A 139460-nucleotide genomic window follows, 5' to 3' on the forward strand; every position below is an offset into this window, starting at 1 on the left:
TGTCTTCTACGGAGTTAGATCGAAAGTGTCACATGTAAAGAGTCAATTCATTTGAATACTTCACCGCTGTTCAAGGCAGACAGACACACATACAAAAAGATATAACAAGTGATTCTGAAGTATTTAAGTAAGGAAATAAATAAATAAATATTTCCACATATATATGGAAAAAGTCACATATCTGAGGTAAATTTATACAGTAACATATATCAGCATACAGAAACTGAGTTTACTCCTTGCAGAAAACAGTGAAAAAGTGGCCCTCGGTGCTCCTTGGAATGACATGGTGTAGCCAAAGGGCATACATTGGCAATCCAGCTAGACCTTGGTTCCTATCTCAGGTGTGATTTCTATATGTAAATTTCTATATGTAAATTTCTTTTTTTTTTTTTAATTTTTTTTAACGTTTATTTATTTTTGAGACAGAGAGAGACAGAGCATGAACGGGGGAGGGTCAGGGAGAGAAGGAGACACAGAATCCGAAACAGGCTCCAGGCTCTGAGCGGTCAGCACAGAGCCCCACGCGGGGCTCGAACTCGCGGACTGCGAGATCATGACCTGAGCCGAAGTCGGCCGCTTAACCAACTGAGCCACCCAGGCGCCCCTCTATATGTAAATTTCTTAATCTTCCCGGTCCTCAATTTCTTCATCTGTGTAACGGGTTTGGTAACAGAATGAAATGAGAAGCTCTTGGCATTCAATAGGTGTGTTGCCTTTCCTACTCTCAGTATAGTCGTTACATATGGTGGATTAAGTTTTGGCATCTAATGCCTGTTTTGCCAGCCGGGTAAAACTTTCCAAGTCCAGTGCCGTTCATTAGTGTCCTGTAATATTTTTCACAACCACAGTTTTGCACTTTGAAAAAAATTTGCGGGCTGTAAATTTACATTTCAATTGCATGCCACTTTCTACTACCTTGTTCACAGATTGACTCCTCAAACTACTGAATTTTCATGAGTCAGAAATTTTCCAATGCTTTGCAAATGATTTAGAAACAAAACTACTCCTCGTAAACATTTTGCTTGTCTCCACTAGGTTTTTAATGCTTTCAACTAGCTCCGTTCTGTGTTCAGGTCAGAAACCAGCCCCTTATTCATTTGTTAAAGATGAACAGGAGGAATGAACGAGCGTTGTATTATAACTCAGAATAATATACTCCTATCTGGTAATAACGGGACTATAACTATTGCTGGCTTGAGGACTCTAGAAGCCACATTTGCTGAGCTAACAACATAATTGCTTAGAGCCTGGAAAACAAGGATTCAGATAAACTGGTCCCTCATAAACACAAGATTTCATGCTCCGGCTGAATTTCTCCCCAATTATGGTAATATCGGGGGAGTTGCCAGGTTTTAGAATCTCAGTCACTCGCATTCCATTGTATCAGAATAAACCAACTCCACAGAAATTTTCAGGCTGAATTGCATTTAGCATAATTTTACCAACCCAATAAAGCACTCAAGACACGTTCTAATGGTTAAGGTTCCTCGTGATGATAGCTCGTGTTTAAAACTTACAGAGTGGTTTTATTTGCACTTATGTGTAAATTCCAGGAGCCATTTCTCAACCGTTTTTCTTCACGCCCGTAAAAATCCTAAATATGCTTTCCCTTATTCTCTAGGTCAGCAATGCATTCATACTTCCAATTAAATATGTTGACTTGTTAGCTTCATTACTTACAACATTATAATATTGAATTTTCCCTATAAAATATGCTTTGTATATACTTGTACAAAACAAAATAGTATACGGTGATTTATAAGACATTTTGAGTTTTCTGTTAAGTTTACAGGAGAACATTAGTATGATTAATTGTGGATGAAGTGAGCCTAAATCCAACTACCCTAGCGAGAATGACTTCTCAGCGCTTGAAAAAAAATTTAAGTTGGGTTGAAAAGATCTGTTGGTTTTGCTGCCCACTATTCAAACACCTTCCTTTGATAAAAGGATCCTGATTTTCTTTTGGAACGTCGTGGCATTCCTCTTTACTCTTGGCCTCCGTGGTTTGGAGGTCCCGGTTGCCATCCCCAGGCTTCAAATATGGGGGTTAATCCTGGTCTGGACCATTGGCATATCCCACACTTCTGGCTACAGTGATTACGTTAAGGATGGTCACATGACATAAGCCATTCTAAAGAGAGTTGACCACAGGACTTTTTTTGAACTATTGGGGAAAAAAGAGCTCTTTTTCCTATGGGGCTGCTGAACCGCTGTGTTGTACGTCTGAAGATATAAAAGACATCTTGCCATCACGTCAACATAATCTTCCCTAGAATCAAGCCCACATCTTAAAAACCAGAGCTTAGGGGCGCCTGGGTGGCTTAGTCGGTTAAGCGGCCGACTTCAGCTCAGGTCATGATCTCGCGGTCCGTGAGTTCGAGCCCCGCGTCGGGCTGTGTGCTGACAGCTCAGAGCCTGGAGCCTGTTTCAGATTGTGTCTCCCTCTCTCTGACCCTCCCCCGTACATGCTCTGTCTCTCTCTGTCTCAAAAATAAATAAATGTTAAAAAAAAATTAAAAAAACAAAACAAAAAACCAGAGCTAAGATATAAAGGCAGGGTCCTTGCAACAGTATTTAATGTGGGTTTGCCCGAAAAAAATATTTACTCTTGGAATTTATGAATATGGGAGACAACATTTTCCTTTTAAATTTGGTTGGTTTGTTGTTGTCATTCTTTTTTTTTTCAATATATGAAATTTATTGTCCAATTGGTTTCCATACAACACCCAGTGCTCATCCCAAAAGGTGCCCTCCTCAATACCCATCACCCACCCTTCCCACCCTCCCACCCCCCATCAACCCTCAGTTTGTTCTCAGTTTTTAAGAGTCTCTTATGCTTTGGCTCTCTCCCACTCTAACCTCTTTTTTTGTTTTCCTTCCCCTCCCCCATGGATTTCTGTTAAGTTTCTCAGGATCCACATAAGAGTGAAAACATATGGTATCTGTCTTTCTCTGTATGGCTTATTTCACTTAGCATCACACTCTCCAGTTCCATCCACGTTGCTACAAAGGGCCAGATTTCATTCTTTCTCATTGCCACGTAGGACTCCATTGTGTATATAAACCACAATTTCTTTATCCATTCATCAGTTGATGGACATTTAGGCTCTTTCCACAATTTGGCTATTGTTGAGAGTGCTGCTATAAACATTGGGGTACAAGTGGCCCTATGCATCAGTACTCCTGTATCCCTTGGGTAAATTCCTAGCAGTGCTACTGCTGGGTCCTAGGGTAGGTCTATTTTTAATTTTTTGAGGAACCTCCACACTGTTTTCCAGAGTGGCTGCACCAATTTGCATTCCCACCAACAGTGCAAGAGGGTTCCCGTTTTTCCACATCCTCTCCAGCATCTATAGTCTCCTGATTTTGTTGTTGTCATTCTTAAGTGGATTTGTGCCCCCGGAAGCTGGAATAATCTAGCCCCTGGATTTGATTAGGTCCTTTGGTCGCAATCACATACCTAGTAACTCCCTTTCTCGGTACTTTACATACTCATAATTAATTTGTAAATATCCATTTAGTGTTTGTCTTCTCTGCTAGACTGTATGCTCCGTGAGGTCAGGGAATTCTAAGTTGTTCATGGAGACTGTGTCCCCAGCACCTAGCCCTCATTCCTGGGACACAAAAAATACTCAATAATAATTTCTCTCTAAAATACACAACCTAAGGGTGGAGTGAGTCCGAGCGCAGCAGGGTGCCACCATTCAGCTCTCTCCCTGCCCTAGCTCTTCAGGCTTGGTCCTAGGACAGGGAGGCTTTGAAGGAAAAACAAACACAAAAGAGAAGAGCTATTTTGGGTTGTGCCACGCAACGGGACAGAACACGGAACGACGAAAGAGACAGTCTCGCCACTTCTCCGCGGATGACCTCCTATTTGGCTTTTGCACCAGGAAGTCACCAGTGCAGTGCATTGGTGTCTGGGTGGGGAAATAGCCACAGCCCCTAGTACATTGTAGAATTACTAGAATATGCCTGGTGGGGGGAAAAAAGAAAAAAGAGGTTAAAGAGGGAGAGAGCCAAAGCGTAAGAGACTCTTAAAAACTGAGAACACACTGAGGGTTGACGGGGGGTGGGAGGGAGGCGAGGGTGGGTGATGGGCATTGAGGAGGGCACCTGTTGGGATGAGCACTGGGTGTTGTATGGAAACCAGTTTGACAATAAATTTCATATTAAAAAAAAATGTGCCTGGTGGAAGTCTCCGGGCGTCTGATTGGACAAGGAAACCCACTGCTCTGCCAATCCCCCTCTATACACACTCAGTGACCTTTAAAGGTGCCTGGAAAGAATTTGGCAGGATGCCTATGTCCTGTGCGGTCAGGTAGAGCTAAGGAAGGACTAGTGACAGTGCTGTTATTACTTAGTGTGACTCTATCCATTTCTTCAGGCTAGTAAGACCTGGAGGAGTGTGTGCAAACACACATATTCATACCAATAAATATACACACACATATACATGTAAATATACACACATATGCATACATGCACACATACATACACACACATGTACACACACACGTAGGATCACCATTACATGGGAAGGTAAGTTCATGTTCATACTCCTGGGGACGTGGGAGACAGAAAGTCAAGACGGAAGCTCCTCCCCAAGGAGAAGTTGATGGGTACCCCACAGACCTGTGCACCTGCCCCTTCTACAACCCTAAGAAATCTCATTCCATAAAAATGCAAGTCCGCGACACCAGCCCCGAGTTGTATCTTGTACTGTGTGTAAACACAGACACGGGCGCACACAAACTACGGGTTATATAGTTATATATATTTAACACATATAAATAATTTTGATGTGATATATATTTTTTTCTATTTTGAATGGTCACTTCTAATCTGTCTACAATGAACTAGCTATTTTCTTGATAATGGCATTTATCATAGCCTTTGAAAAAATCTAGTAACTGTCGATAGCAAGTAAGTCAAACTTCAAGCGCTGAATGCCTTACAGCTTTGCCTCCACCTACTTTTGTGTGATGCTGAACCAAAGTAGATCTGCCCCCTGCCAGAGGCTCCACAAAATAAACACCTCCCAAAGTTGATGGTTACCTGGAATCACCTTCTCTCCTTGCAAACTGTGACAAGGCATGATTGTACGTAGATGATCCTAAATTGTGGTGAGAAGGAAAGACATTCCATTGTTAGATACCTTCTGAAAGCTTCTCTCTCCTTGCAGAAGATGTCGATGGTATGTTTCCTCCTACCTTGGACCATCAGAAACCTTGGTCTTCTCATCCACCTTTTGCTTTTTATAAACGTAGGGTTATGAATGCGGAGGAAGGGTTCAGAGTTAAAGGAGCGCTTCCTTTGAAACATTTTTAGGAGAACTCTGTAAGAACCTTTAAAATTTTATAACTTAAAACATCAAGTTTGTAAATTAACACATTTGAGATTTACCATTCCAGATATGTGGGTCTGGTGTTGGGCTTGCTTTCCAAGCCCTGTAGGAAAAACCTGCCATACACTCACATATTTTATCATGAGATTTTCTTTATTAAGGAAAACATTTAAGCACTTACAAAAAAAATAATTTCAAACAACAAAGCAAATGGATTCACTCTGTTTCCTTATTAACTGATAACCCCCCCCCCTTTCCCATTCTTACCACAAGAATTTGATATCAATTGTATGTCCTGCTAAAAGTCATAAAAAATAGTTTTACTGGATTTCATGAAGATGGCTCACTACCTCTTCAAGTCTTGGGCCCATTAATATTTTTACCATCTGTGAGTTCATATGGATTCCACACAGAGTTGCCAACACCTTCATTGCTATTTCTTTCCAAGGTTACATGTGAATGTTCCATGTGTTAACTGGGAAAACACAAGAACTTGATGTTCTTCAACTTTTGTTTTGTTTTCTGCCGATACTTTTTTGCTTCCTTTTTGAGAAGAGAATCCAGGGGCTAGAACTTGCTAGTTTGGGTGGCTGTGGGTTTGATACACTCAAAAGATTTTTTTTAAATGCCTTTATTTTCTTTTCTCCTCTCTGTTTCTCTGTCTCTGTCTCTCGCACAAACACACATACCTTTAGGTCCATTTTTTTCCTGTACATCAAGATATAAGAAATAGGCCAAATGATGTTTAGAACTTTAAGACTAACTCTGAGAGTTTCTGATTTTATGAAATGTACCATTGATCACTGATGATGACCAGAAGTACAATTCCACCCTTACTGGAAGTACAGGATGTAGCACAGTAAAACTTCATTTAATGGGGAGCATACGACTAAATTTACCAAACACCTAAAATTTTTGCCCTTCATCTGTTGATGAAAAGAATCACGATAGTCAAATGATGAGGGGTTTATTTAAATAATATTAAAAAAAGTTTTTTTAATGTTTATTTACCTTTGAGACAGAGAGAGACAGAGTGCGAGCAGTGGGGGGGGGGGGGGTAGAGATAGAGGGAGACACAGAATCTGAAACAGGCTCCAGGCTCTGAGCTGTCAGCACAGAGCCCGACGCGGGGCTCGAACTCAGAAGCCATGAGATCACAGCCCGAGCCGAAGTTGGTCGCCCAACCGACTGAGCCACCCAGGCGCCCCTTTAAATAATATTTTAAACCCACGATTTCCCAGATACTTGATTTGATCAGCATTAAAAATCCCTTCCCCCCTCATATTCCATATGTAAGCTGTTGCAGAATAATAGCCTGTTAAAATCTGATGAGTGTCAGGTCACTTAGTTCCATACCCTTATTTAGAGGCAAAATCATAGAGGCTAGAATAAAGGACATAGAAAATGTCACCATTGGACAGATAGGGTGAAATGAGGACAAGGAAAGAACGGCTTCAAGAGACAGTTATTTCTCCTACATCGTGTTACCTGACCACAGTTAATCTTCCATTAAGCCTAATGAAAACTACCACATTATCCAAATACAAATTAGTCATACTCCACATATTATTCTGTTGAAGAAATAAGTAGACATAGATACTTTTAAACTATTTTTTAACAAAGGAGTAATTAAAGTGGATTTTCTGGCAATCTGATGTTAAGCAGAAAAATCAATTAACCTGAACATTCGCCTCCAAACTCTTCCTATTATTTGAAGTTTGATCCATCACGGGCAAGACGACAGGTATTATCCTATTACATCTCATTCATGGATGGTTCAGATCGACAAACAGCTGGAAGCAGATGTTTTTTCCTTTCTTTTTCCTGTGTTTTCCCTCTTGCCATCCCCTCGCCTCCTCTGTACGGAAGCTACGACCCCGGGCTCGGGGAGGCACACAGACAGAGGTCAATGCTGGGAACCGTGTGACGCACCGTCTCAGCACCATTTCCTCCTCTCTGTCCCCTCGGGGAGATCACACAATATTTCTATTTTTCCCACCCGCTCGTTGGCAACGGCTCTGTTAACTTCACGCGAGTGTGTCCTTTCTCACGGGCGCCCATTCACTCAGTGGTGTTTGCGGATGCTCCACGGTGTGCTGAGCCCCTACTGTGTGTTCTCGTGTCACCGCAGTGGATGGAACATAGACACATGCTCCCGCCCCCGTGTACTTGCATTCCAGGGAAAAGAGATGGAACAATACCTAATGGAAAACCGAAAAACGGATACACTGAACGTTGGAAAGTTTCAAGCATCATGGAGATAAACAGGGAAGGACAACAAGTAACCCCTAGAAGAACAGACGCTTTGGGAGAAGAGAAGCGTAAGCACCGTCCAGGACTTGTTTCTGCCATAAGCCAAAGCTACAGTCACCATAATATAAATAGTGTTTATGGAATCAATAAGTAACAGATATCTTTTATGAAGGCGGAGGTAGGGGTGGAAAGGGCATCGTGGGGCATTAGACAAGCCCATCCACGTCTAGCAGTTAAATCTTCATTTCTAGAACAGCGAGGTGATCGGTATCGTCTAAAATGGATTGATCAAAACTGACAGCATAGACGTGTTACCTTCTATGTGGAAATATTATCTAAAAAAATAAAAAGTGCTTGCCCCTGGGGAGTAGGTTGATGGGGGTAGGGGCGCCCGGGTGGCTAAGTCGGTTAAGCCTCCCACTTCGGCTCAGGTCACGATCTCACCGCTCTTAGGTTCAAGACCCACAGTGGGCTCTGTGCTGACAGCTCAGAGCCTGCTTCAGATTCTGTGTCTCTTTCTCACTCCCCACCCCACCCCCTCTCTCAAAAATAAATAAACATTTTAAAAAAAGAAAAAAAAGAGTCGGATGGGGATTGCTGTTTTTGTATTACAAACCTTGAGGGCTATTTGCCCTTCTTTTTTTTTTTTTTTTTGAACTTTGTTCATCTATTGCTTTAATACGTTTTAAAGACAAAAATTAATAAATAAAATGAAAACTGACTTACGACCTGGGGCGGTGAAATACTTTGCTACTCAATAGCAGACTCAGAATTAGAACAGTCTGCATAAATGCAGCGTCCGTGTGCTTCGTATTTGTGCCACACCGTAATACGTGATGGAACAGACAAAACAAAATCGCATCATGAGCATATATACGTGTGTCCTATAGGAGGCAGCCAGTAAAGGACAGGCATCATTCTTATAATTCAATCCCATGAATTTGACAAGCGTGTGCCTCTTTAGACATCAGTTTTCTCATCTGTAAATTATTAAGACCTACCTTAAAGAATTCTTGTGCGTACCGGGGAGATGTCTGAAAACCGCCAAGTACTAGAACCCCAGAGAGGAAGTGGGATAAACGTTTGTCTCAGTTTTACTTCCCCAAATCTCTTGCAGCTCTGTTGACGCTCCTCACTCAGGCTCAGCCCCAGCGAGGGAAAGGGGGGCGGGTGGGAAGGTGGAGTCTGGAACCCTCCTCTGAGTCCGACATCTCTGTTATGATCCGGTGCTCTTTTCCTCTTCTCTAAATTACAGAACTTTCATCCTTGCGAGCCTATTTGCTTGTTAATATAGCAGTTGTTTATTTATATGCCAGAGCTAGGGGAGCCCCTAGAAACCACGAATTAGCTTATTTTATTTTCCACTGTTTTGAAATGCAGTTTTTAGAATTATTTAGGGGGAGCAAGACAAACAGACCAGGAAACAATAGCCACTGAAAAGGTAGTTTCCTACTCACACTTGCCAAGAGGAGGGGACATGCCACACCACATGGTGCCCCACAGGGAAACAGGGTCAGGCAGGAGGCAGGGGGAACGAGCAAAGATATGGGGAAGAGCCTGTGTTGTGGCTTCGTGGGCAGGAACTGGCTCAACAATGTAAACAGCCTCAAGACTGGCTCCTCTGAATGAGTTCAATGGGCCTCGGGGTGTTCTGAAGTTTCTGGAAATCTCCGAGGGCAATTAGGGCAGGGAATAATGGCTCTGAGTTTGAGAACCTGATAAAGGAGGTGGCTGGGGGTATGGGGTCTGGAATGGTAGGTTTGTTTTGAAAGGCGGGGCTCCTGGCAGGCTGAGGGCGAGTTGTTTATCCTCTGTAGGAACTGGCTAGCTGCATGAAGGGCTGTCCCTCTAGGGTCCAGAAGGCTCCAGATGTAAAGCGTCAAAGTGCAGAAAATACGGAGGCTACAAACTTCCCTGTCGCGAATGAATCGGCTGCGGGGATCTGATGTACCACAGGGGGACAACAGCCAGCGATGCTCTTTTCCACACTGACAAATTGCTGAGAGAGTAGATCTTAAATGTTCTCACCACCGCCACAACAAAAGAACAATCGTGTGAGCTGAAGAATGCGGTAGTCAACGCGTCGTGGTAACCATTTTGCAATTACGCACACATCTAATCGTCACACCCTACACCCTACACCTACCTAGTTTATATGTCAATTATAACTCGATGAAGCTGAAGAAAAGAAAAAAAAAAAAAAACCAGGCGTGGTTGGTACACCTACATTCTGCAACGTCAAATAACATTGGGGGCCATGGCCCATTCATACCTAGTCTCCCTAATTGGAAGAGAAAGGGAAACATTAGGAACAGTTAATGTAGCCAAGTGTTATCCGCTAAATACTCTCCGTACCTTGTAGCACAGAGCCTTGCCAATCGTGAGTGTCACATTATCAATGGAAGGAGCACTGCTGGGCAAATCGTTCTGAAATCCTGAGCCGACTATCCTAGAGGCGGAGCCGGTTCCAAACTCTTCAGACCAAAGCATTCTTTGCCTGTTTTGCTGCCAAAGAAAATCACGTTTAAACTCTGTCTGGAGATTTTCACATTTGGTGAGCTTCCTCAGGGTGGCACGCCATCCCTAAGTGACTCTTGACCTTCCATTTTCCTAAACAGGTGCAAACATACCTGTGTTAAGATAAACAAGCAAGTATTTCTTAACCACCCACTCCGGGGAAATACGATGTTAAATCCTTGATCTGTCAATTTGTCGAACACATAGTTTTCGAATGCTTATTATGTGTCAGACACTTTTACAGGCGTTGAGGCTACAGGAGTGAACAGAATAGTTACAAGTGTTTTGTGGAGCTTATTTTCTCCTCGGGGGCTGGCAACCGGCAACGTAAAAAGTGATGGCATGTCTGTAGTGATAAGTGCTGTGGAGTAAAATGAAGCAGAGAATGCAATTTTAAATAAGGTGGTAAGAACAGGTCTCTGGAGGTGATGTGTTAGCAAAGACGTGAAGGGTGCATGTGAGGGAGGTTTGTTGACGGGTGGCTAGAGGGAATGAACTGGAAATACAAGAGGTGACCATTGGGACTGGGGACGCTGGGCATGGAGATTACAGCGAGAGTATGTGACAGCAATGAGAGAAAACAAAATAGGAGAAATAGAAGATCAGTTCCCTGACTTCACAAACTTTATGGTCTCATTAGGGAGATAAGGTTTATTAAACGTGAAACCGTTGGAAATAGGTAAGTAAAGATGGGTTCTGTCATATGGTTCGCGCCAGCTAGTAAATTGGGTGTTAAATACGAAAGATAGCTATCTTAGGATTTACCAGGATGAACATTGACTGGATGACAGGCTAGGAAACTCCTACGATTGACACAAATTCCTACATTCATCATCACAACTCTCACCAAACTTTTCTCGGCATCTACTATGTACAGTTCACGCCACTGAGTTATCGGGAAAAGGCCAAGCCGTGAATGTGAGCTTCCTAAGGGGAGACACCTTCTGTTATCTGTCCCTTTTTAGGGAAGCTCACCTAAAGCCACGGTGGAATTTAGCAGTGCCCGAGATGACCACGAGGAGGAGGTTTATGGCTGGAGGACGAGCCAAGGGTTGGTTGTCATGGAAATGGAGTGAGTAGGACAGATGAGGAGAGGTTAGCTGTGATCTGTTGGCCCCTCAGCCTGGATCTATGGTGGTGTGTGTAGAAAGTGTGGGAGAGGATCCCCTGGGTTATCGAAGACCCCAGGGAGGGTCAGTAGATGGGGGTCCTCTTCTGTAACATGGACAGCAGCCATACAAGGAGGTCTTGCCGTCATGGGCCTTTAGGGTGACACGCGCGGACAGGGTGGGTGTGCGAGGCAGAACACTGGAGGATGTTGGTGAGACATCTCAAGGATTCCCAGCCATCTGATCAAAGCAGGACGAGCTGCCTGGAGAGCGTATGTCTTCGGGGAGATGTAAGAACCCGCAAAACAGATCATTGCCGCGAATGGGATGTTGATGGAACTCACAGACTCCTTAGCTCTGTAGAAATGAACTCTCAATCGTCTCTCTGGAAATCGACTTACAATAAATACAAGGTAGCAGAAGGTAAGTGCCGCAGGGAGGCAGATACTTAGTTCAGAGGAGGGAGAAACTTTGAAACCGAAAACGTGAATGAAGCCGTCCCCTGTGAGATGAGGTTTGTGACCACGTGTGGCTGCACCTTGCTGCAGAAGTTTGTAAATCAGTAGCTGTTATCTTCTGTCAGCACTCTAAAAAGCACAAGTCGTATTGGCTGTGAAGCCAAAGTTAGGGATCACTCTTTTCTTTTTTTTTTTCAATATATGAAGTTTATTGTCGAATCGGTTTCCATACAACACCCAGTGCTCATCCCAAAAGGTGCCCTCCTCCATACCCATCACCCTCCCTCCCCTCCCTCCCACCCCCCATCAACCCTTAGTTTGTTCTCAGTTTTTAGGGATCATTATTTTCCACAGTGAAAACTTTTACAGGCTCTTTCTGTATCCGCCTGGCAACACTTGACTGTCGTGCCCCAGAAACATCCTTCCAGCTACACATAACCACAGAAGCATTTTGAACATTAGTGAAAGTACATTATACTTTAGGTTACGCAATATATATTTTTATGTAGTATTTTATATAGCATATTTGTATATAGTGGTTAATCAGAGCAGAGAATTTTTTCTCTCCTCCTGCTGTACCCTTTAATAATTTTTGATACCTAATACCATGATTAAGCAATATATTCACTGTTTTCTTTTCTCCAGAAAATTAATCAGGCTGGGTCGCCGGGGTAACTCAGTCGGTTAAGCAACCGACTTCGGCTCAGGTCATGATCTTGTGGTCCCTGGGTTTGAGCCCTGCATCAGGCTCTGTGCTGGCAGCTCAGAGCCTGAAGCCTGCTTCGGATTCTGTGTCTCCCTCTTTCTCTGTCCCTTCCCTGCTCATGCTCTGTCTCTTTCTCTCTCTCAAAAATATTTTTAAAAGCTTAGAAAGTGAATCAGGCTAACAATATAAGAGCCTGTGATAACAATTGCTCATTGATAGCTTAACACATAGGAAGAGGCCTGTGGGTTCTAAAGCTTTAGCTGGAGCCCCAAATCAGAGAGTGGTTAATTGAAGAAAGACCATCTCTTTGCCTCCATCCAAACCACATTATCTGATATAGAGGCCAGTGATCAGTGCTTAGATCTGGCAAATGAGACACTACCTAGAACTGGAGATTCAAAGCCCCATCCCTGATATTTACGGTTTAGGGATACCCTGTGAAGGTGTGGGATAAACTGATTTCAGGTTTCCAGTCTTTTCTCTTGGAACAGATACCGGACAGAGCATGCAAGAGCAATACTACCCTCTCGTGGTTAGAAGTCAGAACTGGAAATCAACATACTTGTTTTTATTTTTATTGGTTGTTGGTTTTTTTTTTGTTTTTTTGTGTTTTTTTTTTTTTTGCCCGAGACAGTGATTCCCAGGGCAATCTACTGTTACCAAAGTGAAGGGTACAACAGATACAATTTACTGAATAAAATCCAGGCCCAAATAATCCTGGTTTTGTCTGGCTGGTCTGGGTAATGATGGCTACATGTTCGGATCCAGCCTTTGGGGCAGTGAGTCACGTATCCATTCTATTCATAATTCAGCTTCTGTAATGGCAAATTCAAGATGTTTCTATCCCCATTAAATATGTATGTAGTTTTTCATCAGTTCGATGAGGAAATAGCGTCCCCTTGTCCACCTCATAGGCTTATAAGGGGGGCCAAGTAAAAGTATATGAAAACAGAAGTATAAAGCTCTGAGCAAATGTTATTGAGGAAAACGCGTGTTCATCTGTTATCATTTAAAACACTTCCTTAATTCAATTTGGGGGTTTAGGATTTTCACCTAGAAATACAACACAATAATGATATTATATATATAAATATATGAAGTTACATGTATATGTGTGTGTATATATATATATATATATATATATAGATACAAGTAATGGAAAACTAATTTATATTCTGTGCAGTCAGCTCTCTTCCAGCCCCACTGATAAAAGTCTCACCGCAAAGAAAATACTTTATTGGTGACTTTACACTTTGGGTGATATATGTCCTTATCCTTTCATGGCTCACTTACAGAGATTTTCTTTAAAAATTGTCTAGTGCACATTCCCAGGGCATCGACACAGTAAGGTGCCCTTGCACAACCATTTTTATAAGCACGCATGTGTTTGCTACGGAAGGAAATGGACAGTGGAGAGAGTAATTCAGAAGAAATTCTCCTTGAAATCTCGGACTCAGGAATCAAGGAAGAGGAAACATATTCCCTTATACTATGCCGAGAAGATAGAATGTGAAGGCACATTTCCAATAAGAGAAACAAGGACTTAAAATAATTTTTTTCTGGTTCTCTTACAATGACCCTCAGGATATCTAAGATCACGTCTGGCCAATGTTGACAACTATTTTAAGTTTATACTTATTTGAAAGTTCAAAGTAACAGCAAATGAGGTCAAAGGGATGCTGACACAACCGAGAAAGGGCCAGCTGTTTAGTCTGCAAAGAGGAATTCGTGTTGACAGGTCGGGGCTCAGCCACCACCCCTGCCCAGGTGGACCCTGAAATGCCAAGAAATGAGGGCATCCATGCGCCAGCATATGTGGTGGCAAAGTATGGAATTTTCTACAACACTGAATTTCTGTCTTCTTCTGTAGTCTGATACTTGCTCTCTTCAGCAGTCAGTAGTTACAGAAAAGGGAAACTTGGCAACCACTGAAACGTGTTTCTTTATTTCTTAGAATAATAAGGTTTGTGCCTTTCATATACCTTTTTTTATATATTTCAAGTTACCTTTCAGTGTATCACTATCAAATTTAATATTCTGAAGTAAATGCTACAGTATGCTGAGAACACAGACCCACCTGCACGTTGGCTGTGTACTTTCCTTGCTCCCCATTGTCCTACTTTTGAAGTTAAGGCCCGCGTGTTTTTGTACGTATGCTGTGCGTAGCTTTCAGAAAGTGATATTCAAGTGACAACGAAGGCTGACTGAACAATGGGGCTGAGTCCGAGGGCGGTGGGGTAGACTTTGGCACACATGAGTCTCAGCGGCCTCATGAGATCACCTGAGCAATCTAGTTTCTTGTCCTGCTTCCCGATCCAGTTTTATCTGTTATCACCTCCCGATCTTGGATTTGTCCACAGACTCATTACTGCACGCACATGCCTGGGAGTTGACATCCTTTGCTGTGTTAATACTCTGTCGAACCCCAGCCTGCCACAGACTCAGGTTTTGTGCCAAGGATAAATACTGGCCTACACCCCATCTCCTTTGGGCATCTGACTCTGGCAAGTCCGTGTTTGGCTCCATATTCCTGTCTTGGTGCTGACATTTTGTGCCATCCTGGCTGGGCCAAGGGCCCCAAACGGGAGATCTTCGGCAACCGTCTAGCCTCCCTTTTCATTTTAGAGCAATGCTGATGTCTGCTCCCAGTCCAAATAAGCCAATGGCCAGGCATCCACCCACTCGGGGTATAGCAAATCTAGAGGTTAATAAAAACATAAAAGGGATAAGCGCGAAGGATAGCATGTTAGGTATGGGTATCAAAATTCTGGATTGTTCTGGAAGAAAGTACTGCTTTTAGTCAAATACAGTCTACTACAGTTTCTGTTATTAGTCCTGTTGACCTGGGACCTGCTGACCTTGTAGAAATGCTGAGTTCACCTGGAGGACACGGGCACAGAGCTGACCATGGTCAAGACCGGGGTTGAAGGGACTGTTTCCAAACGAGAATTTCGGATCCCGGCTAACCCTGCCAGGACATGGCGTTCTTATTAGTGAATGAGGAATTGAAGGAATCATCTTCTGCGGATGTCGCCTCACCTTTCGTGCCTGGAAAACTCTTCCTGAAGATTCCAGAAGTGACCCAAACGATGATACCCCCTCAGCATCCCGTGTCCTGTTTATTCCCGTCGCGTTCTTCCCATTCCACCCCCATTAGGGCACTCCTCACCCCCCTCGATAACAGTTGTTCGTGTGCCCTCTCTCTGGGTTGCGAGCAGCTGTGGGACCATAAATGCCCAGGGAATTAGCAAATGTTTCACATCTGAAGCTTTTAGCAGCGAAGGTGCTTTGATCACCTTCCAGGGAACAACCCAAACTCCAGACCCCCCTCCCCCAATGTTGAATCTCTATAACCAGAAAGAGAATTCTGCTTTTGCTTAAGGAGTGGATAGCTCCGAAGGAGAGGTCACTACCACCCTAACAACGGGGAAAGGCCCGGTGACCTGCAAAACCGTGACTTTTCTTGAGCGCATCAGAAACCTCAGGCTGTACAGCAGCCAAGTAAACTCAGTTCGGAAGAGCAACAAGTCTGTTGAGAGAAAATGGGTGACACGGGCTGTTTCACCTCTGCCAATGCAAGGGAGAGGATGGGGCCGCCGGAAAAGCAGGTGGGAAGAAAACGGCTAGAATGTGAACGAATCGTTACAGGCTGAGGGCAGGCAGGTGAACTCACTTGGAAGGCCCGGGAGGCGCAGACGCCAGGAGAAGGTGCACGCACGCACGCACGCACGCGCTGACGCACGCACGCACGCACGCACGCACTCACTGCTTTCCCCGCAGTTTTCCTCTGCGTGCACCTGAGAAGGATTATTCGCAGCAGAGCAGGAAAGGGTCCCTGACAAAGGTGCCCTGCCGCTGGGGGTGGAGGAGAAGCACATCTGTCACCCTTGGAGGAGAGGCTGGAAAAGACCCAGCTCTGCACCTGCACCGGGGGATCCCGCACTGGATGCAGAGGAAGGTACGTTGCCCCAGGGAAAGGGGCCGGAAACTGGCCTGCCCAGCGCTCCTGGGAGCTGTGCAGTCTGGAGCAGCAGCTCGGAGACCCGACACGCCACACGTGTGTCCCTGTGGCCATCTCTCGGCCACAGCTAACACCTACAGCCCTGGAGGTCAGGCAAGGAGCTTCTGGCCAAGCCCTGGACGATGCTAGTGCTTCTCCCAGCGGACTGGCCCCTAAACTCACCTCCTCGTACATGTGCCCCGCCTGGTGCTGCCCATCTCCTCCACCTGCCTCACATTGGGCCGCGGTCAGACCCCCAAGTGCAAGGGAGTCTTGGAAAGGTCAGTTCAATTAAAAAACAAACAGCCTTTTTGACTTTTCTGCCTCTGCAGTGTAAGCAGGCAGCCTGCCTCCAGTTCAGGAAGGGAATCTTCAGGTGGGACAGGACGGGAGCTGGAAAAGCCAATCCAATATCTACTGCACCTACCACCCAGCTGGGTACCATCATCACATCACCCTCTTCATTTCCTTCATAGTGCCAGAACCTTCAGAAGAAAGCGAAATGCACGCGGTTGTGTATTTATTTTTATTTGCTTAAGGTGTCCCTCCACCCCGTTCGTTTGTAAAGTCCATCGGTGGGGGCGCCTGGGTGGCTCAGTCGGTTAAGCATCCTACTCTTGATCTTGGTTCAGGCCACGAGCTCAAGGGTTGTGAGTTCGAGCCCCGCATCAGGCTTTGAGCTGACCGCCCAGAGCCTGTTTTGGATTCTGGCTCTCCCTCTCTCTGCCCCTCCCCCTCTTGCACGCTCTCTCTTTTAAAATAAATAAACTTATAAGGTCCATTCATGCAGGATCCAACCACCCTGTTCTTTGTGATATCCTATCAAGTACAATGCCTGGCAGATACCTGACACTCAGTAAATGTTGTTGAACGAATCGGCAGACTCTTTGAGAATGGAACAACCCCCCCCCCCCCAAAAAAAAAAAACGATGGCGCCTTCCCCGGAAAAATACTTACACGCACAACTTTACCTTCCCCTCTCCGACATCCCCCGGGGAAGGAAGGAGACTGAGATGATGTGTGCCCTCATGACCTCACTTTAAATGCGGCAGTTTTGATCATGGATCTATCAACATGTATGTCCTTCCCACCCAACCCCCCCCCCCCCCCCCCCCCAGGAAATATTGAGCTGCTTCAAGCCGCGCTGCAGGTGGGAAAACGTGTCGCTGATAGGTCACTCCCCTACAGGGCAGGCCATCAGCCTGAAGCACGATTGGGAATGCCTGGACAGCCGTGCAGCAGCTACACGGGATCTCTCCATTAGGCATTTATACACGTTTCTGGAAGGTGTGCCAGCTGGCCTTTCAAATCGATTCACTGAGGAGAAAAAAAAAAAAAAACCCAAGGTCTTAGAGTGCACTTTTTTCATCCTCTTTCTACAAGCTTAAAGCTGGCTAAAAGCCTGAGAAAGGATTCAGTTATTGAATAGTAGCCAGGAAGGAAGATTAGCAAGAAGGGAAGGTATGTGGGTGTCTGAGAGCTGGGGCGTTTTTCTCCGTTTCAGTGTGACAAGAACGTAGGGCTCTGTCTGTGCATTCAACTTCCCAGTTCTTTTGGTGTCACCTACTGCTTGGTTCAGGAACCCCTTTCTGCCTTCACTTTTCCTTTCCTAGGAAAGGATCAAATCAAGGTCAGTCGCACCTACAGGGCCTCCCAGCCCCACCGGGACATAATGAGGCCAGGAGCCTGGCCCCGGCCACGTAGGGCTTCTATTGGAGAATAAAGAGGAGGCCCATTTGTTCTTATCTGGCTACCCGGGAGAACAGGAAGTGGTCTGGTGCTGCTGGAGAAGCCTGAACTTGGCACGGAGACACTCTCCTTTCAAGTGATTAATTTGTCAGACTTCCATATTTCAAAGGCAAATCAGCAACGAGCAAGCAAACAGATACGCAGCTTTCTGCGTGAGTTTTCTTTTTCCAGAGGAAACTCTTCCTTGTGATCTGCCCTCTTAAAGCTGCATGACTTAGCCACCTTAACAGCCCTTGGACTAATTTTTTCCTCAGATGAAATATGATGACACGATAGACGGGAAGGACGGTGAAAAGAAAGTTCCTTGCCCTCCTCTCCCTTCCTTCTGGGGATGGTTCCCAATGAGCACAATGTATTTTGAAATGTATTTTCTGATGTATTTCTTCTCACATGTATCCATTTCCAGTAAATCTTAATGCCTGGGCATCCCGGCCACGGAAGTGAAGGGATTCAAGGGAAAAGTGGATTCTATTGCAGCTATAATACCTTAATATGCAAATGTGATTTTTATTGCTGTGAGCAGCAAGACAGTAAGACCAAAGGCCAGACTTTGGAGAGGAGAGCGTGAGAAAGAGAAAACAAGCAAGAGTGTGTGTGTGTGTGTGTGTGTGTGTGTGTGAGAGAGAGAGAGAGAGAGAGAGAGAGAGAGAGATTTGAGAAATGGAGAGAGAGAGAAAGAGAACTTGCTGAATCTCTTAAGCATATAGAAAACCCACCTTGGATATCTGAGATCACAGTGTTTCTACCACGGCAGTGAAGTTACCTTGCACCTAGGAGGGCATGGTCTGGAGATCCCTTCTGATCCAGACGGGGAGGATGTAACGGATGTGAGGAACTTTAAGGGAGGAGAGCAAAGGGCTGTGTCTGTTCCCTTCGTGTTGGGAGAGCTTGGGAAGAAGAGAAAGAGGAAATCCGGGAAACTGAGCATGTGCTGAAGATGGGGGTTTTAAATTAATAAATCAGGTTGAACGAAATCTTGACTTACAGTCCCACCCCACCACTAACCCCAGCAGGCTGACGCTCAGGAGTGAGATGTGATCAGGTCTAGAGAAATTGAGAAGCTACCTTTTCTTTACATATCTGAATGCAGTGTGAGTTAATTTGCTGCCCAGTCACATAGTTAAACTTAGCCAGTGACTGCATGTCTGTTTTGATGATGGACTAGTCCTGTGGGAGGCAAAGGGGGACCTTTGAAAAAAATGAAATGACACCTGAAGTCATATTGATGACAAACTCCTTTCTTCCTGCTCTTGCTACAAGGCACTGAGGCAGTAAACTTAAAAAAAAAAAAAAGATACTGGGTGTATCCGTTTCTCCCTTACCCATTATCCTCAAGAAGGAGCAGAGGTTTTTTTTTATGTATCTGAACTCTTGTCAAGCCCAGGTCAGGTCAGCATCCTGAGTTATTTTCAGCCATGATCTAAAATGACTTCACTTCGGAAGAGCATCCGATCGACTTCAGTTTCTCTCCTTCGAGAACCCCCGGTCTTCTGTTAACCAGTAGAAATATCAGCAATCTGTTCATACCTGACTTCTTTGCTGTGACTCACAGCCTCCTACAAAGACTAGGAGATACTCAAGAAACAAGAACAAGAAATTCAAAAAGGCAGTTAATGTACTCTGAGCGAAATCAAGCAACCATCCAAAGGAAAGCTTCTAGTACTTTTTTTTTTTAATATGAAATTTAATGTCAAATTGGTTTCCATACAACACCCAGTACTCATCCCAACAGGTGCCCTCCTCAATACCCATCACCCACCTTCCCTCCCTCCCACCCCCCATCAGCCCTCAGTTTGTTCTCAGCTTTTAAGAGTCTCTTATGGTTTGCCTCCCTCCCTCTCTAACTTTTTTTCCTTCCCCTCCCCCATGGTCTTCTGTTAAGTTTCTTAGGATCCACCTAAGAGTGAAAACATATGGTATCTGTCTTTCTCTGTATGACTTATTTCACTTAGCATCACACTCTCCAGTTCCATCCACGTTGCTACAAAGGGCCATATTTCGTTCTTTCTCATTGCCATGTAGTACTCCATTGTGTATATAAACCACAATTTCTTTATCCATTCATCAGTTGATGGACATTTAGGCTCTTTCCACAATTTGGCTATTGTTGAGAGTGCTGCTATAAACATTGGGGTACAAGTGCCCCTATGCATCAGCACTCCTGTATCCCTTGGGTAAATTCCTAGCAGTGCTATTGCTGGGTCATAGGGTAGGTCTATTTTTAATTTTTGGAGGAACCTCCATACTGGTTTCCAAAGAGGCTGCACCAGTTTGCATTCCCACCAGCAGTGCAAGAGGGATCCTATTTCTCCACATCCTCACTAGCATCTATAGTCTCCTGATTTGTTCATTTTAGCCACTCTCACTGGCATGAGGTGGTATCTCAGTGTGGTTTTGATTTGTATTTCCCTGATGAGGAGTGGCGTTGAGCATCTTTTCATGTGCCTGTTGGCCATCTGGATGTCTTCTTTGGAAAAGTGTCTATTCATGTCTTCTGCCCATTTCTTCACTGGATTGTTTGTTTTTCAGGTGTGGAGTTTGGTGAGTTCTTTATAAGTTTTGGATACTAGCCCTTTGTCTGATAATGTCATTTGCAAATATCTTTTCCCATTCCGTCGGTTGCCTTTTAGTTTTGTTGATTGTTTCCTTTGTAGTGCAGAAGCTTTTTATCTTGATGAGGTCCCAATAGTTCATTTTTGCTTTTAATTCCCTTGCCTTTGGAGTTGTGTCGAGTAAGAAATTACTGTGACTGAGGTCAGAGAGTTTTTTTCCTGCTTTCTCCTCTAGGGTTTTGATGGTTTCCTGTCTCACATTCAGGTCCTTTATCCATTTCAAGTTTATTTTTGTGAATGGTGTAAGAAAGTGGTCTAGTTTCATTCTTCTGCATGTTGCTGTTCAGTTCTCCCAGCACCATTTGTTACAGAGACTGTCTTTTTTCCACTGGATATTCTTTCCTGCTTTGTCAAAGATTGGTTGGCCATACTTTTGTGGGTCTAATTCTGGAGTCTCTATTCTATTCCATTGGTCTGTGGGTCTGTTTTTGTGCCAATACCATGCTGTCTTGATGATTACAGCTTTGTAGTAGAGGCTTAAGTCTGGGATTGTGATGCCTCCCACTTTGGTCTTCTTCAATATTACTTTGGCTATTTAGGGTCGTTTGTGGTTCCATACCACAACGGATTGCTTGTTCTAGCTTCGAGAAGAAAGCTGGTGCAATTTTGATTGGTATTGCATTGAATGTGTAGATAGCTTTGGGTAGTATTGACATTTGAACAATATTTATTCTTCCAATCCATGAGCACAGAATGTTTCTCCATTTCTTTATATCTTCTTCAATTTCCTTCATAAACTTTCTTTCTTTTTTTTTTAATTTTTATTTATTTTTGAGATAGAGAAAGACAGAGCATGAATGGGGGAGGGTCAGAGAGAGGGAGACAGAATCCAAAGCAGGCTCCAGGCTCTGAGCTGTCAGCACAGAACCCGATGCAGGGCTTGAACACACAGACCGTGAGATCATTACCTGAGCTGAAGTCAGACGCTTAACCGACTGAGCCACCCAGGCGCCCCTTCATAAACTTTCTATAGTTTTCAGCATACAGATCTTTTACGTCTTTGGTTAGGTTTATTCCTAGGTATTTTATGATTCTTGGTGCAATTGTGAGTGGGGTCAGTTTCTTTCTTTGTCTTTCTGTTGCTTCATTATTATTGTATAAGAATGCAACTGATTTCTGTACGTTAATTTTGTATCCCATGACTTTGCTGAATTCATGTATCAGTTCTAGCAGACTTTTGGTGGAGTCTATCAGGTTTTCCATGTATAATATCATGTCATCTGCAAAAAGTGAAAGCTTGACTTCATCTTTGCCAATTTGGATGCATTTGATTTCCTTTTGTTGACTGATTGCTGATGTTAGAACTTCCAACACTATGTTAAAAAAAGGCGGTGAGAGTGGGCATCCCTGTCATGTTCCTGATCTCAGGGGGAAAGCTCTCAGTTTTTCCCCATTAAGGATGATATTAGCTGTGGGCTTTTCATAAATGGCTTTTATTATGTTTAAGTATGTTCCTTCTATCCTGACTTTCTCGAGGGTTTTTATAAAGAAGGATGCTGAATTTTGTCAAATGCTTTTTCTGCATTGATTGACGGGATCATATGGTTCTTTTCTTTTATTAATGTGATGTGTCACATTGATTGATTTGCAAATATTGAACCAGCCCTACAGCCCAGGAATGAATCCCACTCGATCATGGTGAATAATTCTTTTTATATGCTGTTGAATTCGATTTGCTAGTATCTTGTTGAGAATTTTTGCATCCATATTCATCAGGGATATTGGCCTGTAGTTCTCTTTTTTTGCTGGGTATCTGTCTGGTTTGGGAATCACAGTAATGCTGGCTTCATAGAATGAGTCTGGAAGTTTTGCTTCCCTTTCTATTTTCTGGAATAGCTTGAGAAGGATAGGTATTATCTCTGCTTTAAATGTCTGGTAGAATTCCCCAGGGAAGCCATCTAGTCCTGGACTCTTATTTGGTGGGAGATATTTGATAACTGATTCAATTTCTTCACTAGTTATGGGTCTGTTCACATTTTCCGTTTATTCCTGTTTGAGGTTTGGAAGTATGTGGGTGCTTAGGAATTTGTCCATTTCTTCCAGGTTGTCCAGTTTGTTGGCATATCATTTTTCATAGTATTCCCTGATAATTGCTTGTATCTCTGAGGGATTGGATGTAATAATTCCATTTTCATTCATGATTTTGTCTATTTGGGTCTTCTCCCTTTTCTTTTTGAGAAGCCTGGCTAGAGGTTTATCAATTTTGTTTATTTTTTCAAAAAACCAACTCTTGGTTTCGTTGATCTGCTCTACAGTTTTTTTAGATTCTATATTGTTTATTTCTGCTCTGATCTTTATTATTTCTCTTTTTCTGCTGGGTTTGGGATGTCTTTGCTGTTCTGCTTCTATTTCCTTTAGGTGTACTGTTAGATTTTATATTTGGGATTTTTCTTGTTTCTTGAGATAGGCCTGGATTGCAATGTATTTTCCTCTCAGGACTGCCTTCGCTGCATCCCAAAGCGTTTGGATTGTTGTATTTTCATTTTCGTTTGTTTCCATATCTTTTTTAATTTCTTCTGTAATTACCTGGTTGACCCACTCATTCTTTAGTAATCTGTTCTTTAACCTCCATGCTTTTGGAGGTCTTCCAGACTTTTTCCTGTGGTTGATTTCAAGCTTCATAGCATTGTGGTCTGAAAGTGTGCATGGTATGATCTCAATTCTTGTATACTTATGAAGGGCTGTTTTGTGACCCAGTATGTGATCTACCTTGGAGAATGTTCCATGTGCACTCGAGAAGAAAGTATATTCTGTTGCTTTGGGATGCAGAGTTCTAAATATATCTGTCAAGTCCATCTGATCCAATGTATCATTCAGGGCCCTTGTTTCTTTATTGACTGTGTGTCTAGATGATCTATCCATTGTTGTAAGTGGGGTTTTAATGTCCCCTTTAATTACCATATTCTTATCAATAAGGTTGCTTATGTTTGTGATTAATTGTTTTATATATTTGGGGGCTCCTGTATTCGGCGCATAGACATTTATAATTGTTAGCTCTTCCTGATGGATAGACCCTGTAATTATTATATAATGCCCTTCTTCATCTCTTGCTACAGCCTTTAATTTAAAGTCTAGTTTGTTTGATATAAGTATGGCTACTCCAGCTTTCTTTTGACTTCTAGTAGCATGATAGATAGTTCTCCATCCCCTCACTTTCAACCTGAAGGTGTCCTCAGGTGTAAAATGAGTCTCTTGTAGACAGCACATAGATGGGTTTTGTTGTTGTTGTTGTTGTTGTTTTGTATCCATTCTGATACCCTTTCTTTTGGCTGGAGCATTTAGTCCATTTACATTCAGTGTTATTATAGAAAGATATGGGTTTAGAGTCATTGTGATGTCTGTAGTTTTCATGCTTGTAGTGATGTCTGTGGTACTTTGTGGTCCTTGCAGCATTTCACTCACAGAATCTCCCTTAGGATCTCTTGTAGGGCTGGTTTAGTGGTGATGAATTCCTTCAGTTTTTGCTTGTTTGGGAAGACCTTTATCTCTCCTATTCTGAATGACAGACTTGCTGGATAAAGGATTCTCGGTTGCATATTTTTTTCTGTTCATCACATTGAAGATTTCCTGCCATTCCTTTCTGGCCTGCTAAGTTTCAGTAGATAGGTATGCCACTACTCTTATGTGTCTACCTTTGTAAGTTAGAGCCTGTTTATCCCTAGCTGCTTTCAGAATTTTCTCTTTATCCTTGTATTTTGCCAGTTTCACTATGATATGTCGTGCAGAAGATTGATTCAAGTTACATCTGAAAGGAGTTCTCTCTACCTCTTGGATTTCAATTCCTTTTTCCTTCCCCAGATCAGGGAAGTTCTCAGCTATGATTTGTTCAAGTACACCTTCAACCCCCTTCTCTCTCTCTTCTTCTTCTGGAATTCCTATGATGCATATATTGTTCTGTTTGATTGCATCACTTAGTTCTTTAATTCTCCCCTCATACTCCTGGATTTTTTTATCTCTCTTTTCCTCAACTTCCTCTTTTTTCCATAATTTTATCTTCTGCTTCACCTATTCTCTCTTCTGCCTCTTCAATCTGTGCTATGGCTGCCTCCACTTTATTTTGCACCTCATTTATAGCAATTTTTAGCTCCTCATGACTATTTCTTAGTCCCTTGATCTCTGTAGCAATAGATTCTCTGCTATCCTCTATGCTTTTTTCAAGCCCAGTGATTAATTTTATGACTATTATTCTAAATTCTTGTTCTGTTTTATGGCTTAAATCGTTTTTGATCAATTCGTTAACTGTCGCTACTTCCTGGATTATTTTGAGGCGAATTCTTCCATTTCATCATTTTGGGTAGTCCCTGTGCTGGCTCCAAACTGCAGGGTACTTCCCCTGTGCTGTCCCGAGTAACTTGTGTTGGTGGGCAGGGCCACAGTCAGACCTGATGTCTGCCCCCACCCCACCGCTGGGGCCACAGTCAGACTGGTGTGTACCTTATCTTCCCCCCTCCCAGGGGCAGTACTCACTGTGGAGTGGTGTGGCCCCTGTCTGGGCTACTTGCACACTGCCAGGCTTGTGGTCCTGCTTTGATGGGATCTGGTGTATTAGCTGGGGTGGATCCGCAAGGTGCACAGGGGTGGGAGGGGCAGACTTAGCTAGCTTTGCCCCTGGTGGTCCCCTGTGGGAAGGGTCCTGCAGCACCAGTAAGGAGGCAGGCCCGTCGGAGGGATGGATCCATAGAAGCACAGCATTGAGCATTTGCACGGTACAAGCAAGTTCAGTGACGGGAACTAGTTCCCTTTGGAATTTTGGCTGGGGGATAGGAGGGGTAGATGGCGCTTACGAGCCCTGTTGTTCCCCCGCTGAGCTGAGCTCTGTCTTCCAGGGCTCAACAACTCTCCCTCCCAGTGTCCTCTCGCCCTCCCTGCTATCCGAGAGCAGAGCTGTTGACTTTTAACATTCCAGATGTTAAGTCCCCCTGGCTGTCAGAACTCACAGAGTACAGCCCCTCTGCTTTTGCAAGCCAGACTTCGGAGGCTCTGCCTTGCCAGGCGGGCTGCCCCTCCACTGCCCCGGCTCCCTCCCGCCAGTCCTTGTAGCATGCACTGCCTCTCTGCCCTTCCTACCCTCTTCCATGGGCCTCCTTTCTACGCTTGGCTCCGGTGAGTCCGTTCTGCTAGTTTTCTGGGTTATTTAGGCCAATGTGGGTGGAATCTAAGCGATCAGCAGGACGAGGTGAGCCCAGCATCGTCCTATGCCACCATCTTCCCAGGATGGAAGCTTCTAGTACTTTTTAAAGAACATAAATACTTGGTGAAGAAAGCCAATGATATTGTTTCTACTTGAACAAGCAAGCAGAAAACAAACAAAAAACCCAAAAACCTGTCATTCCTTTTAAACAAATTTTATTTTATTCATTAATACAGTATCTATCTATATAATAATGATTGGTACATACATGTAAGAGTTATTACATGTTCGTTGTACAGATAATTCTTGATACATGTATGGATTCCCAGTCCCCTTGCTGTAACATTATGGCACATTAAGTTTAACTTCTCACCCCCAAAAATAGAGAAATACTTCTAAAGATTTATGATGATACTTTGAAAAAAAATATTTCTAACTATTCTTCCTCACTTCAACATCTACCTATTTGTGTGTTGGGGAAGAAAAATGTCCCTATATGATTTAAAATTCTTCTGGCTGGTGTAAGAATTAAATTGGCATAAGACAAATTAAAAGGATAAAAATCAAATTTCATTACATATGTATGGAAAATTCATAGAAATATGAAAGATACCAAAGACAGGCAAAATGAGGTATATATGTCGTCCTGAACTAAGAAGAGGGTAGGAATCCGGGACTTCAAAAGGAAGGAAAAGAGTTCACAAGAAGATAAAAAAGAGTAAGTGTTTGGTAAACAAATATTTGCTGGACCATGTAGAAACAAAAGAACGTACACATAAATTGTAGCAGACTTTGCTGGGTTCCTCCCTGTCTGTCACACCTAGATCATATTATACTATAGTTCTCTATGATGATAGTTCCCTTTCTGGAGCAGGCCCTGTATCTAAATTTTTTTTAGGTAGGTAGGGTGAAGGTCAATGTTTCCTCTGGTCCTTGATTGTTTTTAGTTTAAAATAATCCACATGCCAAAGTAATACATCTTGGGGCACTTCATCCTGAACCCCTACACATGTTATTATAATTACAATTAAATTGTTAAGAAATGCTTTATGGTGTTAAAAAACTTATTTTTATATACATCAACATTCTGATAAATATTCTTAAATATATAATTGCCTCTCAAGATCTCAGTCATTTTTCATTTCAAATGTAAAGTGTAAATATGCTTTTGTACACATTCAACGGTTATTTTAGAGGGTTGGCACATACTGGGGAAAATTTTGCTTTTGACGTTTAATCTAAATAATGGAAAATAGGTACAGAATTGTGTTCTATGCATTAAAGAAAGTCAGTTATCTGTTGGTAAAGACTGGGACTTGCCCCAGTGGGCATGAGTGACCATTCTCAACTCTGTAAGTATTTTTCTTTGCATTGAAGACTTTTGACTATCCTCCAAAGAATTAACACAAACTTATTTTTTATATTACCTGATACTCACCAGCTATTTATGTAACCAATTCGGTTTTCCTTTTTTCTTCAATTCAGTTTTAATTTTGTAAAATCTTACTGCTCGGATTCAAATTTCATTTGTAAGCTGCAGCGAATCCAAATCTGCCATTTCAGTAAATATCTCTATTTTAGGGAGCTGGAATCTAATGCATGTAAGCTGGTAGAAATGTAGAACACAAAATGCAAAACAATTAAAATGACACAGCAGGGAAGCAATTGGAAAGCAACAGAAAAGACTACAATGAATGAATGAACTTTGAAAGGGAGGAATTTAAACAAGGGCCCTAAATCCAATTATCAACAAAGGACGATTGAATGATAAAAACAGGTAAATAGAATGGGAGGTAGGGGGTGTTGTGGTAAAGAGAATAGGAAAGGAAATAGGAGATACGTGGATGAGGTCAAGAAAGCTGGTCATTCATTCACTTATCAATTCACTCAATGACTGAACAAGTGCTTATTTAGAATAAACTGTGGAAGGTTGTGCTGTGCAAGAGATGAAATACAGAGAACAGAAGTGGGGAAGAAGAACAAATGAGTAAACTGGTCTTGGCCAAGACTTGTAAACTCTTTAAATTGGGAAAGTGGCTGTAGTATATATAATCTGATTCAATTGGTTTATTGTACACAGGAGGAAACTGATGAAAAGTTGCAGTCTTCTTGGCAGGGATGTAGCTAAGAGAGATGAAGATTTAGAAAAGGGAGACATGTTATGGGGAAGGCTGGGGAAATTATGGGTGGGTGGCATGGCTATTATACATACAGGTAGTCACACTGTTGAGCTCGACTGGATGAGGGGGTGGGGAAGGACTCTGAGGACAGAGGTTGGGCTCAAACCCAACATACCAGCCTTCCAGAATCTAGAAGATAAGCAGCACAACATGTGGATGTGACAAACACTGATGCCATCCCCTTAGGTTTGCAAAGACAGGAAAATTGGGTCCATGCATCTTTACCTACACCTAGATACCCAGTGGGAAAACCCTTCCCTTTTCTGCTGCTACGAGAGAGCCCAATTCTCCAGCCGTGCTGCAGGCCCAAACAAGGGACAGGAGAAGACCAAACATAGGAAAGGGAGGAGCAGCGAGCAAACTCAAGTGTCTAATTTCTGAGCAGCCTGTTTCGTCACCTGATTTTAAAACAAAATTTTATTTTGCTGAGGTTTAGAATTTCAGGACATAAATGAGCAAAAATTGGTCTTTTTGCTGTATCTAGTGTTGTGTCTTGATATGACATGCTCCTTGACACCTCTCACAACCTGAAAGAACTAGTGTCATGTAACAGGAAATTTAATGAGCACCAAGGGAAGAAGAGCCTCTTCTGTTGCTTAACCCTGCTAAGTGTTCCAAGGCAGAAGGGTATGCATTCCTGGCAGCAAATGAATTTTCTCAGTGGTCTCCAAGGAATGCCTAAATCTAAGGCGAGGCAATAATTATGACTCAATTACTGACTTGGAAGTTCAGATTTAGGACACAACTCTACCTCCTGGTACCACATGAATAAACATGGCCGAGAATGTAACTTTGACATCAGCTCTTTTGTCAATTACATCACAGACTATAGAAGTTCACGTGCAATTCTAGAAGGAAGGAGGGAAAGAAGGGACGCAGGGAAGGAGGTGGGTAGAAGGAGGGAGGGGACATAGCATATCATATCTATATAACCATATCTGGTAAAAATAAATGAATAAGCAAAATACACTCTCATAAGGCTTTTTGATTATAATAAGCATATTGATAAAATGTATTAAATAGGAAAGTTACATTATCACTGAAAAATACTAATAACAGTAATAACCATTAGTTGAATATTAACAATAAGCCAGTTGTGTGTGTGTTTTTCATTCACTTCTCACAATAGTCCTCTAAGGTAGGTATCCCTATGATAATTATTCAGATGTGAAAATTGAGGCCCCTCAAAGTCACACATAGTCATTGAAGGGCAGAAAAATGATGTGAACCCCAGTCTTTCTGATGACAGAACCCTGGTTTTCCTTGCTGTTCCATGCTGCCTCCTCCCATCAGAAATGCTTTAAATTCATGACCAGCCATCAGTCTAAAAGCTGGACTCCCTCTTCGTTTGTGACCTTAATCTGTTTCCTATCATTTTCAATAGATAAGTTTTGAACTATATACAGAAATAACCATTTGATGTTGCCAAAGGTGCAACATGGATGAAAAGATCATTTGAGAGTTGGAATGCACCCAAATTCTAAGGCAAGGGAAAAGAACTTCAAGTTCATATAGTATTTCCAAGTGCCAAGGTGCAGCTGTCTCCATCTTATCAGCTCATAATATGAAGACGTAAAATTATCAACACGTTTATCATGTGAGAAGCAAGTACTGTACAAATGACAGTCTTTTCTGCAGAAATCTTGGCTCAATGACTTAATTAAGCAACAGTAGATTTGCAGTCTTGACGAAAGGGAGGATTGTCAAGTCTTCTCTTGGTTTAGGAAATAAACCAATTCCTAAGAGTCTTGTGCTTCCTGCAAGGCCATGTCAAGAGCTTTCTAAAACATAAGCCAAAAACTGGAGGAAAATGTTCCTTCAAGTTGCAATTTTTTTTTTTTCCACAAGAACTCTGTAAACTGCCCTAAAATTAGTTAATTCTCCTGCTAAGAAGAATTCTGTTCTATACAAGCACGAAACCATTCCATAATGCTCTGGGTCATCAAACTCTACAAGTTTGGAACAAAATAGAAACATTTTCTCTATGAATGGACATGAAGGGATGTTAGACCAAGGTAGCATTTTGGTGTTGTGTTGAAATCAGCATAGTCTGATTCAAGACTAAAGTGTTTTATTTCTAAAGTAGTCAGGCTTGATAGTAAAATGATTTTGTGGGGGAAATTTAAGTTATCACCTACCTCTGCTCAGACTTTGTAGTTGATATTTGTCATACTTCAAACATGATGTCATTGGTAAATTCAAATTGGCATGAAAACAAAGGTTTTATTTCTTTACTACTACAGAATTTATATGAGGGAGAGTTCTAGGGATCTGGCTGGATATAAATTTGTACACTCAAAAGCTGAAAGTACAACAAGAGATAGAGCACAATGGCTCCCTTTCCAGGAAGCTTCTGATTGGCACAGTGATTACTGCCGGAGGCTAACACTAGGCCAGCTGAAGTCCAGAAGGTGCTTTGTTGAAGTACCTTCACAGGATGCCTATGCAAGAGGTCAGAGCAAAGGAGTCTCTCCCCAGCAGAGTGCTGGTACAAGAGGTATGGGAGGACCAGCCACAAATACCACATAAGCCAGCCAGAGAGAAAAGAGAAATAACCCACTCTTTAAAATGAAGAAAGTATTTGGACAGACATTTCATAAAAGAAGACATGCCTATTGTCCTATGAAAAAGTACTCAATAACATTAGTGATCAGAGAAATACAAATTAAAGCCACCATGAGATGCCATTGCACAATTAGTAGAGAGCAATTGGAACTCATACATTTTTGGTGGGAGTGTAAAATATTAAGACTGCTTTGGCAAAAGGCCTGACATGTCCTTATAAAATTAAAGGTATATACCTACCAGCAATTTCAATCCTGGGTATTTACATAAGAAAAACGAAAACCTAGGCAGCAAAATGCCTTAACCAAGAATTTTTATAAGTTTTATTTCTAATAGGCCACACCTTGAAATAAGACAAGTGACTATCAACAGAAAAATGGAAAAACAGCAGAATTCATCCAAAGAAACACCATTCAGTAATAACAATGCAAAAACCAAGCCAGTGGCACACACAGTAACATGAATGAATCTTAAAAAAAACGTTATGTTAAGTGAAAGAAACCATGTAATGCATAATCCCACTGTCGTAGACTCTGGGTCTAAAGTTCTTTCTTGTCTAGCAAGAGAGCGGGACACAGGATGAAAAACGAGAGATGGCTAATGTCCAGGAAGAGATAAGAGCCCTGAATAAGGGTCCTTGCCCCCTATTTATTCAGATCAGAAGGCTTGCAAACGTGATGGGTGTGCACAAAGAGACAAAGAAACTGTGAACATTAACTTGGGGATGTGAGGGAAAAGGAAGGCTTTGAAGATATACAGTGTTTGGGGTTTGGGTCAATATAAAACAAAGTCCAGGTGCCAGGCTGTCGGGAGGAAGGTTGTTTACAGCAGACATGAGGCAGCACCTCTGTTTATCTTTGCCAGCCTAGGGGATGAGGTAAGTAGGGGGATAACCTCAGGGCTAATAAGGCACCTTTTCTTTTGTTAACCATCTCCACTCTGGGCAGCTTTGCCTGAAGCACAGTGGTCCATAGTCCAATTCACCAATTTACCTAACCTGGCCCTATCCTCCTGTGAAAGCAGCTTTCTGCCATAGTACTAAATTGGGGGTGCTTCCACCCTGAATGTCTAATCTTGTTTATGTTATATACCTATGTATTGGGCACCTTTGCACCATTCCTATTTTAGGGTTTTGCCTCTCCCTCTCTATTCTGGGGGCTCTGCACCCCCTCTCTATTTTGGGGGTGCCTTTGAGCCTCCCTATTCCTGGTACCTTTGTACCTGCCTATTCTCAAGGTGCCTTTGCACCCCCTATTCTTGGGGTGCCAATCTGGTTTTCTCAAACTCAGGTGTAAGCATTTTATGGCTTTGTATTTCTTTTTTTTTTTAATTTTTTTAATGTTTTTATTTGTTCTTAGAGAGACAGAGCATGAGTGGGGGAGGAGCAGAGAGAGAGGGAGACACAGAATTCAAAGCAGGCTCCAGGCTCTGAGCCGTCAGCACAGAGCCCGCTGCGGGACTCAAACCCACAAACTGTGAGATCATGACTTGAGCCAAAGCTGGACACTCAACCTACTGAGCCACCCAGGTGCCCCTGGCTTTGTATTTCTTTATGCCTTGTTAACCCACTTGTGTAAGCCTGGGGGATTTCTAAGCTTATCCCCCACATTCCACCTATTTGAAATTCTAGAAACAGAAACACTTATCTATGGTGAACAGAAAACAAAACAGTAGTTGCTTCTAAAACAGGAATATAGGGCAGAGATCACCTGGAAATAAGGAAGAGAGAACTTTCTGGGGTTAAAGCAATGATGTTCTATATTTTGATAGGGGTTTGCATTTATTCATATTGATGGAGTGATAAATATAAGATTTGTGCATTTCCTTATATGCAAATATCTAAAAAATTTGTAGGCAAATATTGAACTCTAGTTAATGATATGTCTTCTGAAGATTTTAGGGGTGAAGTGTACTGATGTTCAAAACTTACTTTGGAATGCATCAAAACATAAGATAGATTAATAAAGGGATGGCTACCTGGATAATTATGTAATAAAGCAAATGCAGTAAAATGGTATAAGAGTGTTTTACAGTTTTTTTCAACTTTTCGGTATGTTTGAAATGTTGGGAAATGGTCAGTATAAAGAGTCTTAATGAATATTCTACATGAAAGTTGTTTTGTTTGAATTGGCTATAGAGTTTACAATGTCACTAATAGCATCTGAAGGACTAAACTCAAAGGTAAAAGAGAGGAGAGGTCTTTCTAAAGAGAATTATGAGTTTGATTGTTAAATTTATTCTGAGGAGCAATTAATTTTTTTCAAGGTTTCAACTGAAAATCTTCCCTTAAAACATAAACACTATGCAGACCTATGATAGCACTTACCATATGTGAAGCAGATGCATAGAAGCACACAGAAGTCATACCAACATTCCCAATCCAAATTTAGGATGACATAGTTTTACTTAACTCTTTCATAGTGTATGGGTATCTTCTTCCTTTCACAACAAGGTTTTAGTTCTCAGGGATATAGAGGATGATACAATTAGAATTTCCAATAATTCTTGATGTGCATTAACCCACATTAGATAGTATACACAGTATTCTGAATATGAACATATGTATATGTATATACGTATATGAATGTCTACCACATGTAATTTTAGAAGTCAACATGACCTTACAACTTTTACATTTGGTGATCAGATGTGAAAAAAGGGAAAACTTTGAAAACTCCGTTCTCCTTTTGGCACACAGAGGCTCAGGACAGCCCCCTTCCTATGCTGTTGACACTCTTAGACCCCGTTGGATGGAAATAAAGAAGGACAATGTGCCGTTTGTCTTCTCTACTGCTGCCACCATCTTATATTGATCTGAGGTTTTCCATAAAAACAGAGATAACGGTGATTTAAACAAAGAGCTATGCTTGTATGCTTAGAAATATGGAAGTGGTAATACATACCACCAATGCAAAAATATTCCTTGAGTTTTTTAACCGAAGATGGTGCTGATGGTTGGTGTCTTATAAGTCGTCATTCCTGACTGTTAACCTACAGATTCTAGGGAAGCTAGATGCAGGGGTTTGGAGGTGGAGGTAGGAATGAGAGAGCAGAAAAGCCTTACCTACTTGCTCTGTCCTCTCCCCAGGCTCTTTCCTATTAACTTGCTACTCAGGCAGACCATGACAAATTGTGACCTGACATAGCTATTTATTCTTCCTGAGGAAGCTTGAAGGAATATATTAAAATACACTTACCAACAATGATAACATTTATTTTGTCTATCTGAATTTTTCATTTTGAAAAGAGACCATGATTATCATGAGTGTTTTCTTGTCACTTGTAAGTTATACCAGGTATCCGTCTGGGGTGGAATTAGGAACAACTAGTGCTCCCAAATTGGGACTTGCCCAAATTTTGGGTGCATTGTATTATAAAAGTTAAGTTATAAATTAGGTATTTGAGGCTCAGATTTCTAATTAAATTATGCTGAAAGCGGTACTTACATTAAAAATACACTGGAATGAACAATTATGGCTCAATTAGTAATGTAAATGTATAGCTTTCTTTTTTTTAACGTAACTTACCGTCAAGTTGGCTAATGTACAGCGTATACAGTGTGCTCTTGGTTTCGGGAGTAGATTCCCGTGTAGCTTTCTGATAGGCTGTTGGGAATCCATCTGGGAACACAACTTCACTTTAGAATACTGTTTTCCTGTACTGCATAAAGTCCCCAAAGAACCCATCCATATCTTGAGAGAGAATTAAAAATATGGGGAAAAGAGACCATTTCAAGTCTAAAACTGCTGGTTATTCTGAACTGGTTGAGGGAAAGAGTGATGAGAACTGGAGACACAGAAGATATGACTAAGCAGCATATGCATATCAAACAATTTCTTTTTTATGCTTGTTGGAAATCGATACACTTTTACAGAATTCATTCATTTAGCTACATTCAGCCAAATAAAATAATTTGCTGAAATATGTTGAGAGAAAAGGAATTCCATATAAATTTCATGATCCAGTAGTCTTTGATGGCTTCCTTGCTATAAGGAATGATAAGATGTCTCAGTTCTTGTACTGTTGTTTCCTTTAGTGGGAAATAGTGTATCAATCACAACCTAGTACTAAGAATATGGACTATGTCTCTCACTAGCCAGAATTTATACTAATATTCCCAATCCATGTTCAGAGCTACCTATTTTTACTTAACTCTTCCATATTACATCTGTATCTTCTTTCTTCTATAAGAAGATGCCAGTTTTCAAGGGTACGGGAGAAGATCAAATTGGAATATTCAATAATTACTTGTATGCTTCATCTCACTTTATCTACAAATAGAGTTTCAAAATATTGATACTAATACTACCATTGTGAATATGATTATAGAAAGCAATTAAAACTTTTAGTAGAAATGTTAGTTCTATTATCTCATTTTTAAAAATAACTGTACTATATCTACATTGTTAGAACATTGCAAACTGTATTCTTCCCCTTTTAATTTTCAGCTCGTATTATTTCTACAGTAGTTGTATATTTAATGGTCTCCACTAGCCTATATGTTGATGATTATTTCTAGTCATAGTGGGTTGTCTGAAGTTCATTCTTTGATAGTTTCTTTAGGAAGGGTCATGCAAACAACATTCCCAAAGCTTTGGCACGCTGATAATAACTAGTGTCTTTTATATTTGATATTTTCATGGGAAAAAATGTTTTGTCTCACATGTTTTTCCTTGATATCTTAAAGATGTCAGTCCATTTTCTTTGGCATGAAACTTTGCAGATAGTGATCTTTCTTTTGTAAGCTCCCTGTGCTTTTTGTCTAGGTACAGAAGTTTTTTCTTTGTCTTTAAAGTCCACTAGTTTTTCCTTTTTAAAAATATTTTTTTTTTTTGAGAGAGAGAGAGACAGAGAGCATGAACAGAGGAGGGGAAGATAGGGAGAAGGGAACAGAGGATCTGAAGCAGGCTCCATGCTGACAGTAGATAGTCCAATGCGGGGCTCAAACTCGTGAACCATGAGATCATGACCTGAGCCCAAGTTGGAAGCTTAACCAACTGAGCCATCCAGGGGCCCCTAAAGTCCACTAGTTTTTCTAGAATAAGCATTGACTTTGGTTCTTCCATATCAATATTCCTGGGTGTGTGGGGCTTTTATTACATGGTTTCAAATTATGGTTTTTCTCTTTCAGAAATACCTTTCTTGAATTGCTTCAGTACTTGATCAGTTTTCTCCTTCAGGAATTCTGCTTATTTAAAGGCTGATATTATTTTCCTGTCTTTAACAACTGTTGTTTTCTCTTGAATTTTTTTGGTGTCTTTCTTCATATCTTTAATTTTTTTTTAAATTGTTCTTTTACCTTCTATTCTCTTAAGGCACTATCACTTGCTCTTTTGTTCCTTCAAGTTTAAATTTCATTGCTGAAGGGATATTTTTATTTCAATTCTGATTCTTTCCTGGGCTTTGTCACTTTATTTCTAAGTTTTTCTACTTCTGGTTAATTGTTCTATCACACCTTGCTGTTATTTTCCTGTCTAATGCAAATTTTAACATAGTAGTTTGCAGTTTTGATTTTCCTTACGGGAATCTTTTCTGGCATGTTCTCATTTTCTCTAGGAATGGTATACCTTCCTTACAATTTTTTTTTTTTTCGTAAAACTTTGGATAAGATTTAATGCAAGTATTCTGTTGTTGCTGTTGTTGCTCAGTTTTAAGTGTAATTCATTTTCCTGAACTTTTTTTGTAAGGAAACTTTGTTCTGGAAAGTCTTTCTAAACTCACAGAGCTTTATCTTCTGTTGTATTCTTGTTGGATTTAAAAACTCATGGCTTTGTTTTTTGAGATTTCCTGTGTCTGCTCTCCTTCTTCACTATTATCTTGACCTTCTCCTTTCTTCATCTCTGTTTTGGCTCCACTTCTAGTAACTTCTCTTCAGTGTGAGGACCTGTTCTGGACTTGAGCCCTGTCTGGTCAGTTTTGAGAGTTCTTAGTTGTAAAGTTTCTCAGCCTCTTCAGACTTTGTGGCTGACCTTTTCTACTCATCCAACTATTGGCTTCATCAGAGTCTTCTGCAGTTTGAAATGCTGGTCTCATATTCATCTCCGATGCCTTCCATTCCATTGAACACCTGTTAACTGTTTTGGTGTTTTCTTACACTTAAGCTTGTCAAATACCACATCCCTCTAATTTTTTATGCACAGATGCTGATATGATGCTGGTCGTATGACTGTTGATAGCTTGTCCTCACTCTCTGACATTTTGGAGCTCCTGGGGATACTCTACCAACTAATTTTATTTTTGATGTTGTCCACGCATTTTAGTTTTTATGTCTAGTTGCTCTGTTTTTAATGTGATGATTCAGGGAGATTCAGAGACTCTCTGCTCTACTGTTGTTTCTTCAAAATGTATACATCTTGGGGCGCCTGGGTGCCTCAGTCGGTTAAGCTTCCGACTTCAGCCCAGGTCATGATCTCACAGTTCGTGAGTTCGAGCCCCGCGTCGGCCTCTGTGCTGACAGCTCAGAGCCTGGAGCCTGCTTCCGATTCTGTGTCTCCCTCTCTGTCAGCCCCTCCCCCACTCACACTCTGTCTCTCTCTTCCTCTCAAAAATAAAGAAACATAATAAAAAATTATAAAAAAATGTATACATCTTAATATTCATTCTTTATTATAAAAATGGCACATGGGCAAGATACAAATTCAAACAACATAGAAGAGTTTACTACGAAAATTAACTCCTCCTTCCCACACATACCTGGAGTTTTCCAGCCTAACTTTTTGGAAGTAACCCCTGTTCACACATTTTATGTAACTTTCTAGACCTTTCCTAAGAATATAAAAGAATATGATTTAGGTTTAAGTCTTTGTTTTACTCTTTACATAAATAGGGTCATACTATATATTGTCTTGTAATTTAATTATATCATTTAACAATATAACTTGAAAATCTTTCCCAAATTTTCAAACTACACGTTTTTGTTTATTGAATTAGCATATGTTATTGACGAATAAAAGTTTTGAACATAATTTTCAAAAATGTTTATTCACTTTGAGTGAGAGAGAAAGAGAGCAAGAGAGTGGGCAAGGGGCAGAGAGAGAGGGAGAAAGAGAATATGGAGAGAGAGAATACCAGCTCCTGCTGTCAGCCGAGAGCCCAACACAGGGCTCAAACTCATGAACCATGAGATCATGACCTGAGCCAAAATCAAGAGATGCACACTTAATTGACTGAGCCATCCAGGTGCCTCTGAACATAATTTTCAATTCATTTTGGAGAATGTATTTATGAGTCAAATGCCCTGAAATGGGTTTATTAAATTAAAGGGTATAGGTTGGGAAAAAACTTTCTAAACTAGAAACAAAACTCAGACATTATAAGCAAATGAATAAAATGTGATGATATTAAATTTTTTTCATGGTTAAAAACAACACGCATACAAATTTTAAAGGACAAATAACAAACCAGACAGAAACGGCAGTTTATATGACCAAAGTTTCATTTTTGTAGTATTCAAAAATTTCTTACAAGGAATAAGAAAAAAACATAAAACAGTAGAAAACTGGAAAAATGACATATTCAGGCACTTCAGTAAAAAAGAAATACACATGAACCAAAAGAATATGGAAAAAAAAAGCTCATCTTCACTCAACATTTAAAAGATATCATCAAACAGCAACATACAATTTTCCACTGATGAAGTTGTCAAAGTTTAACTATCCTCTCAAGAACTATTTGGTGGGAATATAATTTGGTAAGTAGCATAAATTTTGGATAAAGACTGAACAAGCCATAACAATTTAAAAAATATATCCTTATTTTTAGAGCCTGCATTCTTAAGTCTCTCATATCTTCATATAAATTCTTTGTCAATGATCTCTCTTCGGCCAATCTTCCCTTTTGATGTGCGGGCAGTGTGTCCCGGGACATATGGGCACCAGACTGGATCTATGGTCACTCCTTGAGAAATACTCCATTGTTAATCCGATGCAATTCTTACAGGCAGACAAGCTGTTGTCTACACTTAATTTGTTTGTTTTGAGTGTTCAAATCTCAGAGGTACTGTCCATCTAGTTTTCTTGTAAGAATTACTTGAGTTATCTTAATAGTAAAAGCAACAGTTCTAATTAATTGAGTACATTCTATATGTTAAACACTTACTTTAATTATCTCTAATCCTCACAGCATTTCTTCAATTGGGGTACATGGTCCCCGCCTGACAGAGGGAGAAATTCATGCTCAGAGAGATTAAGTAATTTACCAAAGGTCAAATCGCTAGTAATTGTCTGAGTCATGATTTGAATTTAAGTTTGATTAGCTCCCAAGTTCACACAATTTCTAATACTGCATCTGTATTTCTCAGTAGTTCAGGATCATATTTTAGAACTCAGAGACATTTTGGGACAGAAAGATAATCTATTTTTATCATTAGGAAATTAGAGATTTATTATTGCAATAAGTATTATTGAAGAAAACTAAACATGATATTCTACAAAGTGAATTTCGAAATGAGCTAATGTAACCAACAAGGATATTCAGAGACTGTATCCTAAAACATTTGATAATGTGGCCTCAACTCTTTTCTGATCAATATGATTATCATTCTCAAAATGAAGCGCCATTATTTGATAAGTTTTTTCGTAATTAAAAAAATTGTGGTAAATATAAATAACATAAAACTTACTTTTTAAACCATTTTTAAGTATACAAGTTAGAAGCATTAATTACATTCAAATTTTCGCGCAACCATCACCACTGTTTTATCATCTCAAACTGAAACTCTGTATCAATTAACTCCCCTTTTGCCCCTGTTTCTCAGGCCCTAGTCACTACGATTCTACTTCCTGTCTCTATGGCTTTGACTCCTCTAGTGAATGAATGGAATCGTGCAATATTTTTCCTTTCGGGTCTGGCTTATTTCACTTAGTCACCACGATTCTACTTCCTGTCTCTATGCCTTTGACTCTTCTAGTGAATGAATGGAATCGTGCAATATTTTTCCTTTCGGGTCTGGCTTATTTCACTGAGCATAATGTTTTCAAGGGTCATCCATGTTGCACCGTGTATCAGAATTTCCTTTTTTTTTTAAATTTATTTAAATTCAAGTTAGTTAACATATAGTGTAGTATTGGTTTCAGGAGTGGAATTTAGTGATTCATCACTTAAATTTAACACCCAGTGCTCATCCCAACAAGAATTTCTTTTTAAGGCTTAATAATACTCTGCTGTATGTATATACCACATTTTGTTTAATCTGTTAATGGACAGCTGAGTTGTTTTCATTTTTGGGCTATCATCAAAAATGCTGCCATTGGGGCACCTGGGTGGCTCAGTCAGGTAAACGTCGGTCTTTGCCCTAGGTCATGATCTCACTGTTCCCAAGTTCGAGCCCCGCACCAGGTTCTGTGCTGTCCGCTCAGAGCCTGAAGCCTGTTCAGATTCTGTGTCTCCTCCTCTCTCTGCCCCTCCCCTACTTGCGCTCTGTCTCTCTCTCAAAAAGAAATAAACATTAGAGAAAAATTTTTTAAATGCTGCCATTAACATGGATCTACAAGTATTCATTCAAGTCCCTACTCTAAATTCTTTGGGGGCATATATCTAGGAATGGAATTGCTAGATCACGTGATAAATCTGTGTTTAATTTTTTGAGAAACCACCATATTGTTTTCCAGAGCAGTTGTACCGTTTTACATTCTCATCATGTATGCATAAGGGTTCCAATATCTGCACATTCTCACTAACACTGCTGTCTGTTTTTTCAAATAAAATTTTTTATAGTAGTCATCCTAATGGATGTGAAGTGGTATCATATTGTGAGTTTCATTTTCACTTCCCTAATAATGATGTTGAATATCTTTTCATGTGCTCATTGGCCATTTATATATCTTCTGTTGAGAATTACCCATTCAAGTTCTTTGTCTATTTCTTGTTTCTTTTCTTGTGGTTGAATTGTAGTTCTTTATATATTCTGGATATTAATCTCTTATTAAATATTTTTTAATATTTTCTCCCATCTTATGGGTTGCCTCTTTACTCTCTTTGATAATTTTCTGTAATGCCCAAGGTTTTAATTTGAAATACTTCTAGTTTACTTATTTTTCCTTTGGTTGCCTTTGCGTTTGGTGTCATTTGCAAGAATTCATATGCCAAATCCAGCGTCATGAAGATTATCCTTTATATTTTCTTCTAAGAGTTTTATACGTTAGCTCTTACATTTAGGTGTGTAATACATTTTGAGTTAATTTTTGGATATGGTGTAAGATAAGTGTCCAACTTTATTCTTTTGCATGTGGATATCCAGTCTTCCAAACACCGTTTGTCAGAAACTGTTCTTTCTCTACTTAATGATCTTGGCACTTTTGGCAAAAATCAGTTGAATATATATGCGAGTTTATATGTATGTTTATTTCTGGACTATTCTATTTCTTTGGTCTATGTGTTGGTCTTTTTGCCATCAACACACTCTTTTGATTACTTTGTAATAAGTTTTTAAGTCTGGAAGCGTGAATCTTCCAACTTTGTTCTTTTTCAAGATTAATTTGGCTACTGGGATCGCTTGAGATTCCATATGAATTTTAGGCTGAGTTTTTCTATTTCCACAAAAAAAGATAGTTGGGATTTGGGTAGGGATACATTGAATCTGTAAATTTTTTGGGTAGTATTGTAAATAGAATTTTTCTTCCTTCCTTCCTTCCTTCCTTCCTTCCTTCCTTCCTTCCTTCCTTCCTTCCTTCCTTTATTTTAAAGCTTATTTGCTTATTTTGAGAGAGAGAGAGAGAGCGAGAGAGCGAGCATGCAAGCTGGAGAGGGGCAGAAAGAGAGGGAGAGAGAGAATCCCAAGCAGGCTCTGTGCTGTCAGCGTGGAGCCCAACACAGGGCTCTTTCTCACAAACCATGAGATAATGGCCTGAGCAGAAACCAAAAGTTGGGCATTTAACTGACTGAGCCACCCAGGTGCCCCAAATTATTTTCTTAATATCTTCTCCGATTGTTCCTTCTTAGTGTATGGAAACACAACTGATTTTTGTGTGTTGACTCTACAACTTTGCTGAACTAGTTTATTAGTTGTAACACGCTTTTTTTTTTTTTTAAGGTGTGTGTGGATTCTTTGGATATGTGAGCAGAGATTATTTCACTTCTTCCATCCTTATTTGGATACCTTTTGTTTATTTTTCTTTCCGAATTGTCCTGGCTAGAACCTCAAAAACTATGTTGAATAGAAGTGGCAAAAGTGGGCATCCTTGTCCTTTCCTGATCTTAAGGTAAAAGCTTTCTGTCTTTCACCATTGAGTATGATGTTAGCTGTGGGGTTCTCATAATAGCTTTTATGATGTTGAGAACGTTTCGTCTATTCCCAGTTCGTTAATGTAATATAGTGGTGTTTATTTTAATATTGTCTTCACCCAGTTTTGAGGAACCAGCTAGAGACCAGTCAGTTCCCCTTCTTGAGTAGCTGGTTGTGAGTGCAATCCCAGGCCCCTCCATTATTAAACCTGCACACTTTAGGCCATTATACATTTGCCCAGTTGGCCCAGGGCCAGGTACTAGACTACCAAGATGAGTCCCTAAGCCCCAGAGCCCACTGAAATTATTTAAATTAGCCAATCCACAGGGAGCCCCCCAAAACTGGCTAGCTCCATCCAGCTCGCCATACGTAAACTGCCTTCTGCAACCCATCTTGCTGTTACCCTGTCCCCAGTTGCACCCCCCTGTGCGGGTCAGCCTGGAAGCCTTCTCTTGTTGGGAGCTGCCTTTCGTCCATCAAAGAATCATTGTGTTCTGTCCTATGATCAAAAGAATCTTTAAATCTTATAAAACAGTCCTCTGAGCAGGATGGCACGATCATGACTGCTGATTCTTGAGTAGTTTTGTGAAGGGCCTGCTCTTGTCTTACTAGTTGGTTCCAGAGGAAAGCAGATTAGGACAGAATTGCCACTTGCTGAGATTTAGCCTTGGTGCTTGCTGTTGTGTCAGCCAATGATTGTCCATCTCTTCTTACCCAAATGTCCTCAGTGTGGGAACATTAAAAACACACAGTGCCAATTGCTAAATATTAGCCCAGGAACCCACTTCAGGGCAATTGGAGGGATAGACCACTAGAGCTGCATTTGCAGGGTCAGGTGTTCTGGTGGGTTTTGGGTCACAGCCTGTGTGTTTCGCAGAGGTCTGTTCCCATGACCCATCACTTTTTCGGCATCGGGTTGTCCTGGTTTGTCCCTGTATTTCCTGTGACTCCCATGGAGGAAGGTGTTGGTGTCCTCGTCTTTATGTGGGTGTCCCTCAGGCGGAGGTATGACTCTACCTTCCTTGAAGCTGCATACCTCACTATTCTTGCCAGTGAACAACATACTCCCAGACTCTCAGGGGTATCATGAGATGCATCCTCGGAGACCAGTAGCCCAATGTTTAATCCAAAGGGGGCCTCTGGGACAGTAGCACCAGTGTCTCATCCCTGCATCCTCTCCCCCACTCCACAACACCTACCTGATTTAACCAATTGCTTAAATAATACAGGACCCAGGGCCAGAGTGCTTGGGCTGCAGCATTTGCTGCCCATATCAACATGCCAAAGACTGATAACTTGGAACAAGGGAACTAACTGTCTTGTCTCAAGATCAGGCTCCCATAGCCCTTTAAGTACAAACCCCAATCCAGGAGAGGTAGATTGGGAAGCCTGGGAAGGTGAGACAGCTGCCTTTGAGGTATGTCATGGGCCCTTCCTCCACTTTTCCTGTAACCATTCAGAAGATCCCCAGTTACTTATCAGACAGAGACAGAAACTAAATACCAGGGCTTGAGGTAGATAGAAGCATCCCCCACCCCCCCCATTAATAAAAATATAAAATATAGGGGGAAGAAGTTGAAAAATTACATATTTTATATATTACCTAAACATATACATTTAAATTAAAACAAAGGTCCATAATTTGACCCAACTGGAAATCCAAAATTTACTTTAAAAATGTATATAACAAAAATAAAAGGGGGTTGATAATCTTGTGCTTTTACAACATAGGTACTAACATAACATAAACATTTGCTAAATTACACCAATTTATAAAGTTTCGTGGACTTAATCAACATTGGGACTAAAATTATAATTATTAGCCACATCCTGGGGATCCTGCTGAATTTAAGCCTGGGACCTCTATAACCTCTATAATTTATTAAAATTACTAACTCTATCCAATCAGCAACCAGTAAGTATTTGCTCTTAGAATTTGGAAAATAGGTTTTACTGAGAATCTATTTCAACAGTCTCTCAGCTGTTCACCTCTGGAGGGACACAGTGCACCTTTTTCTGGCCATGGGGCACCATCACACATCACCTTTGCAGACAAGAGCTTAGTCACATCTGTCTTTCTCTAAGACAAAAAAAAAATTTTTTTTTTTTAAAGTAACAGTGCCACTGCTAGGAATTTACCCAAGGGATACAGGAGTGCTGATGCATGGGGCACTTGTACCCCAATGTTTATAGCAGCACTCTCAACAAGAGCCAAATTGTGGAAAAAGCCTAAATGTCCATCAACTGATGAATGGATAAAGAAATTGTGGTTTATATACACAATGGAATACTACACGGCAATGAGAAAGAATGAAATCTGGCCCTTTGTAGCAATGTGGATGGAACTGGAGAGTGTGATGCTAAGTGAAATAAGCCATACAGAGAAAGACAGATACCTATGTTTTCACTCTTATGTGGATCCTGAGAAACTTAACAGAAACCCACGGGGGAGGGGAAGGAAAAAAAAGAAAAAAAAGAGGTTAGAGTGGGAGAGAGCCAAAGCATAAGAGACTCTTAAAAACTGAGAACAAACTGAGGGTTGATGGGGGGTGGGAGGGAGGGTAGGGTAGGTGATGGGTATTGAAGAGGGCATCTTTTGGGATGAGCACTGGGTGTTGTATGGAAACTAATTTGACAATAAATTTCATATAATAATAATTTTAAAAAAAAGTAACAGTGCCATAGTTTGGACGGTACCTTTCCATGATTTAATAGCCTGTGAGTCCAAGTAAATGATCGCTTTATTTGCTAGGGAGTGAAGTCCTGGGGTGGTTTCAGTTTCTCCCAGATGTTTAACCTAAACTTTTTCCATCAATCCCTTTAAGGCAAATCTGTATTTCAAAGAACCTTTCTCTGCAGTAGATCTTGCAGAGGAAATTTGCACTATTACACTAGAAAATGGTTTACCTTTTTGGCAGCTCAATAGGAAAGCTCAACATTTGAAACCTGATAGTACTGGAAATTTTGACAAGACTTTTACCTAGCACTTAAGTTTGTATAAATGTACGTAAGACAAACCTAGTAAGCATGACCTGGGGAAATGGTCAGACCTTGCATTGTGTTTCTGGCCTTGAGAGTAGCAAGTGACCAGAATCTGCCGTGGCAACAGGCTTTAAAAAGACCCTTAAAAAGACACTGTCTCAACTGTGGTGTTAGTGCCAGCCAGCTCCCTGTACATTTGCTAGCTTGTAGTTGCCTAAGACTGAGTAAACTTCTTATTTTTAGAAAGTGGAGATCTGGTTTGTAACTTTCCTTGTACTTAATTGGGTAAAAGTCTTTCCCACAAACCACCATCTATTTTGTGGACTTTGTCAGTCATCTTTTATTTGGTAAATTATGAACTGGTGTAAATTTGTACAGTTCACGTATATCGACTGTGGCAAGGTTGTACAGGTTTCTGTATTTCGGATGAGAAATTTTTCCTCTCTCTATAATAAATTGTTTCTTATCTTGCCATACTTGTGTATGGCATTACCTTGATTACATCCTCCTCAGAAGAGATTCATTTGACATACTCTTAAAAGCATACACGTTCAACACCTTTTGGTCCTTTTTGGTTCTAGATTTCACCATATCGCTTATTTGCAAATGTTACTTAATCTCACTCGTCGGATGCTCCTCCCTGCAAATCAGCCCACCTTAAATGGGCCCCCTCCAACAAAAACCTCTAGAATTTGTCCAAATTAAAATCAACAAGAATTCCTATTAACACTCTCAGAGACCCTTTCATTATAGATGCTTTAGCAATGTCCCCTTGTTTCCCGGAGTCCGTGAACTCCATACGATGGCCATAAATTGTCCATGGATATTTGATGCAAGAAACTGCCTTTCTTGGCCCTGTGCTATACGTTATTAGAATAAAAAGTGTTAGCTATACTGGGTTCCCCTGGCTCACATACTCTGAGGCTGTGACTCTTCAGACCCAGCTGTCCATTATGCCTTTGATAACGGAAGGAGCACCCCACAAGCTTGACATGGCTACTGTGGTCTCCTTAATATAGCGTGGAGACAAACTTGGGCCCTCTGATGTATGTTGCCTGCGGGATGGGGTGGCCTCCCTTGTCCCCAGTTCCTTGTCAGATGCCATGGTGCTGGAGTAGGTCCCCCTTCCCTCAGACTCCTTAGCTATCTGGGAAGCCCCTTCAGATTACTGTACAGATGGGATTGCCACCACCATATGTGATGGAGCTCTGTGGAATGTTGCTGCTTTCAGTCTCCTAATTAGGATGTTCCTGGTGAAGGGTGGAGTCCAGGTGTCCCCACGATTGGCCAAACTTCAGGCAGTCATCTGAGCACTAGATACTCTAGTCAGCTAATGTCTCCATCTGAATGTTTTTACAAACTCTTGAACCGTTGCCCAATTTGTGCCTTTCAGGGTAAAGGATTCTTGAAATCTCTTGCCTCCTAATACCCAAAATACAAGTCAAAGTTACACATGTCTTTACATATACAAAGGTCACAATACCAAGCTTTAGCAGGACACTCTGTATCCCCTTTAGTATTGCAGACATTACTGATATTGACCAAAACACACATTCTACTTCTCAAAATAAACAGTGCCAGGCTCCTCTAGAAGGCATTTAGCAGAACTTTTAGCCTCGTGGCAATGCCTTCATTTGATAAGCCTAAAGGGCTGCTCAGAGAACACCTATTTCAGTTACAATAAAACGAGCCATTAAATGGATCTGTCTCTTTCCCCGGGTCTTAATCTGTCTTAATTCTAGGCCCCGTGGTTTACTCACACTTTATACCAATTGTAATAGCCTTTCTCATTCCCATTTACTCTATGTAATGCAATGCGATGCAATGCGATGCAATGCAACGCAACGCAACATAACGCAATACAATACAATACAATACAATACAATACAATACAATACAATACAAAGACATATAAAAGAGACCCTTTAATAGTGTCTCCCATATCTTCAGATATTTTCTCTCCTGCTCTCATCCTGTACAGGCTGGGTCCAGATCAATGGTAAATATTCTTCAGGGATTCATTAGACTAGGTTATGCCATGGGCCGGATACCTGCCCCTGTGGTATGGGGCCCATTTGAGCCTAAACTTTCACCCACCTTTTCCGTCTCTGTGATCCTCTCCAGAAAATTAAAATTAGTTTTCCAGGTTCATTTCGAGAGTAATGTAGACTACCAAGAAGGGAATAGAAAGTTACACTTACTATATAAAAATTACATTCAGGGATAATAATGGAATCAACATAATATCCCATAAAGATAAAACTAGATAGCCCCTCCTTGGTAATAACACATGCCAGGAGAAAATCAACCTTAGGTAACAATAGCCATTCAGTTGGCTATTAGTCTTACTACCACTGGTCTTGGAGTTTTCATTAATTTGTGATTTGGAGGCTGAAACCCCCCAAGTTAGCCACTGTTTAGACCAAACATAGCCAATGGTGAGGTCCACATGCCTTCTGGTTTGGATAAGGCAGCTCAAAGACCTTATTGATTGCCCATCACCAACAGAACTGACAACTGAGGCAAAGGCCCGTAGTCATTGGCTTAGAGGAGCTGCTGACAAACTAATGCCGAAGTTTCAATCTCAGTCACACTTTAGATGACTAACAATCCTACACCCTATTAACCTCATGCACTCAAATCAGTCCACAGGATTTAAATCCTACTTGCAGTAAAACCCCTCTCCTCATCCATCTGGAGAAAAGCTTTCAGATCTTGCCACCCATAATTAGACCATTAGTTGTGCCAGTTAGATTCCATAACTTTGGTCCAATTACAACACTGTCATGCATGCTGGGATCACTTTTGCTAGCTGTGCACCCAGAAAGCCCCTTGACTTAAAAGATATTTACAAGCTCCCAGACTCAACATTACCTTCAGCTTCTGTAAGGGCTCAGCCTTGTTATAGTACCATATGGCCCCCAAAACATGACAACATCAACCCCAGTGGATCTCTCTTGGGAAGGACGTCCCAGTCCCACATCCCAGACAACATTACCCTGGCCCAGGGATTTGCTGCTAAAGATGACATTGCTCTTTTAATCAGACATAACTTCATCCTGGACTCTTGGCCAACTGCCCCTGTAATGCCCACAGATAGCCTCTCCCAAGATACTGACAAATTAGACATGGGACGTTTATTGCTTTTCTTTCTTCGATATTAGGGATTCTACCAAAATTCCTGAGCTCACTGTCTGCATACTTCCTGATTCTGGTATATACCTCGCTCTCTGCCAAAACCTCTACACTCCCATGCCTTAAGGGAAATCATATAGAGGCTGCTACTAGCTGTGCTATTCTAAAAATTAATGACAGTTATTATCCAAGCCCTCAAACCCGTGGGGAGAGAACTTCCGACTTTCCAGTGCCTTCTCTTACCTCCCTACTCCAGCTTTCCATCACAATCTCCTACTCTATACTCTGACCATGCCCCCACAACCATCCCTCCACAATGATTATAAACAAATACCATGAACCTTTACACATACCTTACTAAACAATTAATTTATATCCTCCAGTGACATAACTGCCCGTGCCAGTTTGACCCAAGAAGTACACCAAGATATTATCGTCATGAAAAAAAATACAATTCATGCTTTTAACACACTTTACAGCTCCACCAAAATACTGTTAGAAACCACAGAAATTTCAGATCTGGTTAATACCACTAAATGAGGAACTTGATTATGGGCAGGCCTACAAAGACTCTTACTTTTTTTCCTCTTTTCTGCTCTCATAATAAACTGTTTTCTATGGTATTTAGGGCAACTACGCTCTGTCTCTGGAAGTCTCCTTTATTATTTAGGACACTCAAATACCACCCCTCCCCCAAACTGGCTCAGAACTGATGGTCAAAACATCAAGGGGTCAATTATAATATAGTTTTTTTTAAATGCTGTCTTGACCCAGTTTTGAGGTCCTGGCTAGAGATCTGTCAGTTCCCCTTCTTGAAGAGCTAATTAACTCTACACTCACTCACTTCCCTTATCAGGTTCTCATACTCTAGGCCATGATACACCCACACGAAGTGCCCCAGGTGCAGGTATTAGACCACTAGAGAGAGCCCCTGTACCCTGGAACCCACAGAAATTACTCAACTTAGTCAATCCACAAGGAGCCTGCAAAACCTAGCTAACCCCACTCAGCTTGCCATACATAAACTGCCAACTACAGTTCCAGTATGCTGTTGGGAGGTGATCCCTTGTGTGGCAAGATCTAGAAGCCCTCTCTTATTTGGAGCTGTAAGTAACAGAGTTTAGCTTTCATCTGAATGTCGTTATATTGGGTTCTATCATCCAAAGAATCTTTAAATCTTATAAATCAGTGGAATGTTTTATCATGCAAATGTGCTTAGTTTTGTCAAATGCTTTTTTCTGTATCAATTGAGATGATCATATGGTTTTCTCCTTCAATCTATTAATGTGGTATATTACATTGATTGATCTTTGTATGTTGAGCCATTCTAAATTCCAAGAATAAATCATGGTGTATAATCCCTTTAATATGCTGTTGACTTCAGTTTGCTAGTATCGTATTGAAGATTGTTGCATTGATACTCATGAGGGATATTGTTCTGTAGTTTTCTTATAGTGTCTTTGTCTGCCTTTGGCATCAGAGTAATGCTGGCCTCGTTAAATGAATTAGAAGTGTTTCCTCCTCCTTAATTTTTTGGAAGAGTTTGATTATGATTGGTGCTCTTTTCTCAAAATTTGGTAGAATTCACCAGTGATTCAATCTGGTCCAGGGCTTTTTATTTTGTTGGGAGGTTTATGATACTGATTCAATCACCATTACTAGTTTTAGGTCTATTTATTTCTATTTTTTATGATTCAGTCTCTTTAGGTTGTGTATTTCTAGGAATTTGTCCATTTCATCATCATGTCATCCAATTTGTTGGTGTGCAATTATTCATAATACTCTCTTTTAATTTGTCTTATTGTGAAATTGGTAGTAATGTTCTCACTTTCATTTCTGCTTTTAATACTTGGAATATTTTTCTCTTAATTCGCATAGCTAAAGGTTTGTCAATTTTGTTGACCTTTTCAAAGAGTTAACTGTTGGTTTCATTGATTTTTCTCTATTGTTTCCTTATTCTCTGTTTCATTGATCTCCACTCTAACCTTCATTATTTCTTTCCTTTTGCTGACTTTGGGTTTAGCTTGTCATCTTTTTCTGGTTCCTTAAGGTTTACAGTTAGATTTTGATTTGAAAACTTTCTTCTTCTTTACTGTGTGTTGACAGCTATAAATTTGCCTAGCACTACTTTTGCCACATCCCGTAAGTTTTAGTATATTATGTTTTCATTTTCATTTGTCTCAAGACATTTTTTTTTTTGAGAGAGAGAGAGAGAGAGAGAGTGAGAGAACATGGAGGAAGGGCTGAGGGAGAGAGTGAGAAAGAGGGAGAGAGAATCTTAAGCAGGCTCTACTCCCAGCATGGAGCCTGACAAAGGGCTCAATCTCACGACTGTGAGATCATGACCTGAGCTGAAATCAAGAGTAAGACACTTAACCCACTGAGCCACTCAGGCACCCCTGTCTCGAGATATTTTCTAATTTTCCTTGTGATTTCTTATCTGACCAATTGACGTTTTAGGAATTTGTTGTTGAATTTCCATATATGGGTGAAATTCCCAGTTTCCCTTTCATTACTGATTGCTAGTTTTGTTCAGTTGTGATCAGAAAAGATATCTTGTGTGATTTCAGTCTCTTTTAGTTTACTAAGATTTACCTTGTGGCCTAGCATATGGTCTATCATGGAAAGGGTTCCATGTGCACTTAAAAAATGTATTCTGCTTTTGTTGGGTGGAGTGGTCTGTATATGTCCATTAGATCCAATTGGTTCATAGTGTTGCTCAGGTTCTCTATTTCCTTATTGATCTTCATTCTGGTTGCTCTATCCATAATTGAAATGAGTACTGAAGTCTCCAACTGTTATTGTATACCATTTATCTGTCCCTTCAACTCTGTCAATGTTCGCTTCTTATGTTTTGAAGCTCTTACGTTTGGTGCATATATGTTTATAATTCTTCCTATATTTTGGGTGTGTGGATACTTTTATCAACATATAATGTTATTCTTTGTCTCATAACAGTTTTTGACTTAAACCAATTCTGTCTGATACTACTAAAGACAATTCAGCTCTTTTGGTTATCGCTTGATATGGAATATCTTTTTCTGTCCTCTCACTGTCATGTTATTTGTGTCTTTAGATTTAAAGTGAACTTCTTGAAGCTAGCATATAGTCATATATTCTTTGTTGATCTGATTTGCTAGCATATGCCTTTAGATCAAGGAACTTAATGCATATATACATTTAAAGTAACTACTGTTGGGGTGCCTGGGTGGCTCAGTCACTTTTGTGTCTGATTCTTGATTTTAGCTCAGCTCATGATCTTAGGGTCGTGAGACGGAGCCCTGGGTCAGGCTGAGAATGGAGCCTGCTTGGGGTTCTCTCTCTTTCTCCCTCTGCCCCCTCCTCAACGTGCGCTTGCTTGTGTGCACGCTCTGTCTCTCATATGTGTATGTATATACATATATGTATGTGTGTGTGTGTGTGTGTATGTATATATATGTATATATAAAGTAACTACTGTTAAGGAGGACTTACCTTTGCCATTTTGTTGTTTTCTGTATGCCTTATAGCTTTTTTTGTCCCTCATTTCCTCCATTACTGCATTCTTTTGTGTTTGGTTGATTTTTACAGTAACACACTTTTGACTCCCTTGTCATTTTATGTATATTTCATAGTTAAATCCTTTATAATTTCCATGGATATTACATATACAATTGTAAAGTTACAATAATTTCAATCGAATTGATACTAACTTAACTTTAATTGCATACAAAAACTATAGTCTGCCTCTGCCACTTTAAGTTATAGACACAGATTATACATTATATACTCACTAACATAGATTTATAATTATTTTATGCTTCTGTCTTTTAAATTCTCTAAAAAATAAAAGTGAAGGGGCATCTGGGTGGCTCAATCAGTTAAGCGTCCAACTCTTGAATTCGACTCGGGTCGTGACCTCGCAGTTCCATGCTGACAGCGTGGAGCCTTCTGGGGATTCTCTCTCTTTCCTTCTGACCCTCGCCCTCTCTCTTTCTAAAAGAAAATAAATAAATAAACTTTTTGTTTTCAAAAATAAGAAAAATAAAGGTGACTTGACAAACCAAAATTACTATAATACTAGCTTTTACATTAACTGCGTATTTCACTTTGGAAATCTCGATCTTTATATATCTTTGAACTACTGTCTAGTGGCCTCTTCTTTCAACCTGAAGGATTTGTGTTAGCATTTCTTGTAGGCTAAGTCTAGGGGTAATGAATTTCCTTAGCTTTTATTTATCTGGGAATGTTTTACCATCTCCTTCAGTTCTGAAAGACAGGTTGGCCAGTATAGAATTCTCACTTTCCTGTTTATTTTTTCAGCACTGTGTATCAGCCTCACTGCCTTCTGCCCTCCAAAATTATTGCTTAGAAATTTCACTGATACTTTTATTGAGGATCACTTATATATGACAAGTCATGTCTCTCTTGCTGCTTTAATGATTTTCTCTTTGACTTTCCACAGTTTGATTTTAATGTGTTTCAATATGGGACTTTATGGTTTATCCTACTTGGTATTCCTTAAGCTTCTTGGACTTGTACATTCACGGAGTTCATTGACTTTGGGGAAATTTTGGCCATTGTTTAAATATTTCAGCTCAATCTCACTTTCTTCTCTTTCTGGATCTCCCGTAATGCATATACCGCTCTATTTTATAGTGTTCCACAAATCCCTTAGGCTCTGTTCACGTTTCATTATTTTTTTCTTTTTTGCTCCTTAGATTCAATTTCAATTGTCTTATTTTTTCTTTTATGAATATAATTTATTGTCAAATTGGCTTACATACAACACCCAGTGCTCATCCCAACAAGTGCCCTCCTCAATTCCCATCACCCATTTTCCCCTCCTCCCATCCACCCTCAGTTTGTTTTCTGTATTTAAGAGTCTCTTATGGTTTGCCTCCTTCCCTCTCTGTAACTTCCCCCCCCCCCGCTTCCCCTGCCCCCTGGTCTTCTGTTAAGTTTCTCAGGTTCCACATATGAGTGAAAACATATGGTATCTGTCTTTCTCTGCCTGACTTATTTCACTTAGCGTAACACTCTCCAGTTCCATCCACATTGCTGCAAATGGCCAGATTTCATTCTTTCTCATTGCCAAGTAGTATTCCATTGTGTATATAAACCACATCTTCTTTATCCATTTGTCAGTTGATGGACATTTAGGCACTTTCCATAATTTGGCTCTTGTTGAAAGTGATGCTATAAACATTGGGGTACACGTGCCCCTGTGCATCAGCATTTCTGTATCCCTTGGGTAAATTCCTGGTAGTGCTATTGCTGGGTCATAGGGTAGATCTATTTTTAATTTTTTGAGGAAACTTCACACTGTTTTCCAGAGCAGCTGCACCAGTTTGCATTCCCACCAACAGTGCAAGAGGGTTCCCATTTCTCCACATCCTCGCCAGCAACTATAGTCTCCTGATATGTTCATTTTAGCCACTCTGATTGGTGTGAGGTAGTATCTGAGTGTGGTTTTGATTTGTGTTTCCCTGATGAGGAGTGACATTGAGCATCTTTTCATGTGTCTGTTGACCGTCTGGATGTCTTCCTTAGAAAAGTGTCTATTCATGTCTTCTGCCCATTTCTTCACTGGATTATTTGTTTTTCAGGTGTGGAGTTTGGTGAGTTCTTTATAGGTTTTGGATCCTAGCCCTTTATCCCATATGTCATTTGCAAATATATTTTCCCATTCCATTGGTTGCCTTTTAGTTTTGTTGATTGTTTCCTTTGCTACACAGAAGCTTTTTATCTTTATGAGGTCCCAATAGTTCGTTTTTACTTTTAATTCCCTTGCCTTTGGGGATGTGTCAAATAAGAAATTACTGCAGCTGAGGTCAAAGAGGTTTTTGCCTGCTTTCTCCTCTAGGGTTTTTATGGTTTCCAGTTTCACATTTAGGACTTTGATCCATTTTGAATTTATTTTTGTGTGTGGTGTAAGAAAGTGGTCTAGTTTCATTCTTCTGCATGTTGCTGTCCAGTTCTCCCAGCACCATTTGTTAAAGAGACTTTTTCCCAGTGGATGCTCTTTCCTGCTTTGTCAAAAATTAGTTGGCCATGCACTTGTGGGTCCAATTCTGGGTCCTCTATTCTATCCCATTGGTCTATGTGTCTGTTTTTGTGCCAATACCATACTGTCTTGATGATTACAGCTTTGTAGTGAAGGCTAAAGTCTGGGATTGTGATGCCTCTCACTTTAGTTTTCTTCTTCAATATTACTTTGGCTATTTGGGGTCTTTTGTGGTTCCATACAAATTTTAGGATTGTTTGTTCTAGCTTTGAGAAGAATGCTGGTGCAATTTTGACTGGGATTGCATTGAATGTGTAGGTTGCTTTGGGTAGTATTGACATTTTAACTATCTTTATTCTTACAGTCCATGAGCATGGAATGTTTTTCCATTTCTTTGTGTCTCCTTCGATTTCCTTCATACATTGATTTCGTACCCTGCAACTTTGCTGAATTAATGTATCAGTTCTAGGAGTCTTTTGGTGGAGTCTTTCGGGTTTTCCATGTAGAGTATCATGTCATCTGTGAAAAGTGAAAGTTTGACTTCTTCTTTGCCTCAATTGTCTAATTTTTAAAAAATCATTGATTCTTCTCCCTGCTCAAATCTGTTGAATCCTTCTAGTGAATGTTTCCAGGCAGTTGTGTTTTCCAGTTTCAAAATTTCTGTTTGGTTAACTTTTACAGTTTCTCTCTCTTAATTCTCTCATGTTATTTATTTTTTATTTCCCTGATTTCTTTTAGTTCCTTGTCTTTTCCTTTAGCTCTCCTTTTTTTCTTTGTGATTCCAGAATTATGTACTTATTTATTTTTAAAGTTTTTATTTAAATCCCAGTTAGTTAATATACAGTGTAATATTACTTTCAGTTGTACAATATAGCGATTCAATACTTCCATACAACACCTGCTGTTCATAGCAATTGTACTGCTTAATTCCCATCACCTATTTTACCCATCCCCCAACCGCCTCCCTTCTGGTAAACATTAGTTTGTTCTCTATTGTTAAGAGTCTCTCTTTTTTTGCCCTTTATTTGTTTGTTTCGTAAATTCCACATGAGTAAAATCATGTGGTATTTGTCTTTCTCTAACTTATTTTGTTTAGCGTAATACTGTCTAGCTCCATCCATGTCATTGAAAGATTTAATTCTTTTTTTATGGCTGAGTAATATTCCGATATCCAATTTATATATATATATATATATGTATATGTATATATATATATATATATGTATGTGTATATATATATATATATGTATATGTATATGTATATGTATACACATACATATATACCATCATTCATCATTCAATGGCCTGCTGGACTGTTTCCATCATTTGGTTATTGTAGATAATGCTGCTATAAACATTGCAGTGTATTTATCCCTTCAAATTAGTATTTTTGTCATCTTTGGGTAAATACCTGGTAGTACAATTGCTGGATCATAGGGTAGTTCTATTTTTAACTTTTCCGGCACATTCCACATGTTTTCCAGAGTGGCTGCACCAGTTTGCACTCCCACCAACAGTGTAAGAAGGTTCCCCTTTCTCCACAACCTTGCCAGCACCTGTTGTTTTTAGAGTTACTGATTTTAGCTCATGTGAAGTGATATCTCATTGTAGTTTTCATTTGTATTTCCCTGATGATCAGTGATGTTGAACCACTTTTCATGTGTCTGTTGTCCATCTGTATGTCTTCTTTGGGTGGGAAAATGTCCATGCCTTCTGCCCACTTTTAATTGGATTTTTTTTTTGCGTGTTGAGTTTTTAAAATTTTTTAAAAAATGTTTATTTATTTTTGAGAGAGACAGAGGCAGAGCATGAACAGGGGAGGAGCAGAGAGAGGGAGACACAGAATCTGAAACAGGCTCCAGGCTCTGAGCTGTCAGCACAGAGCCCAGTGCGGGGTTCGAACCCACGAACCGTGAGATCATGACCTGAGCCAAAGTCAGATGCTTAACCAACTGAGCCACCCAGGCCCCCTTTGGGTATTGAGTTTTATAAGTTCTTTATATATTTTATATATTTACCCTTTATCAGATATGACATTTGCAAATATTTGCTCCCATTTCGTAGGTTGGCTTTTAGTTTTGTTAATTATTTCTTTCATTCTGTAGAAGGTTTATTTTGAGGAAGTCCCAATAGTTTATTTTTGTTTTTGTTCCCCTTGCCTCTGGAGATATCTAGAAAGAAGTTGCTAAGGCTGATGTCAAAGAGGGTACTGCCTGTGTTCTCCTCTAGGATTTTTATGATTTCATGTCTCACACTTAGGTCTTTAGTCTGCTTTAAATTAAGTTTTGCCTATGGTGTAAGGAAGTGGTCCAGTTTCATTTTGCTGCATGTTGCTATCATGTTTTCCCAACACTGTTTGTTGAAGAGACCGTCTTTTTCCCATTGGATATTCTTTCCTGCTTTGTGGAAGATTAATTGACCATGTAGTGGTGGGTTCATTTCTGAGTTTTCTATTCTGTTCCATTGATCTATGTGTCTGTTTTTATGCCAGTACCATACTGTCTTGATGTCTACTGCTTTGTAATATAGTTTGAATTCTAGAATTGTGATGCCTCCAGCTTTGTTTTTCTTTTTCAAGGTTGCTTTGGGTATTCGAGGTGTTTTGTGGCTCCATACAGGTTTTAGGATTCTTTGTTTTAGCTCTGTGAAAAATGTGGATGGTGTTTTGATAAGGATTGCATTAAATGTGTAGCTTGCTTTGGATAGTATAGATATTTTAACAATATTTTTTCCTCCGATCCATGAGCTTGGAATGTCTTTCTATTTAATTGTGTCATCTTCAGTTTCTTTCATCAGTGTTTTATAGTTTTTAGAGTACAGGTCTTTCACCTCTTTGGTTAGGTTTAGTCCTAGTTATCTTATTATTTTGGGGGAAGTTGTAAGTGAGATTTATTCCTTCATTTCTATTTCTGCTGCTTCATTATTGGTGTATAGAAATACAACAGATTTCTTTACATTGATTTTGTAGGCTGCGACTTTACTGAATTTGTTTATCAATGCTAGCAGTTTTTTGGTGGATTCTTCCTACATATAGTATCCTGTCATCTGCAAGTAAGGGAAACTTAATTTCTTCCTTGCCTATCTGGATGCTTTTTCTTTCTTTTTGCTGTCTGATTGCTGAGGATAGGACTTCCAGTACTATGTTGAATAAAAGTGGTGAGAGTGGACATCCCTGTCTTGTTCCTGACCTTAGGGGGAAAGCTCTCAGTTTTTCCCCATTGAGGATTATATTATCTGTGGGATTTTCATATATGGACTTTATGATGTTGAAGTATGTTCCCTATATCCTCTATCCCTACTTTGTTGAGGGTTTGCATCAAGAACAGATTTTGTACTTTGTCAAGGGATTTTTCTGCATCTATTGAAATGGTGATATGGTTCTTATCCTTTCTTCTCATTAATGTGGTGTATCATGTTGATTGATTTGTGAGTATTGAACCACCCTTGCAACCCAGGAATAAATTCTGTTTGATCATGGTGAATGATTTTTTCTAATGTAGTATTGGATTCAGTTTGCTAGTATTTTATTGAGAATTTTTGGAATCATGCTCATGAGGGATATTGGCCTGTAGTTCTCTTATTAATGGAGTCTTTATCTGGTTTTGGTATGAGAGAAATGCTGGCCTTATAGAATAGGTTTGGAAAATTTTCTTCGTCTTCTATTATTTGTAATAGTTTGAGAAGATTGGTGTTAACTCTTCTTTAAATGTTTGGTAGAATTCACCTGTAAAGCCATCTGGTCCTGGACATTTGTGTGTTGGGAGGTTCTTGATTATTTTTTCAATTTCTTGTGCTGGTTATTGGTCTGTTCAAGTTTTCCATTTCTTCCTGTTTCAGTTTTGGTAGTTTATATGTACCTAGGAATTTGTCCATTTCTTCCAGTTTGTCCAATTTGTTGGCATGTAGCCTTTTGTAATATTCTATTATAATTGTTTGTATTTCTTTGGTGTTAATTATTATTTCTCCTATCTGATTTGTGATTTTATTTATTTGGGTTCTTTCTATTTTCTTTTTGATACGTCTGGCTAGAGGTTTATGAGTTATTTTATTTTCTTCAAAGAACCATCTCCAGGTTTCATTGATCTGTCCTATCGTTTTTGTTTTGTTTTGTTTTGTTTTTTAGTTTCTATATCATTTATTTCTGCTCTAATATTTATGATTTCCTTCCTTCTGCTGGCTTTGGGATTCATTTTTTGCTCTTCTTCTAGTTCTTTTAGGTGTAAGGTTAGATTGTGTATTTGAGATTTTTCTTCTTTAGGTAGTTCTATTTTGCTTCATACGTCCCTCTTAGGACCATTTTTGCTGCATCCCAAAGGTTTTGGACTCTTGTGTTTTCATTTTCATTTGTTTCCATGTATTTTTAAATTTCTTCGTTGATTTCCTGGTTGACCCATTTCTTATTTAGTAGCATGTTGGTTATTCTTCATGTATTTGTATTTATGGTGTCTCCAAATTTTTTCTGATGGCTGACTTCTAATTTTATAGTGTTGTGGTCAGAAAAGATGCATAGTATGACTTCAGTAATTTTGTATTTGTTGAAGCCTGTTTTGTGACCTAATATGTGATCTATTCTCTAGAATGTTCCATGTTCACCTGAAAAGAATGTGTATTCTGCTGTTTTAGGATGGAATGTTCTGAATATATCTATTAAATCCATCTGGCCCACTGTGTCATTCAAAGCCATTGTTTCCTTGTTGATGTTTTGTTTAGATGATCTATCCATTCATGTAAGTGGGGTGTTAAAGTCCCCTACTACTATTGTGTTATTATCAATTTGTTATTTTAGGCTATTGTTTTATATATTTGGGTACTTCCAAGTTGGGTGTACAAATATTTACAATAATTATATCCTCTGGTTGGATAGTCTTCTTTATGATTATATAATGTCCTTCTTTGTCTCTTTTTACAATCTAGTTTGCCCAATATAAATATTGCAATATAAATATTGTCCAGCTTTCTTTGGACATCCATTTGCATGCTAAATGTTTCTGCACACCCTCACTTTCAATCTGCAGGCGTTTTTAGGCTTAAAATGAGTCCTTTGTAGACAGCATATCGATGGGTCTTATTTTCTTATCCATTCTGACACACTGTGTCTTTTGATTGGAGCATTTGATCCATATATTCAAAGTAATTATCGATAGATTGTTTATTGCCATTTTATTACTTGTTCTGTGGTTTGTTTCTGGAGATTTTCTCTTATCCTTTCTTGTCTTCGTTGATTTTGGTCTCTCCTTTGCACTTAAAGTGTCTCATTTATTATTTCTTGCAGGGCTGCCTAGTGGTCACGATCTCCTTTAGTTGTTTGTTTCTCTGGGAAACTCTTTGTCTCTCTTTCTATTCTCAATGATAGCCTTCCTGGATAGAGTATTCTTTGTTGCCAGTTTTTCTCACTCAGCACTTTGAATATATCATGCCACTCCCTTCTGGCTTTCCAAGTTTCTGTTGAGAAATCTGCAGCTAGCCCTATGGGTTTTCCCTTGTATGGTAAGGACTTTTTTGTCTCACGCTTTTAAGTTTTTTTCTCTATCACTATATTTTGCAATTTTAATTACAATATGTCTTGCTGTTAGCCTGCTTTTGCTGATTTTGATGGGAGTTCTCTGTGCCCCCTGAATCTGGATGTGTTTCCTTCGTCAGATTAGGGAGGTTTCTGCCTTGAAATATATTTTCTGCCCCCTTTTCTCTCTTCGTCTCCTGAAACTCCTGTGATACAATTGTTATCACATTTGATGGAGTCACTGAGTTCCTTAAATCTATTTTTTTTGTTCCCTTATTCTTTCTCTTTTGCTTAGCTTCATTATTTTCCATTATTTTGTCTTCTGTATCAGTAATTCATTCTTCTGCTTCTTCCAGCTTGCTTTTCATCATATCAAGACTATTTCTAATCTCATTTATTGCATTCTTCATTCTGATTCTTTTAATCTTTATTTTTTGAGAAAGAGACAGAGCATGAGAGAGAGGGAAACACAGAATGTGAAGCAGACATTCACTGTCTGCTCTGAGCTGTCACACAGAGCCCAATGTGGGGCTCGAACTCATGAACCATGAGACCATGGCCTTAGCTAAAGTCAGGCGCTTATCCAACTGAGCTACCCAGGCGCCTCCATTTTGATTCTTTTTTAACTATTTTATCTCTTTCATAAGGGCATCCCTTATGTCTTCTATTCTCTTCTCAAGTCCAGTGAGTATCCTTATGATTGTTGCTTTAAATTCTCCATCAGTCATGTTACTCATATCTGTTTTGCTTTTATCTCTGGCTGTGGCCATATCTTGTTCTTTCATTTAGGATAAATTCCTCTGTTTGGCATTTTATCTAAGTCTCTGCCTTCTTCTCTGTGTTGGAAAACCTAGTTGTGTTTCTTGCTCCTGAAAGTAATGGCCTTATGAAGAAGTCATGTGGTGCCCAGGGCCTGGCGCTTCAAGAATTGTCTCCTTCGTGTTCTGTGTGTACTCTACTCGTGTGTTCTGACTGCTCTATCCATCAGGCAAGTCATCTACTGAGGCTCTCCTTGCCTGCTGTGGGCAGCATTTGGTCCCTGGCCTGAATGTGGCAAGTTTTAATTAGGTGTGCTCTGGTCTGCTTGTGAAATGAGACCTGAAACCAATTCCACCAGAACCGAGGCCCTGCAGAACTCTCTGGTTGTGAGACTCGGCGTGGGTGAGGGTTTGTGTTGGTCTTCTGGGGGAGGGGCCCACTGCACTGGGACGGAGGCAAGCTTGACTGAGAAGGGCAGTTCCACCAGAGCATAGAGGGCCTGCTTAACCCAAGTTAGATAGCTAGTGTTGGCACTGAGCTGCTTCTGCTATGTGGCTCTGTATTTATGCTGAAGGGTGGGGGAGAGAAATGGCACTAGTCAGCCCCTTTGTTCCTAGGGAGAAGTCTCCGTGAACACTGCGTCTCAGGGAATCAGTCCTACAAAAGCTAAGAATCGCGTCACTGTGTGCCTCAGGTGTTTCTCAGTTTGCTGTTTCCACACCATCTGCCCCCAGGTTGTTTGCTTGCCTTCTTTCCAGTAGCAGTCTAGTGCTCTCAGGACTCTATCCCAGCCAAACCCACTGACCTTTAAAACTCCAGGCTTTAAGCTCCACTGATTGCAAAAACCATGAAATTCAGCCACTCTCATGTTCCAAGCCAGGAGCTTTGGAGAAATGTTCTTCTTATGTGTTCCCCTGTGTGCTCCTCTCTTGCCCTTCTCTGTGACTATGGCTCCCTCCCTTATGCAGCATCCATGATCTGTTTGTCCATTAAACTGCATCTCTGCACTTCCTACCTTCTTCACTGTGGCCTCTTCTCTCCCTTTAATTGTGGAATTTGTTCTGTCAGTCTTCAGGTCTATTTCTGGGGTATTTAGGATCATTTGATGATTATCTAGTTGTGTTGATGGGATGAGACAAGCCTGGGATCCTCCTACTCTGCCACCATCTTTCCTCCCCTTCCTTTGGCTCTTTGAGCATATTTAAGAAAGCTGGCTTAAAGTTCTTTCCTGGTAAATCCAACATCCGTGCCTTCTCAAAGAGAGTGTCTGGATATTTACATTGTTCCTTTCAATGGGCCATGTTTTCTTGTTTCTTTGTATGCCGTGTGACTTTTATTTGAAAATTGGGCATTTGACGGGGCGCCTGGGTGGCGCAGTCGGTTGAGCGTCCGACTTCAGCCAGGTCACGATCTGGCGGTCCGTGAGTTCGAGCCCCGCGTCAGGCTCTGGGCTGATGGCTCGGAGCCTGGAGCCTGTTTCCGATTCTGTGTCTCCCTCTCTCTCTGCCCCTCCCCCGTTCATGCTCTGTCTCTCTCTGTCCCAAAAATAAATTTAAAAAAACGTTGAAAATTGGGCATTTGAAAAAACAGCTACCTCTCCAGTCCTTACAAACCTTTTCTGTGCTGGGGTAGTGCTTCACTCCTTGACCAGGTGTGTTCTGAGCTTAGGGATAAGCCCAAGATAAAAGCTTAAGGTCAATTCAGGTCTTTTCTGAGAATGCCTCTTACCTGGGCTTGTGTGTGGTGCTCTCACTCCACATACGTGACTGTTTTTGAATGTCTTACTGTCCCAAAGAGTCTCATTCTGGCTTCAATCCAGGGATTTAGATGGTCTATTATATGTGCCCACCTGTGATCTTTTGCATCGGGTGCCTGTGTATATGTATTTTTTCTGAAGCTTTCATAAACAGTGACTGCTGATTTTCCCCAGCCTGAGAACAAGTTCGATGAGACAACCAGTCCTTTAGGAAGCCCCCAGAAAGAGTAGAACATTATCAATAAATTTAATCGGCAACTGGGAATTTAGTTGCTGCGTATTCTAGATGAAGACTCTACTGAGCCAGGAGGGAGTAAGGAAATGGTGAGTAAAATTTCCATGAAATTTCCTATCGTTTTTTAAGGTAAATTTTTCTTGACTGGTAATTCACTTGATTACTGTAGATCTTTGGGTGTTTTCCACAGTGACTAAAAGGTTAGTTCAGCCAGTTTCTCGATTTTTGACGTTTCCTTGGAATAAGGGATTGAAACTTTCTAGTCTGACATTTTGCTGATATCACACCCTTGAGGAACTTTTGTGTAGTTAAAACAATCACTTTGAGAAATTAAAAGCAAACGATATATCAGGCAAAAAATTTGTGATACATTTAGATGAAAGCTAATTTCTCTAATATCCCAAAAAGCTCTGAAAAATCAATTAAAAAGGAGCGCCCAGGTGGTTCAGCCATTAAGCATCTTGACTCGTAATTTCAGCCCAGGTCATGATCTCATGGTTCATGAAGTGGAGCCCTGCATGAGACTTCATGCTGCAGCACAGAGCCTGTTTGGGATTCTCTCCCTCTCTCTCTCTCTGCCTCTCCCCCACGTGCTCACGTTCTCTCTCTCCCTCTCAAAATAAATATAAATAAACTTAAAAGAAAACAAATCAATTATAAAAATATGAAAACCAAGTAGCAATTTGGAACAACATTAACAGGTAATTTAAAGAAAAAGAAATGTTACTATTTCATTTGATGATGTTAAATTGTACATTCAACTCTAATATTGGCTTCTTGTTTTTTATTTTTTTTTTAATGTTTATTTTTATTTTTGACAGAGAGAGACACAGAGCATGAGCGGGGGAGGGGCAGAGAGTGAGGGAGACACAGAATCAGAAGCAGGCTCCAGGCTCCGGGCTGTCAAGCACAGAGCCCGACGGCGGGGCTCGAACTCACAGACCGCGAGGTCATGACCTGAGCCGAAGTCGGATGCTCAACCGACTGAGCCACCCAGGCGCCCTGAATATTGGCTTATTTCTAAATAAAGAATAAGACTGGCATTCTATACAGGCTGTAAACTGTATATTGGAGCTTTCTGAACTTTGTTCGGTTTATGTATTTTAGCTCCATTATCTTTATCATAGAAAACTTTCACCTGTTCCACCTTTCTTCCACTTTTACTTCCCACTTTTTAAGGACCAGTTCTCATATTCTTATTATAAACCATCTAATGAAACATATAAAGCTTCCTCTTAGGTGGACATCAAGAAATGTGGTAAAAAAGCCTCTCCAACTCTGGGCTCTCTTTTGAATTTTCTCTGTTGATTCAAAATTTGCATTATAAAATGGAGATCAGCTACATAAGCATTAGTTCTCACCAATGACCAATTCAATATGATTATGTTAAATTATTAGTTGCTTTTGATACTTTGAACTCCCTTGTGTTAAGGGTCATTATTTAATGGTTTTGTCTGCCATGTAGGACTCCATTCATTGGATGCCCAGTGGACATCAGTTTATTCAAATTTTTAATGTCTAAAGCATAGAATGATAGTGAAATTGTTATTTTAGTGAATATTAAGTTCAAGGCATAGGATTCAAAGAGCCCTTACTCATCTCATGCAATTGTCAATTAAGGAGAGTGAGACTAATGCACTTCACAGATTTATAAGAGACTAGAAGATATCACCACTTCAACTACCTTAAAATTACTAAATAAATAAGTAGATAAGTAAGTTTAGGTTAAACCAGAAGCTCCATGTGTCATATGTTGATTTCTGTTTCAGAAGGGAAGTTCAGGAGCGCCTAGTGGCTCAGTCTGTTAAGCATCAGACTTTGGCTCAGGTCATGATCTTGTGGTTCACAAGTTCAAGTCCCATGAGTTGGAGCCCCACGTCAGGTTGGCTCTGTGCTGACAGCTCAAAGCCTGTAGCCTGCTTCAGATTCTGTGTCTCTGTCTCTCTCTGCCCCTCCCCTGCTCATGCTCTGTTGCGCGCTCTCTCTCTCTCTCTCTCTCTCTCAAAAATAAATAAACATTAAAAAAAAGAGAAGTTCAAGTTTCTAATTCTGCTCAGTAGATGAGAGAGTAGGGGGGAAGGACATAGTGTTATTTCCTCTCTTGTTAAAATTCTTGCTGAATTTGTTTTCTGGATGAGTTCAGTTTAAACCAGCTGAAGTCAATGAGCAGAAATGGAAATGACACTGGTAAGAGGAACTGTACCTTTAGTTTAGAGAAAGAAAAAAAAAAGAGAAGGAAATGCCTGCTAGAATTTCATACGGTTCAGAGGAGGATCATGTCTTTTCTGAATGGTGGCTATACAGTGAGACCAGTGAGCACGATTGAAAATGCCTGCCTGTCTAATGCTCTGAGGCACACTTAATTAACTCCATCTAGGTTCATAATACAATCATCACATTACAAACCCATAGTTGTTTTTAATGTTTATTTAATTTTTGAGAGAGACAGAAAGACAGTGTAAGCGGGGGAGGGGCAGACAGAGACGGGGAGACACAGAATCCGATTCAGGCTCCAGGCTCTGAGCTGTCAGCACAGGGCCCCACGCGGGGCTCTAACTCACAAGCTGTGAGATCGTGACATGAGCCAAAGCCAGCCGCTTAACTGACTGAGCCACCCAGGCGCTCCTGAATCCATAAGTTTTAATGATGAAAGTGTATAGCCTTACTTTGGCTTCCTGCTAACACAAGGAAGATTGGTTAGTCCAATTTATTGCAGAAATTCTAAAGAGCCATTCTAAATTAAACCTGTGCTTGATGTTGACTCTTTTAAATACTCAGCAGCTCCCTAGAAATTGGATATTCAGTGCTGACCCAAGTTTAACTATTCCTTAACAATCCATTCTCTATTTGGGCATAGAATCAGGCAAAAGCATAATTATTTTGTCTAATATTAACCTGTCTGTTCACTAGGCTGTTTTCCCCACAATTTCAACTCTCTAATATGTTAGAAGTTACAAGGATGCAGTCTTCGTGTTTAAATTAATTTATATGGGAAATTATAAACACTGTCTCATATAGCCTTCAGTAGTCTAGTTTTATAGATGTGGATGATGATGAAAACCCTAATCCAGCCCTCCTCTACAAATCTTACGATTAAGCAAATAGACTTCCTAATGATTATACATTGTCTTCAGTCATCAAAAAAAAAAATGATTTTCCTAGGATTAAAAAAGGCTGTAATTGTCCTTTAAAAACAATGACGAATTTATTAACAATTATCATTAAAAGCAGGCAGAGGACAGAGGGTCTGTAATTCCATAAATATGTAAACAGTAAATTACTAATTATTTTCTACTTATAACTGCCAGATTCTGAAACTCGTTGCATTTACTATCTTATTCAATTCTCATAAAAAAGTACTCACTCAGGAGGGCCTGGGTGGCTCAGCTGGTTAAGCGTCCAACTCTTGATTTCAGCTCAGTTCTTGATCTCAGGGTCATGAGTTCAAGCCCTGCACTAGACTCTCTGCTGGGCATGAAGCCTACCTAAAAAAAAAAAAAAAAAAAAAAAAAAAAAGCAGTCACTTGAGATGGAGGAGGAAACTATAACATTAACATTCATAAATTTTCATAAAATCAGTAAGAATTTAGCAAATTTAAGAGACTGACTTCGAGAATTCTTTTTCTGGGATTGATTGGCTTGTCTATAATACTACAAAAGACTGGTAAATACTGGACTTATTAGTTTACACTTATGGATATATGTCATAAACAACTTTGATTGAATACTCTTAAGAAGGGGAAAATGAGCTTTGTCACTGTAGCACCTACCACCGTAAATAGCTAAATAAGTTCATGCATAATTAAGGAACGTATAGTGGAAAGAAATTGCCCCGTGATGTATTCAGAAGTTCAAGAATTGAGGACCTATTAACATTTGGATGTGAACAATCAGCCCAAGCTGATTGTTGCATTATGAGACGATCCGTAAAAAGTATTTGGAAAAAGCTATTCATCGGTTCAACTAACATTATGGAAAACCTCTTATGTGCAACGAGTCATAAAGCATAATGGGTAGGGGTGTCAGATTGTAGAGGGAACGTGTTTCGTGTCCCTAACGATACACAACATACCACTCCAATTTGGGGGTGGGGGGTTAAAACAACAACAGTCATTTATTTGTTTACTCTTCTTCATTTTGGGCAGAACTTGGGGACAATTCATCTCTGCTCCATGTGGCATCTCGTCCATGCGACTCAACTGGGATTGAAAGATCCACTCCCAATGTGGAGTGACTCATAAGGACAACAATTTGCTGGCTGTCTTCTGGGTGCTCAGTGGAGTCGTTGGCCAGATTCCCAGTTCTCCTCCATGTTGCCTTTGCAGAAGGCTTGGTTGGGCTTCTAACCACACAGCCGCTGAGTTCTGAAAGGAAGAGGGTAAGTGCCAATGTGCAAATGCTTATCAAGTCTTGGCTCACTTTATGCTTAATAATATCCTATTGGGGCACATCATGGCTCAGTCAGTTAAGCATCCGACTTCAGCTCAGGTCACGATCTCACAGTTTGTGAGTTCAAGTCCCGCGTCAGGCTCTCTGCTGACAGCTCAGAGCCTGGAGCCTGCTTCCGATTCTGTGTCTCCTTCTCTATCTGCTCCTCCCCCACTCTCGCTCTGTCTCTCTCTCAAAAAATAAACATTAAAAAGAAAAAAAATGTAAATATCCTATTGGCCAATACTAGTCATGTGGCCTAGCCCAGAGTCTTTGTGGGAAAAGACAATGCAAAGGTCTGAATGCAGAAGAGGAGCCTGGTTCATTGGAAGCCAAAGTACCAGCCTACCATAGAAGAGTGACTGGAGAGTTATAATACCAAGAACATACCCTGTTCTGCTTCAAGGAGCTCACAGAGAAGAAACCTCTTGAGTACTCTTAGTCATGTTTTACTACATATCCCAATGGGTAGACATGGGGGACTATCGTTTACCCAAGACAATTTTTTTATGGTATTATACATAGGACAGGTGAAAAATGAGACAAGCGTGACCATGAGCCCAGTGAATACAAGGTGGTCCCACCAAGATTGAGGCCCAAGGGAGGGCATTTTGCATCACAATGCAAACCCATTTCTTGCTCTCAATTCTGCCATCAAGTCGAGCTAGCGCCCTATTTCAACTGTTCCAGGCGTGTTTATTGCCATGTTTGTTTGAATAAAGAAGCATTATGGTAACTCATGGTATATCCCTCACCTGGCTAGGTTGCCTGATGTCTCCAACAAAGGGGATTGAATTAGGTGATCTCTACAGTTCCTTCTAAGTGTTTTATTATATAAAAGCGTAGCTAATGATATTGTATCATATTACATCAATGGTGAAAAATGCATCCTTTTTCTGACAAGCACATTCCTCCAACAACCGGGAGTCAGTGAAGTTGACTGAGAGCTAACTGGTGAATCTGGACTTCTCTGAGCACATCTGTGTGCTCCCTAATAGGCTCTGACTCTAGAAACTGCAGCAGCATGTGTTAGGACTGGCCTTCGGCTTTACCACAGCCGGCACTTCTGCTATAAACTAGGTGTCTTCTTTGACCAAGATGTTAATTTCTGCATTACTTATCTTCCAGGCTTGCTAAGAAGATAAGAGAAGTGAAATTACTTAGCTTTGATTAGGGATTGTGGTTTTTTTCTGTCACTCTGACCACACTCTACTAGATTCTGACGACAGTTTTGCATCAGGTTTTGGGGGGGAAAAAAAAGAGAGGAATTCACTCTCAGGGATCTGTTAACCTCTAGAGTACTAGCCCTGCCCACACCGAGTAGGGAGGTGCTGCTTTTTCAACTTCTCCGTTGCTAAATCTGTGACTCATTTAGTGAAACCTAAGGAACCATACCTGAAGAAGAAAAGCAAGACATTTTTAAGAAGCAGTTTAAAATTTCTCTTGCTGATAATGTGCTTTTTTCCTCCTGGCCTTCTTAGAATCCACGAAGTATAAGAAGCTTGCCTTTTTTTTTTTTTTTTTTTTTTTTTTTTTTAGTTTCACTTTCAGGATTGCAGCAGGAAATGTACCATGCTTCCCTGGTGAAAACGACTGGATTTGGACTAATGAAAAAAAGGAACAGTCAGCTGTTATCAGAGTATTTCTGAAGGTATTTCTTTAAAATTCTTACTGGGGTAGAATCTCTCATGTTGGGCAGATCTGGAATGCCCATTGGTTTTAGCATTCTTTGGTCTTTCTTTGATCTGGCCAGAATCAAGAAGGAGAATGGGAGAAAAGGGATGATAGAGGTGTGGGAGAAGTGTGTCCTAACTCCGAATACACGTAATAGCAAGAATTTATAATTAACATTATAAAACATTTTATGCAGTAGTTAATTTCCTTTCCTTTGCGGAGTTCTGTAAAATGTGGAAAAGCACATTAGAAAAGCTATGGAACTCATTTTGCAACCGTCTTTTAAAAAAATCTGATCTTTGTGTTAAAGTTACAGAGCCCTGTGATCTTGAATGAGCTTTCTCCTTTTCTGAGTCTTGTTGGCTGGAGAAGAGACAGGAGCTGGCACTTTATGATAATACGCTTGCAAAGGAGAAAACACTTCAGGTGTTCCTTAGCAATACGAAAGTGGCTTTCTTTGACCTCGTAAAGGAAAGTGGCAGAAGGTGAGAAAGTAGAAAGGCGTTTCCGTGGATAGGAAGGTCAGAAATTGACACTAGGAAATGCAGGTGAGTCAGATGAAATTCCAGTCCGCCTGGGGCAGTCCTGGTTTCAGGAAGTTGCCTCCTAATTTCACAGTAGATTGGGAGTTGGTGCGTGTGTCTGCATTTAGGTGTATCTGTATACACATTCAGGAAAAACAAATACTGTGAGGTTTACAAACCAAGCCGTAAAAGCCAAACTAAACAGCGGTTAGCTCTAAGTAGCCCGGCTGCCGATTCCGCGCCTTAATCATGATGCAATATTGCCTCTCACTTGGAAGGAGGCATAGAATTCTGTGCATCCTGAAAGACCTTTGTAAAATTGCTAGGCCTGCTGAGTGCCTGTTTTTCCTCTTTTTAGCTTTCTTGGCTTCTGTTACGTCTCACTCAGTAGCAATTTGGTTTTCACTGGGGTCTCATCCTCTAACCGTATTTCGGTTTGTTTTACTGAAGCAAACTCCAGAGTAACTTTTTCAATATAGGTTGCACAGGCATAAACTTATAGAATCGTTGCATATCTCAAAATAGCTTTCCCCCTTATCTTCAGTTGTTTGGCTGGAAGTGAAATTGTCAGTTCAAAGGTATTTCCCTTGATTATTTTGAAAGTTTATCACTATTGTTTTCTGGTGGCTGATGTTGCTAATGAAAAGTTTTCTATCACTCAGGATCTTTTTCTTTTGAAAGTAATTGATCATATGTTCTCCTTTGAAGGTTTTTTTTTTTAAATTTTTTCTTAATGTTTATTTATTATTGAGAGACAGAGAAAGACAGAACGTGAGCAGGGGAGGGGCAGAGAGAGGGGGAGACACAGAATCTGAAGCAGGCTCCAGGCTCCGAGCTGTCAGCACAGAGCCTGACCTGGGGCTCGAACCCACAGACCGGGAGACCATGACCTGAGCTGAAGTCGGACGCCTAACCGACTGAGCCACCCAGGCACCCCTCCTTTGAAGGTTTTAAGATTGTTTTTCTTGTTTCTGAAGTTGTCTAAGATTCTCTCTGTGGATTTTCCTTTTTCACTCATCCTGCCTATCATTTGGTGAGCCTTTTTCCATGTGACAAATGTATTTTCAGATCTGGGAATGTCTTTCAGTCCTTCGGGGATCTTCTTCGCAAAGGGATTAGTCCTTTTCAGTAATTCTGATGTCTATCTACAGCCCTTCCAGAAGAGATAAATGTCACCCAGACAAAGAGGAGAGTATACTGCAGGGACTGTATGTGTGTGTGTTGGTAAATATAGGTAGAAGTGCTTATGGTACAGGGAAGGAGGTTTGGGAGAACCCCAGAGATGTGGGGTATGGGGAGTTAGTCCCTGATTTCCAGAATGTATCATTCCCAACCCCACATTCTTCATGTACCAGAGCAATTTGGTAAGGGGCTGGCCTGGGCTGCAATATTCCTCGTAGCCTATAAATATAAAAATTGTGTGCAGCTGTAACAATAGTGTATTAGAAAGTGCCAGTATTATAAAGGCCACGACATAACTAATAGAAGCTGATTTTTTTCTGTTTCTGAGGACTAGATTAAAATAAAAATAAAACCACTATTTTTAAAAGCCTATCGGAACAATTATAAATACGTTAGTTCTGTTTTCCTGCAGTTAATCATCTAAAATGATTTTATTCTCTAAAACTTGTCTGGAATTCTTCTTGTGACATGACTTTTAGATCCCATGGAAAACCTAAATTATTTAAATAGCTTTTTTTGTTGATCCGTCTCCATACGTTGAAGATGTATTTGTTTTTTTTTTTTAAATATCTGAAAATGAAACTGGGTAAATGACCATACCAGAGAATACCACATTAGATACGTATCCTACTGAAATAAAGTTGTGGCTGTTTATGGAGATAAAGGAGGTTTTCGTGGCTGATTAACTGCCCAGGGGAAGCTATCCGTTCAACATCTATTTATTCAGTATTTGCTATGTTCCTGTCATTTTTCTAGACACGGCAAAGCAGTACAGAATAAAAACAACCATGTCCTCTGCTATTACAGCTTTACATTCTAGTCAGGTGGAATAATTAATTAAAAAATAAGTAAAATGATTTCAGATAATTCCCATCAACCACGGCATGGAAAAAGCAATCTAGGAAAAGAATATCAAACGGGAGGATTTACACTTCTGACTTCAAGGTTTACAATAAAACCTTACAATAATCGAAACAATGTGGTGTTGGCCTAAGAAGCAACAAATATTCAGCGTCAGAGAGTAGAGAGCCCAGATATAGACCACGCTTAAACCCGCCCACACTTATTTGGTTTTTAAGAAAGGTGCCGAAGCAAGCCAGTGGGAAAAGGGAAGTATTTAAAAAAAAAAAAAAAAAAAAAAAAAAAAAGTCTGACAAACTGGATGTGCAACTGAAAAAAAAATGAATCTAGACTCTTCCTTCCCATCAGACGCAAAAGTTTATTAAAGAGCGATCAGAGACCCTTACCTGACACCTGAAACCATTCATCTTTAAAAAAAATAATAATGACTTGGGGAGGAGGCAAATTTTCTCAGACAGGACTCAGAAAGCAGTCATTAAAAAACTGATAAATGAGGCTTTATCATAACTATCAAGATATCATTCACTAAGAAAATGAGCAGGTGACCCACAAAATGGGAGAAAACATTTACAAAATATAAATCTGACAATGGGTTGATATCTATGTATATAAAAAGGTCCTATAATGCAGCAATGAATAAGAAACAACCTAATTAAAAAGTGAGTGAAATCTTTGAGTATAAGAGGGAAGATATACAAATGGACAATAAGCACCTAAAAAATTGTTAAACATCAGTCAGTCAGGAGATGCAAATTAAAACCATAATGAGAAATTACTGCACACTCACCAGAATGACTGAAAAATAAGAGCACGGTACCAATTGTTGGTAAAGGTGTTGGTGGGAGTGTAAAATGGTACAAACTTTGCTAAAAGATCTGGCAGTTTCTTTTAAATACCCAATAATTCCAATCATAGGTAATTACCTCAAGGAAATCAAGTATATATGTCCGTAAAAACATGTCCAGAGAGGTTCCTAGTAACTTCATTCTACTATAGTGAAAAACTGCACACAATCCATGTGCCTAATAATATGGGCATGGATAAAATATGATATATTCATTCAGTGGAATCTCATTCGGTTAAAACAAAAATTTACAAAACAAAACTCCCACCACGTGCAACATGGATGAACTTCAGAAATACCATTTGAGTAAAAGAAGCGTTGTTTAAGTAAAGACTGACTATGATCCCATTGATAGGAGGCTATAAATCATACAACATCACCGTAGAAAACAGTCAGAGCTGTGATGGACTCTGGGAGGTGAGGATTGCCATCAGTTGGGAAAGGGAGGGGAGACTCTTTAGGGTTTGGGTTGCACAGGCGTATACGTGTGTCAGAAATCAGAGAATGTGCACTAAAGATTTGTGCACTTCATCGTATGCAAATTTTATATCAGAAGAAAAACTATTAACAAATCCTGAGTTGAAGGCAGCAATGCATACTCTTTAGAGGGAGAGGTACTGATGTTGAAGTGAACTGATGATGGGTAGATGGGTAGATATATGGTAATACAAGAGTGGTCACTAAAATTCTGTGAATTGTGCTCTTGTTTAGGATTTTTCATTAGAAATGCTGGAAGAACTTAACTGTGAGACAGCCATGTTCTTTATGAATGGAAGTTAGCAAATGCTGCTATAGGACAAGATGCAGATCTCCTATGGAGTAAAAAAAAAAAAAAGAAAAGACATAAAATGATACATAATGCACAATTCCACTAACATGCAATACAAAAGCAGGTCAACGGAATCTTTTTTGTGTATGAAATCGTGAAGTGCTTGTCTTTGGGAAGGAGGAGGTGGTGACTGGGCGGGAGCATGAGGGAGATTTCTGAGGGGCTCATAGTGCTGTGTTTCCTGAGCAGAGTGGCGATCGGAGTGGTGAATGCACTGACGTGTGAAAATTTAACAAGCTGTACATTCACGATTTGTGTACTCTTCTGTATGCATTTAAAATATAATTGCTAAAGTTAAAAAAGTATATATAATACAAATCCTGATAAAAAAGCTGAGCTTCTATCTGGAAGTATAGACTAAAGAGATAAAAAGGTGGAATATAAATTTAAATACAAAGATGATCACATACAAGGACCCATGTCTCCCTAAAAGTGGTTCCAAAGGAGAGAACACAAGGAAAGGAGAAGTGGCAATGACCCAAGTAATAATAGAAAAAAGAAATCTGAAAACATAGACACGAGTCTTCAGATTGAAAATGCCTTAGAGTGTACAGGTACATTTTAGAGGCAGGATTTAGCATGAAATATACCTGTGAAATTTTACATTACCAAGAAGAAAGAAAAGATACTTCCAAAAAGAAAAAGAGGAGAAAGATAAAAGTGCCTTTCATAGAAAGGAAAGAAAACCATATGGGCATGATTTCTTTTTAGGAACAATGCATATTAGAGGACAGTGGGGTAATGCCTTCATGATTCTTCATTAAAAGTATTTTGAACCTCAAATAGCCTACCTGTCAAAATCATATGACAAAAGAACAAAAACAGATGTTCAAGAACTTGCATGATAGCCCCTGATAAATATTCTGGGGAAAGAGGGGGAAGAGCCACTCAAGGAGAGACTCTAGTCAGAACAAGAATATTTCAAGAAAGAAGATACTGAAATCCGTAAGATAGTGGCATTAACCCAGGAACATGGTGGAATGATTCTACAGTGATAACCAAAGAGCAGGTGTTCAACATATGCCTCCAAACTGACCATTTAACCAAGAGTATGATTAAGAAGCTAAATGATCTTAGTATTATAGAGATGAAATCACATATAGTTCTTCTTTCAACAAGAATAAAATGGTGGAAATTATAAACTTCAAGAAAGTAACAGTCCGAATAAACAGCAACTCTACGAGGCATAATTCTGAAGAACTGATTTAGTAGACGGTAGAAGATTTCATGTTGCCTCAAAGATTCTTCTGCACTCACCTCATTGTGTTCAACTGCATCCATGTTTTATTCATCAGCAATTTTAGTTCCTTAAAAACTCTATTTAGGCAAAGATTCCGTAAATGAAAATCTTACTGCCTTTCACCTCTATGTCTACCGCTGTGATTGATACTAAAGTATTCTCAAATCACCCATTTAAAATATCAAACATGATTACATTTCATTTATAAGACTTACAAAGTTTTAGATAAAAAATCAAAATATTTTATGCAGTGTTTCCTAAGTAATTTTGATACAGCATATAAAATATTTTTATTAAAACTTTTAAGTTATTTTTTTTTTGTTTCAAGTTTTTATTTAAATTCTGGTTAGTTAATAGATAGTATAACATTAGTTTCAGTAGTAGAATTTAGTGATTCCTCCCTTACATATCACACCCAGTGCTTATCACAAGTGCTGTCCTTAATACCCACTGATTTAGCCCACTTCCCCACCCACCTCCCCTCCAGCAACCCTCAGTTTATTCTCTACAGTTAAGAGTCACTCTTATGGTTTGCTCCCCTCTCTCTTTTTTTTCTTTCCCCTATGTTCATCTTTTTATTTCTTAAATTCCATATATGAGTGAAGTCATATGGTATTTGTCTTTCTCTGACTGACTTATTTCACTTAGCATGATACAATTTAGCTCCATCCATGTCATTGCAAATTGCAAGATTTTGTTCTTTTTGATGGCTGAGTAATATTCCATTGTGTGTGTATGTATCTGTATGTATGTGTGTGTGTGTGTGTATATATATATACATATACACACACACACAAATATATCACTTCTTCTTTATCCATTCATCAGTTGATGGACACTTTCCATACTTCGGTTTTGTTGATAGTGCTGCTATAAACATTGAGGTGTATGTGCCCCTTCAAATCAGTATTTTTGTATTCTTTGGGTAAATAACCTAGTAGTGCAATTGCTGGGTCATAGATAGTTCTATTTTTTACTTTTTGAGGAACCTCCATACTGTTTTCCAAAGTGGCTGCACCAGTTTGCATTCCTACCAACAATGTAAGTGGGTTCCCCTTTCTCCACATCCTCACCAACACCTGTTGTTCCCTGTGTTAATTTTAGCCATTCTGACAGGTGTGAGGTGGTATCTCATCCTGGTTTTGATTTGCATTTCCCTATGGATGAGTGATGTTGAACATCTTTCCATATGTCTGTTAGCCATCTGGATGTCTTCTTTGGAAAAGTGTCTGTTCATGTTTTCTGCCCATTTCTTAACTAGATGATTTGTTTTTTTTTATGTTGAGTTTTATAAGTTCTTTATAGATTTTGGATACTAACCCTCTATAAGATATGTAATTTCTAAATATCTTCTCCCATTCTGAATGTTGCCTTTTCATTTTGTTGATGGTTTCCTTTACTTTGAAGATTTTTATCTTGGCGAAATCTCAATAATTCATGCTTGCTTTTCTTTCCCTTGCCTCAGAAGATGTGTCTAGTAGGAAATTGCCACAGCCAGTGTCAGATAGGTTGATGCCTGTGTTCTCCTTTAGGATTTTGTTGATTTCCTATTTCATCCATTTTGAATTTATTTTTGTGTATGATATACGAAAGTGGTCCAGTTTCATTCCTCTGCCTGTTTCTGTCCAGTTTTCCCAACACTGTTTATTGAAGAGAACTGTCTTTTTCCCATTGGATATTCTTTCCCACTTTGTTGAAGATTAATTGGCCATATAGCTGTGGGCCCATTTCTGGGTTTTCTGTTCTGTTCCATTGACCAATGTGTCTGTTTTTGTGGTAGTACCAATACTATCTTGATGACTACAGCTTTGTAATATAGCTTGAAGTCTGGAATTGTGATGCCTCCAGCTTTGCTTTTCTTTTTCAAGATTGTTTTGTCTATTCAGTATCTTTTGTGGTTCCATACAAATTTTAGGATTTTTTATTCCAGCTCTGTGAAAAATGTGGGTGGTATTTTGATAGGGATTAAATGTATAGTTTGCCTTGGGAAGTAGAGAGATTTTAACAATATTTGTTCTTCTAATCCATGAGCATGGAATGTTTACCATTTCTTTGGGTAACCTTTGATTTCTTTCATCAGTTTTTTATAGTTCACAGAATACAGATCTTTTACCTCTTTGGTTAGGTTTATTCCTAGGTATCTTGTTATTTTGGGTGCAATTGTAAATGGGATTTATTCCTTCATTTCTCTTTCTGCTGCTTCATTATTGGTGTATAGAAATGCAACAGATTTCTGTACATTGATTTTGTAACCTACAACTTAACTGAATTTGTGTATCAGTTCAAGCAATTTTTTTGATGGAATCTTTCTGGTTTTCTACATAGAGAACCATGTTGTCTGCAAATAGTGAAAATTCTACCTCTTCCTTGCCAATTTGGATGCCTTGTCTTTCTTTTTGTTGTCTGATTGCTGAGGCTAGGACTTCCAGTACTATGTTCGATAACGGTGGTGAGAGTGGATATCCCTGTCTTATTCCTGACTATAGAGGAAAAGTTCTGTTTTTCCCCATTGAGGATTATATTAGCTGTGGGATTCTCATATATGGACTGTGTGATGTTGCGGTATGATTACTCTATCCCTGCTTTGTTGAAGGTCGTTACCAAGAATGGACACTATACTTTGTGTAATGCTTTTTCTGTATCTATTGAAATGACCATATGGTTTTTATTGTTTCTTTTATTAATGTGGTGTAGAACTTTGATTGATTTGCAAATATTGAGCCACTTTTGCAGCCCAGGAATAAATCTCACTTGATCGTGGTGAATGATTCTTTTAATATACTGTTGGATTCAATTTGCTAGTGTTTTGTTGAGAATTTTTGCGTCCATGTTCATCAGGGGTATGGCCTGTAATTCTCCTTTTTACTGGGGTCTTTGTCTGGTTTTGGAATCAAGGTAATGCTGGCCTTGTAGAATGAGTTTGGAAGTTTTCCTTCCATTTCTATTTTTTAGAACAGTTTGAGAAGAATAGGTATTAACTCTTCTTTAAATGTTTGGTGTAATTCCCCTGAGAGGCCATCTGGCCCTGGACTTTTGTTAGGAGATTTTTTACTACTGATACAAATTCTTTGCTAGTTATCAGTCTTTTCAAATTTTCCATTTCTTCCTGTTTCAGCTGTGGTAGTTTATATGTTTCTAGGAATTTATCCTTTTCTTCCAGATTGCCTAATTTGTTGGCATTCAGCTTTACATAATATCCTGTTATGATTGTTCGTATTTCTTTGGGTGTTAGTTCTGATCTCCCCTCACCCATTCATGATTTTACTTATCTGAATGCTTTCTCTTTTCTTTTTGATAAGTTTGGCTAGGGATGGGTTTATCAGTTTTATTAATTCGTTCACAGAACCAGGCTCCAGTTTTCATTGATCTGTTGTATTGTTTTTTAGTTTCTGTATCATTTATTTCTGCTCTAATCTTTATTGTTTCCCTTCTTCACTAGCTTTAGGCTTTGTTTGTTGTTCTTTTTCTAGCTTATTCATGTATAAGGTTAGGTTGTGTGTTTGAGAGCTTTCTGGCCTTTTGAGGTAGTCCTATATTGCATATACTTCCCTGTTAGGACAATTTTTGCTGCATCCCAAAGGTTTTGGACCATTGTGTTTTCATTTTCGTTTGTTTCCATGTTTTTTTAAAAAATTTATTCTTTAGTTTCCTGGTTAACTGTTCATTCTTTTTTTAAAAATTTTTTTAAATGTTTGTTTATTTTTGAGACAGAGAGCGTGAGTAGGGAGGGGAAGAGAGAGAGGGAGATACGGAATCCGAAGCAAGCTCCAGGCTCTGAGCTGTCAGAAGTGCCCAATGCGAAGCTTGAACTCACAAACTGTGAGATCATGACCTGAGTTGAAGTCAGACACTTAACCAACTGAGCCACCCAGGTGCCCCTCTCATTCATTCTTTAATAGAATGTTCTTTAACATCCAAGTATTTGTGGTCTTTCCAAATTTTTTCCTGTGGTTCACTTCAAGTTTTGTAGTGTATGGTCAGAAAATATGCATGGTATAACTTCAGCCATTTTGTATTTGTTGAGGTCTTATTTGTGACCCAGGATATGATCTATTCTGGAGAACGTCCCATGTGCACTTATAAAGAAGATGTATTCTGCTGCTTTAGGATGAAATGCTCTGAATTTATCTGTTAAATCCATGTGGTCCAATGCGTCATTCAAAGCCATTGTTTCCTTCTTGTTTTTTTTTTTAGATGATCTATTAATGTAAGTGGGGTGTTAAAGTCCCCTACTATTATTATATTATTATCAATGGGTTTCTTTATGTTTGCTATTAATTGATTTAATATTTTGTTTCTTCCAGTTTGGGAGCATAAATATTTACAACCGTTAGATCTTCTTGTTAGATAATCCCTTTATTTATTTATTTTTTTTTCAGGCCGGTGACGAGATGCCTATTTTTATTTATTTATTTATATATATATAATTTATTGTCACATTGGTTTCCATACAACACCCAGTGCTCATCCCAACAGGTGCGCTCCTCAATGCCCATCACCCACTTTCCTTCACCCGCATCCCCCATCAACCCTCAGTTTGTTCTCAGTATTTAAGAGGCTCTTATGGTTTGCCTCCTTCCCTCTCTGTAACTCCCCCCACCCCCCCACTTTCTCTGCCCCATGGTCTTCTGTTAAGTTTCTCAGGATCCACACATGAGTGAAAACATACAGTATCTGTCTTTCTCTGCCTGACTTATTTCACTTAGCATAATAGTCTCCAGGTCCATCCATGTTGCTGCAAATGCCAGATTTCATTCTTTCTCATTGCCAAGTAGTATTCCATTGGATATATAAACCACATCTTCTTTATCTGTTCGTCAGTTGATGGACATTTAGGCACTTTCCATAATTTGGCTCTTGTTGAAAGTGCTGCTATAAACATTGGGGTACATGTGCCCCTATGTATCAGCACTCCGGTATCCCTTGGGTAAATTCCTAGCAGTGCTATTGCTGGGTCATAGGGTAGATCTATTTTTAATTTTTTGAGGAACCTCCACACTTTCTTCCAGAAAGGGTGCATGAGTTTGCATTCCCACCAACAGTGCAAGAGGATTCCCGTTTCTCCACGTCCTCGCCAGCATCTATAGTTTCCTAATTTGTTCATTTTGGCCACTCTGACTGGCCTTGAGGTGATATCTGAGTGTGGTTTTGATTAGTATTTCCCTGATGAGGAGTGACGTTGAGCATCTTTTCATGTGCCTGTTGGCCATCTGGATGTCTTCTTTAGAAAAGTATCTATTCATGTCTTCTACCCATTTCTTCACTGGATTATCTGTTTTTTGGATAGTCCCCTTTATTATGATATAATGCCTTTCTTCCTCTCTTGTTACAGTCTTTTATTTAAAAATCTAGTTTGTCTGATATGAGTATGGCTACTTCAGCTTTCTTTTGACATTCATTAGCATGATAGATGGTTTTCCATCCCCTTACTTTCATCCTGTGTCTTTAGGTCTAAAATGAGTCCCTTGTAGGTAGCATGTAGATGGGTCTTGTTTTTGTTTTTGTTTTTTAATCCATTCTGATACCCTATGTATTTTGATTGGAGCATTTAGTCCATTTACATTCAGAGTGATTATTGATAGATATGAATTTAGTGCCATTGTATTACCTGTTAAGTCATTGTTTCTGGAGATTTTCTTTGTTTATTTCTAGCCTTTGTTGCTTTTGGTGTTCTTTTCCCACTCAAAGAGTCCCCAGTAATATTTCTTGCAGGGTTAGTTTCGTGGTCATGAACTTCTTTAGTTTGTGTTTGTCTGTGAAGCTCTTTATCTCCCCTCCCATTCTGAATGACAGCGTTGCTGGGTAAAGTTTCATGGCTGCGTGTTTTCCCAGTCAGCACACTGAATATATCCTGCCACTCCCTTCTGGCCTGCCAGGTTTCTGTGGATAAGTCTGCTGCTAACCTTATTTGTCTTCCCTTGTAAGTTAGGGACATCTTTTCCTGGACTGCTTTTAGTATTTTTTTCCTTATCTATGTATTTTGCAAATTTTACTATGATCTGTCCTTGTGTTGGCCTGGTTTTGTTGATTTTGATGGGAGTTTTCTGTGTCTCCTAGGTTTGGATGTCTGTTTCCTTCCACAGATTAAGGAAGTTTTCATCTATAATTTCCTCAAATAAACTTTCTATCCCCTTTTCCCTCTCTTCTTCTGGGACTCCTATGATATGAATGCTATTATGTTTTATGGAGTTGCTGAGTTCCCTAAGTTTACATTTGTGATCCAATATTTTTATTTCCCTCTTCTTTTCAGCTTTATTATATTCCATAATTTTGTCTTCTATATCACTATTCATTCGTCTGCTTCTTCCATTATTGTGGTCATTACATCTAGTCAGTTTCACCTCTTGGTTATAGCAGTTTTTATTTTGGCCTGACCAGTTTTTTAGATTCTTTATCTCTGCAGTAAGAGACTTCCTGGTGTCCGTTATGCTTTTCTCAAGGCCAGCTAGTATCCTTTTTATTGTTGTTTTAAATTCTGGATCCCGCATATTGCTTGTATCTCTTTTAATTAGATCACTGGCTGTGACCTTTTCTTGTTCTTTCTTTTGGGATGAATTCCTCCATCTTGGCATTTTTTTCTAGGTCTCTGTCTTCTTCTGTGTTAGGAAAGCTGGATATGTTTCATGTTCCTGAGAGTAATGGCTTTATTAAGAAGAGGTCATATAGTGCTCAAGACCTAGAACTTCAGGAAGTGTTTCTGGGGTTTGCTGTGTGCACTCTGATGCTCTGTTTTGACTGCTCTTACCCTCAGGTCAGCCCTCTGCAGAGTTTCTCCTCGCCTGCAGTGGGAAGTGTGTGGACCTTAGCCAGAGTGTGGCTTGTTTTAACTAGGTGTGCTCTTGTCTGCCTGTTAAAAGAGGTCTGATCCTATTTCCACTGGAGCTGAAGCTTTGCTGCACTCTATGGTCAGTAGACTTAGTACATGCGAGGGTTTGTGCTGGCCTTCTGGGGTAGGGGCCTGCTGCTCTGGTTCTTAGTCACATTTGCCCAGGTAAAGATGTACCTGAAGAACACAGGGGTTGGGACTTGGTGTAAGTGGCTCAGGCCTCCACGGTCAGCACTGTTCTGCTCCCTGAAGTCAATGTGTGCTGATGGACAGGGGAAAAATTGGTGCCAACCTTCCCCCTTGTCCCTGAGAAGGGGAGTTTGTGTCTGCTGCTGTCCATGAAGCCCTCACAGAAGAGCTAACAATCTCCCTCTGTGTGTCCCAAGCATACCTCAGGTCCCTGCCTTCACTCTGTCTGTGTCTGGCCTGTGTGCCCACCCAACCAGTGGGTTTTACCTCAGGCAGGCCGGCTGAGTTTCAAAACTCCAAACTTTAGGGACCCAGTGTAATGCAGACTCATGCTGGTGCTCTGGGGGAGAGTTCCACCTTCACATTGGGGCTGGTGCTGGTTTGTCCCAGAAGGGCAGCTGTACCAACACCCAGGAGCTTAGAGTTTAAGAGTAAAGTGCTGCAAAAAGCTGGCATCCAGGTCAGCTGCCCTCAGGTGAACTGTCTCTGTTCCTTTGCTAAGGAACAGGGCAGCACAATGGTGCCCACTGGCTCTTTTGTCCCCTAAGAGGCAATGCCGCCTCTCCCAAATGCACCCCAAGAAGGGGTAAATATCTCTCCCAGTGTGTCCCAAGGGATCCTCAGATAGTGCTGTCCACTCCCAGCTCTCTGCCTACCACAGAGCATCATTGCACCCACTAGGCTCCACACCTGCCATGGCACTGACTCCTAAAAGTCCAGGCTTTGAGCTCTGCTGGTTGTAAAAACTCACAGCGATCAGCCCCACTCATTTTCTCAGTCAATGGTTTTGGGAAAGTGTTTTTCTTGTGTGATCCCCTGTGCGCTCTCACTCTCTCTCTCTCTCCTCTCTGTTTGTGATCAGGGCTCCCTCCCTTCCATAGCACCTATGATCCTTTTCTTCCCCAAAGCACATATCACCTTCCTACCTACCACGATGTCGCCTCTTGTCTCTCTCTCTAGTTGTGCAACTTATTCTCTCACCCTTATATTGATTTCTTGGGTGTTGAGAATGATTTGATGTTTATCCAGGTATGTTCAAGGAATGCGGCAAGCATAGGGGCCTCCTACCACTCCACCATCTTCTCCCCTAAAACCCCATTCAAACTTTTAAAGGCCTTTCTAGTTTGTGAATGGTATGTTAGCAAATGCTTAAATTTGTTAACTTTGATTCTTTAGACCAACTAGTAGGGTAAAGTGATCCATGGATGCCTCATAACGTGGAACTTTCTTTCTATTCTGAACATGAAATTGAAGGGGCCCCTGGGTGGTTCAGTTGGTTAAGTGTCCAACTCTTGATTTTGGCTCGGTTCACGATCTCAGGGTTTGTGAAATTGAGCCCCGCATCAGGTTCCATGCTGACAGTGCAGAACCTGCTTGGGATTTTCTCTCTCTCCCTCTCTGTCTGCCCTTCCTGCACCTGCATGTATTCTCTCTCTCTCACTCACTCTCTCTCTGTCTCTCTCTCTCTCTGCCTTCAAATAAATAAATAAACATTTAAAAATAAAGAAATAAATAAAATGAAATTGAAAACCAGAACAGGTTTAGAGGAATTGAGCCTCCTCAAATGAAGATCAGTTGTAGTTGTTCAGGGAAGATACTAGTTGATTCCCAGCCTGTGAGAACAGCCCTAGAGTCTGTACTGTGGCTCTCCATCTAACCCAAGGCTAGGTTAATAAGGAGCTTCTCACATCCTTCTAGCCACCATGAATTTCCTTGAATTTCAATAATTTTGCACGCTTGGCCCCCTGTTCTTGTTAATAGTTAGCTGTGATTGTCTCATGATATAATTGGCTTCTGTCTTGTATAGATTTTCCTTATGAAGTAAAACGTTTACAAAGTAGAGAATAGTTGCAATTATCTACTTATGAATCGTGGATTATTTTACTGATTAATAATAATAGTAATAACAAACGCTGGTGTGTGCCAACTACTGTAAGGCTTATCTCATTTCATCATTGTAACAACCTATGGAAGAGCGACTTCAATTATCCAGACTTACAAGATGAGGGAATGAAGTCCTAAAAAAATGAGTTAACTTGCCAGAGGCTACCAAGCAGAAAACAGGAACACAACTCGGCAGTGTAATTCCAGGTTTTTTTTCTCCTTATCACTATGTTTCTCTATGTTGTCTTGATTCTGCAGTGAATGCTTATTTCTATAATCATAAAATTGCAAATGATATTTATTGGCTTTAGATTTTCTGAATTTATGTGGACCAAGTATGTTGGACTCGCCATAGTTTTAGGATACAAATGCTAACATTTTATATCTTCACAGTGTCAAGCCAGGGCTGTAGTTGGCAGTTTTAGGAAACGTAAATATGGAAGAAATGGGTAGAACATTCAGGGGTGCACATTTCCTATATCACATCCCGAGGATCAAGAGAGGACATCTCAAGTTGTCCGATCAATAAGACAGAGTTTTAGCTATAGTCATAAAACTTATAAATAGAACAATGGATTAAATAAATTAAAAGTGACTAAAGAAGAATTGTGAGGAGACTGATCGAATAGTGTAAGTTTCGTATCTTTACGGTGGGAAGAGACTACTCACTGTATTGACGAAACAGAAGCATAAGCGCAAACGTGTTATTTGAGTTTGTGGAGGTGACCGTGAACATTAGAAATAGAAACTGTCAGGAGGTTACCTTGAAACACTGAAGGTGGGGCGGAGGTGAAGAGTGAGGAGCGAGTTTGTGTGTTCCATTTTTTACTTTTCTGTGCTACTTGAATTATTTCTATTGGAGGTACAACTTGTATAATACATACTTGTGTATCATACCAGTTGTGAATAAAAAGATCACACGTAGTCACATTTGGTTATCTGTCTTACAAGGAATATACCAATGCCTATGAAAACCTGTGTCATTAATGTCCGCTACTTTGTTATGTTTCTTTTAGAGGAGGGAATCATGAGCCAGAGTTCGCCTTATATCTATTCCTTTTTGGGGCTGTTGCCCTTTTGGATACTGTGTACATCCTCTACCAACAAATGTGTTGTTAGGCATGAAGCAGCTGACTGCAGTCATCTGAAGTTGACACAAGTGCCCGATGACCTCCCAGCAAACATAACGGTGTTGAATCTCACCCATAATCAGCTCAGAAGATTACCACCTGACAACTTTACAAGATACAGCCAACTTACTACCTTGGATGGAGGATTTAACTCCATCTCAAAACTGGAGCCAGAATTGTGCCAAAAACTCCCCTTGTTGGAAATTTTGAACCTCGAACACAATGAACTATCTCGCCTTTCAGAGCGAACTTTTATCTTCTGCGTGAATTTGATGGAACTCCATCTAAGGTCCAATTCAATCCAGAAAATTGAAAACGATCCCTTTCAAAACCTGAAGGTAGGATGGAAATGTCCACCTCCATATAAGAAATTAAAAATATGTTGCCTCGTGTTAAGTTTTCAAGTCACTCATGAATCTTGAGATTTCGTATCTAAGTATCAAGGTCAAGAATGAAAACTCTGATCTACCCAAACGGGAAGAGGGGCAGCTTTATGTACAAATATGGCCATTTAAGATTGGAAATCTTTTCAAAAGAGAAAATAGCATCTTACTTCACTTTCAGTCTTAAGTTTAAAGAACTCTGCCCCTCTTGCTCCCTCCCATTAAAAATACAACTCAGATACAAGAGGTAGAGATCAGAGAAGAATCTGGTCTGTCATAACCCGAGAAGAATAAGAATATATCATTAGGAACACAGCAAATAAACTCTCAATGCTGCTGATAGTACCAAGTAATGAAAAAAACAACAACAACAACAACACACATCCAAATTCAGACTTAAATAAAGTTAACAAATTGACACATGATAAAGCAAATTGTCCAACTAAAAATTACCTACTCTTGATTTAGAAATCTCTTCATATTATTGCTTTACTAATGGCTATCCTTTTTTTCCCCTGAGTACTTTCCTTGAATTTTAAATCTGTGAAAATGTATGTGAGTGTCTCTAAATCTGAGACACTTATTAGGTACTTTTCTTGAACCAAAGCCATTTTTTTAAACTCTTTGTTTTCTTCATCACATGGACCTATACAAAATTTGGCATTCCTTGACCTCATATGCCAAGAATAATGTACAAACAAGTATGCTTAGAAACATTTGTAAAGTGACTTGCTTGCTAGTGATTTGAAATTCTCTTATGCCTCTTTAGATTCTGCAGTGGACGAAATGGCTTTGGACACAAAGGCCTCAAAATCTGGTTAGAATAATCTTTGGCAAAATGTTCTTTCATGTTGAAAACATAAATAAAAGTCTTACTCTCTTGAATGCACATCATCTAAGATTTTACCCTAATATGTATCAGCTTTTCCTTACCTTTTACCTGAGTGGAAATTTACCTGTTAAAAATAGCACAAGGTGGTTAAAATGTCCCACAGCACTAACAAAACAAAAATGAATATTCTATACTCGCCATGATGCAAAATTAACATACCTATCAATCTTTCTCAAAGTAAAAATCTTTTTTAGGATTTCATGGACTTTTAAAGAAAATATTTCTTCATTTTTTTTTGTTTCATTTCTTTTTTTATTTTAATGTTTATTTACTTATTTATATTTTTAATTATTTTTTAAATATGAAATTTATTGTCAAATTGGTTTCCATACAACACCCAGTGCTCATCCCAACAGGTGCCCTCCTCAATACCCATCACCCACCCTCCCCTCCCTCCCACGACCCATCAACCCTCAGTTTGTTCTCGGTTTTTAAGAGTCTCTTATGTTTTGGCTCCCTCCCTAACATTTTTTTCCCCCTCCCCCATGGTCTTCTGGTAAGTTTCTCAGGATCCACATAAGAGTGAAAACATATGGTATCTGTCTTTCTCTGTATGACTTATTTCACTTAGCATATTTTTGTTTCATTTCAAGGCTGATGCATGACATTATATGTTTAATAAGCCACATGAATATTCCTTACATCATAAGGAAATGCTTATTATAAATAATAAAGTAAATAAATGTTTATTATGAATCTTCCTTATATCATGAATAAATATGCTTAAATCCCTTTATTTTGGTAAGAGAAATAAAATCATTCTTTTTAAAAAATGATTCTTGGGCGCCTGAGTGGCTCAGTCAGTTGGGTGTCCGACTTTGGCTCACGTCACGATCTCATGGTTTGTGGGTTTGGGCCCCAGGTCAGGCTCTGTGTTGACAGCTCGGAGCCTGGAGCCCGCTTCGGATTCTATGTCTTCCTCTCTATCTCTGCCCCTCCTCGCTCATACTCTGTCTCTGTCTCTCGAAAATAAATAAACATTAAAAAAATTTTTTTAAATAATTCTTGAAGTGAGAAACAAACCCTTGTAACAATGTTATTTTTGATCACCACGAAAATTTTTCATTACCTCTACTGTCAATTGTCTATAGAATAATAGAGAGGTGACACTTTTGCTGTAATTTCTAAGATTCAGGTACATTTAAAGGAACTATTTTTGGTGGCAAGACTCTAACTTGTATGCATCTTTTTTCTCTCTCAGAATTTAATCAAATTAGATCTATCTCATAATGGTTTGTCATCTACCAAATTAGGAAGTCAGCCCCAACTGGAAAATCTCCAAGAGCTCCTGTTATCAAATAATAAAATTAACATCCTGAGACGTGAAGGACTGGATTTCCTTGGCAATTCTTCTTTGAAGAAATTAGAATTGTCATCAAATCCAATTAAAGAGGTAAGAAGTCGGGTAAAATGATTTCGTGTTCTACCTTTAAGTGTGGGCAATCCCTAACTGTGTCACAGGGGTAAGAATCTAAAGATCCCTAGAGAAAGGGGTAATAATGTTTGCCATGCCTTCCAAAAGTCCTTCACACTTACTGCTTGGGGCCATTGATGTCCTCCTCGCAAAAAGAAACACTGGTAGCAATTGGGGGCTGGAGCTCCGCTGTCTAACAGAAGTGGGTTAAAATCCGTGTTCCAGTTATAGGAACCTTGGGGAGCCTACATAACCTTTCTGGGTCTTAGCTTCCTCACTTGTAAAGTGGGAATACTATCTATGGCACAAAATCTCTGAAAGAATTAAAACAGCGTGATAGTGAAGAGCACAGGCTGTAGAGTTGGGTGAGCTGGCTCCCCTTCTGGGCTTTCTCTCCTAATACTTGTGTAATCAGGCAAATTATTCAAGTTCTTTGCGCTCCAGTTCCCCAGGTGTAAAGTTAGTATAATAATAACACTACTTCATAGGCTGTATGGTAAAGAATTTAGCACCGTATCTCACGTAAGTGCTCCATAAATGATAACTAGCATTAGATTATTATGAAAATCTTCTGATAATGGAATATACTTCATATAATGGAATGTACCTAATTAACCTTCTCTTTAGATGCATGGTATTCATTTCAGTAACTACTTTCATGTACAGGTATGTTTGTATTTTATTCCTTTACAGGCTGAGAATAAGAATATTGGAAATCGTAAACTAAGTCAGATTTTCAAAAGATGTATCAACTTACAGACATAAAAATAGACTGTGTATTTGTCCTGAGATGATAAAATATAAACAAGCAAACATTTTATGTAATATTCATGCTAATTATTGAACAGCATTTTTTTTGTTTGTTTAGAACATTTATTGTAGAAATCTTACAAAATATGCAAGTAATGACAGGGGAGATAAAAATCATCCAAAAACCCATAGTCCAGAGACAACCAATGTTGGGTATTTTTATCTCTAGCTTTTCTCCAAGTGATAATAAGAAAAAGCAACAGCCACTGAAATTCAGAGCACAAATTCAAAAGACACCGTATGTTGGACACTATGATATACATACATATATATATATATATATATATATACTATATATATGCATATATATAGTATATATATATGCATATATATTTATGATTTATTGTATATATTCATAAATTTAAATTTATTATTTATTATAATTTATTTATAATATCTATATATTTATTTACATATAAATATATATTTATTAAATACATATATTTACATAGTCCTGTAACGAACTTATTCTTTTTTGAAAGTTTATTTATTTATTCGAGAGAGAGAGAGAGCAGGGGAGAGAGAGAAAGAATCCCAAGTAAGCTCCACACTATCAGCAAAGAGCTGGATGTGGGGCTCAATCTCACGAATCACGAGATCATGACCTGAGCCGAAATCAGGAGTCGGACACTTGACCGACTGAGCCATGCAGGCGTCCCGTCACCAATTGATTCGTATCATCATTTTACCCAAGGGTAAATTGAGATGAAGCAGGGTTGAGGAACTTGTCCAAGGTCTCACATGTGACAGTTTGGTGACAGAACTGGGTCTCTGGCAGTGTTAGATCGGAGCCCATGCTCTTAACAGCTGTGCTGTATTGCCTCCCATAGGCAACGGTGTATCCTCCCATTAAAAAGTCATCTCACGTCATGAGCATTCTCCGTGTCATTGAGAATTATTCAAAAACTCAATTTTGATTACTGCAACATAATGTTATCATGGAAGTTCACCCTAATGAACTGAACAATTTCCTGCTCTGTAGTCCAATTCACTTTACTTACAACCAAATTTGCCTTATCGCCCATTAGCCCTAACAGCTCACAAATGACACAGGAGGAATCAGAGCCTCTTTGCTCTCCTGGTGTTTAACCACCCAGGCCTGGCTCCGACCCTCTCGGGATTCCTTCTCTCCTTGCCTTCTGTCCTCTTGTTCTGGGGCAGAATCCCACAGCAGACAAGGCTTCTGGTGAGGGAGTGGGGGCAGAGCGGAAGGGAGCTGGAGGCACTGTCGTGCAATAACATCAGGAGAAAACCCGGGCTGGACAGACAAAGAGGAAGGCTGGAACTCAGAGCTACAGAAGGGAAAGTGCGCGTCACTGTTGCATAATAAAATCCACCCGTTCATTCCCCACGTGTTCACTGAGAACAGTGGTCAGCGAGACAGAAACAGCATCTGCCCCAGTGGTCACCTTACAAAGAGTTTATTAATTACGATCATATTCAGTGTGATCAAGTAAAAATACTAGGGACCTCACCTAGACTGGGAGGTCAGGGAGGGCCCCCTGAAAAGGAGGCCATTGAATGCTGGGCAGAAGGTAAGCAGCGGCCAGGAAAGGTGGGGGACTGCCCCGGAGGTGGGTGTCGCAGGCACAGAGTAAGGAGCTGTGCAGTAGAGGGATGGAGAGTAAACCCAGAGAAGATGGTGAAGGGGAAAGGGGCGGAGTAAAGAATTGTGTTTAAGCTTCTCTAGAGTCATGCGGACCCCACCGTGTTTTGGTTATTAACCTCTTTTTTCTCCCCCCACCTTTAGTTCTCTCCAGGGTGTTTTCATGCAATTGGAAAATTATTTGGCCTCTCTCTGAACAATGCTCAACTGAACCCCAACCTCACAGAGCAGCTTTGTTTAGAACTGTCGAACACAAGCATTCAGAATCTATCCCTGAGCAACACCCAGCTGTACAGAACGAGCAATATGACTTTCGTTGGGCTCAAGCACACAAATCTCACCGTGCTCGATCTTTCCCACAACAACTTAAATGTGATTGATAATGGTTCCTTCGTTTGGCTTCCACATCTAGAATATTTCTTCCTGGGGTATAATAATATAGAACACTTATTTTCTCACTCCTTTTATGGGCTTCTCAGTGTGAGATACTTGGATTTGAGACGATCTTTCACCAAACAAAGCACTGCCCTTGCTTCGCGTCCCAAGATCGATGATTTTTCCTTTCAGTGGCTAAAACGTTTGGAGTATCTTAACATGGGAGACAACAACTTCCCAGGCATAAAAAGCAATATGTTCACGGGACTGATAAAGCTGAAACACTTAAGTCTATCCGACTCCTTCACAAGCTTGCGAACTTTAACAAATGAAACATTTTTGTCACTTGCTCAGTCTCCTTTGGTCACGCTCAACCTAACCAAAAACAAAATCTCAAAAATAGAGAGTGACGCTTTTTCTTGTCTGGGCCACCTTCAGGTACTCGACCTTGGCCTTAATGAAATTGGGCAAGAGCTCACAGGCCAAGAATGGAGAGGTCTAGGAAATATCATTGAAATCTACCTTTCCTACAACAAATACCTACAACTGACTCCTGGGTCTTTTGCCCTGGTTCCAAGCCTCCAACGCCTGATGCTCCGCAGAGTGGCCCTGAGAAATGTGGACAGTTCTCCTTCACCTTTTCATTCTCTTCGCCACTTGGTCATTCTGGATCTAAGCAACAACAATATAGCCAACATAAACGATAAACTGTTGGAGGGTCTTGAGAAACTAGAAATTCTGGAATTGCAGCACAACAACTTAGCACGGCTATGGAAACGTGCAAACCCGAGTGGTCCTGTTTATTTTCTAAAGGGTCTTTCTCGCCTCCACATTCTTAACTTAGAGTCTAATGGCTTTGATGAGATCCCAGCAGAGGTATTTAAGGGCTTATCTGAATTAAAGAGCATTGATTTAGGATTGAATAATTTAAACATATTTCCGCTCTCTGTCTTTGATGATCAGGCATCTCTAAAGTCACTGAACCTTCAGAAGAATCTCATAACGTCAGTTGAGAAGGATGTTTTTGGGCCAGCCTTCAGGAACCTGAGTAATTTAGATATGAGCTTTAACCCATTTGATTGTACCTGTGAAAGTATTGCCTGGTTTGTTAATTGGATTAATAGTACCCATACCAACATCTCTGACCTGTCAAGCCATTACCTCTGTAATACTCCACCTCAATATCATGGTTTCCCGGTGATGCTTTTTGATATATCAGCCTGCAAAGACAGTGCCCCCTTTGAACTCTTTTTCATCATAAATACCAGTATCCTTTTGATTTTTATCTTTACCGTATTGCTCATCCATTTTGAAGGCTGGAGGATATCTTTTTATTGGAATGTTTCAGTGCATCGAGTTCTTGGTTTCAAAGAAATAGACAGACAGCCAGAGCAGTTTGAATATGCAGCATATATCATTCATGCCTATAAAGATAGGGATTGGGTCTGGGAGAACTTCTCTCCGATGGAAGAAAAAGATCAAACTCTCAGATTTTGTCTCGAAGAAAGGGACTTTGAGGCAGGTGTCCTTGAACTTGAATCAATTGTTAATAGCATCAAAAGGAGCAGAAAAACTATTTTCGTTATAACGCAGCATCTATTAAAAGATCCGTTATGTAAAAGGTAGGTGAACATTGTGAAATTTTAAGCGTGTACTTGTTTTTTTTCACTTGAGCTTTCAAATATTAACTTACATTATGATTGACAACTCAAAGAATTTTAAAAATAAAAAAATAACTTAATTATTAGTGACAGATAAAAACAAGTGTAGGGGGGATGTTAGAGCTTTTGGCTGTTCTAAACCGTATGCTGATATATATAACTTATTTTAATAATTATTTTTTTTTTACTAGATTCAAGGTGCACCAGGCAGTTCAGCAAGCTGTGGAACAAAATCTGGATTCCATTATATTGATCTTTCTTGAGGATATTCCAGATTATAAACTGAACCATGCACTCTGTTTGCGACGAGGGATGTTTAAATCTCACTGCATCTTGAACTGGCCAGTTCAGAAAGAACGGGTAAATGCCTTTCATCATAAATTGCAAGTAGCCCTTGGATCCAGAAATTCAATACATTAAATTTATTTAAAGACTAAGTTAACAAAGGCGTAACTTTCCCCCACTTAAAGAGTTTCATAGTAAATTTAGGTTTTATTTGAAAATAATATATATCTGTTTATTCAGACTTAGTGTTATACCACAAGTCTATGTTTTGTATCTCCCTATTTCAGACCTTTTATTGCCAGTTGAGTTCATTGGCCCCAGAATAAACATACAAGCAGTATACGTAGCATATAAGCAGCACGTAGCTAGGATTCTACTCATGAAGATATAATTGGTTACTGAGGTCTACAACTTAAGAAAGTTTTAAAATATTCCTCATTTAAAGAAAAGTTAGAATTATGGGAAGGTTTCTGATAATTACATTTGGAGTTTTTTTGGATGCACTCATAGGAGAATAAGAGATCATTGTTTTAGTGGGCACAATGCTATTTCGACTGTAAAAGAGTAAAATATATATCCTAATTTTTAAAAGCTTCATCACAGGATTTTTTTTTTTTTTCAGTTAGAAAGCTTTCATGTTAGTGGTGCCCACTTCAGTGTTGATTTTGTTAAGTGTTAAATTCCATTTGAACCTACAGACTCATGGTCAGAAAATGTTTGTAATTCATTTTCATTACTTACTTAAAATACATATTTTAATAAATCCTTATTTTCCCTGATACTTGGGTTTCTGCTGTAGGTGTTAGAAGAAACAATTCTCTTACTTAAAAGTATTACAGGAAACAAAAAAAGTATTATAGAAAGGCTTGCTTCCTGAAGGTTAATTAGTAGATTAGCTTTGTGGTTGTAAAATATTGTTTTCTCTTGGCCACAGACTCAGGAGATGGTCCTGGTCGGATCATTTGGTCCTACTGGGACTCTTTGACTCCTGATCTTGGACATTATGGTGTTGAACAAAATCTTTAATAATCCTATATAATTAGCGATGATGACCATGGTATAATACATTCACGTGAAACGTATTATCATGTCATAAAATAGCATGCTATGTATACATTAGTCCTTCTCTAGAAAGACTATTATTTAAAATTTTATTTTTGCTTTTACAATGGAAAGAATCTAATTATTGAAAATAGACATGAATAGCGCTTTAAAACCTTTATAGTTCTGGTATTCAAATAAAGAGAGTGTTGAAATCATGAAGCTGGGTTAATTTCTATATTAGAAGCACCGGTTTGGTAAATTTAGGGAGAATCGGAGGTGTCACAGTTCGGAACTTTGATTAAAATAGTATTGTATCCTCGGGGCTAAGTCCACAGAATCCTGGAAAAAGCGATACTCCCTGTACTGCCGGTTCTGAAAGAGTCTACAGTCTCTCAACAGTGTGAATGTGTGGAGGACTCATTTTCACTTCCGTGTTACACAGCATCCTTGCACACGAGACGCTCCTTCGATAGCGTTTTGGCTAAGGCGTGCTTTCCGCCTGTGAAATGATCTCGTTTTATTTTGGCATTGTAAAACAAAAATAAAAGAAAGAAAGAAAAGACAGATTAAATTAAACTTTTATGATGGCAAAATAAAACCCACAGCCACAGTTTTTCCTGACGTGCTTTGTGTGTCATTTATGTCTCGATAGTCCCAATGTTAGTCCAATATTTCTAAGTAATGGATATTCCATCGGTCTACAAAAAGCAGGGCAGGAAGTAATTTTGCTTTTATCCCCTTATTTGCTTATAAGATAGCTGATCAAATGGCCACAATTTAAATTGAGTTCAAGTGTAATCTTCTAAAGTTGCTTAATATTTAAGAAGATACACAAGGGATGACCCTTGAACTGAATACAAGTAAAGCTAATCAACGGTGTCCGCGTTGACTTGTATTTGGTCTACACAGGAAGAAACATCCTGAACCTTCGGCAAGCTGTCCTTTATAATTGTTCTCTGGAGGAGTCCTTATCCCTGGGGTCCAAAACAAGGGAAGTGCAGAAAAGGGTATTTGTCTGACCTGTTGAACTTCCACAAGTGAAGTGACGTATTTGAAAGCTCTCAAGGTACCATCATGGTATCTGTTCACTCCATCTCCTTCTTGCTGTTTTTCAAAACACATTCCAGCTGAATCAACATTGAGTTTAAAACAAATCCAGGTACTTAGATTTTACCTAAAAATGACACCTTTTTGATTGTAATAAGAAGTGAATACTCTCACCTTGTTAGTGAGGAGGAGGGATTTTCGATGTCATGTATTTAACAAGCTCTTAATTATTCAGATGTCTACCTTAGGTGATTTGTAAAGGGGACTCAACAGTAAGTGATGGTCACGATGTGTCAATCAAGAGTTTAAAAAATATTTCTTGAAATCTCTAGAGGCAGAAAGCAGACTAGTGGTTGTCTGGACCTAGGGATGGGAAGGGGGAGTAAATAAAGGTTGTGTAAGAGATCTTTTCGGGGTGAGGAGAATGCTCTAAAAATGGATGGTGTCAATGATTGTACAACCAGGTAAGTTTTTACTAAGAACCATTGAATCATATACGTAAAGCAGGTGAATTTTATAGTATGTAAATTATATATCAATAAAGCTGTTAGAAAAATAGTATTCATGGAGCAACCACGTGAACCTAGCCCTGTGCCAAACGTGATGGGGCACACAGGATGTGAGCTACATTGTAGAAAATGGCGCAAGAAGAGTTCGGGTAGGAAGGGACTATCAAAGATGGACCTGAACAAAAGGCTCCATGGAAGATCAGACCTTTCAAAGATGGGTAGGATTTTGTTGAGTGAGGAGCAAGATGGGGGAATGAACAGTAAGATGAAAGGGAGGGAGGCGTGATCTTGGTGTTGGGAGGTCACAGGATGCTGCTGAGGATGGAACCATGGTACAGAGAACGTGGCAGAGGAATTTAGACTGAAGGAGTCAGGTGTCTTGAGATTGTAACTTGATGGGTTTCAAATGGCAACACCAGAAGTTATAATAAAACTCTCCCCTGGAATCTATGACTTAGATTTATGTGGCAGCTAGTTGAATAGAGAGTGTAACTTCTAACTTTACAGTCCCAACAGTCAGGCATACCTCATCACAGAAGGAGATTTAAAGCACTTATTTCTTTTCCTATATATAAATCCATATTGAAGTAACAAAAAAAAAGGGTAATCAATTGGTCATCAGTTGCTAATTACACTGGGTGATATATTAGCCATTTTTTATAATATAATTTATTGTCAAATTGGTTTCCATACAACACCCAGTGCTCATCCCAACAATTGCTTCCTCAATGCCCATCACCCACCTTCCCCTCTCCCCCACCCCCATCGACCCTCAGTTTGTTCTCAGTATCCAAGAGTCTCTTATGGTTTGCCTCCCTCCCTCTCTGTAACTATTTTTTCCCCTTTCCTTCCCCCATGGTCTTCTGTTAAGTTTCTCAAGATCCACATATGAGTGAAAACATACAATATCTTTCTCTGACTGACTTATTTCACTTAGCGTAATACCCTCCAGTTCCATCCATGTTGCTACAAATGACCAGATTTCATTCTTTGTCATTGCCAAGTAGTATTTCATTGGATACCACATCTTCTTTATCCACCCATCGGTTGGTGGACATTTAGGCACTTTCCATAATTTGGGTATTGTTGAAAGAGCTGTTATAAACATTGGGGTACAAGTGCCCCTATGCATCAGTACTCCTGTATCCCTTGGGTAAATTCCTGGTAGTGCTATTGCTGGATCATAGGGTAGATCTATTTTTAATTTTTTGAGGAACCTCCACACTGTTTTCCAGAGTGGCTGCACCAGTTTGCATTCCCACCAACAGTGCAAGAGGGTTCCCGTTTCCCCACATCCTCTCCAGCATCTATAGTCTCCTGATTTGTTCATTTTGGCCACTCTGACTGGCGTGAGGTGATATCTGAGTGTGGTTTTGATTTGTATTTCCCTGATGAGGAGCGACGTTGAGCATCTTTTCATGTGCCTGTTGGCCATCCGGATGTCTTCTTTAGAGAAGTGTCTATTCATGTTTTCTGCCCATTTCTTCACTGGATTATTTGTTTTTTGGGTGTGGAGTTTGGTGAGCTCTTTATAGATTTTGGATACTAGCCCTTTGTCCGATAGGTCATTTGCAAATATCTTTTCCCATTCCGTTGGTTGCCTTTTAGTTTTGTGGATTGTTTCCTTTGCTGTGCAGAAGCTTTTTATCTTCATGAGGTCCCAATAGTTCATTTTTGCTTTTAATTCCCTTGCCTTTGGAGATGTGTCAAGTAAGAAATTGCTGCCGCTGAGGTCAGAGAGGTCTTTTCCTGCTTTCTCCTCTAGGGTTTTGATGGTTTCCTGTCTCACATTCAGGTTCTTTATCCATTTTGAGTTTATTTTTGTGTGTGGTGTAAGAAAGTGGTTCTTTATCCATTTTGAGTTTATTTTTGTGTGTGGTGTAAGAAAGTGTGTGGTGTAAGAAAGTTTCATTCTTCTGCATGTTGCTGTCCAGTTCGCCCAGCACCATTTGCTAAAGAGACTGTCTTTTTTTCCATTGGATACTCTGTCCTGCTTTGTCAACATTAGTTGGCCATACATTTGTGGGTCCACTTCTGGGTTCTCTATTCTATTTCATTGGTCTATGTGTCTGTTTTTGTGCCAATATCATACCGTCTTGATGATTACAGCTTTGTAGTAGAGGCTAAAGTCTGGGATTGTGATGCCTCCTGCTTTGGTCTTCTTCTTCAATATTACTTTGGCTATTTGGGGTCTTTCGTAGTTCCATACAAATTTTAGGATTGCTTGTTCTAGCTTCGAGAAGAATGCTGATGCGATTCTGATTGGGATTGCATTGAATGTGTAGATAGCTTTGGGTAGTACTGACATTTAACAATACTTAGTCTTTCAATCCATGAGCATGGAATGCTTTTCCATTTCTTTGTGTCTTCTTCAATTTCCTTCATAAGTTTTCTATAGTTTTCAGCATACAGATCTTTTACATCTTTGGTTAGGTTTATTCCTAGGTATTTGATGGTTCTTGGTTATATTAGCCATTTGTAACTCCTGCAATCCCTTAACCTTCCTCCATCTTTCTGTCCAAGGGAGAAACTGGTTCTGTCACGTGACTTCCTCCCCACCCATTTAGCAAACTATCTTGTATATGTTGGGCAGGAGTCATGGGAATTTTCAGTGACAGAACTTTCCTGGTTCTTTGTGAGAATTTCTGGTAGCCAATTTTGAATTCTTAGCTCTGTTGTATCTTAAGTCAGTTCCCCAGGAAACAAATTCCCGCATGGAAATGTCTGCGCATCAGGATTCGGGGAGTGCTCTGATTTATAAGGGAGTGAAGTCAGTTGGATTGGGAAGAGAGCTTACGACGACCTGTGCTGTAATTGCAGCAGAAGCCTTAGCAGACCCCACAGGGAATGGCCTTACAGAGTTGACACCAAAAAGGGGCAGGACCATTCTACCCTCATCTCAACCAATCAGCATTGGCTACAGGCAGTCCCAGGGAGGAAGCTGTGCCCTTAAACAAAAAGTTTTGCCTAAAAGCAATTCCAAAGGAGGAGATCAGTTGTGAAGTATGAGGAGTGAACAATCTGTAGGAATAGGTAGGTGCCTGGGTCCTGAAGGCGAGATCTCAGCATCCGCTACGCTTTCTAAGGTATTTAAGAATTAAAATAGATGTAGTTCACTTGGTTTCTTTAGGCATTTCTGCAAGCTTCCAACCACTTCATGTTTTAAAAAATAAAGTCTCTTCCAGACATCCTGGAAGACAAATAGTTTTATAGGAAGCCAACATTTAAAAAAATAAAATAAAATAGAAATGCTTTCACAGTGTCAATGTCTTCCAGTCAAAGGCCACCAGAAACACACCTGCGGTTGAACGAGTTGGGTTTATTTCTCATTGAAGTGAAGAAGCATACACACCATGGAGATCTAGGGGCGTCTCAGTAAAAAGGTGCCTGAATGAACCTGTTCCATAGGTTTGGACATTCCTTGGGTGATTTGGGAGAGGGCCTAAGGAAGCAGAGTTTCCTTCTAGGTTTTATGCTGTTACAAAGGGGGAAATTTTGTGACTGGTTATCTCAATAAAGCTTACCTATAGAGAGAGAAGAGACGAGAACCAGGAGAAGGTTATAATTGATAAAGCAAAGAAATAGCCAAGAGAGGAGTGTTTGTGGTATTAGGAGGGTGGCGCAGTGACCTTATTTTTTTTTTTTTTTTTTGTCTGTGCTTATACAGAATTACAAAGTGGTCATCCTGGGTCTCATTTTATAGTGTCAGCGTAACCTTGTCTGAGGTTGATACTCTGTGAAGTTGTTTGTGTCCGGCAAGAGAATAAAATGGCCCAGCTATGAGTGCCGGACCGGCTTCTGGGTTGTCAGGGGCTGCTTTTTGTTTGGCACAGAAGCTTTAACACAGCCTTTTGGCTGTTACCAAAAGCGTTTACCTTTTTGGCTTCTTGCAGAGATATCTTTTCATCTTAGCGAGCACTTGGTTGTAAGTGCCAGAAACTCAAAGTTCTTTAGGCAAAAAGGGAAAATGTTTGTGGTCTATAATCAAACTGGGAAAAGGGCCGGAATATCACTAGCTGTCGATGGGAACTAGAGCCTAGAGCTCAAACGCCACCACAGCTCACACCTGCTCCTCTCTCTGTGTTAGTTAGTACCTGGGTTTGCACTGCTAGAAGTTGGGGTAACCAGGATCTCTTAGGTTCCCATTTCACATCGACAATCCCAGTTTTTAAAACCTCGGGGAAGGCCTCTGATTGGCCTTATTTGGGGTATACATCCATGCTTGTGGCCATGACGGTGGGGTCCTGTGGTTGGAAGCGCCCACCAGAACCATGTGGATAGACCCATGTGCTATTTCCCAAAGATGGGAGCTGGATAAGCCAAGCAGTTCATGCCCACCATATGAGACTTGTGGAACTGGCCCATTGAACAAGCTGGACTCAGTAAGGTGCAAACAGGAAACTGTGTTATTCTATCTTCCTCTCAAAGCTCTTTTTAAGAAAATTCTGCCATTTGCACGAAACCTCAGGCTTGCCGTAGAGCTTTTCAGACACTCTTAGATAGTACAAAGGGTTGTCCAACCTCACCGTCACCACTTGTGACGGTCCAGTAGTGATAACCAAAACCGAAACTCTTGCCCAATATGAGTTCTCTACTTCCCCTGCTGGCGTCTGTCTTCTGGAAGACCCCACTGATGAGGGTGAAGGTGTTGGCTTCTTGTCTCTCTCCTCACTCTACCTGCTCATCCACTGGCTGCCTGGGCACCTCTAGAATCTCAGGAGTTCGGAACACAGTTGAAAGAAGGGACATCAAGGACAGATGTCACAGATATGGGGTATGATCTGGCCTCTGGGCCTTCGCAGCATAATGCTTGGTTGCTGGCTCTTTTTTTTTTTTTCCCATGGGATGCTTTTGTCACTTCAGAGACCCAGAACCTTCCGTTGCAGCCCAGCTCACATGCTAGCTGTGGTCAGCCTCTCCCAACACCAATTCTTCTGGTGACTCCCTGGCATCTAATAAAATGAATTCAAAGCTTTCCAGCACCCTGTCTCTACCCAGTCTTTCAAACTTGTCTCCACTATTGCTGTTTACATCTAAGGTATTAATTGGTGCTCCTCACCAGTCTGACAAGATAATATCCCATAAAAGGGCCCCTGCCAAATAAATGTGGGAAGCACTATACATACTGTGTCCTCCTTTCAGAAATATGCAATGCGTCTCGGGATTTTACCAAGCTAAGATGTCCTGCTTTAAAGAAAGGTATTTAACTTTTTATTATCGAGGCAGTCCCTAAGCCAATTTGATTACAGAACCCTTCTTATCACTTACCTTGTTAAAATCCTGCTGAATGCATGCTCTGCATAACACAGTTTTGCAAATCTAACGGTAAATGTTCGACTGAAGTTGTGGCAGTGGACATAGAAAGGAAAGAGACACATTTGATTTCATGGAAATATATTTTTACCATCCAGAAATTTTGTTAAATTTCTGAGACAGCAGACAAAAGAGAACCAGGATGCTCTAAAATTCCCTCTAACCACCTCCAGTTCTGCAATAACTATTCCAAAACATGCTGCTACTCCTTTAACAATGGCGTAGGGAATCCCAAGTCCCCACTTAAAACCTTAGTTTACATTCTAAGTGTGTGTGTGTGTGTGTGTGTGTGTGTGTGTGTGTGGCATTGCTTTTTCTTCTCTTGCTTCACCGCCAACACACAGTAAATAGTCACAAAATATTTATGGATTGAATGATGAAAGAATTAAGTGAATGAATAGGCCCTGAAGTCTAGCCACCCAGAACTGCCTACAGTCTCGCCCACATGCGTGGCCCTTTCACATTTCCATCTGCATGTGACTGTGGGTCTGCTTTCCCCACTGTCCTATAGCCTTTTCTTAGCTAAACCATGCAGTTTCAGGGGTTAGGTCAGGCATCAGCTTCTCCTATAAGGAGACCTAACCCTTGGCCTAACTTGACCTAGTCTTGAAACTTACAGCCTTCCTAAACACACCCCCTTCTTAGGATGAGTTAGTTGACTTTTACCCTGTGCCAGGCACTCTTGGATGGGAAAAGCTTGATCTCAAGTGAGATCACCCTTCCTCAGAGAAACCCTGTTACCTAAGCAGTGGTAAGAAACAGAGGGTCCCTCTAGACTTCTCTGACAACAGTCCAACTTCCCGGCTTGGCTACTTGGTGATTCTGCAGACTTCTGATGTAACCTCTCTCCAGTGAATCGTCTGGTATTTTCTGGCCTTAAAGTGTGTGCTCCCAATACCAAACCTAGCTCAGGACAGCGTGGAATAAGCAGAACTGCCCCCCACTCCCACCCCGAATCCCACACTCATGAGGGAGCACCTGGTGATTTCTGAACACAAAGGCAGAGTCGTGAAGGGGGAGGAAGTGTCTAAGGGGTGGTATAGGGGTTTGGTTTAGGAAACTGGCCCTCCCGTTCATCCTGGCACAGTATGTTTTGAACATTGTGCCTTTGAACAAATTCCAGGGGGGGCCCTTGGGACCACCTCCAACTTTAAGGACAGATTTACCAGTTACACAGGATGTCCTCCATCATCCTTCTCTCTGTCTTATTTCTCTTATGATCTTTCTTTCTTCTCTTTTCTCCTTGAGTTATACCCAGGGTGGAGGCATGCTGAGCAGAAAAACACAATATTAATTAAAAAAAAAAAAACCTCTTAGGAAAATGCAATTGTACCCTTAAGTGATCCTTTTAGGACCATATTCTATTGCAGAGCGGCTAAGTTGCTTGGGCAGTGTTAGTCTTGAGCTGGTAAACACCAGAACACATTCTTCTGGGCAGAAAGGTAGGGGCAAGGGTCATATAACCCCCAAAAGTTTCTAGAACCCAATTACGATGTGTGGTGGTGGTGGTGGTGGTGTTCTACATCACCAAGCAATTCTCTAACACCAGCGGGGGGTGTCTTACAATTTAACTCAGCTTTCACACTGTCCACCAGGAGATAGAGTCGGATCCTACAGTTTAAGGGCTCAGTCCTGCAAGGGTGTTTCCCCCACACCTCTTCTGCAGATGGCAGTCACCAGTCTGGGGTGTCCCTGGTGCTTCTGACAGACCAGCTATAGATCAGAGGTTCCTAAGAAACCCCTCTGGGGTTTGACCCCTTACTGAGTACCAAGGGATGTACTGTGACCGCGAAGCGTGATAACCCTTATTCCCCCTTTGCCGATGATTAGTTGAGGGATGGACTTTTAGCCCAGTTTTAGCCAATGAGACTCAAGTGGTCAGCTTGAGAAGCTTCTGGAAAGTAGTTTGCTCCTTAATGAGAGGGAGAATGAAAGAGTGAGCTGTGCCTTTTGGGCTCGAATGTGGTTATTTGAGGGAAAGATGATTGGCGCTAAAGGTGCCATCTTGGAACCTTCAGGAACAAGCAAGTGAGCAAAAAAGAAAAGGGATCTGCCATCTCTGATGACGTTGGTAATTTATGGCACCCTTCTCAGAACCAGCTTACTGTGGGCTTCTTGCTCCGTGAGTGCTTGAGCCACTGTTGGTGAGGCCTTTCTCTGTTGCCTGCAGCTGAAAAGGGAACTGAGCTCGTTGGTCTGTCCTCTGCTCTTTCCACTATGCTATATATGCTCCCATACCTAGCAGAGTTAGTCACGGTCTGTTAATAATCTCTGTGATCGAAAGCTGCTCCTTCATCAGTGGAAAGTTGTTCTTGTTCTACTATTGTTCCCTGTGCTAGAAACCAGCACACCTTAATCGAATATTAAGACAGTTTTCTGTTTAGTTTTCTTTTATTGCGTTTGTCCCTAAAAGTAAATAATACGTGTTTACCGAAAATATTCAAATAGTACAAAAGTGAATAAACTTGGAAGTAAATGTAGCCATAACTTCCTTCCAGATTTTCCTCAGGTTGTTCATTGTAACCTGAGATTATATGATAAGAACTAATATCGTATAACAAAATCACGTGTGATAAAATCACGTATAATATAAATTAACATCTCGGGGCTCCCGGGGGGCTTAGGTAAGCATCTGACTTGGGCCCACGTCATGATCTCACGGTTTATGAGTTCAAGCGCCGCGTTGGGCTCTGCCCTGACAGCTCAGAGCCTGGAGCCTGCTTCAGATTTTGTGTCTTCCTCTCTCTCTCTCTCTGCCCCTCCCCCGCTCATGCTCTGTCTCTCAAAAATAAATAAACGTTAAAAAAATGATAATAATAAAATTAACATCTACTGAGAGCTTACCCTGTGTGACGCTCTGTTTCAGTTACCAAGCATGTGTGAATTAATATAACCCTCGGAAAGTGCCATTATTTCAGATAGGAACCAATTCATCCCTGGATGAATGTGCTGTGCTGTCACTACAGAGCCCAGGGCGGGGCTCGAACTCATGGACCATGAAATCATGACCTGAGCCGAAATCAAGAGCTTAAACGACTGAGCCACCCAGGTGCCCCATGGCAGTTTAAATTCTTAAACAGATTAATTACTCAATGTTATTTGCTTTAACTTTCAGGTTTCCAAAACATAACATTTCTTCATAGCAACATGGTCATAACTTCCTAATGTTTTTTTTCAGTGATGCAGACGGGCGTTGTTATACACACCAGAAAACCACTGCGTCTAATTCTTAATTAGCCAACAGAATCAGAAGAGTTTTAGCACATAGAACACTGCTTTCACGTAAAGTCTGCCTAAAAATCACCACTGCCACAGTTAGAAGCAATAATTTACTGCGTTTCTTTTCATTACTGCACTTGAGCACCATCCGTGTGGTTCCTCACCTGGGGTCATGTTATAAGAATGGTAATTAACAGAGAGGCCTGGTAGCATCTAACATCTGCCTGAAGGACTGTTGATGGATGAACAACGGGTGTAAAAGACCTCGCGTCTTCCTGAGAATCGTTTACCATGTTTCCAATGATAGGCCATTTTCAAAGGACTTCAAACAAAAGGATCAGTGTTCATTCACAGTGCCTTCCTCACGCGGCTGGGTGGCCAGAATATTTTATCCCCTACTTTAACTGACACTCCCCGCCCCATCCTTTCTGTGATCCCTGTCATTCTCCTAGTAGATTTGAGCAAGTCATGACTTGCATCTGTGACCAGCTTTATCGAGCGAGCGAGCACCCCACCGAAGATGCTCATAAACATATCAGAAAGATACTGCGATCGTGAAGTACCCCACTAATTAATTAATACTCAAATAGCTTATTAGTTTCTTAGGGATGCCATAACAAAGTGCCCCAAACTGGGTGGCTTAAAACGACAGAAACTTATTCTGTCATTGTTGTGGAAACTTGAAGTTGACATTAGATGGGCAGGGCCATGCCCTCTCTGAGACCTGTGTAGGGAAGAATCTTCCTCGCCTCTTCCCAGCTTCTGGCGGTGGCTGTCAGTCCTTCACATTCTTTGGCTCGGCAGCTCCATCACCCCAGTCTCTGCCTCTGTCAGCACATGACGTGTCCCCTGTGTGTTTGTGTTCAAATTTCTTCTTGAGAGCATGGCAGCCATATTGAATCAGGGCCCGTCCTGACAACCTCCTCTTAACTGGATTACATCTGTAAAGGCCCTGTTTCCAAATAAGGCCACTTTCACACAAACTGAGGGTTAGGACTTTTTTGGAGTGGATTCAACCGAGACAGGTAGGATGCATGTAAACACACCTTAGAAGCAGAATACTTTCAAGCCAGGTTCTGGAAGAGGATGAGCTTTTCTGCAGTCTTATTAACGGTATCTACATACTTAAAGAAAAGCATGTGCATGGAAAGGAAGTGGTTAGTAATGGAAGCATAGAAATATCTAAAGTTAGAGAGCTGAGACAGGTCCCACTGTTTATATTAAGGCTGCTCCTCCAAGAGGGAGAAAAGTGTTGTCTCTAACGGTTTCTGCCCCCATGTATCAAATATTTATATACATAACATATGTATGAATTACTACCTTCTCTTTGGTTCTATGCCCACTTAACGATCTTTCCACTTAATTTGGTCTTAACAGGAATTCTTCTTGTCGAGAAAGAGCAGAGGACAAATCTGCAGTTGTGTAATTATTAGTTAACACGGTGGAACTCGGGCTTGTGCACCAGTATTTTCTGAGTCAGTCAGTGGGCTCCATCCTAAGAGGCTGGTCAGCGTGAAGGTCCTGGGCTGATCAGATTTCCGAGTCCGAGGAGTCAGGAACTCTGAGATGTGGCCACAAGCAAGTACTGTGCCCCAGGAACTGGGTGGCTTGCATCAGGCTTCGCTCAGCAGTGGCTGTCCTTTGCTGCCTGTCCCTTCAAGTTATAGTACATATGTTCAGCCTCAGTCAGATGATTAGCAGCTTAAACACTGAGAGTGCATGCTCTAGAAATAATCTCTACCTGCATTGAAGATTTAATTGTCCTGTGAACCAGACTCAAGATCCTTATGAAATAAACAAACAAAATCTTTTTATTTATCTTCCAAAAAAAATTTTTATGTTTATTTATGTGAGAGCGAGAGAGAGAATCCCAGACAGGCTCCAAACTGTCAGCACAGAGCCCAACTTGGGACTCGAACTCACAAACTGTGAGATCATGACCTGAGCTGACACCAAGAGTCAGACGCTTGACCGACTGAGCCACCCAGGTGCCCCAACACACAGAAAATCTTTAGGACACAGATTTACGACCTTGAATGAGAGCTGAATGAAAACAGAAGCCGTTCAATGTTCTGATGGGCCTCCCACACCTCTGAGACCACCTGATGAGTTGCTACAAAAGAACAATGAGAGTAGGAGGGATGTTGATGGTCCCAAACCATGATGCGTCTGCTGTCCTTGCATGACGACACAGGAGGTACGGTTTGCTTGGTTTGACCCTGAGACCTCTGCCTCTAGTTTCCACTAGGTGTGTCTGCTGCTTTCCCCTCTTTCCTTCATTCTTCACCATGTGCTGGTGCTGTTCATGCTGACAACTGCATGCGCTTCCCTCTCCCAACATGCAAGGCCCTTTATACTCTGACCCGTATCTGCCTTGTCTTTTACTTCTCTCAGGCACACATGTGTTATTCTTGCCTTGAGCTACTGCTGACTACAGTGCCTGCCTTGTTTTCTGGGAGACTCACCTTACACTTAGCGTGTGATGTGAAGCTGATCATTCCACATTGTGGGAAGAGAACACCTTTTTTTTTTTTTTTTTACCTCTCCGTGCCTACCACAATCTTGAGTTAGGAAAGGGGCTGGCGTATGTTTGTCCAGGGTAGTTGGATGCAGAAAAGGGCTCATGACAGGATGTGAATATCGTAAGGAGAAGACTGGCCGGCTGTCTTCAAGACGATGAAAAGCTTGCATTACTATAGAAATGTTCCATGGTTCAGAATCCAGTTTGTGGATTCTTGCGAAAGACTCGTGTATAGAGTCACGAATATCAGCTAACGTATTCGCTACCAGACTTACTCATCTCTTTTTGCCACCTCTAATCAGAAAATATACCTCCTGAGATCCAAGCAGAAACTCTTCACTAAACATTAGTGGATAAACCGTCAACATCTTATTTAAAAAAATTTTTTTTAATGTTTATTTATTTTTGAGACAGAGAGAGACAGAGCATGAACAGGGGAGGGTCAGAGAGAGAAGGAGACACAGAATCTGAAACAGGCTCCAGGCTCTGAGCCGTCAGCACAGAGCCCGACGCTGGGCTGGAACTCACGGACTGTGAGATCATGACCTGAGCCGAAGTCGGACGCTTAACAGACTGAGCCACCCAGGCGCCCCAACATCTTATTTTTAAATCACGCTCAAAATCAACCCCACACTCCGTCCATACTGGTACTTACAACTCTACCATGCACACAGATTTCTTCCGACTTAGTAGAATGCAATGTATTCCACTTAATTAAAAACTCTTACCTTTCATATCTGCCTTTGGGTTTGTATCCAAGCAGTCTGATTAGTTTGCGTGCCCAAACATTTTAGTTCTAAAATCTCTTGGTGCACCCAAATAGATGTTGTGAACGCACACATGGTGTATGGATTTTACTCTCAGGGCCCGGTCTTTTTTCCACGTTCTTGGGTGAGGCCCTTCCTTGCTGTTGTTCCCCTACGTCCTCTTCACTGACCCACTTTGAACATGGCCCTGAGGCGGGAGGCTGGGCGCTGCTGTTTCAAGACCCCTCGCCTGAACACGCGTTTGTACTAAGCTTCCCTCAGATCAGAGAGCTGGCCGGCTCCCTGATCCTGGCACCTTTGGTCTTCTCAGGCTGGACAAGCTCCAGATCTTTTGGAACCAGGATGATGGCGAGATTGCGGTGTTCCTTTAAGGCACGAATCAAGGAGGGCCGCCAGTGTGTCTATTGCGGCCGCGGCCCCAAGCTGCAGTCTGGGGCCCAATTAGCAGTGAGCTAAGCAGGGTTTTTGTTTAGCTTAGCAACCGCCAGCGCGGTCCCGGGGGCCCGTGGGGGTAGCTCCCGCGGGCGGAGCCCAAATCACCCTCCGGCCCGCGGTGGCGCTGGCGGCACTTCGTCTCCCTGGGCTCCCGGACCTTTGGCCCTCGGGGGTCTCGGAGTACTAGGCGGAGAAGGGGCTGCTCCCCGCAGACGGCGTCCTCGGCACCCCGCAGGCGGACCAGGCCGTCGGGGCAGGTCGGCCTAAAGCGCTGCGGAGCTGAGCGCCGGGAGAGGTTCCTGCTGGTGGAGAGAGTGCCAGGCGTCCCCCGGGCTCGGCGGCGTGCGGGGACCCCGGGACCCCCGCCCCCGCCCGGGGCAGCCGGAGCCGGATCGCCGAGCGCGGCGGTGGATGGAGCCCAGCAGCCCCGAGTCCCGTGCCCTGGAGGTTCAGGCTGCCGCGGGGACAGCGTTTCCAAGACTGGGGCATGAAGGTCGCTGTGTCGGACCTGGGGTCTCTGTTTGCCAAAATCTTCAAGACCCCGACGGCGCCCCCGGCGGTCCCCTCGCCGGTGGCCTCCTCCGGCCATTCGGGGGGCGCTGCCGCCGCAGGCCGGACGGGCTCCAGCGCCTCGCTCAGCGCGGCCCCGACCCCGGCCCTCTTGCCCTCCCTGGCCCCCGACTCCCCCTCCGCCGCGCGGGGAGCACCGCCCGCCTCGCTCCATCCTCTGCTCGCCACCTCCTACCCCCGGGTCTCGGTCGCGAGCCGCGCGGCGGAAGCAGCAGGGACCCTCCTCTCGCTGCCCAGTAGCCCGGGAGCGGCCCGAGCGCAGCCCCCGCCCGCCGGCCACTCCAGCAGCGGCCGCAGCGCCGCAGGCTCCCCCGCCCACCTGGTGACCTGGGCGCGGCCCGCCCCGGACCCCGGCGGGGTCACCGCTGCGCTGCCGGCCATCGGGGGCGCCGGGGGCGGCGGCAGCCTAGCCGCGAGCCCACGGAGCACCCAACAGTCTGGCCCCGGAGAGCGAGAGCCCGGCGCTTGGATGCCCCCCGGGCCTGGCCCCAGGACCCTGTTCTTCACCCTGCCGGACATCGGCGAGGAGTGGGCCTCGGACAGCGACTCGGAGGACGGTGGAGAAGCGTGAGTAGCGGCGGGGTCCTTGTCTGTCGTGGTTAGGACGCCGACCTTCTCCTGCCACACCCACCTGGCCAGGCGCTAGTTGCAAATTTCACTTCTACTAACACCCCTGGGCACCCTCCTTGCACTTTTCCTGAGTCCTTCCTTATTGCTCGGCTTCCTGGTCTTTTCAAACCTACGCCGTGACAGGCTTGTTGTTCAGCTTTCTGGAAGGTAATCCTCTGCTGTTTGCTCTCAGAGAGGGGGGGGGGGGGGGGGGGAGACCAAGCAGGGCTTGAAGGACAGGAAGACAGAATTTTGTTTCTCTTCTAGCTGAAGTGTTCCCCTCGATCGTTCGATACTCTGGTTTCCTTAGGGACTTTGAAAGGAGGCTTCAAGTCCCTTTCTCTGATGCAGAATGTGACAGAGAGATGTGCAGTGTAACCGAATACACGCGTTGGCAGCGACAAGTTTAAGAAATGGTGAGACTTTGCGCTTTCCTAGTTTTCAAAGATCAGCCACAATTCTTATCCCAGGTGGGATGGGGTTTTCTTTGTGTGATATCTAGTTAATTTACATATGTATAACATCATCTGACATAAACGGAATTTGTAATACTCAGGACACTTCTGATCATATACCCTAGAGCTTGGGAGTTCTTGCCATAGCGCCCTGAGGTAGTTCAGAAACACTGACTGACTTCATGGGAATATTTCACTGGGGATTGGGGAACCCTGCCCTCAACACACACACACACACACACACACACACACACAGTCCCTCCACCATCAAGAGCCGTGATGAAAACATTCCTCTTGCAAAATGTGCAGTTTAGAATTAAAGAGATTATTTTTCAATGAGCAGAACATATGGCTATTCTTAAGTGGGTATAGAAATGTTCAGCTTTCTGAATCCTGCAGAAGAATAGTGAAATGGTCAAGGGCACACCAGAGGGTCCCCATGATGGATGGAGATTTCTGCCTACACAGAAGCTCTTCCTCACCTCTTGCCCCCCAAAACAGGTTGGAGAACCATCGCATTAAAACGTATTCTAACCCATTCACAATTTAAATGACTGCATCTTTACGATTCTCTGTGATACTCATCTCCGTGTTAAAATAAGTTGTTAAATAACATTAAGATGATTCTTTTGATTTAAAACATCATGTTGGAAAGCATGTTAGAAAGTGCATTAATAAGTTGATCCCCGCCAGAAGGAAAATCAACTGCATTTGAATTCGAATAAGTGGCTAGAATACCTATGCCTTAGGAATGAGGCCTTTGTTTTTGGCTACTGGTCCTTTAACACTTACACACTTAATGTTTTATGAGCACACAGTTCCACATGCTGACTTTAACCTCTAGTCTTAGTGCTTTTTACGAACAGGCACATTGCTATGAGAAATAATATGCACAGATCTGCTCGTTCAAGGATCTTTCTGATGATGTGTGTTCATACTCTGCCATCAGACAGCCCTCGAGTGCACCAGGATCTGTTGTAGATACACAAACTCTCATATTCCCTTCCTTTCATACCTCATTCCTTTTGTCACTTAGAAAGTTTATGAAGGGGGAAAGGAAGAAAGTGTTGCGGTGAGTTTTCCTTCAATACTACAGACCTTTTGCAGCTTGAAGTGTATTTTTTTTTTCCCTCCCGGATTTCTCGGTTGGCAATTTATAACATTGACTAAAGAAACATCATTCAGGGATGGATTTAAATTATACAACTACAAGCCTCACCTGCCAGTTTGCAGAGAGCGACTATGAATTATTAGACTACCTGCTTAATATTAGAGTCTTTAGTTTTCTCAAGTCCAGGGAGGGACATGGGGAGAGGGAGGTGGTTAATGTAGGAGTAGGAAGACAAAAAGAGTAGGTAGAGAGAGTTTGGGACATGGAAACTACTGGACATAAACCCTTGAGAAACACAAATCCAATGGTAAGACCACTACACTCAGTTACAAGGGAAGATCCTAATTCACAGTTTCTATTTGCTTGATGAAAAGCCATGCATTTTACATCCTGATTCTGTACTGTTCTCTGAAAACTGGAAACAGTGGAATTAATTTGAGTGGGGAGGTGGGCAGACTTTCTCTCGATTCTGAGCCTTTTCTTTTTCACCGAGGCGCTCCATAGCAGCCCAAGTTTTGATCTCTGAACCACGGATTGGATGAAGGAATGGCCCACAGAGGAGAGCCTTGCCTTTTTCATTCCACAGGGCGCATTGGCTGCCTCGCAGAGGCAGAGGGTATTGAGTTCCCTGCTTCACCTCGCCCTCTTGCACTCCCAGACATGTGATCCCCCCACTTTTTGTCTTCACCCTTACCTCCCCACGCATTTCATTTACACCGTGTCCCTCATTTACGCTGGTTTCCGGTCTTGCCCACCCTCTGCACTACCTCTCTTTGGCACTTCTGGTATGAACTACGCAATTACCGCCCTGTAAAAGGTCTTATTCTATTTGTTCTGGAAATACAAGAATTTCTAACAGTAGGTAAGGTGGAAGGTATATAGATGGATAATAGCTATATAGGAATGTGGATAGACCGTAAACTTCATGTGGTCAGAAAGTGTATCTCTTATAAGTTATAGCTGGTAGCATGTAATGTTGCCTTTTTGAGTGGTTGAGTTCCACTGTCGGAGTCACGTGAGTGTGGAAATATTGCAGTGACTGCCTTCAGGGCTTGTCAGCTTAGCTGGAAGTAAAATGAATGCAGGGACTGGGGCGCCTGGGTGGCGCAGTCGGTTAAGCGTCCGACTTCAGCCAGGTCACGATCTCGCAGTCCATGAGTTCGAGCCCCGCGTCAGGCTCTGGGCTGATGGCTCGGAGCCTGGAGCCTGTTTCTGATTCTGTGTCTCCCTCTCTCTCTGCCCCTCCCCCGTTCATGCTCTGTCTCTCTCTGTCCCAAAAATAAATAAAAAACGTTGAAAAAAAATTAAAAAAAAAAAAAAATGAATGCAGGGACTTACCTCTCAGTCTATCGGGGCTGAGGGAGCCTGTGTACCTAGGAATCAGAAGAGCCGGATTCCAATCTCAAACCGTCTGCCAGCTGTGTAATTCTGGGCAGTTTATTCAGTCTTCCAATCTGTGGGTTTTTCTCCTTGATAAAATGCAGATGATAATAATATTTGCCTCAGAGGGAGGTTCCAGAATTCAATTGCAGCAACATCTTAACGTGCCCAACACGCGGAGACCTGCTTTAAAAATGTTTTCCATGATTAGCATCTGCTTCTTGGATGAAGATGAAATGAAATCTGGGAGTGTGTTTCCTGAAAGGATACGTTCCAGGTGAAGAAAAGGGTGACAGAAAAAGAAAAAAAAAAGAATTCGTTTACAGTTATCAAATGACTGTAAGAAATGGCACCGTTTGGTTCCACTATTTGGGGAAACCAATTAGAGTAGTCTAATCTTTCATGACAACGTCCCGAAGGTAAAGATTATCCTAATTAGTATGACCACTGGTTATGGTCGAATGGCTAGAAGAAATGTAGGTGTCACCCTGGGATCGAACGTTTCATGTTCAACTTTTAGAGACACTGCAGGAGAATCCGTAACATCACAAATCATTCACGGCCCACCCTCCATACAGCTCTTACCCATTCCTACCCCCTAACCCTGTGGCCTCTATTCACATATTACAACCTTTTTGGACTATAAACTCTTCGTCCTGTGCCACTTAAGGCAACATGTGCAATAAATAAAACAATAAATAAATATAAACTAAAATAGGCAATTTTAGGAAAAAACATTTAATAAAATCTGTTAAATGAGTGAATGAAATTGTTAGCTTTGTCATATAAGCCACTTTTGTGGGTTCCTAATCTCAAGGCAATTTAAATGCCCTTTCTCAGGACATTTAGGTACAAAACTATATGTCACATAATGAGTTCAATTTGTTAGGAGTACAGCGTTTGTGAAAAGGCATTGGGAGAAAACCCGGCGAGCCTTGGATACCAGACTCTGTTTAGCAGACACTGGGGAGGCCACTAAATGTTTTTAGACAGAGAAATGGCATGAACAGGTCTGAGCTTTAGAAGGAATAAGCTAATGCACAGAGAGTGTGAACCCAGAAACAGTGGAGAGGCTCTGGCGATGAACCCCATGAGAGATATGAGGGCCTGGGATGAGGATCATAAAAATAAAGATACTGGGATGATAAATATCACAGGACTTGGCAATGTGTTGGTGCAGTTGAAGGAAGCAAGAGGGAAAGTTAAAGATCATTTTACGTGACTGCAAGGAGAATACCATCAATAAAGTATGAACACAGAAGGGAGTTTGTTGGGTAGATGAGGAATTCACTTTGGGATGCATACTGGGTTGAAATCTTGGAAAAACAACCAAAGAAGGTGCCAGGCGGAGAGCTGGACCTTCGTGAGTGGAACTTGGGAGAAAGATTAAGGACTAGAAATATAAATATGGCAGTTTTCCATATGCAGTTGATTTTGAATATGTACAGCAATTATGAATTTATAACACAGCGCATTACAGACTCTGGAAGATACATAGTGTTCTTTATTTTTGCTGCTGGGTGTTTTAAGATCTTCTACACGTGGAGGTGTCTCTTCTCTGTGCTAACCTAGTATTTCTCAACATGTGCCCTGTCAGTTACCTGTCACCAGTCCGTGATAAGTACAGAAAGTGGGAATAAGCATTTAGAAACTTTTGTAGCAATTGAAAGAATAACTTGGCGCCTGCTGACTGATAACATTTGTATTTGTATTTTGTGCCTCTTTTTTTTTCCATTTTATTCTCTGGTTAATTTATTTTTATTAGACTTTAACAATTATTTATTCACAGTAAACTGGAAAAAAAATTTTAAATGGTCTGACACTACACAATAGTTTGAGAAGCATCGAGGCAGACTTTACTTAGATACCTTTAGACCATAAAGAGCAAAAAACCTTTGGGACACCAAGAGAGAAAAAACCAGCCAAGTGATCATACTACCTTTTTTACTCTCCCTGAAATACAGGGCTAAGCAACATTCAGAGTACCCTGTGATTTAAGATGAGATTCTTTAAGTTGTTCAAATGATCTAGACTTCTCCCCAGCTGTGGCCCTGGGGAGAAACCTGTGGCCAAGAGTCCGCTGCTCAAAGGGGAAGGTTTCTCCTACTGTTACTCTTTGGTTTTTTTTGAAGTTTAAGCCAATGGCCATGTCCATCATGGTTCCCATAATTCATTCACAACCCTTGATGGCTAATTTGTCCCATAAACCATAACTTGCAAACACAGATAATTTCCAAACGAAAGGAACTTTGACAGGAAATATGCAACATGACCTGCTTTCTTGTTGCCAGTCTATTGTCTTTGAGAAGAGTCCTTTGCTTGTAATTAAGAGACGATCATAATGTATTAATCTCTTCTGAATCCTATAGAAAGGAAGCATGTCACAGTAAAGGCACTGATCTTTTGCCCCATGAGACTATTTTCCCATATTTTAAATTTCATTTCCATTTGAGGCTCACATCCCACCAAAGTGGTAGAAGCTAAAACTCAGTTATCTGGGATTTTCCCAACTTTATCTTAAGCTTGAGCCTCTTTCTGGGGTGGCGGGGAGGGGGGTGGTGGTTTGCCTACATGGGACCAGGATATTCAGTGGCAGGGAAGGAGCCCACTGGTTTTCTGATAACCTCTATCCTTGCTGCATCCACTGAAATGTCCATAATCTCATTTTATCCTTCATTCTAACCCAGGGCTCATGCACATATCTACCAAGGCTCTTCAAGTTAGGGCTCTCTTCCTTATTTCTGTGGTCCTCATGGGAGCCCCTCATACCAACATTCTCCATTATAGGACTTCCAGGAGGATGTCAGAATGCTCCAGACAGCCTTTCTTTTCTCAGGGATCCTTACCTAAGTCCTATTGAAGGATCAGGACACAGATCCCCTCTGATCCGTTACCACACAAACATACTTTAGGCCAGGTTCCACCGAGTACTCCAGCTCACTGGAGGTCTGCATTTTGTGCCTCGGAACCACAATTTCCTAGAGAAAACCTGGTTCCTAGATTCAGGGACCCACCAGTTCACGGGAATGAGAAAAGACACTCCTTCCCCCAGTAGGCCCATTACTGACACCAAGAGGGAAATCAAGTGGAGGGCTGGCTAGATTTCAATCTACCTCCTGACTTTGTGCCTTCTCTAGGGTACAGTGTCCCTAATGGACTGTTTTGCTTTGTAATGGCCACTTAAGACACATCCTCACTTCCTAAGACTGTCCCTAAGATTCCCTTCTAGGACACAGAAAATCTCTCTCACAGAATCTCCCCATTCTGGGGAATCTGTTTCTCTTCTGGGGGTGGGGAAGAATCTCCCTAATGTATGTGTTTTTCCCTAAATCTTTTCCTAAGCTAAAAGTCCATACCAATCTTGTAAGTTCAGGCTTAAAACACACACACACACACACACACACACACACACATCAAGGGGAAAAACCCCTGCTTCATTCTATGTTTTCTGAAACAATAAACAAAAAGCTTTGGATTATTCACTATGGGAAGGGACGAAGGAACATGAAAACACTAATTGAATACATTTATCTTTTTTCAGTGTTTATTTATTTTTGCAACAGAAACAGAGCATGAGCAGGGGAGGGGAAGAGAGAGAGAGGGAGACACGGAATCCAAAGCAGGCTCCAGGCATGTCAGCACAGAGACTGACATAGGGCTTGAACTCAAGAACCATGAGATCACGACCTGAGCCAAAGTTGGACGCTTAACCAACTGAGCCACCCAAGTGCCCTGAAATACATTTAAAAATACTCTGCTACATATCCCTACATATAGAGAACACTTTTCCCCTCACCAGAGCAGTGTGGATATTTGTTTAATTCAACAACACCCAAATCATATACCTCTTTGGATATAATTTTATAATCTACAGGCAAAACTTTTGCTTTACCCCCAAAATTATCTGAATATTCAATGGTGTTAAGAATGCTAGGCATAGGGGCGCCTGGGTGGCTCAGTCGGTTAACCGTCCGACTTCAGCTCAGGTCACGATCTTGTGGTCCGTCAGTTCGAGCCCCGCATCGGGCTCTGGGCTGATGGCTCAGAGCCTGGAGCCTGCTTCCGATTCTGTGTCTCCCTCTCTCTCTGCCCCTCCCCCATTCATGCTCTGTCTCTCTCTCTGTCTCAAAAATAAATAAACGTTAAAAAAAAAATTAAAAAAAAAAAGAATGCTAGGCATAATATATATTATATTATATTATATCATATCATATCATGTCATATCATATATCAATCATATGTTATATGTTATATATAATATATAATATATAATATATATAATATATAAAAAATAGGACATGACTCATTAAATGAATGAATACCATTCTTTAAATATATGTCGAAAAAATTCAAATAGTGTCCTCTTATTCTTGAGAGGTAGAAATAGTCAATGAATACACCATGTTTCATACAGCACAGAAATTAAATAAAGCCTTTGAAATGATTAAATATCCAGTTGTGAACTTGGAAAAGAAATGAAGGTCTTTGACAAAGACAAGAAAAACAGTCAAGCCAAGCCTTACCCTACTTTTGTTTAATAAACAGATTATTCAGGTTAAGTTGAACGAAGTAAAATGTTCTCTTCCTATGCACATATGCATGTATATTCTTCTCAGAATCATTGCTACCTTAAATGTTTTATAATGCCAGTAATAAGGATGAGGAAAAACCCCACCTTGGAAGCTCACGACTTACATTAGGATTTTAATGCTAATAGTTAAATTTCAGAGAATGTCACTAGATACATAGAAGGTTAAAATGGACACTTCTTTTCAAATGAAACTAATTCAGATTTCTAACACTGAACAGTGAAGTCTTAGAAACCATTCATGTATATCCAAGATTCTTTATAATCTAGTTGAATTAAGAGTCTACACTGGGGGCACTTGGGTGGCAGTGGTTAAGTGTCGACTTCGGCTCAGGTCATGATCCCCGCGTCGGGCTCTGTGCTGACAGCTCTGAGCCTGGAACCTGCTTCAGATCCTCTGTCTCCCTCTCTCTGCCCCTCCCTGCTCGCTCTTTCTCTCTCTCTCAAAAATAAATAACCATTTTTTTTTTAAAGAGCCGACATTGAATAAAGTGAACACCTCCTGCTTAAAAACCAGTAATTTCATTGCTAAATTAATGCATAATGATAAATTCTGGGGAACTTTAATTTTATATATAAAATATATTTTAAGGAAGCAGGTGATATATTCTCAAGAGAGTCTACCTCAGTTAGACTTTTGTTTTACTCACTAGTTTTAACATTTTTATAAGCATATTGATTGAGCATTGCTCAAATATGTATTATTCTACAAAGCCAAGATTCTTTTTTTTTTTTTTCAACGTTTTTTATTTATTTTTGGGACAGAAAGAGACAGAGCATGAACGGGGGAGGGGCAGAGAGAGAGGGAGACACAGAATCAGAAACAGGCTCCAGGCTCCGAGCCATCAGCCCAGAGCCTGACGCGGGGCTCGAACTCACGGAACGCGAGATCGTGACCTGGCTGAAGTCGGACGCTTAACCGACTGCGCCACCCAGGCGTCCCAAAAGCCAAGATTCTTAGCATTAGACACAACAGGTAGTATTTCCATGTCTACTGGGAACCAAATGTTACATGCATGTTTTTATAGACATTATCATGAATCACCAAAACAAACATAGTGGGTAGGAATTTTGTTACCATTTTACAGATGAAGAAATTGAGGCTCCGAAGGGAAAAGAAATTATTTATTTCCACCTGGCTAATAGGTAGAAAATATAACATTCAAATCCAAGCAATCAATCTATATTGTGCTCACATATATATATGTATATATATAACCAAATGTTTTTTTAATAACTTGTTTAACATGGTAAGGAGGATAAAAATCTGTTTCTAAAGTAATTGGTAGTGTTTGTCCTGGAACAAACTGACTCTAAGAAATTTTACTCTTTCAAGAAAGATAAATTTGAAAAATAAAAAGCATGTTAACGAATAATCAAAAAGTATCTTTCTTGGAATAATACTCCCTAGTAATACTGATAAGGGGACCAAATTTAATGCTTAGTTTTGTCCATTTTGAAGTGCAACTTAAAAAAATGACTTTTATTCTAAAGCCGTAATTTCTTTTTTTTAAATTTTTTATAAAACTTTTTTAATGTTCATTTATTTATTTATTTTTAATTTTTTTTTAACGTTTATTTATTTTTGAGACAGAGAGAGACAGAGCATGAACGGGGGAGGGGCAGAGAGAGAGGGAGACACAGAGTCTGAAACAGGCTCCAGGCTCTGAGCCGTCAGCACAGAGCCCGACGCGGGGCTCGAACTCACGGACCGCGAGATCGTGACCTGAGCCGAAGTCGGATGCTTAACAGACTGAGCCACCCAGGCGCCCCAATGTTTATTTATTTTTGAGAGAGAGAGAGAGTGAGCATGAGTGAGGCGGGCGGGGCTGCTGGTGCAGAGAGAGAGGGAGACATAGAATCTGAAGCAGGCTCCAGGCTCTGAGCTGTCAGCACAGAGCCCGATGCGGGGCTTGAACTCGTGAGCTGCGAGATCATGACCTGAGCTGAAGTCGGATGCTTAATCGACGGAGCCAGCCAGGTGCCCCTAAAGCCGTGACTTCTTTAAAATAAAACATTAGTTTTATTAACCTTCTTCTCGTTTATTTTATGTGTTATTCTTATAAATTATTTCATGTATATTTGAGAGCAAGTCAAATACTTTATCCATATAGTAAGACAGATAATTGGTAAGCATTGTCTTACAAGAAAAATTGGAGAAGCAGATATTAGATATGGCCCTTGCTAGGGGAAAGGGTATACCCACACATTAGCATTTTCTTAATTAGACATTTCACTTAAGGGTTTAGAAGAAGCCTTATAATTAAATACTGACTGCTGTAATCCTTGCCAGGCACTTATATTCACGTTTCTCTAATGAATTTCCTTTTTTCACATAGCATTTAGCATTTTAGATCTTACTGATTTCTAACATAATGATATCATTTTGAGTATCTTAAAAAAATGAACAGTGAGTTATTTGTTCTTTTCAAGATTCACTAAAGTGACAATTTTTAAATTAATCATGAACTTCAATTCCTTACAATGAAATTTCTTTCAATGGAGCACATGGCAATTATACTGAAGAAAACCACGGGCCCCTATTTGAGACGCACTAGAAATATTAATGACATTTGCTGAGTTCCAGTGTATGAAAACATACGTGGTGCCTGTCCTAACACATTGCCCCCCACTTACCCCCTAGGCTGAGGCCAAGAAACTGAACCTTTTAGGGGTTGTTGTCTCGCTGTCTCCCTTCTGCCTTCAGTAAAGTTCTGCCTCTCACCCTTTGTCTTAACTTGGTGGTAGAGTTTAACTTTGGACTTGAGTAAGTTTGGCTAAATTTGGCCAATTTAATTTAAAATTGGCTAAGTTAGGGGCGCCTGGGTGGCTCAGCCGGTTGGGCGTCCGACTTCAGCTCGGTCACGATCTCGAGGTCCGTGAGTTCGAGCCCCGCGTCGGGCTCTGGGCTGATGGCTAGGAGCCTGGAGCCTGCTTCCGGTTCTGTGTCTCCCTCTCTCTCTGCCCCTCCCCCGTTCATGCTCTGTCTCTCTCTGTCTCAAAAATAAATAAACGTTAAAAAATAAAATAAAATTGGCTAAGTTAAATTAAATTAAATTGGCTAAAATCTGCTTAAATTCATGTAACCCTCAGAACTCCTGAAAACCCGGCTTAAGCTTGCTCTTTACAAATGAGCAAAGTGTCACAGTTCTGAGGTGCTCTGGGGCCTTTTCCCTTCGGAAAAGGCTGGCTGAAGAGTAGGAGGGAATTCTGCAGTGAAGTTGTCTTGCGAGCCCGTTACAGATATTGTGGTGATCAGAGGTGTTTCAGGGGCAAAAGTGGTAGTTTGTGTGATTCTCTGAGAGTCCCTCCGTCCCCACGAAGCAATAGTGTGCCGAGTGGATAGAACTGGCTGGCGGGAGACGATCACCTGCAGCTATTTCCTGTTCCACACTTAGTGGCATCACGGTGGCTGGAGGCTGGCCAAGGAGGGAGCATTGCTTCACATCAGGACTTTTTTTTTTTTTTTTTTTCAGATTGCTGGTTTCTCAGCACACCAGTGCTAGTAAGTGTTAGAAGTATGTTTACTTCCAAAGCTGTCCTGGATATGACGGGTACATTGGAACAAAGGGATACGTTTAGCAATAGCTTATGAAACTCCTGAAAATGTTTCTGTCACCTGAACACTCCAAAGAGATGAGGGGATCTCTGCCTTCCAGAAGTCACAGAGCTGGAGAGGAGATAGGGGGTCCCCGTCGGGTGAGTGGCTCCCGACCTTGGTTCCCTCTCCATTAGAGCACGGCGTTTGTATGCGCAAGACACGTTTTCACGCACAACTGTTCATGTAGTCCCTCGCTGTGCACGTGAACAAGAATATGAAAATGCAAATGCAAATGATAGCCTCGAAAGTGCTCTGTTTCGCAACGCACGTTGTTGCTACAAGTAGTCTCAGAACTGAGACTGAGGTTAAGGACCATGATTTTGGATGATACATGGATGGATAAGAAAGAATTGTGTCCAGCAGGAGGACTCGGTAGTTTTCTGTCTTGAAGAGCCATCCAGTTAAATGTTCTAAAACAAAACAAAACAAAACAAAAACAAACAATAGAACTTTTCGCGAAGCACCTTAGCACACAATACATTTTCCTCATTATAAGAAGGAAAATCTGTGTTGATTATAGCCAAGGCTTGAGCTGGGCTTACTGGAGATATGCCTTAATGGAAATATGCCTGTGTTGAATTTTTGTGAATTCAAGGTCTATATTAAATTCAGTTTATGATGAACATGTTTATTTTTGTTATTTAATGCACTCAGCGGCTCATTTGTTTAATACTGAGACTTCCGATTTAGCATCGTGTGTGTGTGTGTGTGTGTGTGTGCTCTAAATGTACTTCTAATCCATATACGGGTCCCTGCTGGAAACCTTTGGTTTTGCCTCAAGTTGACCATGAAGCAGATGCCCTCCAGTTTTCACCATAAAGCATTTGTAAATTCTTCCTCAGTAAAGCATTAGGGGACAATGTACATTTTACTGAGGACTCTCCTGGGACATGAATGGTGATTTGTGGCACACACTGTACAAGATTTTGCTACAAAAATTCCCTTAATTCAACTTCCAGCAATGGCACACTAACCTGAGTGCAAGTAGGAAAGCTGGGCAATAAATACAAACCCCTCAGGAGTTCAGCTGAACTGGAAAGACACCAGCCCCACAAGGACTGAAACCCAGATTTAAATCTTCTTAATTACTGACTGGATTAGTGATTTGAGATTGCTAGGCCCCCCAGTCTGCCACAGGACGCAAATTTAATCCCATCTGAATTTAGCTGTAAGCAACAACTTTATATTATAGTTGATCAAAGAAGCAAGTTTAAATATTAGAATACAGAAATACCAGAGATAAATGTGTGGATGGAATGTTTGTACATGTAAACTGTAATCAAAAGAAAGCTGGTGTAGTTTTTATGAGACCAAGTAACATTTAAAACAAGAAGCATTATGAAAACTTTTCTAAAAAAAGAAAAGAAAAGAAAATGCGCTGACAGCATGGAACCTGCTTGGGATTCTCTCTCCTCTCTCTCTCTATGCCCCTCCCCCACTCATGTTATGTCTGTCTCTCTTAAATAGATAAAAACTTTAAAAAAACACACAAGAAGTGTTAGCGGAGGTAACAAGGGCCGTTTTATAAATAGAAAAGGGCCACTTTGTCAGAAGATGTGAAAATCCTAAATGTACAGGCACCAATAACATAATTTCAAAAATATATGAAGATGTGTCTATTTTTGACAGACCTACAGTATCTGCTGCTAAGTTCTCCCTACCAGAGCAAGAAGAAAGTGTTCTCATGCCCTCTCTGATTGTGGCAGGCAAAACTGAATGGAGAACTGAATGAAGAATACAAGAATTATTGCTCATGGGGAAGAGATCATTTTTACAACTCAGAAATAACCTTGTAGATAGTGAAGAGTAAATTTTACAGCAAAAAAAAAAAGGGAGCCTAAATTTTGAGTTTGCAAAAACAAAAACCTATCTACAGTTATAGCAGCAATTGACTAAAAGAAGAAATAAGCAAATCCAAAATCATAAGGAAAAATTTTAACGTACCTTTCACAGAAATTGATAGAAAATATACAGAAAAAATAACAGTAATTACTATACAACGATATTTATAATATACAATAATTATTCTGAAAACTTTTTTAAAGTTTTTTTTTTTTTTTGAAAGAGACAGCGCAAGTGGGGAGGGGCAGAGAGAGAGGGAGACACAGAATCTGAAGCAGGCTCCAGGCTCCAAGCTGTCAGCACAGAGCCCGACGAGGAGCTTGAACTCACGAACCATGAGATCATGACCTAAGCCGAAGTCAGATGCTTAACCGGCTGAGCCACCAAGGTGCCCCAGCAATAACGTCCTCTAAAGGACACCAAATTTATTATAAAGCCACATTAATACATAAAGTGTATTACTGATGCAAAGGCAGACAAATAGGCCAGTGGAACATAATAGAGAACCCAGATTCCAGATTCAGTCTTCTAAGTTTATGAATGTTTGTTGGTGAAAAGACCGACTTTTCAATAAATGGTGCAAAATCAGTTGTTCATCCTTAAAGAAGCAAAAGAAACTTGATCACCTGTGCGAAACTCATGCGAAAAAATCAGTTTTAAGTGAATTGTAGGTCTCAATGTGAAAGAAAACACAATGAAGCGTCTAGAAGAAAACATAGGAGATGATCTTTATGTCTTACGGTAGGCAAAGATCTCTTTGGACCAAAGAGATAGGACCAAAAAAGTGCTAACCAGAAAGAAAAGATTGGTAAGTTATACTAAATTAAAAGTAAGAGCTTCCAAAAAATCAATAAAATTGAGAAGTTCATCAAAAGAGGCCACTAACTGGAAGGTTTTAACTACCCCCAAGAGAGCTTTGTCAGGCCAGCTGGCTCTGTAACTACAATTAATCAGTGGACAGGAGGCCTTTTGGATTTTATGAGTTGAGTTTAGCTTCTGTTTTGCTTTATCATCTCTGTTAAAGGTTGGAAGACAAAAACCTAAATAGTTTGAAATTAAGAATTAGAAACACAGATAAACTTAGAATTTCCACAGCAGAGAATTATTTGACAGATCACCCTGGTACAATATCATCTTCCACTTCATGCTGCTTTTTAATGAAGGGCAAATCTGTACAGGCCTATTGTCCATTTCAGCAAATTAAGCCATTGAATGTAGATAAAAACCCTGTTTCAAAATCAGGAATTACTGAACTTCGTTTAATTTATAATGTTATCGATTGTTAGACACATTAATATTTTATATTCCACTAAAAAGAAAAATGTTGCCAATTAAACTATGATACAATGCTTTCCCATCAGTTAGAATTCTAATTTTATTCTTATTGTAGTACTTCTTTGAGATTTAACCAGATTTTTTTAAGTGATAAATTGCTTTTGTCCCAGTATAAGAAGGAAAATACAGGCTAAATAAATTCCTAGAAGTTCTTAACATTCAAAGATGACTCATCTGAATTCATTTTCTACTCATCATTGTCAAGGCCTTGGTTTTTCCACACAGTGATTTCTATGCCATTAAAACATAGATGAAACAGTATTTTTACTATGAATCCAGTAAAGTATTAAAAGATATTGGTGCTGGGCTCTTAAGCTGGCTTTGCAGTTAGTAACATAGAGCCAGCCTACACTCGACCCTACTTAAGGAACGTGAATCCAATTCGACCCCACTCCCATATCCTCCTAGGGCTTTGGTGGTTAAAGTTTAGATAAGTGCTTTTATGTTGTGGAAAAGATTCATGTATGGAAAGATTCCTTTCCAAGTCACTAATACTCATTCTGCCCATTGGAAGGTGAGCTTTCTTTTTAAATGTGCTAAAACGTATATAACTTAAGATGTATCATTTTAACCAATTTTAAGTGTATAATTCAATAGCATTAAATGCATTCACAATCATTCCTCTCCATAACTTCCTCATCATCCCAAATAGAAGCTCTGTACCTATGAAACAACAGCTCCCCACTCCTCTGTTCCCCTCAGCCCGTGGCAACCACCGTGGTCCTTTCTGTCTCTGAAATGAAATGCCGTTGAAATCTCATGTAAGCGGAGTCGTATGATATTTGTCCTCTTGTGTCTGGCTTATTTCACTTAGCACGTCTTTAAGGTGCATCCATGTTGTAACATGTATCAAGAGCTCGCTCTTTTTTAAGGATGAATCATATTTAATTGTAAGTATAGACCACACTCTCTTTGTTCACATGCTGGTGAATATGTGGGCTGCTTCCTTCTTTTGGCTAGAGCAAATAATGCCGTTATGAACAATGGTGCACAAATACCTGCTCAAGTCCCTGCTTTCTGTCCTTTGGGAGTACTTACTGAGGAGCAGAATTGCCGCATCATACGGTAATTCTGTGTTTAATTTTGTAAGGAACCGCCGGACTGTTTTCCATAGTAGCTGCACCATTTCACATTCCGACCAGCAATGCAATGGTTCCAGGGCACCTGGGTGGCTCAGCCGGTTAAGCCTCGGACTCTTGGTTTTGGTTCAGGTCATGATCTCACAGTTTGTGATTGAGCCCCGCGTAGGGCTCCCACGCTGATGGTGCAGATCTTGCTTGGGATTCTCTCTCTCTCCCTCTCTCTCTCCCCCTCCCCCACTCATGCATGCGTGCATGTGTGCCTGTGCTCTCTCTCTCTCTCAATATAAATAAATAAACATTTTTTTTTTAATCTTAAAAAAAGAACAATGCAAAGGTTCCAGTTCCTCCACATCCTCACCAACGCAGGTTATGTTTTGTTTTTTGGATAATAGTCATCCTAATGAGTGTGAGCGGGAAGCTAATCTTTTTTATGGCTTATGACAAGTACTTCCCTATTGATGCTCTCCTGGCCACTATTGTAAGATACTATTGGTGATAGACATCCTCACCTCAGAGATAAAAATGTGAGAAATTATGGGTTTTTTTTTTTAATTTTGCAAATTCTAGGCTGACATTTTTTAAAGACTTTAATTTTTGAGCAGTGTGAGGTTCACAACAAAAGGTTGTGAGTGAAAGGAAAAGATTTTTCACAAAGATATTTCATAAAGATTGTACCCCCCTGTCCAACACAGGCATTACTTTCCCCATTATCAACATCTCCCACGAGAGTCAGATATTTGTTATAAATGATAAACCAACAGGGGTGCCTGGGTGGTTCGGTCAGTTAAGCTTCAGACTTCAGCTCAGGTCATGATCTCATGCTTCATAAGTTCAAGCCCCTCGTCGGGCTCTGTGCTGAGAGCTGGGAGCCTGGAGCGTGCTTTGGATTCTCTCCCTCTCTCTCTGCCTCATCCCTGCTTGTGCTCTCTCTCTCTCTCTCAAAAATAAATAAATAAACATTTCAAAAAAATGAGAAACCTACATTGACAGATCATTAGCATCCCAAAATCATGGTTTACATTAGGGTTCAGCCTTGGCCTTATACATCGTATGCATTTGGACGAATGTATGACATGTATCTACCATTACGGTCTCACCCAGTATTTTCACTGCCCTAAAGAATTCTCTGTGCCCTATTCATCCCTCCCTTTCCCTTGGCATACACTGATCTTTTTACTCTCTCCGTATTTTGCCATTTTCAGAATGTCTTATAGTTGGAATCAGTACGTAACCCTTTCAGATTGCCTTCTTCCACTTAGTAACACATACTTGAGTTTCCTCTCTGTATTTTCATGGCTTGATAGCTCATTTCCTTTTAGAGCTGAATAAGATTTCACTGTCTGGATATACCACAGTTTATTTATCCACTCACCTACTGAAGGATATCTTGGTTGCTTCCTAGTTTGGGCAAGTATAAATAAAGCTGCTATAAACATCTACGTGCAAGTTTTGTGTAGACATAAATTTTTACTCTTTTGGGTAAATACCAAGAAGTGTGATTGCGGGGCTGTAGTGTAAGGGTACATTTAATTTGGTAAGAAACCACCAAACTGTCTTCTAAAATGGGTGTACCATTTTGCATTCCCACCAGCAATGGAAGAGTTCTCCTTGCCCTACCACCTTCCCATCATCTGGTGTTGTCAGTGTTCTGCATTTTGGCCATTGTAACAGGGGTATAGTGGCATCTCATTGTTGTTTTAATTTGCACTTCTCTGCTGCGTATGGTCTGGAGTATCTTTTCATTTGCTTGTTTGCTATTGATCCATCTTCTTTGGTCGGGTGTCCGTTAAGGTCTTTGGCTTATTTTTAAACCGGGTTGTTTGTTTTCTTACTGTTGGCCTTTAAGAGCTCTTTGTATATTTTGGATAACAGTTCTTTAGCAAATGTGCCTTTTGCAAATATTTTCTCCCCGTCTTGTTTCCCAGGCTTGTCTTTTCATTCTCATGACATCATCCTTCGCGTAGTAGAATTTTTTTAGTTTATTTTAATGAAGGCTCACTTGTCAATTCTTTCTTTCATGGGGCATGCCTTTGGTGTTGTATCTAAAAAGTCATTGTCTTGGGACGCCTGGCTGGCTCAGTCAGTTAAGCGTCCAACTTCGGCTCAGATCACGATCTTGTGGTCTGTGCGCCCCACGTTGGGCTCTGTGCTGACAACTCAGAGCCTGGAGCCTGCTTCAGATTCTGTGTCTTCCTCTCTCTCTGCCTCTCCCCTGCTCACATTCTGTCTCTCTCCCTCAAAAGTAAATAATAAAATTAAAAGGCTAAAAAAATTAAAAATAAATAAATAAAAAGTCATTGTCTTGATGATCTAGGTCATCAAGATTTTCTCCTATGTTATCTTCTAGAAGTTTTATAGTTTTTTAAATTTTACATTTAGGTTTATGATCCATTTCAAGATAATTTTTGGAGAGGATGTTACATCTGTATCTAGGTTTATTTTTTTACATGTGGATATCCAGTTGTTTTCACATCATTTGTTGAAGAGATTTTTCTCTGTTCCATTGTATTGCATTCACTCCTTTGTCCAAGATCAGCTGAATATATTTACATACATATATCTCCAGGGCTTTCTATTCTGTTCCATTGGTCTATTGTGTACTTTTTTACCAATACCAGCCTTGATTATGGTAGCTTTATAGTAGGTCTTAAAGTCAGGTAGAGTCATTTCTCCAACTTAGTTCCTCTCCTTCAATAGTGTGTTGGTAATTCTGAGTCTTCTGTCTCTCCATATAAACTTTAGAATCAGTTCTAGACATCTGTTTGTTGATAGCCACAAAATAGTTTGCTGAGATTTTGATTGAGATCGCATTAAGTCTATAGATCAGTTTGGAAAGAACTGATACCGGACAATATTGAGTCTTCCTATCCATGAACATGGATTATCTCTCCCTTTATTTAGTTTTGCCTTGATTTCTTTCATCAGAGTTCTGTAGTTTTCCTTATATAGATTTTGAACACATTTTGTTAGATATATATCTAAATAATTAATTTTGGGGTGGGCAAATGTAAATAGTATTGTATTATTATTTTTAAATTCCACTTGTTTATTGCCTATATAAGGAAAGCAATTAGCTTTTTTATATAATCTTGAATCCTGCAACTTTGCTGTAATCACTTATTAGTTCCAGGAGTTTTTTTCTTGATTCTTTGGATTTTCTACATAGACAATTAGATCATCTGTGAACAAAGGTAATTTTCTTTCAAATCAGTATAACTTTTCTTTCATTTTTGTGTCTTATTGAATTTGGTAAGACTTCCAGTATAATGTTGAAAAGTGAGTGGTGAGAGAGGACATCCTGACATACTCCTGACCTTAGTGGGAAAGCTTCTAGTCTCTCATCACTGAGTAAGATGTTAGCCATAGACTTTTTGTAGATGCTCTTTATCAAGTTTTAAAAACTCCCCTTTATTCCTACTTTACTGAGAGGTTTTTTTTTTTTTTTTTTTTTTTTTGCTTTTGCATGAATGGATGTTGGATTTTGTCAAATGCATTTTATGCATCTATTGATATAATCATGTAATTTTTCTTTAGCCTGTTGATATGATCGATTACATTAATTGATTAGGTAGTGTTAAGTCAGCCTTACATACCCAGGATAAATCCTATTTGGTGATGCTGTATAATTCTCTTTATAATTGTTGGATTCAATTTACTAATATTTTGTTGAGGATTTTTTGCATTTATCTTCATGGGAGATGTATATCTGTAGTTTTCTTACAAATGTCTCTGTCTGGTTTTGGTATTATAGTGATGCTGGCCCCATAGAATGAGTTAGGAAGTATTCCCTCTGTTTTTATCCTCTGAAAGAGATTAGGAGAATTGGTATAATTTCTTCCTTAAATGTTTGGTAGAATTCACCGGTGAACCCACTTGGGCCTGGTGCTTTCTGTTTTATTAATTATTGATTTAATTTCTTTAATAAATTTAGGTGGCCTGTTCAGATTGTCTATTTCTTTTTGTGTGAGTTTTGGGCAGATTATGTCTTTCAAGGAATTGGTCCGTTTCATCTAGTTTATCAAATTTGTGCTCACTGAGTTATTCAGAGTATTCCTTTATTATACTTTCAATGTCCATGGGATTTGTAGTGATGTTCCCTCTTTCATTTCTTTTTTTTTTTTTAAGATTTTATTTTTAATTAATCTCTACACCCAACACAGAGCTCAAACTCACAACCCTGAGATCAAGAGTTGCATGCTCTACCGACTGAGCCAGCCAAGCACCCCTCGTTTCTGATTTCAGTAATTTGTGCCCCCTCTCAATCTCTCTCTTTTTGGCTAGAGGCTTATTGGTCTTTCTTAAGCTTTATAAAGAACCGTCTTTTGGTTTCATTGATTTTCTCGATTTAATTTCTTCTTTTCGATTTTTTTTTTAAATTTCTGCTCTAATTTTATTATTTCTTCTCTTCTGCTTACGTTGGATTTCGTTTGCTCTTCCTTTTCCAGTTGCCTAAGGTGGAAACTTAGATGATTGATTTTAGGTCTTCTTTTCTAATATATGCCTTCAATGCTATGATTTCCATCTAAGCACCACAAATTTCGACAGCAAAATCACCAACTAAAAACACAAGAATGCAAACAATCGTGGCACTAAACAGACTACAAAAAGGGCACTTGTTTACAGTGTTAGAGCAAAACTAAGAAGGCAGAGTGCCGTCTGGCTCCGTCTCGGGGGAGAACACACAGTTCAGGCAACTCAAGCTTTTTGCCCCACTACACGTGTCCATGAATAAGCATGAAAGCACCCGGAGTGTTGATTTTGGAATTATAAATAAATTTTAGCAAGTAGGTGAATTCACAAATATGGGATCCGCAAATAACAAGGATCAACTGTATCCTAAGATTTCAATGACATCAAATGAAACATCAAATGAAACCTTATAAGTAGTGATCTAGCAATTATTACCAAGTCTTTACTTTTTGCTCTATTATTAAAAGAATAGGTGAGGTTAAACATGAAAATACACTGCTTGGGGGAAAATTTGACTATATTGATGCTGTAGTGGGGGAAATTCAACTCTTCCTAGAATACGCTTAGGTGGTTGTTTTTACTTTGAAAGTCTGATGAATTCTTTATAAAAGTATTCATAAAAACATTTTCAAATTGTTTTTTTTTTCTTTCACTTTCTACTATAATAGCATGGTAAAGTTAATGCTTAAAAGTAAGAAAAAATACTGGATATTAAAGAATGTTGTTGGGGCACCTGGGTGTCTCAATCTGTTGAGACCTTGATCTCAGCCCACATCTTGATTTCAGGGTCATGAGTTCAAGCCCCACGTTGGGCTCCATACATGAAGCCTACTTAAAAAAAAAAATGTTATTGAATCCATTCATCCAGTGTATTGGGTTGACACATAAAATTTCTGTTTTTCTGGTTCAAAACAGTACACTATTGGCAATTTCATATGGTCTTACCTAATAATTATTGTCCTTAATAATTTTCAGCACTAAGTTAGAAATCAGTGGATTTCTAAATTCCCAATTTAGGTGGTTTTTTTTTTAATAAAATACAAATTCTGTATCTCTCTGTAATTTTATATAAGCTGTTAACCTCATAGATTACTTAGGGCTTTCTAAGTTTTTTACACCCTTCATATTAAAAGTCTAATAATTTTCCTCCGTTACCCTTTTCAGATACAACATTCTTCTACATGTAAAAACTTTTCTGTATTCTTTGTTAAAACTAGTGAGCTCGAACTTCTCCGGATATGTTGTAGAGGGCTTCTGAGGTGTCTGCCCTGCATAAAAGACTGAGTATGGTGTTGAATAAGCTTTATCTCCAGTAGCTGAAGTTAGAATGTTGGCTCTGTCATGTCATCGACTTCTCTGTGCCTCAGTTTACTACTCTGCATAATGATACTAATACTACCCCCCTTTCAAAGAATTATTGTGAAACTTAAATGTTAAACTCACTTGTATCAAGTCCATTAAAGGAGGGACTGGAACGTGGTTAGTATTCGAGAAACGTTAGTGAATATTATTATAGAACGTATTTGGTATATTCACAAGTGATGTCCATAGAACATCTTTATCAGAGAAGGGACTTCAACAGAGATCTGCAAGTTAGATCAGAGATGAATCTTAGAAAGGGCAAACTTTTAAACTCAGACTGGACCGAGCTGGATAAAACTGCTTACCCTCAGGAATTTACTTACGTTGCTCACCCTCGATTTTCTTTTCTGTACTGAAAAGCAGCGAGCATCAGGATGGTTGTTAGGTTCAGAAGTAAGGTCCCTGAGCCTGTTTGCCTGCCAAAGGGTTAGCATTCCAGCCACGGGGGATGTTAGTATCTTGACACTTTCTGTCAGCTGTGCATACTGTGCATATTGTTCACTGCAATAGTGATTTCTGATCTAAACAGGATTCCACATCTGGAAATAAAATTCACTAAAGCCTAAGTCTTGCAAAAAATATATATACATATATCATATAAATATATATATATGTATATACCTATATATAAAATCCACCTGGGCACGTTTTTCAGTTTTAACAGATGGGAAAGATTGCCATCTAGTGGCTCTCTGGCGGGACTGCATGCAAACATTTTGATTGCAAAAGGAGTCAAATAATGCACTTGTAGTTTGCTTTACATAGACTGCTCTTAGAAAAGAATTATATAAAGCACATTTCTGTTATTATTTATTAGTATCTGTCATTATAAAATCAGATATAACTTCCTGTATTTTGCTATAATTCTTTAAAAATAATGTCCTTATAAATTTTCCCACCTAGTAAAATTTTTTTTCGTTTTCCTGTTAAATAATATATTAATTCTACATTTTTCTATAATTTCATATAAGCTGTGGACTTCACAGTTTACCTAGAACGTTATAAAATTATTATATTCTTCACATTATAGTAATAAAATATGATATTGTTTTATTGGTCTTCTAGGAAGGTGTTATTAACTTGGACAATATATTTAAATGCGGCGAAGAGTTTAATGAAAGCATTTTTAAATTGACTTTACTTTAGGACAGTTTTAAATGTACAGAAAAGTTGCTCCCTATTATTAACATCTTATATGAGATGGTACGTTTGTCACAGATAACGAACTGGCATTGATGTATTATTATTAACTAAAATTTCACATTTCATTCTATCTTCATTCCATCACCAGTGTATTCAGCCAGGGTTCCCCAGAGAAACGGAATCATTAGGATGTATCTCTATGTATGTCTACACCTGCATCTATATTTATAGATTTATATAAGATGGTATATATTTATGGATAGACAGATAAAGAGCTAGAGAGAGAGAGATTTACATTAAGGAATTGGCCCACATGATAATGGAGTCTTGGTAAGTCTAATCTCTGCGGGGTAGGTGGGCAGGCTGGAGACCCAGGGAAGAGTTACAGTTTGAGTCCAAAGGCAGTCTGTTTGCAGGATTCATTCCTGCTTGGGAGAAGTCAGTCTTTGTTCTATTAAGGGCTGCAACTGATTGGATGAGGCCCACCCACATTATGGAGGATAATCTGCTTTATTCAGAGTCCACGGATTTAAGATTAGCTGTTACAACCAGGTTTTCCCCACTGTCCTTCTTCTGTTCCAAGGTCCTATCCAGGATGCCATACTGCATTTAACCATCACGACTCCTTAGTATTCTCTGGTTTGAGACAGTTTCTCAGACTTGCCTTGTTTTGATGACGTTGACAATTTGAAAAGCACAGGTCACATATTTGGTAGAGTGTCTCTCAATTAGAATTTGTCCTATGATTAGACTGTGATTATGGGTTTCGGGGAGGAAGACCATAGAGATGAAGCGGCATTCTCCTCATATCTTGTTAAGGGTGTCTGCTTCCATCGTGACTCATCACTAATGATGCTGACCTTGATCGCCTGGCTGACAGAGTGCTGGTCAGGTTTTTCCCCTGTAAAGTTACCCGCCTCCCTTTCATACTGTACTCTTTGGAATCAAGCCCACACTCAAGGTTGAGGGTCGGAGATACTAAGCTCTGTTTCCTGAAAGGAGAAGCAGTGACCTGATTCATTTATAATTTTTCTGTACGAGATTCACCACTTTCCTCCTCCCCCTTTATTTATTTATTTATTCATTTATTTATATCACTATGTACTCATAGATATTGATTTTGTTCCTTGGTTTGTAACTCAATACCACATTATTTATTTTGGTACTCAAGTTGTTTCAGCTTTCGCCATTCAGGGCTCTTTCAGGCTGGCCCCTGACATGCCCCCACTCTTTTGTAGTTTTTTGAGTACGTCCTTATTTTCTGGCACTGCACATGCTCCAGGATCTTATATTTTCCCTGCCCCAGCCCTGGAATCATATATTTCTCCACGGAAACTTAGTTCCTCCTATTGGAGGATTGTACTAGAAACCAAGATCTAGGTGCTGGGTGGGTGTGCTCACTGGTGAACAGCTCCAGGGTAGAGATAGAAAATACGTGTGTGTGTGTGTGTGTGTGTGTGTGTACATTTGCAAAGCAAGGACATGGTTTTGATGCATACAGTTTCAGTTTACGTGATACTGGTGCAAAGGAAAGACTGCCTGAACTGGATAAATATAAAAGGCTATATGCAACATTTGCATATTATAACTGCATAAGAATAATATGGACACAAGTGAGCTCTCTACTCAATCTTCTTTTTCTTTTTTAATTAAAAATTCTTTTTAATATTTATTTTTGAGAGAAAGAGAGAAACAGAACACGAGTGGGGAGGGGCAGAGAGAGAGGGAGACCCAGAATCCGAAGCAAGCTCCAGGCTCTGAGCTGTCAGCACAGAGCCTGATGCGGGGCTGAAACTCACCAGCCGTGAGATCATGACCTGAGCCGAAGTCAGATGCTTAACCAACTGAGCCACCCAGGCGCCCCTCAATTTTCTTTTTAAACTCTCAACGTAATTAACTCAATGTTTCAAGAGCTGGAGTAATGTAAGTTACAATGTATTAGGCATCTACGTGCACTTTTTAAAAATCATCTCTAATTCATAGGCCTCTACAAGGAAGAGAATAATATTAGATTTGCTTTCGACAATTTATGCTCAGGGAATTGCTACCAGTTCGGGATTGCCTGGCTAGAGCAAGGCAGAGCCAGTATTTGAAATCAGGTCGGTTTTTGACAACTGAAACGTTGCTTGTGACTAGTGATAGATCTTTACATTTCTAATAGATTTTTCAGAGGATGGTCACATGCACAATTTCATTTCATCCAAATGAATTCTCCAAAATAGGTTAAGGCAGATCCTAATATCCTTATTTTAGGAATTGAGGTCTTCTATTTAATTACTGTGATTATTGACCTCAAGCCCCACCCCCCTTAGAATGTAAAACACTCCATCAAGAATGCGGAAATAGGTATTTACTTTTGGTTCCCAAATCCAGGGAAGGATGAAAAATGATATGCTCTAAGTACAAATAACATTGAGGAAAATGTTTTTCTTTTATAAATCATATTCAAATGTGGAACATTTTTAATCCTTTTTATTTGAAATGAATTTTTGTCTGCTTATAAAAATTTCAATGTGCCTTTAAGAATAAACTGACAGGATCAGTAGCTTTGGTTGTGATAATGCAGTTAAGCGTTTAACTGCATATTGATGAAGTTTATGACTCATACTTTGGAAACGTGCATATTTATAAGAGACTATATACATATTCTCATATATACTTAGCATATGCATATATATCTTGTAGATATAAATAACGCACAACTTTAGGCTTGGCTAAGAATGATGAAGTCTTAAAATGTTTAAGCCATATTAAAAATAAAAGTCAAGGGATTTTAGGGGCGCCTGGGTGGCTCAGTCAGTTGAACGTGTGACTCTTGATTTGTCCTCAGGTCCTGACCATAGGGTTGTGGGATTGAGCCCTGCGTCAGTCTCCACAGAGGGCTCCCTATCGGGCTCTGCGCTGAGCGTGAGCCGGCTTGAGATTCTCCCTCTCCTTTGCCCTCTGACCTTCCCCTGCTCACTCTCTCTCTCTCTCTCAAAAAACAACAAAAGTCAAAGGATTTTATAGTCTAGACCACTGTCCAGTACAGAAGCCACAAGCCCCATGTAGTGAATGAGCACTTGAAACATCACTAGTTCTGAGATGTGCGCTAAATGGGAAGCATGCATTGGATTTCAAAGACAGCACTGGAAAAAAAAAAGGATTTAAAATATCTCAATAATTTTTATATTGATTACATGTCGAGATACAGTTGATTTTAGATAGAGTGGATTAAATAAAATATATTATTAAAAACAATTTCAACTGTTCCTTTTAACTTTATTAATGCAGATACTAGAAAATTTAAAATTATGTGTGTCGCTTCCATTATATTTCTGCTGGGGCATACTGCTCTCTAGACCGGTCCAGTGGGAAGATTTTATGACTTCTGGCTCTAAATCAGTAGTGCTTTGGGTTTGGAAATTTGAGAGAAGAGAGAGATGAACCAAAGAAGGAGCTGTTCAGTTATTGAGCGGAATTCGTATGACATGTGAGAGTCAGGACTTGTTGGGTTTGAAGAGTGGGTTGTTTCAACATCAGAGTCTCTGAACAGAATTAAGAAATGACCTCCATGCAGAGATCAGCTCCCCGGCGGTGGTAGAGGGGGAACCACAGGTTCGGCTAACTAAAGCCTCGGGAAGATTTAGGGGCTTAAGAGCGTTGTCCCGTAGCAGCCTCAAAGGTGCCCCAATGACCTGTCCCAGAAAGAAGGGTCTGAGTGGCTTATGGCTAGTGGAGGGAACTTGAATGAAATTGAAAGGACAGGACAGAGTTTATATAAGAGAATTATATTGGTGGAGTGTTAGAAGCACTATCAGCTTGGGCTCGAAGCAACTCTGACTTTGGTTCCTCCCCCGTGAAGCTTCTCTGGAAGGAAGCAGGCTGCCCTGGGCCATTTCTTCCTCATGAGGACAACTCAGAGGGTGGAACCAGAAGCCCAGAAGGCAGAGCGAAGAGCCGGGAGGGAGCCAGGGAGCAGAAGTGGGTCCCGATCAAGGATTTGGAAACATGAGCCTGCTTGGATTCGGATAGCCGTGGGCCAGAGGCTGCTGTGTCTCCCACTGCCCCTCCTTTGCGACACGAGTGTCCGCTGTGGTTCTCCGGTCTCCGTCTCCCCATTGTTCGTGGGGCAGAGGGCGCTGGCTTGTCTCTTTAGTTCACAGGTCTTCAGATGCAGAGGAAGTGCCCCCGAGGAGCCTCCTCCTCCTCCTCCTCACTTGAATATGACTGAAATGATCAGATTTAGGGAATTTTGAGAGGCTTGAGTATGTTGTGCATGTCAGGGAGGCGTGTAAATAACATCTGGACGGAAGTTGATAGTGGCAGAGTAAATGCAGATTCTTTGACGCACTTCCCATAGAGGGATGCGTTCTCTTTCCCAACGCTTTGAATCTGTGACCACTTTGAGGATGGAGTACAATGGGAGTGACGCTATGCCCATTCCAAGCCGGCCTTTCATAGAGCTGACAGCTTCAGCCTTGGTTTCTCAGAGCCCCGAGCTGCCATGTGGGAATTCTGATTGCCCCGCTGGAGAGGTTCCCCGGGGAGGTCTTGAGCCTGCAATGAGAGAAGGGCCCAGCTGTGCCCAGCCTTCCAGCCATTCCCCCACCCCAAAGTGCTAGATACCATGCGGGTGAAGCTTTCTTGGACTCTCCAGACCAGTCCAGAGGCCCGCTGAATACCGCCGAATAATGGTAGACCAGCTGAATAATGCCAGTGAGCCACAATGCCAGCCAAAGCAGAATAATCACCCTGCAAGTCTTGCCCAAATTTCTGAATTCTGTGGTTTGTGAGAACAGAATGACTCCCGTGTTAATCCACTAAATTTGGGGTGTTGTGCAATAATCGATAGCTGGGACACACACACACACACACACACACACACACACACACCACAGCCTCGTGGAGTGACCTGGAACATTTTGCTTCTGGTTTTTCTGCCTTTGGTATTTTCATCAGTGAAATTGGATAATGGTATCTACCAAGCATGGGTGTTAAAAAAGTAAACAAGATGGCCTATCTTTGGATCATAATATTCTTCTTTCTTTTGTTTCCCTGTCACGCCTCCCTTTACATATCAATAGTGTTAGCAGGTGTGTGTTTACTTCAGACACCATCAGTTTTCCTGATAGACACACACACACACACACACACCCCACATATATACACGTATGTACATATCAGGATTTAAAATCCCATTAATTTTAGGATTTGTAACCATTTATCACTTCAAAACCGATTTTGTGGTGGTACATGTGGTGAGCATTCTCGTATACTTAGTTCAAGAAGTGGTTTGTTTTGCCTGAAAATGTACATTATTTAAGCTAAATCACTCCTGTTTCTCTCAATGGTGGCTTGGATATTTTGCTAGCTCCCAACAAAGGGGTCCTGGTATAATTGTATGACTTCAAGATTGACACAAGCGCATATTAAAAAACCTAAACACAGGCATGCTCGCTGGCTTGTAGAAAAGTTATTGGGTGGGATGAGATAAAGCATCTATGTGAATGAAGCTGGAGAGACGGAACATGAATAGAGACAAATCTGTGGTGCACAACTAGGCCTAGAGTTCCTGTTACTCGGTTTAGCATCTTGCATTTACCAGGTCTGCGGCTTCCATATTTTTTAACCTCCCTTCCACCTACCTCCCACCTAGGAATCCTTTGATGGGAGCACGGGGATAGGTGAAATCTTTCTCCTGTTAATTCAAGTTCTCGGTCTTTCTCCTGTTAATTAAAATCCTACTTAAAAGAATTAAGTATAGCAAACACCTGTCCGGACAGACCCCCTTCCTGCTCCCCCTCCCCCCGCCCGGACAGGCCCCGGGCGCGCGGGGTGGGGCGGAGAGGGAGTCCGACCGTGCGCACTGGAGGCGCAGGGAGGGCGGCGAGGCGAGGGCCAAGAGGCCGAGTGGCTTGCGGCCCAAGCTCAGGTCACTGGAGTATGAAATCGGGCCTCTGGCAGCAGGACTTTTCCAAGGTCAGGTTCCTGGGAACGCGGGCCGCGGACGCAGGACGGGGAGGCAGCGTGTGGGGGCGGGGAGCGCGGGCCAGGCTTGGAAACCGGGAGCGCCCGAGACCCGCCGCCTGGCCCAGACCGCCCTCGGCGAAGGGCGCGGCGGCCGGGGAGGAGGAGGGGAGGGCGTGCGCGGAGGGGACGGGAGGCGTCGCCCCGCCGCGCCGGAATCTGGTCCGTGCGGGGCCGTAGCATCGGGACGGGAAGCGGTGCGGGGCGCCCCGCGAGCAGCCGCGCCCATGGGCCGCGCAGACCCGGCCGGGAGCGCCCCTGGCCGCGCCGCTCGAGGCTCGCGGTTCCCGGCTGCGAAGCGGCTGCGTGTGCGGGGCTAGCGGTCTGGGGGCGCAGGGCTGGGCGGGCGGGGAGTCGAGGCCCCGGGGGCGCGGGGGCGCACGGCCGCCCGCCGCCTGCGGGGGGCCCGCGCGGGATGTCAGCGCCCGGAGGCGCCCAGGCCTCGGGGCGCGGGGCCGGGCCCGGGGGACGCCAGCCGAGGCCTGGGGCTGATTGTGATTGGGTAAGTGTTGATCTGGGAAGGGAGGTGGGATGATGAACTTTTGATCGTGTCACATCTCCGTGCCATGTGCGTGCTTTTTTTTTTTCCTGGCTGCAAAGCTGGGATCCATCGGGTCTCTTTCCCTGCACCCATTCATGAAATCTGTAGTGCTGACATCATCCAGCTTTCCCAGGCGAAGTTGCTCTCTTGCACTGAGAAGCATGCGTCGCGTCTGAGATGACAGATTCTCCATGGGCCCCGCCAGCTGTGGTTGCTTCCAGGCTGTGCTTGTATGAAGTCGGGGCGGCGTTGGGTGTTTTAGGGCAAGAGCCTCTTCGTGAGAGACAGTCCATCCAGAAAACCATCTTGCATTTCGACCCACTCAGAATACAGTGCTCATTTCAGACAGTCCTTTTAAGCAGGCATGCAAACTTTTGAAAGCTCTGATCACTGTTGAATATTGAATTTCTATTAAGGCAAAGAGGCAGAGATTTGTGGGCCATCAAGAGGTGAGTTTTAAAAAGTAAAATTAAGTAATAGAGTCATTACCTTGTCCACTGGAAGAGTGACTCATGGAGATTGGGACTCAGCCTTAAATTTGATGCACTGACAAATTAGGGCCATCTAGTTCAGTGGGTGCACTTCAGTCGGCCCTAAAACCCACTCCCTCTTTCCAAGTGAACAGCCTTAAATATACCCATTAGCAGTTTTTTTTTAACATCTCTAAAATCTAAGCAGTATAGACAGAAACTTGTGTAAAACTGTTATGTGTCTATGTATTATGTAATAAACTGTTATGTGTCTGTGTATTTAATAAAGCTTGATAGACATTCCACCATTTTCAAGTTTTAAGGTACTTATAGGACACATCCTGTAAATCCTGTACACTTTTTTATTTTTTTTATTTTTGAGAGAGAGAGAGAGGGAAAGGGCACAACTGAGCAAGGAACAGAGAGAGAAAAGCAGGGCTTACCTGAAGTGGGGCTTGTGCTCACCCAGAGCAGGGCTCAAACTCATGAACTGTAAGCTCATGACCTGAGCCAAAGTCAGATGCTTAACCCAGGTGCCCTGTACCCTTTTTTAGACTGCAGAGTTTACAAGGGAATTGATAGTTTACAGGGAATTAAAGATGTTCAGTGTTATGTATAATGGTTGGTTAGAGGAAAGAAATCAGAGATTGAAAACAAGACATAAAAGGAAAAAACAAAAGGCAAATTGTATCGGTTCTGGTTTTACTGAACCACGTCGGTAGTTTGGGGTCCCCGGAGACACACGCAGGTCAGATGGCCTGGGTCCAGGGGGCAGCTCCATCCCTAGCTTTTTGGTGACTTTGGGTATTCATTGCATTAATAGGTTCAAATTCCTCTTCAGAATTTCTGAACTCTGTGGTCAGACGTATCTGTTATTACACTGAACTCTGAAGTTCAAGAAGTTCCACAGAAATACAGAGGCTTTTGAAGGAAAGGAAGCTCAGAGAAAAAAAAAAAAAATGGAGAACTAGTGTAGACCTAGATGGTGGTTGAGGGCATCTTAGAGTAAGTAGTCCTCTACCCCCAGCCCCGACCTGCTACACACACCTAGTCCCCGCATCTTGAAGATCTGTCAGCTACCCTTTGAAGTCAGTAGGAATGCTGTCTGGGGAAAGGATGTGGTGCTAGGAGAAGAGAAGCATCAGTGCTTTCATTTTGTAAAGCATTTTCTTGGATTGGAAAGACCCCCCTCCTCCCCTGGCCCCTGAAAAAGGGTGAACTTCCTGGAGGAAGAAGGTATTGTTCATTGGGGACAAAACAAACAGGCATACCTCCGATTAGCGAATTCAGTCTTCCAGCGCTGACAGCAAGAAACCATTTTATGCAACCGATTCTTTGTAAAAGGCACTTCTGTGGCCATCAGCTATTCCCAGAGCTATGAATTTTCTTTCTTCACAAAGGATGACACATTCTGCAGAAACGTCTTGAGTTGAGTTTGAAGAGTATGTTTGTGTCTGGTCGCAATGCAGTCCTTTGTAGTAAGCATGGACTTTTAGAGTAAAACCATGTTCGTTGTTTGAGTCGCTAATTTAATCTTTGCGTGTTGATTCTTTCAGCAAACCTAGAGCATCTCTGTGTGAGAGGCATGTGTTTGATACGAAAACAATAAAGTGTCAGAATGATCTAAATAAAAAGCTGAGGGATGGGGAGAGGTCTGTACGATACAAAATGCTGCGGGAGGTGCAAAGAAACGGCTCGGTGTTTTCAGAGAGGAATGTGTGATAGCCGTGGTAGCAGTGAGCAGGAACCACCCGATAGAGCTGGCACTGATGACGTGGGCACTGTACACACTTGAACTAATTGAGATCTCACAACAACCGTATTGAAAGCATTGATAGTATTTGCACTGTTTTGCAGGTGGGTCCAGGAGACAGAAGCAACTTGCTGGGAACACAGAGCCTGTCAGGGGCAGAGCAGGATTCTAATGGATCTGTGTTCTTCTTTTATAGATATTATGAAGGAGCACATTTCATTTAATTCAGATGAACTCGTAGGCTAGCATTTCTTTCTTAATGCTCGAAGCAGTTCTCTCTGATGTAACGTTTGGTTGATTGTCTCCTTTCCATCATAAGTGTTTTTATGTTTCTCTAAAGAGTTACGGAGGCGCATGAAATTGATAAGTAATTGATGGTTTTGAAACACGACTGAATAAGGCCAGAGATAAAGGTGTTTATTACCATAAAAGCTTGTCCTGTATTCTTTTCTCTTAGCACCTTTATTCTCCGAATCGCCTGATTGTACCTAAGACACATAAGCAGTAAGGAGGGGGAAAAATACATGATTCTATTCTTCTCTCATACAAGATGTATGTATGGAAGGCAGAGGTTCTTACTAACCTGTTTGTACGAATTAATTTGTTTTTCAAATTCCCTTTGTTGTAGAGCACTGCAGGTATATAACTAAGGGCAGAATTTATTCTCTGTATTAATATTTTTAATTATTTTAATGTTTATTTATGAGAGAGAGAGAGACAAACAGCATGAGTGGGGGCGGGGGTGGTTTGCAGAGAGAGAGGGAGACACAGAATCCGAAGCAGGCTCCAGGCTCTAAGCTGTCAGCACAGAGTCCTATGCGGGGCTCAAACTCACAAACCGACCTGAGCTGAAATCGGACGCTTAACTGACTGAACCACCCGGGTGCCCCAATCTGTATTAATATTTTTTAAAACTCCATTTACATTCACTAATATAAATGCTGTATATTAGGCACCATTTTAATTGATGACACAGCAAACTTTTTTTTTAAATGAGTATTACTGTGGTATCCCTGTTAAAAAGACTGAAAGTTGACTTGTTCCCCCCA

The 139460-nt window shown here is 40.7% G+C and overlaps 1 protein-coding gene across 1 annotated transcript; it reads left to right on the forward strand.

Annotated features, from left to right (window-relative positions):
• Window positions 1-16198: 16198 nt before the first annotated feature.
• TLR3 (toll like receptor 3) lies at window positions 16199-92888 on the forward strand. The gene is made up of 7 exons (XM_007098990.3): window positions 16199-16345; window positions 66344-66576; window positions 68166-68277; window positions 83696-84147; window positions 86286-86477; window positions 89059-90911; window positions 91142-92888. Exons 4-7 carry the CDS (start codon window positions 83707-83709, stop codon window positions 91368-91370), a joined length of 2715 nt encoding a protein of 904 aa, XP_007099052.1. The 5' UTR covers window positions 16199-16345; window positions 66344-66576; window positions 68166-68277; window positions 83696-83706; the 3' UTR covers window positions 91371-92888.
• Window positions 92889-139460: the final 46572 nt, after the last annotated feature.

The sequence above is a fragment of the Panthera tigris genome, chromosome B1, assembly GCF_018350195.1.
Source record: "Panthera tigris isolate Pti1 chromosome B1, P.tigris_Pti1_mat1.1, whole genome shotgun sequence".
NCBI lineage: Eukaryota > Metazoa > Chordata > Mammalia > Carnivora > Felidae > Panthera > Panthera tigris.

Excerpts from the sequence above, each read along its gene's own strand:
- TLR3 (XM_007098990.3), top strand. The coding sequence starts at position 83,707 with ATGAGCCAGAGTTCGCCTTATATCTATTCCTTTTTGGGGCTGTTGCCC. Across the intron at positions 84,148-86,285 it reads ATCCCTTTCAAAACCTGAAG|AATTTAATCAAATTAGATCT; the intron begins GTAGGATGGAAA and ends TTTCTCTCTCAG. Across the intron at positions 90,912-91,141 it reads AAAGATCCGTTATGTAAAAG|ATTCAAGGTGCACCAGGCAG; the intron begins GTAGGTGAACAT and ends TTTTTTTACTAG.